This window comes from Oncorhynchus masou, chromosome 5 (genome assembly GCF_036934945.1).
Source record: "Oncorhynchus masou masou isolate Uvic2021 chromosome 5, UVic_Omas_1.1, whole genome shotgun sequence".
Lineage (NCBI taxonomy): Eukaryota > Metazoa > Chordata > Actinopteri > Salmoniformes > Salmonidae > Oncorhynchus > Oncorhynchus masou.
In genome coordinates, this window is record NC_088216.1 from 33,571,700 (window position 1) to 33,715,878 (window position 144,179).

The following is a 144,179-nucleotide window of genomic DNA, read 5'->3' on the forward strand; positions in this document are numbered from 1 at the left end:
TGATTAATTGTGTGTATGTGAATTCTGTGTGATTAGTTAGGTATTTAGTAAATAAAAAATTAAACCCAATTTTGTATTGCTGATTGAAATTGTTAGCCAGGGTTCTTTTTTTAATTTTTAATTTTATTTTACCCCGTTTTCTCCCCAATTTCGTGGTATCCAATTGTTTAGTAGCTACTATCTTGTCTCATCGCTACAACTCCCGTACGGGCTCGGGAGAGACGAAGGTTGAAAGTCATGCGTCCTCCGATACACAACCCAACCAAGCCGCACTGCTTCTTAACACAGTGCGCATCCAACCCGGAAGTCAGCCGCACCAATGTGTCAGAGGAAACACTGCGCACCTGGCAACCTTGGTTAGCGCGCACTGGGCCGGCCCGCCACTGGGGTCGCTGGTGCACGATAAGACAACGATAACCCTACCGGCCAACCCCTCCCTAACCCGGACGACACTAGGCCAATTGTACGTCGCCCCACGGACGTCCCGGTCACGTCCGGTTACGACGGAGCTTGGCCGCGAGTCCAGAGTCTCTGGTGGCACAGCTGACGCTGCAGAACAGCGCCCTTAACCACTGCGCCACCCGGGAGGCCTAGCCAGGGTTCTTGCAGATAACCAAGAATTTACAACTTTCAGATTATGAGACTGAAGTAAAATGAAGATTAATGTTGACTGCTATTGATGTAAAATATTACTAGGTCTTTAACCCGTTACATCTATGGGGGCGCTATTTCATTATTGGATAAAAAAACGTGCCTGTTTTAAGCACAATATTTTGTCACAAAAAGATGCTCGACTATGCATATAATTGACAGCTTTGGAAAGAAAACACTCTGACGTTTCCAAAACTGCAAAGATATTGTCTGTGAGTGCCCCAGAACTGATGCTACAGGCGAAACCAAGATGAAACTTCAAACAGGAAATGAGCAGGATTTTTGAGGCTCTGTTTTTCATTGTCTCCTTATATGGCGGTGAATGCGCAAGGAATGAGCCTGCCCGATCTATCGTTTCCCCAAGGTGTCTGCAGCATTGTGACGTATTTGTAGGCATATCATTGGAAGATTGACCATAAGAGACTACATTTGACAGGTGTCCGCCCGGTGTCCTCCGTCGAAATTGGTGCGTCATCTTCAGCTGCAAGTCTTTTTCCAAGGGATTCAGAGGAGAAAGTAGACATCCACGAACGATATATCAATGAAGAGATATGTGAAAAACACCTTGAGGATTGATTCTAAACAGCATTTGCCGTGTTTCAGTCGATATTATGGAGTTAATTTGGTAAAAAGTTCGCAATTTTGAAGACTGAATTTTTGTGTTTTTTTGGTACCCAAACGTGATGTACAAAACGGAGCGATTTCTCCTACACCAAGAATCTTTCAGGAAAAACTGATCATTTGCTATGTAACTGAGAGTCTCCTCATTGAAAACATCCGAAGTTCTTCAAAGGTAAATGATTTTATTTGAATCCTTTTCTGGGTTTTGTGCAAATGTTGCCCGCTAAATGCTACGCTAAATGCTATGCTAGCTATCAATACTCTTACACAAATGCTTGTTTTGCTATGGTTCAAAAGCATATTTTGAAAATCTGAGATGTCAGTGTTGTTAAGAAAAGGCTAAGCTTGAGAGATAGCATATTTATTTCACTTCATTTGCGATTTTCATAAATAGTTAACGTTACGTTATGCTAATGAGCTTGAGGCTATAACTGGATACAGGTTTTTTCTTACATAGCCAAACGTGAACAAAATGGAAACAAGATATTTTGTCCTTCACAAATAATATTTTTTGAAAAACTGAACATTTGCTATCTAACTGAGAGTCTCCAAGATGACTTGAAAACATCTGAAGTTCTTCAAAGGTAAATGATTTTATTTGAATGGTTTTCTTGTTTTTGACCATGAAAATGTTGCTGGCTGAATTCTAGGCTTATAGCTATGCTTCGAACTATCAATACTCTTACACAAATGCTTGTTTAGCTATGGTTGAAACGTTTGCCATGTTTCAAGCATATTTTGAAAATCTGAGATGACAGTGTTGTTAACAAAAGTCTAAGCTTTTTGTGAAAATGAGCAAATATATTTATTTCATTTCATTTGCATTTTTATGAATAGTTAACGTTGTTGTTATGCTAATGAGCTTGAGGCAAACGCATAAATAGGATTTTCCCGGATCTAATGGCCTGATTAGTCACAATCCCGGATCCGGGATGGGGAGTTAAGAGTTTAAGAGAGGTCTTCCAGAGCATGGAGGCGCTACCAGGAGACAGGCCAGTATATCAGGAGATGTGGAGGAGGCCGTAGGAGGGCAACAACCCAGCAGCAAGATCGCTACCTCCACCTTTGTGCAAGGAGGAGCAGGAGGAGCACTGCCAGAGCCCTGCAAAATGACCTCCAGCAGGCCACAAATGTGCATGTGTCTGCTCAAATGGTCAGAAACAGATTCCATGAGGGTGGTATGAGGGCCCCACGTCCACAGGTGGGGGTTGTGCTTACAGCCCAACACTGTGCAGGACGTTTGGCATTTGCCAGAGAACACCAAGATTGGCAAATTCGCAACTGGCGCCCTGTGCTCTTCACAGATGAAAGCAGGTTCACACTGAGCACATGTGACAGACGTGAGTCTGGAGATGCTGTGGAGAACGTTCTGCTGCCTGCCACTTCCTCCAGCATGACCGGTTTGGCGGTGGTTCAGTCATGGTGTGGGGTGGCATTTCTTTGAGACCCCGCACAGCCCTCCATGTGCTCGCCAGAGGTAGCCTGACTGCCATTAGGTACCGAGATGAGATCCTCAACCCCCTTGTGAGACCATATGCTGGTGCGGTTGCCCCTGGGTTCCTCCTAATGCAAGACAATGCTAGACCTCATGTGGCTGGAGTGTGTCAGCAGTTCCTACAAGAGGAAGGCATTGATGCTATGGACTGGCCTGCCGTTCCCCAGACCTGAATCCAAATGAGCACATCTGGGACATAATGTCTCGCTCCATCCACCAACGCCACGTTGCACCACAGACTGTCCAGGAGTTGGCGGATGCATTAGTCCAGGTCTGGGAGGAGATCCATCAGGAGACCATCCGCCACCTCATCAGGAGCATGCCCAGGCGTTGTAGGGAGGTCATACAGGCACGTGGAGGCCACACACACTACTGAGGATCATTTTGACTTGTTTTAAGGACATTACATCAAAGTTGGATCAGCCTGTAGTGTGGTTTTCCACTTTAATTTTGTGTGACTCCAAATCCAGACGTCCATGGGTTGATAAATTTGATTTCCATTGATAATTTTTGTGTGATTTTGTTGTCAGCACATTCAACTATGTAAAGAAAAAAGTATTTAATAAGAATATTTCATTCATTCAGATCTAGGATGTGTTATTTTAGTCTTCCCTTTATTTTTTTGAGCAGTGTATTATTTTGTGGTTCCCGACTCTCGAGTTAATTACATTGACATGATTAGCTAAATCAGGTGATATTACTTACGGAGAAGGTATTTTATAGAATAGCATGTTTTATCAATGAATCCGGCATAGCCAAAGACACAACATTATTGGAGCCCCCCACGTGGAATCTAAAATAGAATGAGGCTTTCATTTGGATTCAGCCTGTATAAAATTGAAAAACAGATGACATGATATACCAAGTTATTGTACACATTATTGGAGTGGTAGACAAGCATCATTGTGTGTGCTGAAGATTCCCCCGCCTCCGTGTTGTTCGCTGACTTTGCCAATGGGTAACGTAAGCGAATACATTTCTGTAGGAGGGCCGAGAAAGCTACTTAAAAGAAATCTGAGAAATAGAGCGTTTGACCAAACGCAGGGCTATTTCTGCCTGGCACGTTACTGACGCTGGTCGGCCCGGTCATTATTAAGCGAGAGCAAAGGGCCAGCCGATTGAACTTCAGGAGAGAAGCTTGACCAGCGATATCTCTCTCTCTCTCTCACGAGTAGACCAAGGCGCATTTCGTTGTTTGCCGCACATTCCGGTTAAAACATCGTCAAAAAACGCCGAAAAGGGTTTGAAAATAATACGTTATTAGTAAAACCTTTCCCTTGCCAAGGGAATCCTATGTGCTGCATTTTCATGCACAAAGAAGGGTTTAGCTTGCATGCTAAAGCTAACAGGGGAAAACACCCAGTGGGTTCCTTGTGCCACGTTGAAATTGTTCCGCCCCGGGTAGTTCCGTTTGATTTCAGCGTGTGAAATCATTGACCACTGACATGTGCCCAGGATATTCGTTCATGAAGAATTATTCAGGTCACACTCAAGTCATTACTTATGATATCCAGAGGGATATCAATGTCTTATCCAATTGAACTAATACGTGTAAATCTGGCAATTTACATTCTGAAATAGATATTTTAAATAATATCCAAATTGATGAGTTTTCTAAATAAGACATTGTAAACTTTTTCCAAACTAACCTAGTTGAAGCAACTTCTCAGGTTAATTAAAGTTTAATTCCCAAATAGCCTATACAGGTCTGATTTATTCTTAAATTGATAAATCAGTAAAATGTGGTTTTTGCAAAACCATTCAGTAATCCAGTACTGACAGAAGCCCTGCCCCAGCGGGAATCGCATGTGGTTTTGGCCTTAGGGAGAAGTGCCACAGTGTTGAATGTTCCCAACATTTGATCTACTGTTTACACTTATGATATCCAATCAATGGAGATTGCATGGATTATCGTCTCATTCACTTTAATAAATTAAATTGTTGAACATAACTTAATGTTCTTCCAATCAAATGAAACACTTTTAAACTTTTCATATTAAAACCTCTTGAAACTCCTTGAAACTCCCCATCCCGGATCCGGGATCGTGACTAAAGCTTCAGGCTCATTAGCATAACGCAACGTTAACAATTTCTTAAAATCGCAAATAAAATGAAAATAATGCGCCTACTCTCAAGCTTAGCCTTTTCTTAACAACAACAACAAGCATTTCAAAATATGCTTTTGAACCATAGCAATTCACTAATTTGTGTAAGAGTATGCTAAACTAGCTTAGCATTTTGAGTAGCATTTAGCACGCAACATTTTCACAAAAACCAGATAACCAAATAAATAAAATCATTTACCTTTGAAGAGCTTCGCATGTTTTCAATGAGGAGACTCTCAGTTACATAGCAAATGTCCAGTTTTTCCTGAAAGCATCTTTGTGTAGGAGAAATCGCTCCGTTTTGTACATCACATTTGGCTACCGAAACGAACCGAAAATTCAGTCACCTACAACGTCAAACTTTTTCCGAATTAACTCCATAATATCGACCGAAACATGGCAAACGCTGTTTAGAAACAATCCTCAAGGTGTTTTTTCACATATCTCTTCATTGATATGCCGTTCGTGGAAGCCTGCTTTCGTCTCAGAATCCCATGGAAAAATACCAGCAGCTGAAAATTACGCACCAATTTCGACGGAGGACACCGGGCGGACACCTGGCAAATGTAGTCTCTTATGGTCAATCTTCCAATGATATGCCTACAAATACGTCACAATGCTGCAGACACCTTGGGGAAACGATAGATAGGGCAGGCTCATTCCTGTCGCATTCACAGCCATATAAGGAGACAATGGAAAACAGAGCCTCAAAAATCCTGCTCATTTCCTGGTAGCAGTTTCATCTTGGTTTTGCCTGTAGCTTCTGTTCTGGGGCACTCACAGACAATATCTTTGCAGTTCTGGGAACTTCAGAGTGTTTTCTTTCCAAAGCTATCAATTATATGCATAGTCGAGCATCTTTTTGTGACAAAATATCTTGTTTAAAACGGGAACGTTTTTCATCCAAAAATGAAATACTGCCCCCAGAGTTTCAAGAGGTTAAGGTAAATTCATTATAATGGAGTTTTGGTTGGGGGGTTAGAATTATTGTTTGAACCGCAAATGAGAAAGTGGTTCAGGATTCTGTTTTACAACATTAGCTGTGAAGTTTTTGAATGGGCTATTAATGATTTGGTATTGTAACAGAGAAAGTCATATTTATCATTGAGAATAAATAGGGGAAGATAAGATAGATTAAGCCAATAGGGCAGGGAATTACATAGAAAAATAAGTTGCAGTTTTTAGGGGTGATAAATTACTGTACATAAGGTATTCCACACTTTGCAACACATATTAAATTCATGTTATTGTCAGATAGAATACTGAGGGTCCCCGAAGGAGAGGGCTTGTTAGTGTAGGAAGGATTGTGATATGGTTAGCATTTATTAGACTTTGTTTGATTATTATAAGTTTTTAAATAGTATTACATTTAACAGGAATATAGTTTAGGATTATTGTTAGGATTAAGATAGATTGATTAAGGAAATGTAAGGACTTTAGAAATTGCCACCATAGACATGTTTTTCTGAAAATAAAATAAAAAATCCACGAGTTTAATAAAGCCAAACAGTGAGACATTTAGTTAAAATGTGGATACATGAGAAAAGGAGCTACAGACAGATAGGGGACAAGGCAGACAGAAGAGCCCTCCCCCACACAGCTGAGACCTTGAAGGTTGGAGAGCAGAGAGGGGAAGTTTTAGAAGGGCAGCCAGGACAGGCAAACATAACAGAATGTGTAGATAACATTGACATGAATGGGAGAATTAGACATGTGGAAAATTAAAAGGGGCTCCTACATGATGATGTCAGACATTAGGATAATTTACTAATCTTGCCCAAGTCATTGTTTAAGAGTAGGCATGGTTGTTACCTGGGCAGAGCCAGGTAACAAAGGGGGGATGGGTAAATTGTGTTCTAGAATAGGATGTGACCTACGGGATAATTAACTAATAAAAAAAATATTAGCTAACAATCAGAACAAATGATAAACTGTTTGTTAACCAAACCTGTATGTCCAAGATTTTATACACTACAGGTGAATTACAGGTGAAGTCACTCAATCCAGTCCCTGAGGCCTGTTGGGGGGACCATACCAAAGACTCCTGCTGACAGCTAGCTGAAAGAGCTACCCGGATTCATATCGCACTGCGGGAGGGTAAGACACATTCACACTGTCGAACAATAACAGAGTTCGAGAGGAGAACTGGAATTAATAGAATTCTGGGGGCCATCTCTTGAATGAAAAATACCTTACCTGTCCTTTCCTCACTGTTGTTGTTCATAGAAGTGAAGATGTGTCTGGCTCTTGCTAAGTGATATGTTCTCGGAGAGGGTGGGGCTTCACATGGAAGCTGTTCGTCTGAGCTGTCTTATCGTGGGTGACATATTCCTGATACAGCACGTACTACTTGAGTATGCGGAGAGTGGTAATTTGACCCATGGTTTAGACAATGAGGATTTTGTTACAAAATAAGCATAAGAGTTCCCTAGATCTGGGTAGACTGGAAGTTAGAGTAGAGGTTGGGAAGGATCTCTCACTGGAGTTTTATGTAGACCAAAATGGAGTCTCTAACTACATGGCAGTCTAGGACACTAAGCGATTATGGGATATATCGGTGCAGGTTCCCATATTGATTGTGGACACAGGTCATAGCTCATTTGGAGAGAGAGGGCTATATGAATCCACTCACTCAGTGTGGAAGGACAAAGTATACATTGATAACATTGGGGTTCCACGGACGTGGACTGGATTAATTATATTTATTATAATCAACAGCGCTTTAACAATTAAACCAGAGATTCTATTAAATGTTTTGCAGAACAGACTGAAGCATCCAGCCTGGATGGCTTGGCAGAATAGAATTGCATTAGATTTGTTAATGGCTGAAAAGGGAGAAGTATGCGTGATTATCAGGACCATGTTTGTGCTTACATCCCAAATAACACAGCTTGGAGAAGAGGGTATCCTTATAGCATAGGGGATTCCACAAAGGTGGATAGGTTTTCCATGATATGGGGAAAACCTGGGAGCACTGTTGAACTCTGTAAAGGTGATGAAATCCTACTAACCATCAAAACTATTAAGCTCTCTGATGCAGGCATTTACACCCTCGGACTACAAAGGACCGGGACAGACACGATGGGTGTGTTTTCTACCACAAGGGGCTACGGGTTCCCAACTAGGAACCCCTCCCCCCCCTTCAGCCCAAACGGTGGCGCAGGGAAAGCAAAAATATTCTTAAAAATATTTAACCTCCACACATTAACAAGTCCAATAGCTTAAATGAAAGATAAACACCTTGTTCATCTACCCAGCATGTCAGAATTTTAAAATGTTTTACAGCGAAAACATAGCACATATTTATGTTAAACCACCACTAGGGAAACATACAATATGTAGCCACATGGCTATGCAAAATAGCACAATCACAAACGCAGGATTAAAAGAAAAATAATTCACTAACCTTTTGAAAATCTTCATCAGATGACAGTAATAGCACATGTTACACAGTACATTTATGTTTTTTTCAATAATATGCAATTTATATCCATAAATCTCCATTTACATTGAGCCATGTTCAAAAAATGCAGCAGAAATGACCGGAGAAATTATAAATATCTCCAGCAGCTAACGCCAGATAACAGCAATAAACATCATAAACTTTGACTAAATATACATGTTCTACATATATTTAGAAAGATACACTTCTTCTTAATGCAAACGCTGTGTTACATTTATTTTTAACGTTACAGAATTCGTTCACTATTCAATAATCTGAGACGGCGCTCAGCCATTAGCATTATTTCTCTACTATGTTGGATTCGACAAAAATACAATTTTATAACATAAATATTCCCTTACCTTTGATGGTCTTCGACAAGAATGCCGTGGAAGGAGTTATACTTACCTAATATAACGTTTGGTTGCTGTTGGTGTGTCTTAGTATTAGCAAAAGCTAACATCTTCAGGTGAATTACCCCTAAAAGGACTTCTGATCACAAAAATTGCACATCAAAACTTCAAATTTACATATTATATGTCGACTAAACTGGTCAAACTAAGTGCAGAATCAAGCTTTAGGATGTTTTTAACGTACAAAACAATTGGCGATTAAATCAAACGTAACGAACTCTCTCCAACCTCTCTTCAAACAAAGTCCGTTTTCACAGAGCGCGCTCCTGAAAACTCGTGACACCTCAGTATTTTGCCCACCAAGCAGTCAAAGCTCGTGCTATTTTCTCCGTTGCACGTCTCATTGAAAGACGGGAGCGCGCTGAAGAAATAGAAACTGTTCCCAGATCCGTAGCTGGTTGGGAAGGGTGGGGGCGATGACGTCAAAGTTGGAGCAACTTTCTTACGAGAGAGAGAGAGTTTGGGAGAATGGCTGCCCTGTGAGTTCTGCTTTACATACAGACATAATTCGAACGGTTTTAGAAGCTTTAGAGTGTTTTCTATTCAATAATAATTATTATATGCATATATTAGCAATTTTGACAGTTTTTTTTTAGTTTACTTTGGGCACACAATTCATCCAAAGGGGGCAGTATTTCCCATAGCCCCATCAATTAAGGTGCTGCCAAAAACCAGAGGTCCCAGACGAACCAGGGCCAGACACACTCCTCTACCACCCCTGGACCGAACCTATCACCACTGTGTTAAAAAATCCCATTCAGGTAATTAATGTTAGACTATTCAGCTATTGATCAATTAGGCACTGAGACTGGTGTTGATGGTAGGGACAATTTGTGGCTGTCTTATATGAGGTGTACAGCTAAGACCCTGAAAAGAAAGGACTGCATGAGTTACATGAAGAATTGGTCATGCTAGACCTGTTCTGGCTATGCACCCATTTGCTATAGGAGAAGGAGAGGGGTGGTTGTGTATTCTGAGAGGTTTTTACCAGGTTCAGCCCAATTCAACTCTCTGTTCCTCTTTGAGCCTTGTGTTTCCTACAGTACCTCCTCATCGGGCCCCTTGGGGTGTTGAGGCATATGGGGGCAATTACAGTTGCATCATGGGTACAGGTAATGGCATTGATTATGGGAGATTGTCTGAAGCTGATTGCAGTAGTAACATAGCCATTAATTCCACTTGGCCAGTTACAGGCCTAAACCAAACTAGTGGTCTGGCTGATGTGTGGTGGATCTGTAGACCCAAAAGAGTGCTGAGACCCATTCTTAGAGGAGACTGGCAAGGTACGTGTGCTCTGACCAGTTTGATAATTCCACTGACCATTGTTGATGTTACCGCTGAGCAGCTGTTGGGTTCTGTATCCATGGGACCTGAAAACATTCCATCCCTTGGGAGACATAGACGTAGTGCTCCATGGACAGAGGATGTAGTTGGCATACACACTAACCTGTTGGGAGTGCTAGTGGGGGTTCCTCGTGAGTTTCAGGCCCTGGGTAGGAATGATGGTCTCTTACTACCTATTATAGGTCCAGCCATAGTGGATGCAAGACAGACTGCAAGGATTAATTATATCTACTATAATCAACAGCGTTTTGTGAATTACTCCCGTAATGTACTCACTGGTCTGTCTGAACAGCTTGAGGCCACATCTAGGGTTGCCAGACAGAATAGACTTGTTTTGGATATGCTTCTTGCCAGTCAGGGGGGTGTCTGCAAGATGTTCGGTGAACAATGTTGCACGTATATTCCTAATAACACCAGTCCAGATGGTAGTATATCTAAGGCCCTTAGTGGGCTTGATGCACTATCTGCTGAGATGAGGACCATGGCGGGGGTGGAGGAGTCTGGACTATTCTCTTGGTTGGGAGCCTGGTTTGGTAAGTACACTAGTATTGTGGTTACTGGATTTCTGACCCTAATTCTTGTATTTTTGTTATTGATGTGTTGTGCTGCTTGCATCATACCATATTTTAAGAAGTCTGTTACAGATGTGGTGAAGGCTTCAGGCATGATGCCTTTGCTTGATGCTCCAGCTGGAGATGCTGATACTGAAGCATGCTTTCAGGGGAGGATGAGACTGACTGAGGATGACCCATGGTATGCTGTGGGCGAACCAAGTAGCTGCACGTTTTGAATCCTCAATCTGCTGGTGGTGCACAGTTAACAAAAATATTGACAGGATAAACTACATTCATTTTAATGTCCAGAAACTAGGCAACTGGACTCAACAAGCCAATTGGCTGCCACATCCCTCATGGCTTTCCAAAATGAGTAGCATCCCCTCCCGCCATTATACTCTGTATGTCAGTAACTGCAGGCACGTTTTTGTATGTTACTACAGGGGGTGGGAATATTCATATATTGCCATTATTGGAACTATTATACTATTTTTCATCTATAGTGTTCACGTCTTAAAAGACGTGAAGAGGGGGACTCAAAAAATTTGTTGACACCAAATTGTTTGTTACTTCTCTTTTCTTTCTATTATTCACGTCTAGTAGACGTGAAGAGGGGGATTTGTTATATAAATATAATAATCATGTAACCAAGCATTACTAGTTAGTCAATACTCTGGTTGAACCAGTTGTCCTCAGACAACTCTTGACCAGGTGTCTTCAGCCAAGTTTAGAGCCTTCATGCAAGGACACATGGCTGCCATCACTCAAAATATACTCCCCTGCAAACTACAAAGAACATCCTACAACACTAACGAGCTTATAGTGCCAAACTATTTCACTGACATTGAACCCTGCATGCACTCCTACATAAACAGGAAACACCTTAGCATAACGCTGATACTGCCAGCTCCCCTTATCGCTTAACTGCAGGACAAGATATCTCTGACTTTAAATAAAGTCCCTTTTTGATACACCTGATTCCACTCTGTCCAGCGTCGTTGTTTTGCACTCCCTCTCCAGTATCAAAACACTAACACAAGCACAGCTTTTGAGGCATCAAAAGCTTGCAACGCTAAGAGCCCTGACCACTCGGTTTTGAAGTTGGACCAGGAGCACTCACTCCAGTTAGAGGGTGCATTATCAGGTATTGGAGCGTTAAGAGATGACGCACAAATTTGGTTTCTACCACGAAACCATGATTCCAATAACCTCCACGGTCTAAATAACATTAAGGATGTCGCCATCAAAACGACTACCGCTACGATCGACCTGTTCACTACGTTCCTGCACCCAACCCACACAAAGTGTCAGAGCACAAGGGTACCAAAGGGTTGAAGGATGATCAAAATGTAGACCAATGTTCTTCAGAAGTTCCACTACATGAACTAAAGCGAGAAACATTTGAGAAAAGGGTCAAAGATAAGTCACAAGGACTAGACAGGGAATTACCGGACACCAGGTCCGCAGGAAGTAACACCCATAGCAAGGACGTTAAAATTCAAATCTCTCCCGCTCTCACTCGAGACCCTACCCAGGGCCCGCTTGATCAAGAAACAAGCCCACAGGCTTTGTCTATAGACTCTGATAAAAAGGTCAAACACTTCGTTAAAGCCAAGCCCACTCAAAATCTGAAAAGTCGATCTGCTTCCACCTTGAACAGAATTGACACATCACGTCGTTGCGAATGAGCACTCCACTTTGCTGGGAATATGTCCACTAAACACAAATCGAAACGCCCATACCTGGAAACAGTCCTGGAGGACCACTTAACTTGTCATGCGCTAATTGATTCGGGTGCGACAATATCACTCATCTCTCAAACATTGTTTGATGATCTAAAAATGGCTTTGAAGCCAAGCAGACTTGATGGATCGGTTACTGATTTTGCATAGCCACATCGTTTCAACAGAAATACTCATCATAAATGGAGATGACAATACAAGTTATACACATGTAATTATAGATACACCTCTCCTTAATGCAACCGCTGTGTCAGATTTAAAAAAAAGTTTATTGCAACCCATGCAATAATCTTAGACGGCGCTCAGAACAGTAGCCAAATTAGCCTCCATGTTGGAGTCAACAGAAACCAGAAAATACATGGTAAATGTTTCCTTACCTTTGATGAACTTCATCAGAATGCAGTCCTAGAAATCCCAGGTCCACAATAAATGCTTGATTTGTTCGAAAATGTCTGTTATTTATGTCCAATTAGCTACGTTGGTTAGCGCCTTTGGTAAACAATTCCAAAGTCACAAAGCGCGTCCACTATAACGTGACGAAATGTCCAAAAGTTCTGTAACAGTCAGTAGAAACATGTCAAACGATGTACTGAATCAATCTTTCGAATCTGGTTTACATATATCTTGAATAACGTTCCAAACAGAGAATTAGAATTACTTCAGATGAGCGGTGGATTGCAAGTCCTTCCCCTGTGAACGCACCTGGTGAAAGCATGGTCCACTCATGGCTGTGGTGACTATTTCCTGTGTCAACCGACCCCCTTCACATTAGATTCATCAGACAAAGTTCTATTGACTGCTGACATCTAGTGGAAGGCGTAGGAAGTGAAAACTCATCCATATCTCGCTGTAATTTCAATGAGACCGTGGTTGAAAATCTGCAACCTCCAGAAAAAAAACAGGAAGTGGAATTTCTCAGGTTTTTGCCTGCAATATGAGTTCTGTTATATTCACAGACATAATTCAAGCAGTTTTGGAAACTTCAAAGTGCTTTCTATCCAATACTAATAATAATATGCAAATATTAGCAACTATGACTGAGGAGCAGGCTGTTTGATATGGGCACCTTTCATCCAAGCTACTCAATACTGCCCCTGCAGCCATAAGAAGTTAAATTGCTATTGATAATAGAAACATAGGAGTCACTCAGAGTGCAACACAGGGAAGGGAATCTCCATTGCACTCTTCCAATGGAGTTGTTGAGTTAGCAACCGCAGCTGCAAACGCAGCTGCAAGCTGCAAACACAGGTTAGGAAGGAAAAGACAGAGTATCCCGTCTATCACACAACAACGTTACCAGAACTTATCCAAGTGACCACCAGAGACATTCTTCAAAGGACAGAGGACTCGGTTTGGCAACACGGTCTTCCATCTACCACCAACCTACTGAAGTGTAGCTCAGAGTAAATACACTGCTCAAAAAAATTAAGGGAACACTAAAATAACACATCCTAGATCTGAATGAATGAAATATTCTTATTAAATACTGTTTTCTTTACATAGTTGAATGTGCTGACAACAAAATCACACGAAAAATATCAATGGAAATCAAATTTATCAACCCATGGAGGTCTGGATTGTATTTACTCTGAGCTACGCTTCAGTAGGTTGGTGGTAGATGGAAGACCGTGTTGCCAAACCGAGGCGTCTGTCATTTGAAGAATGTCTCTGGTGGTCACTTGGATAAGTTGTAATAACGTTGTTGTGTGATAGACTGGATACTCTGTCTGTACCTTCCTAACCTGCATTTGCAGCTGCGGTCGCTAAATCAACAGCTAGGAGGTATCACTTCTGTAGTGAATAAGAGTTCAAAAGTTCATACCATTTGCAACCAAAGCTCATGCTGATGTTGGCTTCGTTCCGTTTTTATTATCTGATGAGGTGGCGGATGGTCTCCTGAGAGATCTCCTCCCAGACCTGGACTAAAGCATCCGCCAACTCCTGGACAGTCTGTGGTGCAACGTGGCGTTGGTGGATGGAGCGAGACATGATGTCCCAGATGTGCTCAATTGGATTCAGGTCTGGGGAACGGGCGGGCCAGTCCATAGCATCAATGCCTTCCTCTTGTAGGAACTGCTGACACACTCCAGCCACATGAGGTCTAGCATTGTCTTGCATTAGGAGGAACCCAGGGCCAACCGCAACAGCATATGGTCTCACAAGGGGTCTGAGGATCTCATCTCGGTACCTAATAGCAGTCAGGCTACCTCTGGCGAGCACATAGATGGCTGTGCGGGGTCCCAAAGAAATACCACCCCACACCATGACTGACCCACCGCCAAACCGGTCATGCTGGAGGATGTTGCAGGCAGCAGAACGTTCTCCACAGCATCTCCAGACTCACGTCTGTCACATGTGCTCAGTGTGAACCTGCTTTCATCTGTGAAGAGCACAGGGAGCCCATTGCGAATTTGCCAATCTTGGTGTTCTCTGGCAAATGTCAAACGTCCTGCATGGTGTTGGGCTGTAAGCACAACCCCAACCTGTGGACGTGGGGCCCTCATACCACCCCCATGGAGTCTGTTTCTGACCGTTTGAGCAGACACATGCACATTTGTGGCTTGCTGGAGGTCATTTTGCAGGGCTCTGGCAGTGCTCCTCCTGCTCCTCCTTGCACAAAGGCGGAGGTAGCGGTCCTGCTGCTGGGTTGTTGCCCTCCTACGGCCTCCTCCAAGTCTCCTGATGTACTGGCCTGTCTCCTGGTAGCGCCTCCATGCTCTGGACACTACGCGGACAGACACAGCAAACCTTCTTGCCACAGCTCGCAATGATGTGCCATCCTGGATGAGCTGCACTACCTGAGCCACTTGTGTGGGTTGAAGACTCCATCTCATGCAACCACTAGAGTGAAAGCACCGCCAGCATTCAAAAGTGACCAAAATATCAGCCAGGAAGCATATGAACTGAGAAGTGGTCTGTGGTCACCACCTGCAGCACCACTCCTTTATTGGGGGTGTCTTGCTAATTGCCTATAATTTCCACCTGTTGTCTATTCCATTTGCACAACGGCATGTGAAATTTATTGTCAATCAGTGTTGCTTCCTAAATGTACAGTTTGATTTCACAGAAGTGTGATTGACTTGGAGTTACATTGTGTTGTTTAAGTGTTCCCTTTATTTGTTTGAGCAGTGTATTTATTGCATTTTCCTTTTCCAAATGGCCGGTAATTTAGAATGCATAAGATACTGTATTAAAATAGCACAGCTTTTTCTCTTGGTTCCTCAGTGTCCCGCTCTTTCACTCAACCCAACCCCTTTTCCTTTGTGGAACAAGCTGTCATATCTGTTCCGCCCGCTAAGGACGTTTTCCTTTATGACATCATTTGTAATCAAGTTATGATTAATTGTTTGTATGTGAATTCAGTGTGATTAGTTAGGTATTTAGTAAATGAATAATTAAACCCAATTTTGTATTGATGATTCAAATTGTTAGCCAGGGTTCTTGCAGATTACCAATAATTTAAAACTTTCAGATCATGAGACTGAAGTAAAATGAAGATGAATGTTGACTGCTATTGATGTAAAATATTACTAGGTCTTTAAGAGTTTATTCGGAAGGTAACAGATCTATAAATGTTATTTTGTGGTGCCCGACTCTCTAGTTATTTACATGTACATGATTAGCTCAATCAGGTGATATTAATTACGGAGTATTTTATAGAATAGCATGTTTTATCAATTAATCCGGCATAGCCAAAGACACAACAACTAAATGTTTGTTTATTCCATGTTTAACTCTGTTGTTGTTTGGGTCGCACTGCTTTGCTTTATCTTGGCGACGTCGCAGTTGTAAATGAGAACTGGATCTCAACTAGCCTACCTGGTTAAATAAAGGTGAAATAACATTTTAAAAATACATTAGTCAGCCAATGAGAGCGCCTGGGGAATTGGAGTGGTGCTGGTGGCTGCAGGGCCTGGGTTAACATCTACATCAACAGAGGAACAGAGAAGGAGTAGAATAAGGGTACGGCTAAAGGCTATAAGAACTGGTCGTCTAGTGCGTTTGGAACAGAGAGTAAAAGGAGCAGATTTCTGGGCGCGGAAGAATAGGTTCAGGGCATAATGTACAGACAAGGGTATTGGTAGGATGTGAGTACATTGGAGGTAAACCTAGGCATTGAGTGATGATGAGAGAGGTTTTGTCTCTAGAGGCACCAGTTAAGCCAGGTGAGGTCACTGCATGTGTGAGGGTGGAACAAAAGGGCTATCTAAGGCATATTTGGCAGGGTTGGGGGCTCTACAGTGAAATATGACAATCACTAACCAAAACAGCAATAAACAAGGCATAATGACATTCGGGAGAGGCATGTGTAGCCAAGTGATCATAGGGTCCAATGTGTAGCACTAGATTAGTCAGGGACCAATTCAGTAGTCGCTGCTATGCTAGGGCAGCTGGAGACACGGCGATTCAGACTAGCCTGGAGGCTAGCTCCAGGCTAACTCGTGCTTGCTTGGGAACAGAGACATTAGCTAAGACTAGCCACTCTGATTGCAGCTAGTTAGCTGCAATGATCCAGTGTAAAGGTTCAGAGCTTGCGGTAGGAATCCGGTGATATGGTAGAGAAAAAGCAGTCAGATATGCTCTGGGTTGATATCGCGCTGTGCAGACTGGCAGGAATTGACTGGGTTGAGGCTGGCTGATGTCTGAGTTAACGGTGAGGACCGCTAGCAGTAGCTAACTGACTACTAGCTAGTAGCTAGTTAGCTGGCTAGCTTCTGAAAGGGGTTCTGGTTCTAAAGGATAAAAATAGCAGATCCGTAAAACATTGGGTGAGGCGGGTTGCAGGAGAGAATATTCAGTCCGTAGATGGAAAGTGAGATTAAAATATATGTTGATGGAATTTATAGCTTTAAAGGAATGATTAGAATACTCCACTCAGAAATCATATAATTGTAGAAATTGACTAGAATCATAAAGTTCTAATTAATGATGTGTGTTGTTTTAGTCAGTCAAACAATATTTCTATTATAGTGTCTTGAGCACAGACTGTCTGAGTAAGATTCGGAGCCAACCTTGTCTAGGGGCCACTGAGAGATTGGGGAGAGGAAAGGGAGTGATTCTCACGGTGTTTTCACGGTCCCCTAATCTTTGTCGGCTGGGTAGCAGGACTTGTGTGAATGTGTGTGCGTATGTTTGTGTGAATGTGTGTGTGCATGTTTGTGTGAGAAGCCAGTATAAAATGAATGGTTTTGTACAACAGGCTAGCGCGCTCTCGTAAATACATTTTCTGACTATCGTAGCTGGGCCTCCATCTGATTCATTTCAACAAGTTTCCTACAAATTCTAGATTTCAGGCTGAGTAGTTAATTGAATTGGGTTTATGAACATTGAGAACACAATTCACGTGACAAATATATACAAAATATATACGAAGAAACGATATATACATGAGACAGAACGGGACAAGACAAAAACACACGTCTGACTGCTATGCCATCTTGGACTGCCCTAAATGAATTGTTTAACATCAAATAAGCCTTATATATATTACTTGTCTCACCGGGTTGCACCTTGGGAAGTTGCAGCTCCACATTCTTTGACAAAGTCTTTAAAAAGCGCTATAGAAATGTAGCCTGCTGGTAATTGCATTAATCATTTGGTCATGATTAATGACCATCCGATAGAAAGGGGTGCAACTCTGAAGCGTGTTGGGGAATAATCAGAATTAGTTGGTAACATAGGTAAGTTACTTCTCATTAGAATGTTATTTTTGTATAATACTGTGGCGGGGTTGCAGCATCTGTTCTATGTCAAGGCTGCTTGGGCCGGAGAGAGGGGAGAGGTCAAGCGTGTATCTCTTGGCTCCACAATGTCTGTGTGCCAGTCAGTGTGTCTCTGTGATCTTGTCAAGATAGGAGGGATTTGATATATGCCTGTTGATATGGAGGATTTATTTATGGTTCTGAGTTTGAGAAAGGAGACAAAGCTGAACAATGAATTATGCCGATGCTGTCTTATCCTGTCTGTGTCTTTGCTATATAGGATCTCAGTTGAAATGTGGAAGGGACTCTCAGAGAATTCATTGATAGACACTGAATTGATCTGAGAGTCACAGGGTTGTGATAGAGCTCATATAATTAAAGATGGACTTTAATAACTAACTCTGACTTGTGTGTGGTTTGCTCTCATGATTTGTTAAATAGAGGAAATTTCCACGACAAGCGTTACAGAATGTGCGATCGAAATTTACAGGTAAATTCAGATTGAGCCAACATATGCAGCGTTTATCGTGAATCCAGTCTCCGCTAACATGGGAACATTGCCTTTATATCACACAATTTAATCGAGCCCTGAATTTAATAGAATTATATGTACTTTATTGTGCAACTAATTTAAAGCTAGACATATGACTGGATTCACGTGTCTCCAGCGATCGTAAGATAAAATCGATCTAAAACAATTGTCATTTATATTTACAATCCCCTTATGCAAACTACTTACTCATTTACCTAGCTCTCGTCAATAGCTCTTATCAATTTGTAAATTATAGTTAATGGAGAATGGTGTTATTTCTATTGGGAAAAAATAGAATGCTTGTTTTTCTACTTAACCGACAGGTATTCATCGATTCCTCGTGCATAAAGGTGGTGGAATAATGACGGAATTAGGTCAAGGTCAGAATATGGCGTATCTGTAGACACACCTCTGCCACACCTCCATTTGCTGGTACTTGCTTTTTCCACAAGTGTAAGTTCAAGTTCAGAATACACATAGAGAGAAAAGTGCATACACAGGGAATAAAGTTCAATTTACGTGCGAGTAACTCAGATCTGAATTCCCCCCTTGGAGCAGAACACCATACATTAACTCATCAGCGACCTTCTCTTATAGACATTTGGTTTTGTTTTCAAATCACTTTTGTTGACAATTTTAGAACAAGTAAAACGAAAAACAAGTGAATAGAGAGTTATTTGATTGCCCACTCAAAGTGGGGAAACTTTAGCCTGGTTGCAGTCTCTGTTCAGCTATTCCATTCTATTCCTTGCCACTCCTGTCTTTGGCAAAATGATAGGATTGGCAAGGAGTGGAATGTTAGCTAAAAAGACTGGTACCCAGACTAGGGAAACTTATTTTCACAGTGAGTTTGTCATACTTTTCTTTCTTTCATAATCTAGCTCTAATCAATTGATACTGTCGTGGAAATTTCCTCTATTTACCAAATCATGAGAGCAAACCACACACACAAGTCAGAGTTAGTTATCAAAGTCCTTTAATTATATGAGCTCTATCACAACCCTGTGACTCTCAGATCAATCCAGTGTCTATCAATGAATTATCTGAGAGTCCCTTCTACATTGAAACTGAGATCCTTTAATAGCAAAAATCCCCCCCCCCCTAGACGACATGACAAACCACAGGTCTTAGGAACTTACACAAAGAAAGACTTTACTTCAGAGAGGAGTATCCCCTAGCCAGACAGAGTTGGCTATAAATTATCGTTCAGTTTGGTCTCCTAAACAAAGCTCTTATTTCGTCCTTGGTACAAAATGGTACCAAGACATTACCCCCACCCTATGATATATAACAAATTGTCATTTAGATACAACCAATTCTAAATACAACCAATCCTGGACAAGCTCACGGAGAGGAGAGTGAGGCTATAGGTTAAGATAGAGGCAACAGAGAGGGAGCATAGAATGATTCCAGACACTGCCATCCTCCTCTCCCCAATGGGAAAAGTAGGGAGTGACTGGCACACAGACACAGTGGAGCAAAAGATATGTTTACACATGATGACACCTTGACCTCTCCCCTCTCTGCAACCCAAGCAACTTAGTCCTGACAGAGAACAGATAACTGCCAATGGCCACCACTATAGTACAACAAAATACATTCTTATGAGAAATAACTCATAAGCATATCATGAAAATAAAACATCCTATCTATGTTACCCAACTAATTCTGATTATTCCCCAACAATACATTTTGATGAGTATTTATCTTAAGTAAACCAATTTACTGACAAATTAGATGCAAATAGGGAATTGCCATTCCCGTTATCATTTTAAGATATCACCAGTCCCTTCATTAAAAGACAACTGAGATTCAGATATTTTCCCTCAGACCAGGCAATTTATTTGTGTTGTACCTCCATTCTATGAATTATACTGTATGTCTATGTAACACTGGGAAACGCACAGAATTCTTAAGAGGCACGTTAGAACTCGCTTTTTTAGTGGTCTGCTCATGCAACAATGGAAATCAACATGGCAAATAAGCATTTTTTGATGCTAGTGCGTTCTTTTTTAAGCCTACATTTCCAAATGTTATTGTAAAGATGATGCTCTGTCCACTCACCCAGGAAACAAAGTACTTTGGGCCATCAATTGTGTGTTTGTACATGTGTCGATGACAGAATGCCGTGGTTAGTGGTACCAGGAGCTCACCGGCCAAACTGATGGAGGAGACAGCTGTCCCACATAGGCAGCTCACACCACCCAACAACCAAAGATGAGCAGAATGGCCAGTGATGGAAAATAGAGATGGAGAGAGAAATGGAGAGGGTCAACCCAAGCGTACCTGCGTTCCTGCAGAGATTAATAATAAGATCGTTAAGACCTAGAGGATGGAGAAAGATGAGCTAGAACAGAAGCGAAATCATTTGGAAATGAGAAAGAACAGGAAGGAGATGAAGAGAGCGAAAAAGGACGGATGACGTAAAGAAGAAAGAAAAGGAGATGGTGGTGGAGGAAGAGAGACAGAGGTTGTGGAAAAAGGATAACGACTTGAAGATAGAGTAAGTGGAGAATAAATACTTCAGCCTTGAGAAGGATAAAAAGAGGGAAAAGCTGGAAATGAAGGAAAAGCTTCTGGAAAAAAGAGAGAGGTTGGAAAGAAAGGCGAAGTGGAGGAGGAGACAGAGCGACAGATAAATGAAATGGAGGGAGAACAGAACAAGGAGCTGAATGGACTGTGTTCTGCCATCATCTCTTTCAAAGCCTACCCGACAGCTAAAATTAAGGCAAAAGTAAAGTTTATTGGTGCATAGTCAACTGGCAGATATTTACTAAAACAGAAATAAAGGTTGTATCATCAAATGTTGTTTGATCATTTCAATTTATATAACTAGCGGCACCCTGCCCTTGTGAGTGGTAAAATCATTGCACAATGTATAATTTTATTAAATGTAACTCCCCCCTCCTGCAAATCAAAAATGGTTTATCTGTTTAGTTTCTAGTCTCTGGATATATGCTCTCAACTCCTAAACATAAAAAAATCTCCCATAGGTCTATTTCCCATGGGATCATGTATTCTCTATAAAATGCAATGTTGAACCCTTGTTATCCATATACAGTGGGTATCATACATATTTACCTCATCCCATTGGAGTTTTCCACATTTTGTTGCATGACCTTTGGGATTTTAATTTAATTGGGATGTTTTTGTCATTGATCAACACAAAATACTCCATAATGTCAAAGTGAAAGAAAATTCTACAAATGTTAACAAATTAATAAAATGTTGAGGCAAGTACATCAGTACAGGAGTAAAATTTGGATTAACAAATCACATAAGTGACAAGGACTCATTTTTTTATGATCACCCCTTCCTCTGTCCCCCACACATACAACATCTGTAAGCTCCCTCGGTCAAGTATTACATTTCAAGCACATATTCAACTACAAAGACCATATTTTCTAAACATGGTCAAGTTCACAATTATGCTCTGGATGATGTATTAAACCACCCAGACACCAGAAAGATTCAGTTGTCCTACTGAACTGAGATGCAGGTCAGGAAGGAAACTGCTCAGGGATGCCACAGTGAGGCCATTGGTGATTTTAAAACAGCTACAGAGAAAACTGAGGATGGATCAACAACATTGAAGTTACTCCACAATCATGACCCAAAATAACATTGAAAAGAAAAATACAAATATAGAGAATAAATATTCAAGGCACTAAAGTAATAATGCAAAAAACACTACAAAGGAATACACATTTTTTGTCTAATTGCAAAGCCTTATGTTTGGGGGAAACTGAGTAACTGCCTAATTTTCAAGCATGTTGGTGGCTGCATCATGGTATGGGTATGCTATCAACAAAGACTGTTTTTTTCCAGCATAGAAAGAAACGGGATGGAGCTAAGCACAGGCAAAATCCTACAGGAAACCCTGCTTCAGTCCGGTTTACACCAGACACTGTGAGAGGAATTCACCTTTCAGCAGAACAATAACCTATAACAAGGCCAAGTCTACAGTTGCTTTCAAAGAAGACCATGAATGTTCCTGAGTGGCCAAGTTACAGTTTTTACTTAAATCTGCTTGAAAATACATGGCAAGACATGAAAATTACTGTCTAGCCATGATCCATAATATCTTGACCGAGCTTGAAGAATTTTGAAATGAATAATGAGCAAATATTGCACAATCCAGGTGTGCAAAGCTCTTATAGACTTATCCAAGAAGACACAGCTGTAATCAATGCCAAATGTGTTTCTAACATGTATTGCCTCAGGGAGCTGAATAATTATATATTATAATTATGAATAATTATATATATTTAGTTATAATTTAACTATATTTTACTTATTGTTAGAATTTTTCTTCCACTTTGATGTTACAGAATATTTTATTTTACTTGAGTAGATGCTGAGAAAAAAAGCAGAGAAAAAATGCAATCTTTGAAAATGCAATTATTCTGTTATATCTAGTAACATATGGAGTTGTTTTAATATGGTCATATCAAGGATCATTTAGCTATTTGATTTGGAATTTTAGGACCCCTTTAGGTATAAAACTAAAATACAAATATTTAATGAAACATATCTGAGAGATATAAGAAAGATCAGGATTTAAAGATGTTTTACCCATATTTAACCAATTGTAGTGTATTTACTTTCATTAATCTGAAGACTGTTATTTATCTAATCATCCTGTCACGTCTAATCAAGGTGGGTGGAATCAGGCGCAGAGAGCAGAAAGCAGATAGCGATATGAAAGTTTTATTCTCCGGTGAACAAATAAACACGGTCAACCCAAAATACACACAGGGTGAAATAATCCAACACAGGATAAAAGACGAACCGGAGAATAAGAACACAAGAACACCGACAGACATAGATGACAAATAAACAATCCCCCACAAAACAAGGGCGGGACAACCTACATTATATACAGACACTAATTAACTAAACAACACACAGGTGAAACCAATCAGACAAAACCAACAGATACACGAAAAGGGATCGGTAGTGGCTAGTAGGACGGTGACGACGACCGCCGAGCACCGCCTGAACGGGCAGGAGAGCCAACCTCGGCGGAACCGAAATATGTTTAATTGTTACCCGACTAAATTAATCATGTAACAATTAACTCATTAGGGTCTGGGGCACCACGAGAGTGGTTATTTAAAGAGTTACCATCCCCTGAATTAAACTCTAAAGGTCTTACTTATTACATCCATAAACAGTCAACTCATTAATCATAACCTTGTATCATATCATTATTCTGAACAGTCGTAACCTCCTTGCATCTGCAAAAACCCAAGCCTTACTTATAATTCAGTACTACACAAATTGGTTTAATTATTTATTTACTAGCTAACTAAATGGTAACACAGGATAAACAAAATAAATTGTTTCAATTATCAGAAATATCCATGTTGAAGTTGGAAGTTTACATACACTTAGGTTGGAGTCATTAAAACTCATTTTTCAATGACTCCACAAATTTCTTGTTAACAAACTATAATTTTGGCATGTCGGTGAGTACATATACTTTGTGCATGACACAAGTAATTCTTCCAATTTTTCTAAATTTTAAAGACAGATTATTTAACTCATAATTCACTGTATCACAATTCCGGTGGGTCAGATGTTTACATACACTAAGTGCCTTTAAACAGCTTTGAAAATTCCAGATAATGATGTCATGGCTTTAGTGATAGGCTAATTGACATAATTTGAGTCAATTGGAGGTGTACCTGTGGATGAATTTAAAGGCCTACCTTCAAATTCAGTGCCTCTTTGCTTGAGATTATGGGAACATTTAAAATATTCAGCCAAGACCTCATAAAAACAAATTGTAGACCTCCATAAGTCTGGTTCATCCTTGGGAGCAATTTCCAAATGCCTGAATGCACCACGTTCATCTGTACAAACAATAGTATGCAATTATAAACAACATGGGACCACGCAGCTGTCATACCGCTCAGGAAGGAGATGTGTTCTGTCTCCTAGAGATTAATGTACTTTGGTGGGAAAAGTGCAAATCAATCACAGAACAACAGCAAAGGACCTTGTGAAGATGGAGGAAACGTATACAAAAGTATTTATATCCACAGTAAAACAAGTCCTATATCGACTTAACCTGAAAGGCCGCTCAGCAAGGAAGAAGCAACTGCTCCAAAACTGCCATAAAAAAGCCAGACTACAGTTTGCAACTGCACATGGAGACAAAGATCATACTTTTCTGAGAAATGTCCTCTGGTCTGATGAAACAAAAATAGAATTGTTTGGCCATAATGACCATTATTATGTTTGGAGGAAAAAGGGGGAGGCTTGCAAGCCGAGGAACACCATCCCAAATGTGAAGCAAGTGGGTGGCAGCATCATGTTGTGGGGGTGCTTTGCTGCAGGAGGGACTGGTGCACTTCACAAAATAGATGGCATCATGAGGGGAGGAATATTATGTGGATATATTGAAGCAACATCTCAAGACATCAGTCAGGAAGTTAAAGCTTTGTCACAAATGGGTCTTCCAAATGGACAATGACCCCAAGTATACTTCCAAAGTTGTGGCAAAATGGCTTAAGGACAACATTGTCAAGGTATTGGAGTGGCCATCACAAAATCTGACCTCAATCCTGTAGAACATTTGTGGACATAAATGAAAAAGCGTGTGCGAGCAAGTAGGCCTACAAACCTGACTCAGTTACACCAGCTGTGTCAGGAGGAATGTGCCAAAATTCCCCCAACTTATTGTGGGAAGGTTGTGGAAGGCTACCCAAAAGGTTTGACCCAAGTATACAATTTAAAGGCAATACTACCAAATACTAATTAAGTGTATGTAATCTTCTTACCCACTGGGAATGTGATGAAAGAAATTAAAGCTGAAATAAATCATTCTCTATGCTATTATTCTGACATTTCACATTCTTAAAATAAAGTGGTGATCCTAACTGACCTAAGACAGGGCATTTTTTAGTAGGATTAAATGTCAGGAATTGTGAAAATGAGTTTAAATGTATTTGGCTAAGGTGTATGTTAACATCCAACTTCAACTGTACTTGGCTGACCTTCTAAATGAAAACTTAAAAAGAAAGACCATGAGAGAATGCCATCTACCAATCATCCTACAAATCATGATAGCCCTGAGATTCCTAGCATCGAGATCCTTTCAAGCCTTGCTTGCATGGACAGTGGGAGTTAGTCAGTCCTCTGTGAATCTGGTGGTTAGTGCAGTGTGTGATGCACTGTGTCCTCATGATTATTCAAGTTCAACTGCAGCTGAACAAATAAGCACCAAACAAAAGTTTTCTGAGGTGGCTGACTGGTTATCTTCCTCAATGTCCTTGGTGCTGTGGGTGACGATGACTAGCTTGTCAAAACATGTCTTCATAAGTAGAGTTTGCACCCCACCAAAATACACTGCTCAAAAAAATAAAGGGAACACTAAAATAACACATCCTACATCTGAATGAAATATTCTTATTAAATACTTTTTTTCTTTACATAGTTGAATGTGCTGACAACAAAACCACACAAAAATGAACAATGGAAATCAAATTTATCAACCCATGGAGGTCTGGATTTGGAATTACACTACGGGCTGATCCAACTTTGATGTAATGTCCTTAAAACAAGTCAAAATGAGGCTCAGTAGTGTGTGTGGCCTCCACGTGCATGTATGACCTCCCTACAACGCCTGGGCATGCTCCTGGTGAGGTGGCGGATGGTCTCCAGAGGGATCTCCTCCCAGACCTGGACTAAGCATCCGTCAACTCCTGGACAGTCTGTGGTGCAACGTGGCATTGGTGGATGAAGCGAGACATGATGTCCCAGATGTGCTCAATTGGATTCAGATCTGGGGAACGGGTAGGCCAGTCCATAGCATCAATGCGTTCCTCTTGCAGGAACTGCTGACACACTCTAGCCACATGAGGTCTAGCATTGTCTTGCATTAGGAGGAACCCAGGGACAACCGCACCAGCATATGGTCTCATAAGGGGTCTGAGGATCTCATCTCGGTACCTAATGGCAGTCAGGCTACCTCTGGCGAGCACATGGAAGGCTGTGCGGCCCCCCCCCCCCCAAAAGAAATGCCACCCCACACCATGACTGACCCACCGCCAAACCGGTCATGCTGGAGGATGTTGCAGGCAGCAGAACGTTCTCCACGGGGTCTCCAGACTCTGTCACGTCTGTCACATGTGCTCAGTGTGAACCTGCTTTCATCTGTGAAGAGCACAGGGTGCCAGTGGCGAATATGCCAATCTTGGAGTTCTCTGACAAATGCCAAACGTCCTGCACGGTGTTGGGCTGTAAGCACAACCCCCACCTGTGGACGTGGGGCCCTCATACTACCCTCATGGAGTCTGCTTCTGACCGTTTGAGCAGACACATGCACATTTGTGGCCTGCTGGAGGTCATTTTGCAGGGCTCTGGCAGTGCTCATCCTGCTCCTGCTCCTGCACTACGCTGACAGACACAGCAAACCTTCGTGCCACAGCTCGCATTGATGTACCATCCTGGATGAGCTGCACTACCTGAGCCACTTGTGTAGGTTGTAGACTCCGTCTCATGCTACCACTAGAGTGAAAGCACCAGCATTCAAAAGTGACCAAAACATCAGCCAGGAAGCATAGGAACTGAGAAGTGGTCTGTGGTCACCACCTACAGAACCACTCCTTTATTGGGGGTATCTTGCTAATTGCCTATAATTTCCACCTGTTGTCTATTCCATTTGCACAACAGCATGTGAAATTTATTGTCAATCAGTGTTGCTTCCTAAGTCGACAGTTTGATTTCACAGAAGTGTGATTGACTTGGAGTTACATTGTGTTGTTTAAGTGTTCCCTTTATTTTTTTGAGCAGTGTATATTATTTCAGTAGGCCTTATAAGTTTTTGATGTAGTCATATCATTTCTCCTGATAGGGTCCACGTGATGAAGAGGATATTTATGTTAATCAAAATAACTTCCTCTCTAACAATGTACAAGTAGTCTGAAATGCCACACGAGCCTTTACAAATTGTTGCCAAATGGCCCTGGAGCACACATGATTCCTTCATTGTATCAAATTCAACCCTGGGAATCAAGTTTGAGTTAGGTCACATTCCTGATGGATGGCTATTAGGTAAAGAAATCAGAAATCACTAACCCTTTCTTTTCTTTACATGGTACCTGTGTAATTGTTTTGTGGTCCACAGCACACTTAAAATAGTGTTGCTTCTTATGATATCAATTAATTACTTTGTATGTTTTGGATTTTAGGTGATAGTGGCTATGCACAAAACAAGATGGCTCATGATACCAATCCTACACACTAACAATGATGCAGAAGATAACTACAACCATGCTCAGGTGAAAACGAGGAGTTTAGTAGAGAGATCTATCCAGATTCAGATGCATTGACTGCTATTGGGGGAGTTATTTTATACAGCCCAGAAAAAAAACATGCAAGATCATAACCTCAGCATGTATCTTGCACAACATTTGCATACAAAACAAGATGCCACATCCCAATATACCTGACATTCTTCCAGCTGCCACTGACCACAATGCCGCTGGTTGATGCAATGCTGGCCTACAAGCAAGACATTACCTCATTTGGAGTAGACAAAAAAGGTTTGTATGATATAGAAACATTTATTTCAGAATATTCCTTTTCAATTCTTCTTCGCTTCTCTGTTGGCAAACTTCTCCTTCTCCATGGCAAACTTCTCCTTCTCCAGGGCTAGCTTCTCCTTCTCCAGGGCTAATCTCTCCCACCTTCAGCACCTTCTCCTGCTCCCTGCACACGGCCGTGACCTCCCCATATGACCATGATGATCCATGGCTCCCACATCCGGGCAGAGGGGCATATGGATGAGGTCCAGTGTTATTTCCGGAAGGTCAAACACATCGTGCCAGCATGACAACAATGTTTCAAGAGCTGTAGGCTCGATATGATGAGAGAAGTAAACAAGTGCAACGTTAGCTGCACAACTGGATACTTTTGTAACCATTAATGTTTTCTTGGACCACTGCCACAGACGGCTAGTGGACATTTAAATACATCAAGAAAACAAATGAAATGTGCATTATCTAGCTAGCTAGTAATTAACAATATATTACAATATTCTAGGAGTGTTATATTGCTAGAGGTAGCTTACACGTTAGCAAGCTAGCTAACTTACCGGTCACACGGTCAGAGTCGATGCCCGACCGCAGTCTTCTTCAGCTCCCTTCTTCTTAGCAGCCAAATTGATGTCGGACAAATTATTTTTTACGGGGTCCTGTCCCTTGCCACACCCCTGACGGCAGAGACAGACTCGGCCACTCTCGCCCATTCTCACTTTTTGGTCTCTGCAGTGACCCCACAGTTGCTGAGTTTCCCCAACAGCAACCTGGTTGTTATTTCCTCCACCATCACTTCAAGCTCTTGTTTACTGAAGTTATTATTGTGCTTTCCTTGGTTATCCATTTTTGGTTTTGATGTACAGTTAGTCTGATGGCTATAATGTGTGAAAAATTGTGTTGTTGTGGGTGTGTGTGTAAAGGGTTTGCAAGCCAACTAAAACATTTTTATTCTCGAGACATTAAGCAAAATAATAAATGTAATAAAATTTAAATATCAACACTTTATTATAGTGGGCCAAATCCTATCATCCCTGTCTTATAGGCTTATTTATTGGTTTCAAGCACGTCACTAGTGTCAATGCCACATAAGAAGATATTTACGAAGTTCTCAAGAAAACTATGAATTCCTAAGAACATTTTGAGGAATTGCATCTACGGTGTCACACCCTGACCATAGTTTGCTTTGTATGTTTCTATGTTTTGTTTGGTCAGGGTGTGATATGAGTGGGCATTCTATGTTGTGTGTCTAGTTTGTCTGTTTCTGTGTTTGGCCTGATATGGTTCTCAATCAGAGGCAGGTGTTAGTCATTGTCTCTGATTGGGAACCATATTTAGGTAGCCTGTTTGGTGTCGGGTTTTGTGGGTGATTGTTTCTTGTTCCGGTCTCTGCGTTAGCTTGCACCAGTATAGGCTGTTTAGGTTTTCGTGTTACGTTTATTGTTTTTGTACTGTTCGTGTTCTTTTTTCATTAAACATGAATCTAAATAGCCACGCTGCATTTTGGTCCGCCTCTCCTTCACCACAAGAAAACCGTGACAGAATCACCCACCACAACATGACCAAGCGGCGTGGTGACAGGCAGCGGCAGCAGGAGCAGTGCGAGGAGTACTGGACATGGGAGGATGAGTTGGACGGAAAAGGACCCTGGGTACAGCCTGGAGAATAACGCCGCCCCAAAGAAGAGCTGGAGGCGGAGAGGCGCTGGTATGAGGCAGCACGGCGGCGTGGATGGAAGCCCGAGAGTCAGCCCCAAAAATGTATTGGGGGTGGGGGGCTCACAGGAAGTATGGCGAAGCCAGGTCGGAGACCTGCGTCAACTTCCTGTGGTTACCGGGGGGCTAGAGAGACCGGGCAGGCACCGTGTTATGCTGTGAAGCGCATGGTGTCCCCAGTGCGGGTGCATAGCCTGGTGCGATACATTCCAGCTCCGTGTATCAGCCGGGCTAGAGTGGGCATCGAGCCAAGTGCCATGAAGCCGGCTCTATGCATCTGGTCTCCAGTGCGTCTCCTTGGGCCGGCTTACATGGCACCAGCCTTGCGCATGGTGTCCCCGGTTCGCCTGCATAGCCCAGTGCGGGCTATTCCACCTCGCCGCACTGGCAGGGCGACCGGGAGCATGCAACCAGGTAGGGTTGGGCAGGCTCGGTGCTCAAGAGCTCCAGTGCGCCTGCACGGTCCGGTCTATCAGTCACCACCTCCACGCACCAGCCCTCCGGTGGCAGCCCCCCGCACCAGGCTGTCTCTCCGGCTCATCCTTACAGGTGCTCCCGCCTGTCCAGCGCTGCCGGAGCCTTCCTCCTCTCCAGCGCTGCCGGAGTCTCCCGCCTGTTCAGCGCTGCCGGAGCCTTCCTCTTCTACAGCGCTGCTGGAGTCTCCCGCCTGTTTGGCGCTGTCAGAGCTCCTGCCCCTCAGTCCAGAGGCGCCAGAGCCCCTCAGCCCAGAGCTTCTGCCCCTCAGCCCAGAGCTTCTGCCCCTCAGCCCAGAGCTTCTGCCCCTCAGTCCAGAGGCGCCCCAGCCCCTCTGCCCAGCGCTTCCGCCCCTCTGCCCAGCGCTCCGCCCTCTGCCCAGCGCTCTGCCGCCCCGCCCCTCTGCCCAGCGCTTCCGCCCCTCTGCCCAGCGCTTCCGCCCCTCCCAGCGCTTCCGCCCCTCTGCCTAGCGCTTCCGCCCCTCTGCCCAGCGCTTCCGCCCCTCTGCCCAGCGCTTCCGCCCCTCTGCCCAGCGCTTCCGCCCCTCTGCCCAGCGCTTCCGCCCCTCTGCCCAGCGCTTCCGCCCCTCTGCCCAGCGCTTCCGCCCCTCTGCCCAGCGCTTCCGCCCCTCTGCCCAGAGCTTCCGCCCCTCTGCCCAGAGCTTCCGCCCCTCTGCCCAGAGCTTCCGCCCCTCTGCCCAGAGCTTCCGCCCCTCTGCCCAGAGCTTCCGCCCCTCTGCCCAGAGCTTCCGCCCCTCTGCCCAGAGCGCCCCTCTGCCCAGAGCGCCCCTCTGCCCAGAGCTTCCGCCCCTCTGCCCAGAGCTTCCGCCCCTCTGCCCAGAGCTTCCGCCCCTCTGCCCAGAGCTTCCGCCCCTCTGACCAGAGCTTCCGCCCCTCAGTACAGTGGGGTCATTTAGTAGGGTCGCCGTGGTTCGGAGGCCACGGAAGCGGACAAGGTGGTCGGACTAAGACTATGGTGAAGTGGAGGCCACGTCCAGCACCAGAGCCGCCACCGCGGATAAATGCCCACCCAGACCCTTCCCAATAGGTTCAGGTTTTGCGGCCGAAGTCCGCACCTGGGGTGGGGGGTGGTACTGTCACAACCTGACCATAGTTTGCTTTGTATGTTTCTATGTTTTGTTTGGTCAGGGTGTGATATGAGTGGGGATTCTATGTTGTGTGTCTAGTTTGTCTGTTTCTGTGTTTGGCCTGGTATGGTTCTCAATCAGAGGCAGGTGTTAGTCATTGTCTCTGATTGGGAACCATATTTAGGTAGCCTGTTTGGTGTCGGGTTTTGTGGGTGATTGTTCCTTGTTCCTGTCTCTGTGTTAGTTTGCACCAGTATAGACTGTTTAGGTTTTCTCGTAACATTTATTGTTTTTGTACTGTTCGTTTTTCATTAAACATGAATCTAAATAGCCACGCTGCATTTTGGTCTGCCTCTCCTTCACCACAAGAATACTGTGATGTACGGAGTATCTTATGAACTTCATATTTTTTTTCTTATGCAGCTTAAGTTTTTTTGGAAGTAATGTTTTGTGAATTCTGCGCCAGGGCCTGTATTCACAAAGCATTGTACAGTGGGATTGCTGCTCTAGGATCAGTTTAGCCTTTAGGTCATAATTAATACAATTATTTGGAATGGACAGGTGGGGACACGATCCTTGATCAACACTCCTACTCAGAGACACTTTGTTAATATGGGTACATGACCTGAAACACCCAATTGTGTAGGGTTAGGGAAATTTGAAAATTGGGATACAATATGTTACAAACTAAATATGTAATGGGTCTGCATATCGCATAAAGCTTACGTACATGTTTTTCTTATTTTCACTGCATCAGGGATAGCGTACACCTGAACATGTATCCAGAAATGATGTTTGCCCATGTAGTGATAACAACAGTTGAGGGGTGATGGTCACAGCAAGTATAATCAATTAAAAAGCGTTATATTATGAGATCATCTATTCAAAAATCTTTGTGTGTTCTCAAGTCACATTCATGCCACTAGTTTGCAGCGGTGTTAGGGGAGAACCGGGAAGAATTCTCTTCACAAACAAAACTCTTCATGCTTATCACATTTCATGGCCAGACATAAAGTTTTTGTCAGATCACCAGAATAATAGATATATATTTTTAACCACTAACCTTTCAGAAAAAGCTTATGTGAGAAGCTGATCCAGCAAGTCAATGGAATAAGGCATAATGCTATAGCCCGTGAATCTGCACGGACCCGGGTCCCACTAATGAATTCGTACCACACCATTCTTAAATGAATATTTATTTACTAAAAAGTTAAAATGATGATAAAAGATACACATAGACAAAACACATTATAGGCTATTGATTAGAACTTAGTATAACGGGTCAACACACTATGGGGTGTTACCCACAAAAGAGAGGGAAAAATCCTTACACTGAAATATACATTTGGGGGAATTTGTCAGCTATGCTATTCTAACCCTAGCCTTGCCTCAAACTGCCGCTCTTATGGGTCAGAATACAATGATGTAATTACGTGGTGATAATCTCTGGGGATTCTCTGCGTAGGCCTTCAGCTGTTCGATGATGCACTACTCCGGCGCACCTCTCTGACCGTCTTCCAGGTGTCAGTGTCCTTTTTGGCTTAGGAGTCTGTTCCCTCACCCCTTTCTCTGGAAGGTGTCTTCTGAGGCCAGACAGCTCTGTAGCTCTGAGCTCACAGCATAGGAGGTTAGATGGTTCGACTTGAATACACCCGCTTAGACACAGCTACTCATCCGTAGATTGGGTAGAAAAGGATTTCTTTGTCCTCAAACTTGCGTTGCGTTCTGGGTTTGTTGACTTTTTAAGACCCTGCTGCAGCTGGGGTCACGTAATCCTGTTGTAAATTCTATACTCACAGGTTTTATACCCTTGGGTCAGAAGTGGGCGTAGCCGTCTTTAGGGCAATTCTCTGGGTGTACCAAGTTTAATGAGGCAAGGCATAGGTTTTTCTCAAATCCAATTTTAGACAACTTAACATTTCATCTTCCCCAAAACATTCTCTTTGATTTGGATATTTTCCATACAATGTACAATGTATAAACATCAAACATACACTAGGAAAACCCTTCACATTACACTGTTTTCGTAATAACGTCATCTATTAATCTTTAATAAACAGAACACAAATTACATACATTTTCATAGTCCATCTATCATCATAACCACCACATTGTGGCTGATGGAACCCATTGTTCCAAAGTCCCTTTTTTTCATGTTTAATGTTCTGAGGCTGGTTCTCCATAGTAACAGGACAAAGGAATTTGTCTGTGGCCTGAGATTTATCAGGGGTGTGGGGGCCATAAACCCTCCCACGTCTTCAGACCCCTAGATCTCTCCTCCTCTGTTGGGGTTGAGAGATAATCTGTAGGGTTGTGGTCTCCTGTAACCTGACCTGATCAAGACAGTCATGACAGTGTCTTGGTTAATGTAACATCTCTTCAGATTTCATAACTCCCTTTTACCAAGGAATCATGATGTCTTCTCATCCCTAAAATACACCGTGAGATGTTATCGATAGCAATATAGCGATGTGCAATGTAGATGTTATCTTCTACCGAGATTGCAAAACAATTAGTATGTTGATGTAGTGCCCACTGTTTAGTAATATTTCAACCTTAAGTCGTGTTTTTACTGTCAGTTGCTGGTTTCAAAAAGCACCATAAAACAACCTTTATTTATTCATCTTAAAAAATAAAATATAGGAATAACAGTAGAGATAGATAGCAATAAAAACTACAACATAGAGTCACAGAATAAGTTACGAGGAAAAACAAAAAGAAATGGAGGAACTTATCCTTTTCTAATCCAAGATGGCGTAGCAGTCGGACGTGTGTTTTGTCTTGTCCCGTCTTGTCCATGTAAATAGTAATTTTCCTTGTAAAAGCCTTTCATGCATGTTAACATCAGAAGCTTCCTCCTAAATTTGTTTTATTCACTGCTTTAGCACACTCCACCAATCCAGATGTCCTAGCCGTGTCTGAATCCTGGCTTAGGAAGGCCACAAAAAAATCTGAAATTTCCACCCCCAACTGCATTTTCTGACAAGATAGACCTGCCAAAGGGGTGGAGTTGCGATCTACTGCGAGATAGTCTGCAGAGTTCTGTCATACTATCCAGGTCTGTGCCCAAACAATTTGAGCTTCTACTTTTAAATATCCACCTTTCCAAAAACAAGTCTCTCACCGTTGCCACTTGTTATAGACCCCCCTCAGCCCCCAGCTGTGCTATGGACACCATATGTGAATTAATTATCCCCCATCTATCTTCAGAGTTCCTACTGTTAGGTCATCTAAACTGGAATATGATTAACACCCCGGCCGACCTACAATCTAAGCTAGATGCCCTCAATCTAACACAAATTATCAAGGAACCAACCATGTACACCCCTAAATCCATAACCAGGGGCGCACTCTTAGATATCATCCTGACCAACTTGCCCTCTAAATACACCTCTGCTGTCTTCAACCAGGATCTTAGCGATCACTGCCTCATTCCCTGCATGCGTAATGGGTCCACGGTCAAACGTCCACTCCTCATCACTGTCAAACACTCCCTAAAACACTTCAGCGAGCAGGCCTTTCTAATCGACCTGGCCCGGGTATCCTGGAAGGATATTGACCTCATCCCATCAGTAGAGGATGCCTGGTTGCTTTTAAAAGGGTTTTCCTAGCCATCTTAAATAAGCATGCCATATTCAAAAAAATTTAAATCTAAGAACAGATATAGCCCTTGGTTCACCCCAGATTTGACTGCCCTTGACCAGCACAAAAACATTCTGTGGCATCCTGCATTAGCATCGAATAAACCCCGCGATATGCAACTTTTCAGGGAAGTCAGGAACCAATATACACAGTCAGTTAGGAATGCTAAACAGAAATGTGCATGCTGTAGCACTAATTCCAAAACGTTTTGGGACACTGTAAAGTCCATGGAGAATAAGAGCACCTCCTCCCAGCTGCCCACTGCACTGAGGCTAGGAAACACTGTCACCACTGATAAATCTATGATAATCGATCATTTCAATAAGCATTTTTCTACGGCTGGCCATGCTTTCCACCTGACTACCCCTACCCCAGCCAACATTTCATCACCCCCTGCAGCAATTTGCCCAAGCCCAACTGCTTCTCCTTCACCCAAATCCAGACAGCTGATATTCTGAAAGAGCTGCAAAATCTGTATCCCTACAAATCAGCTGGGCTAGACAATCTGGACCCTCTCTTTCTAAAATTACCAGCCAAAATTGTTGCAACCCCTATTAGTAGCCTGTTCAACCTCTCGTTCGTATCGTCTGAGATCCCCAAAGGTTGGAAAGCTGCCGTGGTCATCCCCCTCTTCAAATGGGGAGACTCTCTAGACCCAAATTGTTATAGACCTATATCCATCCTGCCCTACCTTTCTAAAGTGATGCAATTTTAATGTTGTTTATGTGGCTTTGTGTATCACCAAATTTGCTTGAGATTATTTTACTGCAACACTGCTCAGAATGACTGTTCAGGATTATTAGAATATTTTGAAGATAAATACATAACGCAGAGGACGAGAGGTCAATACAGTACTAGACGATGAGAGAGTACTAACGATCAATAGGGAATTATCAATGAAAATAGTTGATTTTCAGTTCAACATCTGTTTAGAATCTGTGAATGTCAGTCATCGGTCTGTACATTGAGTCTGGAGCAGGATACTTGTTACTTGGCCATTGGCGCAGTTGTACTGCAAGGACTTCTGATTGGTCAACCACAGGCTAGAGTGGGGGGTTATAAATGACATCCTGTTGCTTTGTTCTGTGGAGAAAAACTGAGGACAGGAAAGACTGAACGTCTACTTCTCAGCATAACATCTATGATTTGTCCTTCTCAAATAAATATATGTTTCTCTCCCTGATTTGCTTTAGGATCTGTGTTATTAAGAATAACATCAACTGCTAACAGGACCTTTAAGCAGTCTCACAAAGAATGGCATAGGACTGTTGTTATAACACTAAACAGCGATTGTGTTTTAACTTTTTGTCATTCACCCTAAAAAGGTGAAGTCTTACAAAAGTGTTTCTATGTAGCTATCGGAAAAATAATATGGGTAGACAATTACAATAATTGGAAGACAAAGACGAATAGAAAGACAAAGATAATCACTCAGTACCTCATTTAATTCACTTTTGAAACCATTGGTTATTTTTTTTACATACATTGACATAATCAACCATGGCTTTGTTGAATACTTGATTCTGATCAGTCAACTGGGAGTGGATGTGTTTTGGATAACAGATTGTTAGACTCAGAGGCGTCATGCCCTCAGATTGAAAAATATATATATAAATAATACAATTTAAAAAAAAAAAATTGTTGCTGTTGTTTCTCTGTAATACTACCAGCCACCTAGCAATTTTATAAAGTTGGCTTTAGCTAGCCCAGATAGTTATGAGATTGGGAACCTAACCATTTCGGGCTATCAATCAAGATAGAATAGCTAGCTTGTCTTACTATCTTAGCTGGCATGCCTCCTGGCAAGGTTGGCAGACATTAGAAAAGCAAGCAGCAGGGTAGCCTAGTGGTTAGTGCGTTGGACTAGTAACCGAAAGGTTGCAAGTTCAAATCACCGAGCTGACAAGATACAAATCTGTCGTTCTCCCCCTGAACAAGGCAGTTAACCTGCTGTTCCTAGGCTGTCATTGAAAATAAGAATTTGTTCTTAACTGACTTCCCTAGTTAAATAAAGGAAAAATAAAATAAATGAGACTCACATTCCTTTCAATCTTTTATGCAGAAGTATATTTAGTTTCTTTAAAAAAATAACCACCAGTCAGGTGGATACTCAAGAGGTATGCATAGATATGCAATTAATAATTAAGCATAATGGTTATGGCTTTGGTTTGCAGGAAAAAGCTGTTTCAGGTGTTTGAAAATACAACATTTTTCAACTTCTCAAATTCTCCACCCCCACAGCCATCCTCACGTACTTTGTGCCCTTCAGATTTTTGGGGTGCCTGCATGACGCCTCTAGTTACAGTGATGGAATGACAAGTGGCAACACCTGTCAAACACTCCCCCATGTTTGTTTGACCTTGTTTCCAAAACAAAGTTAGGGCTAGATTCAATCCGTATCGCAGAAGATCTAGATTCAATTCATGTTATAGCTTGATTGAAATTTAAAGGCAATGTCGCCGTGTACGTGGAGGCTGCATTCACGGTAAGCGCTGCATATGTCGGCTCAATCAGAAATGACCTTTACATTTTAACGCAGATCTTCTGTGATATATCCACAACATGGATTGAATCCAGCCCTTAGACAAAACTGGATGAATTATTGTTAATCAGTTGGCAAGTAAAGCTACCTGCCAGGCAAAAATGTCTGTTCAACATGCACTTTTGGAACAAGATAAATGTGTGTTTCAATGAGACAAAAATTAATGAACAAATTAAAAAATGTAACCAACTAGACATGTTGATGTATGTTGAGTAATGAAGAAACTATGTTGACTCAATCAAATTCTGCCTGGAGGGTAGCAACTTCAGATGATGGCAAGTATCCATGGCCAGTAGACATTGTACAGGTATGAACAGAACAGACTATTTGGTTGCGCAGTTCTATGAAAATAAACCACTTTGGGAGGACTTCTTGGCGCACTACACCCCCCATCACTTACTTGTTCTATTTCATTTTGAAAACATACTTTTGTCATAAATATATTACCGGTCACCACATAGATTTGGAATGTCTGAATAAATTCATGCTTTTTACATTACGATATAAATATTGAATAACCTGGACATATTACAAAAACTACAATGTAGACAACTGTACCAAAGTTAATCTAAAACACACACACGCACAACAATATCACATTGATAGCCAAATCATTTTCTAATCAATTCTACTGCCAAAAGAACATCAGGGTTGTGTTCATTCAGCACCAAACTGAAGAAAGCAGACTGAAACTTGAAGGGACTACCTGCACTGGTCCAATAAAAAACAATTATTTGTTTTCTGTTGCATAGCGGTGTTTCCTCATGTACACGACCCAGCTCAAAGTTGTGTCAGGCCAATGTGTATGTCAGCAAGAATGGCATGGACATAAAAATGAAGGTAGACAGAAAAGCAGAAAAAGACATTTCCACCAAGTGGGTCTCATTTATCAAAAACAAATTTGTGTTTAGGCTAATAATGTATATTGTTTCACGAACATTTCAGTTTGCAGATTTTTTTAACGCTCAGTTAGTTTTTTGGTGCACACAAATACCCCCCTTACAGAAAAAACATGATTTCACATGTAGATAGATATGTGACATTTCTCAAGTGAAAATGTGTGTTTTTGGAACACGTCACATGATCACATTTTCACATGTGATCACATGAAAACGTGTTTTTAGAACACTTCAGGTGATCCACATGTGGTTTTTCCGCAATGGCCTTTTCAGAGAACTAGAACTCGTTAATAAATGACAACACTTAAGTTCCTAACTACTGACATGTATGCATCATGTATGCATTTGGACAGTAACAATTCAAATATGTATTTCATAAAAAAACTTGTCATCTCATAATCAACTAATTATTCACTTTCTGTTTTTCAATGATTCTTGTCCTTGACTCACATTCTCCCTTAAAATAGATTAAGATATTTATGCATGTTTGATAAGCATGGGTTTTACAAATGAGTTTTTCTAAACAATAAATACACAACATTTCTGTCCATGTGAAGGTTGAGGCCCACTGACAGCTTTTCTGATTGGCATGTTGCATACTAAACATATTCTTAGGAAATAAAAGATGGCATTCAATCCAATGTGCATTATAGAGCAGTGCAGCTGACAATGCACCGTTTAAAGGCAACGTTCCAGTCATTTGCGGAGAGCACATTCATGGTAAACGCTGCCGATGTCGACTAAAGAGTGTGTTGCTCTATAACACACCTTATATTGAATCCCGGCCAAAGTCGATACAATAACAAAAACAAAGTGCACATTGAAAATTGTACAATAAACTTTATCACAGTACTAAAAATGGTATTTCAACTAAAAATGATAGTTGGATTAAATGCTTTTTATTTTATTTGTTTAAACGGTATGGTTATTTTGGACAATTCACCATGGATATAGAAACATGTTGATTGGCAGGAATGGCCACTTAATGGTATCTTTAGGGGGCACAATGTCAAGTCATGACTTTTTAGTTATAGTTCCCCTTTAATGCCTTGTATGGCTCCTGAGTTCCATGCGTTTGGATATATTTTAAGAGGAAAAGCTGCAAGTAAGAGTATAATATGTTTTGGTCAATGTACAAGAATAATAAGAAAAAAACATACATAACATATCAGTACGACTAACTTTATAAAAGCCCTATGACTACATGTTCTATAGCACCAGAATGGTATAAAAAATGTCAAGTGATCATTTGAGAATAATTTCTTAAAGGCACTTAAACATCATGCATTAATGGCTGAAGAACGTGTTTGTATAACAAATTGACTTGACCATGGTTCTTGCCATTTCACGTGTTAAGCATGGGGAAAAAAAGTTGAACAAAAGATTTGGGTGGTACAACACCATTTGACCCTTTGAAATATGTCCTCTTGAATGTTGTGCCTTACATTACTCTCAGTGAATGCGCCTAATATGTTTTACAGTATACTTGTAACCTATATTTTTCACTTCCAAAATATCACACTGTCGATGAAACAGATTCTCATCGCATTTCTGAAACTTGCTCTATATCACTGAGATTTGTCTCTGCAATAAAAAGTGTTTACACTCATTATTATCAATACCGTGTACTTATTTGCGCAAATAAATCAATTTTCACAATCACAATTCATTATTCCTATAACTTCAAGTGTAATATGGGAATTAACAAACGGGATTATATTCATAACATATTAAGTACTGTGTCCCCTGAGACATTGCCATGTACCACCAGATGACAATCAATCAGTCAACGTTTAGAGAACTGTATGTTCTATCACAATAGCAATGTTGTTTCCTTGATTCCAGTTTAGAGCTAATTTGCATTGGTCAAGGTCATTATTAGTTCACAAATGTGTAAATGCAGCATTTCAGGCATGCAGCAGCTCAGATTGAGGCATCCGGATCCTTTCTTTGCATCTGAAGAGATCCAGTGAGAATTGGTGACACTTAATTACAGGCATTTCCATACAAACAAACTGTGTGCGAGAAACAAAAGTAATATTAGTAATCGTTATTTTTGAATCTCATAATTTTATATTACATTCCTTTTATTCGGTTCAATCGGCATAACAGAGTAAATAGTTAAGCCATCCATTTTAGTGTGTGATATTGGTTCCCTGAAGGAGGGGAATGGAACCTAACACCAGGGTCGAGTTTGTTAGGGAAGTTTTGCAACAGAAAATTGGTACCTATTGAACACTACCCAGATAGTTCTACTAGTATTTCCCTGTCCTCATTGCTCTTTATGGAGTCTAAACTTATTGTCACACATCTTTATATCTCTTGGGAAACTTTTTGTTACATCTGACATCTGTGGGACATCTCATACTTAAAGTTGTCTCATTCCCCTCCCTCAGGGAACCATGGTTACATACATATAATTAGTTGTCTTTTACTTACCTGCAGTCATTGCCGCCTGCACTGATCACATATTTGTCATCGTAGGAGAAACGAATATTTGTCACATGAGCCGAGTGGCCGAAGTAGCGCTTGTGTTTGGCCTATGAAAAGATAGATGCTTAAATAGTTAAATTATTATAAGTAGAATAATTTGTATTTCAACTGAAGAAAATATACATATTCACATTCTCAAGTCTAAGAATATGGGGTTCATTTTATAATATCAATAAAATGGGTGTACATTCGTAGTCACGAGGAAAATGCTCACAAATTTTTCTATGCATGGAAAGTCAAATAGCTTGACGAGGCCAAAGTCATCCCCGGTGACTACATTGAGGCCGGCATGAGAGACGCAAGCACAATTGACGTCAGCCTTTTCAGCATTTCGCGGCCACACCCCCAGCACCTCATCTCCTAGTACACTGTGAAAGCAAGCAGAAAGAATGGTTGTTTACTTTAAAAACGTAACGTTAATTGAAAAAAAATATATGAATACTGACATTATATATTTATTATAATGATTATAATGATCGAAGTTGAGTCATCAAATGGAATCATGTGTATTATCAGTGTACTTAACTGATAATGACTTTGGGCACAAATCAATATAATACATATCAGAGCCAGAACCAAAACTCATGTGCGCTGGTCAGCTAAATGTTAACGGTCCGTCATGACAAACTAATAAAATACAGCAGTAGAACATTTTCAATTTTAGAGTGTCAAGCTGCTAGCAAGACACCCGTACCCGGCTCCACGAGGGGGCAAAAGAGGGCTTAGCCCCCTCAGTTGAAATTTGTGCCCCATCAGTTTAAGTTTGATGTCCCTATATAAAAATAGCAAAACAGTTCAAATGATTGATTGAGAGGTTGCCGCAAAATCTGTATCTCCACTGCGCTGTGTCAGCACAATGAACAGAGTACGCTGCAGTGTGTGTAGGCGGGCTTTCGGGAGCCACTGGGGAACAGGGTTTCCGTTAGCTGGTAAATGCTGTCTTTTTGGCCGACAAAATAAATGAAAAGCCGATAAATACAATTGTAGCCAGCCAAGTTGGCCGGGGATGCCCTGCTGCTGAGGAGAGAGAGAAAGGAGACCTTTTTTCATTGAAATGAATTAAACAACATTTAGAGAGTATGCCTATAGTGAAAAGCCTACAAAAGCAAGACTCCAGACTGCGGCCATAGGTCTCATTGGACAGTAGGCGACAACTGCAAAGTTTTGGGACATTAAATGTACTGTTAGATTAATAGATGGCTACTATGAGTGGTATTATCTTTAGAGTTTATCTAACTCATGTGTTTTGAGTTTACATACTCAGGTGGTGAATTGGCCCCAAATAAATTAGGCTATGATATTGGAGTACATAAAGATGCATGCAAATTCATTTTTACTGAACCTCCAAAAAATGTGAAAATTCAGAAACAATAGCATAATTGTCTACCCAAAATGCATGACAATTACTGGATTAGGTTGCACATTAAAATGTTTTGAATCAAAACATCACAAAATTATGAAATAACATATTAATTCAATACCATCTCAGTAGTCTATTACATTATTTTTTGTAAATCACTGAGTATTACTTTATAAGATGATAGGCGTACTAATGCGTTTTGCCTGAAAATAAATTGGTGCAACCAAATCATGGGCTGGTGCCACCAACTGAAAAACTTAGTGGCACTAGTGCCACCTGGGGAAATTGTTAGTCTGGAGCCCTGCTACAAGTGTTTTAATATGTAATTTTGGAACATTCATTTAGAAATGTTTTCATATTTAATTATTTATAAACATTTTATCATTATTGTATATCATTGTTATTATTGTAGGCCTATCTATTAATCCAAACCAGTTGTTTTTTATAATTCAAAATGTGTTTTGTTTTAATTTTGTTAACATAAGTTTGATTTGTCTTTTTAATTGTGTGCTCTGTATTTAGTTGAAGATTATAAGTAGGCCTGTCATAAAATAAATATCATTAGCCTATTTCTGTCATTTGTTGGGTACATTAGACACTAGCCTTCCTTGGTAACTGCTGCAATATAGCCTGTTCAAAATTTTGTGGTTTAAATCAGTTCACAAGTGTTGTTTTTTTCATTCTGTTAAGCCCTATTCTTTGGCCAAATTAAGTTCCATCTGTAATGTTGGGTTTGCCGCAATATAATATCCTGCTCGTTTTTCCCTAGAAACAATGGCTTGAATTACTTTTGATATTACTCTTATAAAGTTTAGAAACTTTTGCAAAGGTTTGGTGTGGCTATTAGCCTAATATACTGCAGGCATATGGTATGAAGGCAGTGCACACAGGCTCTTTAAATGACCGACAGCTGAACTGGGGTGTGGATTCATGTTTTTGGCCTACCTGAGTTTCTGCCATAATCAAACAATATAATGCTTATCCTCATAAACAATATTCAAATTAGAAAATGTACGAATTAGCCTCCTTCTGTAAGCTTATATCTGTATAGCAGACAAGAATAAGAAATTAATGTCGGTGTCGTAGCATGCCGCCTCCCCCACTCCCTCTGATTCGCTTTGTGTAATTTTTACCCCCTTTTTTTTCTCCCCAATTTCGTGATATCCAATTATGATCTTGTCTCTTCAATGCAACTCCTCAACAGGCTTGGGAGAGGCGAAGGTCTAGTCATGCATCTTCTGAAACATGACCGCCCCCCAAGCCGTGCTTCTTAACACACTCTCCCTTAACCCGGAAGCCAGCTACACCCATGTATTGGAGGAAATACCGTTCAGCTGACGACCGAGGTCAGCCTGCAGGCACCCGGCCCGCCACAAGGAGTCGCTAGAGCGCGATGAGCCAAGTAAAGCCCCCACGGCCAAACCCTACCCTAACACGGACAACGCTGGGCCAATTGTGCAACGCCCTAAGGGACTCCCGGTCACGGCCGGTTGTGACCTAGCCTGGGATCGAACCCCTTAGACCGCTGTGCCACTGGAGAGGCCATTCTCTTTTTTAATACTTACGCCAATAGGCCGATGCATGCAATGCCCTGATGTATTTAGTGCTCAAATCTCTGACAGCTGAACCATGAGGTGGACAATTTTTGTTTTAGGAAAGTAAAAAACAATCAAACAAAAGGCTATAACAATAGGCTCTATTTTTCGAAACACAATGAAGTGTTTTTGTAATTAGTTATAGGCTGTTTTTAAGGACACTGTGGCTCTTCAGAAAAGGTAAGAAAACAATGTTGCTGGTTGTTTTTTTAATCAAATCTTGCTTTAGTTTGTAGGGCGCTATACATGGTGCTGATAGAGCGCAGCAGAGATTTTCACACCAACCTGTCACTTCTTAGTCAAAAGCATTTGAACTTAATTTTATTGTTGTATAGCGTGATATAAGCAGAATTCAATATAATTTCAATGCAAGAACCTAAATAAATGGTGCCCCATCGCTGATTTCAACTACCCCCGTAGTAATTTTATCCTGAAGCCGGTCTGAAGAACACATTTTAAGTTCCCTGAACATTGTGGAAAATATTATTTTTCAAATCACCAAATGAGAACCTTTAGGGAATGTTATGGGAACGTTCTGTGCAAGCTGTTTGAGAACATAAATATGAACATATTACAACTGTAATTTACCTGTTTTAGATCTTGAAGCATCTTACCTTGTCCAGGTGGCCCAGGTGATCCTTTCAATAACAGATTGCTCAGCTACCATCTTTCCTGATGGAACCTCATGGACCTGCCGACTGTACGTACCTGTGGATACCTGTAATGACATCCCACGCAATTCAGCTACTGCGAGGTGAAGAGGGGTTGTAACAATGGATAACGTATTAACACAGGTTAATGTAATAACTTTCAGTAATATAACTTTTTCATTAATAATAGAATTAAACCAGTTAAAAGGGGCAATCTGGGATTGACACATCCATTTTTAGACTTTAAAAATGAATGACGTCCAGCCATTGATTCTTGAAGAATATAAATGGCTCATGAGCTTAGTTCAGCAGTCTTAGTCCAACACAACCCAAAATATCAACTTGTTTCACTCCACTGTTGGTAAATAATGTCATTGTAATGAAACACAGTAAAGGCTTTAGCTATCGTTTTAATCTCGATCAACGAACGCAGTCCAGCACGACCGTACCTGACTGATGGATGGGGCGCATGTCCAAACCCTGTAGATGGGTGCCGAGCGGGGCCAAGAACGGGCTAAATGGCCCATCCTTGCATCCATAGCTCCGTCTATGAATTTGAGAGTGGTTACATTTCTCATTTCCCATCCTTCCTCTGTTTACTTAGAAAGTGGCGGGTTACTGCTTTATTGTTGTTTGAAACGCAGATTGCCTCTTTAATAATAACTTGCCAGATAACATAATAAAGCTGTTGAACAGATAACGTAATAACTTTTCAGGTGAGTAAAACATTTATTACCACATAATTCAATTAACTCCATGTTAGGTACAGTGCATTCTGAAAATATTCAGACCCATTGACTTTTTCCACATTTTGTTATGTTACAGCCTTATTCTAAAATAGATTAACTCGTTTTTCTCTTCCAATCTACACACAATACCCCATAAATGACAAAGCAAAAACAGGTTTGCTAATTTAAATTTGCTAATTTATATAAAAATATATAAAATTGAGACCCTTTACTCAGTAATTTTGAGAGTACTTTGTTGAAGCACCTTTGGCAGCGATTACAGCCTCGGATCTTCTTGGGTATTTTGCTGCAAGCTTGGCACACCTGTATTTGGAGAGATTCTCCGATTCCTCTCTGAAGATCCTCTCAAGCTCTGTCAGGTTGGATAGGGAGCGTCACTGCACAACTATTTTCAGGTCTCTCCAGAGATGTTTAATTGGGTTGAAGTCCGGGCTTTGACTGGGCCACTCAAGGACATTCAGAGACTTGTTCTGAAGCCACTGCTGCGTTGTCTTGGCTGTGTGCTTAGGGTCGTTGTCCTGTTGGATTGTGAACCTTAGCCCCAGTCTGAGGTCCTGATCACTCTGGCAGGTTTTCATCAAAGATCTCTCTGTACTTTGCTCCGTTCATCTTTGTCTCGATCCTGACTAGTCTCCCCGTCCCTGCAGCTGATGCTGCCACCCCCATGTTTCACCGTAGGGATGGTGCCAGGGCTCCTCCAGATGTGACGCTTGGCATTCAGGCCAAAAAGTTCAATCTTGGTTTCATCAGACCAGAGAATCTTGTTTCACAGAGTCTGAGAGTCCTTTAGGTGACTTTTGGCAAACTCCAAGTGAGCTGTCATGTGCGTTTTACTGAGAATTGACTTGCATCTGGCCACTCTACCATAAAGGCCTGATTGGTGGAGTGCTGCAGAGATGGTTGTCCTTCTGGAAGGTTGTCACATCTCCACAGAGGAACTCTGGAGCTCTGTCAGATTGACCATTGGGTTCTTGGTCACCTCTCTGACCAAGGCTCTTCTCCTGATTGCTCAGTTTGGCTGGGCAGCCAGCTCTTGGAAGGACCTGGGGCCTTTCGAGTGGCGCAGCGGCCATGACAGGGAGACCCACGAGGCACCGCACAATTGGCCCAGCATCTTCCGGGTTAGGGGAGGGTTTGACCGGCTGGGATTTCCTTGTCCTATCGCACTCTAGCGACTCCTTGTGGCAGGCCGGACGCCCGCAATCGGACTTCGGTTTCCAGTTGGACGGTGTTTCCTCCGACACATTGGTGCGGCTGGCTTCCAGGTTAAGCGAGCAGTGTGTCAAGAAGCAGTGCGGCTTGACAGGGTAGTGTTTCGGAGGACGCATGGCTCTCGACCTTCGACTCTCTCTCTCGAGTCCATAGGGGAGTTGCTGCGATGGAACAAGAATGTAACTACCAATTGGTAAAAAAAGAAATATCCTATTGCCCCAGCGCAATGGTTGGGGCATTGCCCTGTGTAGGGTGCTGTCTTTCGGATGGGACGTTAAACTGGTGTCCGTAAGAGTATGGGCGTTAACCCCGGTATCCTGGATAAATTCCCAATCTGGCCTTCATACCATCATGGCCAACTAATCATCCCCAGTTTACAGTTGGCTCATTCATCCCCCCTCATCTCCCTGTAACTATTCCCCGGGTCGTTGCTGTAAAATGAGAATCAACTTACCTGGTAAAAATAAGGGTAAAATAAAAAATGTGGTACCATTCCCCCGACCTGCCCCTCGACACAATACTCGGAGCTCTATGGACAATTCCTTCAACCTCATGGCTTGGTTTTCGCTCTGACATGCACTGTCAACTGTGGGACATTATATAGACAGGGGTGTGCCTTTCAAAATCATGTCAAATCAATTGAATTTACCACAGGTGGACTCCAGTTAAGTTGTAGAAACATCTCAAGGATGATCAATGGAAACAGGATGCAACCAAGCTCAATTTTGAGTCTCATAGCAAAGGGCCTGAATACTTCTGTAAATAAGGCATTGTTTTTTTATTTGCAAATAGATTTGCATAATTTCTAAACCTGTTTTCGCTTTGTCATTATGAGGTATTGGGTGTAGATGGCTGAGGATTAAAAAAAAACATTTTTAGAATAAGGCTGTAACGTAACAAAATGTGGGAAAAGTCAAGGGTTCTGAATACTTTCCAAAGGCAATGTACATTTTTTTCCACCTTTATTTAACCAGGTAGACCAGTTGAGAACAAGTTCTCATTTACAACTGCGACCTGGCCATGATAAAGCAAAGCAGTGCGACAAAAACAACAACACAGAGTTACACATGGGATAAACAAACGTACAGTCAATAACACAATAGAAAATCTGTATTCAGTGTGTGCAAATGTAGCAAGGAGGTAAGGCAATAAATAGGCCATAGTGGCGAAGGAATTACAATTTAGCAATTAACACTGGAGTGATAGATGTGCAGATGAGGATGTGCAAGTAGAAATACTGGTGTGCAAAAGAGCAGAAAAAACAATGATGGGGATGAGGTAGGTAGTAGGTTGCATGGGCTATTTACAGATGGGCTGTGTACAGCTGCAGAGATCGGTAAGCTGCTCTGACAGCTGATGCTTGAAGTTAGTGACGGGAGATAAAAGTCACCAACTTCAGTGTTTTTTGAAATTCGTTCCAGTCATTTGCAGCATAGAAATGCAAGGAAAGGGGACCAAAGAAGATGTTGGCTATGGGGATGACCAGTGAAATATACCTGCTGTACCGCGTGCTACGGGTGGGTGTTGCTATGATGACCAGTGTGCTGAGATAAGGCGGAACTTTACCTAGCAAAGACTTATAGATGACCTGGAGCCAGTGGGTTTGGCAGCGGATATGTAGCGAGAACCAGCCAACGAGAGCATACAGGTCGCAGTGGTGGGTAATATATGGGGCTTTGGTGACGAAACAGATGGCACTGTGATAGACTGCATCCAATTTGCTGAGTAGAGTGTTGGAGGCTATTTTGTAAATGGCATTGCCGAAGTCATGGATAGGCAGGATAGTCAGTTTTACGAGGGAATGAATGAAGGAGGCTTTGTTGCGAAATAGGAAGCCGATTCTAGATGCACTTTTGGATTGGAGATGCTTAATACAAGTCTGGAAGGAGAGTTTACAGTCTAGCCAGACTCCTAGCTATTTAGAGTTGTCCACATATTCTAAGTCAGAACCGTCCAGAGTAGTGATGCTAGGCAGGCGGGTGGGTGCCGGCAGCGATCGTTTGAAGAGTATGCATTTTGTTGTACTAGCGTTTAAGAGCAGTTGGAGGCCACAGAAGGAGTGTTGTATGGCATCAAAGCTCGTTTCGAGGTTAACACTGTCCGAAGAAGGGCCAGATGTATACAGTATGGTGTTGGTGTTGTCTGTGTAGAGGTGGATCAGAGAATCACCCGCAGCAAGAGCGACATCATTGATATATACAGAGAAAAGTGTTGGCCCGAGAATTGAACCCTGTGGCACCCCCATAAAGACTGCCAGAGGTCCGGACAACAGCCCCTCCAATTTGACACACTGAACTCTATCTGAGAGGTAGTTTGTGAAACCGGCGAGACAGTCATTTGAGAAACCAAGGCTGTTGAGTCTGCCGATAAGAATGGGGTGATTGACTGAGTCTAAAGCCTTGGCCAGGTCGATGAAGACGGCTGCACCAGTACTGTTTTTTATCGATGGTGGTTATGATATCATTTAGGACCTTGAGCGTGGCTGAGGTACACCCCGTGACCAGCTCGGGAACCAGATTGCATAGCGGAGAAGGTACGATGGAATTCGAAATGGTTGTTAACTTGGCTTTCGAGGACCTTGGAAAGGCAGGGTAGGGTAGATATAGGTCTGTAGCAGTTTGTGTCTAGAGTGTCTCCCCCTTTGAAGAGGGGGATGGCCGTGGTAGCTTTCCAATCTTTAGGAATCTCAGACGATACAAAACAAAGGTTGAACAGACTAGTAATAGTAATTTGCCAAGATCCACCTCTCAGTTTACAACAACTAATGTGAGGGGTCCCAGTGCACAGAAACATAGATTGAGGAGTGCTCTTTCCATTTGATCAACTATGTCTCTATTTTTCTCTGCAAATATTTAAGCATGAAAATATTATCCCGTCTTACCTCGATGTACTTGCTGTCAGCCGAAAAGTCCATCTGGATGACAAATCCAGCAATGTCCTTGCAGTAGCCAATACGGTTGAGTGAAGGACCCAGAGTAAGGTCGTAGAAGTCCACCGCGTTGTCCACAGAGCCCACCGCTAGCAGACGGTTGTCCGGGCTGAATCTTTATAACAAAGAATGACCTGATTAATCCCATACTGTATGGGCCAGTTTCCCGGACATAGATTAAGCCTCGTCCTGGACAAAAAAGCAAGCTCAATGGAAAAAAAACAACAAATGTGCAGAAAGAGTGGGACTCCAAATAAAAAGGCAAACAATGGAGCAAATGCATCCATTGACATTTGCAATAAGTACTTGTGTTCTATGATACAGTGCCTTCAGAAAGTATTCACACCCTTTGACTTTTTCCACATTTTGTTATTACATCCCAAATTTAAAGTTCATTCAATTTAGATTTTTTTGTCACTGATCTACACACGAAACCCCATAATGTCAAAGTGGAATTATATTTTTTAGAAATTTGTACAAATTAATAGAAAACTAAAAGCTGAAATGTCTTCAGTCACTAAGTATTCAAACCCTTTGTTGTGGCAAAGCCTAAATAACTTCAGGAGTAAAAATGTTCTGAACAAGTCAGACAATAAGTTGCATGGACTCACTCTGTGTTCAATAATGGTGTTTAATATGATTTTTTTATGACTACCCCATCTCTGTACCCCACACATAAAATGATTTGTAAGGTTAGGCATTGAATTTCATGCACAGAATCAAAAACATTTTCCATTGCCGTATGAAGAAGGGCATGTATTGGTAGACGGGCAAAAAAAAGCAGACATTGAATGTACCTTTGCATGGTGAAGTTATTAATTACACTTTAGATGGTGAAGTTATTAATTACACTTTGCATGGTGAAGTTATTAATTACACTTTGCATGGCGAAGTTATTAATTACACTTTGCATGGCGAAGTTATTAATTACACTTTGCATGGCGAAGTTATTAATTACTGTCAGGATTTGGCCAGGGTTGTTCCGGGTTTTGGTCAGTAGATGTCCCCATTGTGCTTTTTGTCCCTATGTTTTTCCCTTGATCCCCATTATTATTTGCACCTGTGTCTCGTTTCCCCTGATTGTATTTAAACCCTTTGTTTCCCTCAGTTCTGTGCTCTGTGTTTGTATGTTAGCACCCTGCCCTAGTGTTCTGTGTGCTCTTGTCGATTCCGGGTGACGTTCTTGTGGTATTCTGTTTTTTGTTTTTGTTTAGTTTTGGTGAGTTTCTTTTGAGTTCTTTTTGTGTTTTACCTACCACCTTTTGGATTTGCCATTTTTGTATTTTAGGATTTTTTCTTTATTAAATACACCGTCTTAAGTACTGCTGTGTCTGCCTCATCTTCTGGGTTCTGCTGTCTATTCGTGGCTCAGTTGGTTAAGTGACTGTTTCTCACTCCGGAGACCCAGGTTCGAAACCGGGTCCTGACAGAAACACAGAGCCAAAAATGAACCCAGAGGCAGCCAGTTCCCAGGACCTTTTGCCACGCTGTCCCACCACCAGGAGACTGTCCAACGCCACGAAGCCGCCCTGGTTCAGCAAGAGGCCTTAATGGCTAGACATTCTCATCTTCTGTCGGAGATGCTGACTTCCATTAAGCAAATATCTGATCGACTTACCCCGGCAACAGTTCCCGTCCCAGTACCTCAAGTTCACGTACCCATGGCAGTTAACCCCCTGGCTGAACCTCGTCTTCCACCTCCCCAACGGTTCTCAGGTGATCCAAGTGCTTGTAAAGGGTTTCTCACTCAATGTTCTCTCTCCTTTGAGCTGCAACCCTCGTCGTTTCCCACCGACCGGTCTAAGATCGCATATATCATCACCCTGCTGTCGGAAAAAGCCCTGGCCTGGGCTACTGCTGTGTGGGATGCCCATAGTTCCTGCTGTGCCAGCTACTCTGCCTTTGCTGAGGAATTCAAACGAGTGTTTCAAGGCCCAAGCAGTGGTTCTGACTCAGCCAAACAGCTCCTGACTCTCCATCAAGGTTGGCGCAGCGTGACGGACTATGCCATCCAGTTCCGCACGGTGGCAGCAGCGAGTGGCTGGAACAACGAGGCGCTCACGGTGTGCTTTCTGAAAGGCCTTTCCGACACTATCCAAGATGAACTGGCCACTCGGGAACCACCGGACAATCTCGAGTCCCTGATCAAGTTGGCCTCACGCATTGACCAGCGTCTGAGAGAGAGAGAACTCAACCGTAGACCTCTAGCTCCTCTCAGTCCCAGCTCCGAGTCCTCACCTTTATCATCACTGGCTCCACCGGAACCCATGCAGATTGGACGCATCTCCCAGGCTGAGAGAGACCGCCGGATGAGGGAGCGACGCTGTCTATATTGCGGCAAACCGGGCCATTTCCGTTCCACGTGTCCCGGGCTCCAGGGAAACGCTCTGTCCCGTACAGACCGGGGGAACTGTAACGGGAAACATAACCTCCTCCCATCCGTCCAACTCCCGTCTGCTCATTCCAGTCACCCTCTCCTGGGACAACCACAAGCTTCACCTTCAAGCCTTGGTAGACTCTGGAGCCGCAGGTAACTTCATGGATGGTGTCTGGGCGAAGGAGAATGGCGTTCCCTCTGAACTTCTAAGTGACCCCATGAGGGTTACTACATTGGATGGAAGCCCTTTGGGATCTGGACTTGTCACTCATGTCACTACCTCCTTGAGACTTTCAGTTTCACAACACCAGGAATTGATGAACTTTCATTTGATCTCCTGTTCCGAGTTCCCTCTCGTCCTTGGATACCCCTGGCTTCACAGCCATAACCCTCACATCGACTGGTCTGTGGGCACTATCAAGCAGTGGGGTCCTACGTGCCAAGCTACTTGTATTTTCCAGAATTCCCCGAGTTCTACTCCCGAGTCTTTAGAATCCATCGACCTGACCCGAGTTCCCGAGTGTTACCATGACCTCAAACTGGTGTTTAGCAAACAGAGGGCCACCATGCTACCACCCCATAGATCTTACGATTGCCCCATCGACCTGTTTCCGGGCACTTGCCCCCCCAGGGGTCGGATCTTTTCCCTATCTTCACCCGAACGAGCTGCTATGGATACCTACATCAAGGACGCTCTGGAAGCAGGCCTCATGCGTCCATCTACCTCCCCGGCGGGAGCAGGGTTTTTCTTTGTGGCCAAGAAAGATGGTGGATTACGTCCTTGCATCGACTACCGGGGACTCAATGACATAACCGTCCGTAACCGTTACCCGCTACCCCTTATGGCCACAGCCTTCGAGCTGCTCCAGGAAGCAGTTGTTTTCACTAAGCTTGACCTGCGGAACGCATACCATCTTGTGCGGATCAGACCTGGTGACGAGTGGAAGACCGCTTTCAACATGCCTACTGGTCACTATGAATACTTGGTGATGCCCTTCGGCCTGACCAACGCCCCAGCGGTGTTCCAAGCGCTCATAAACGATGTGCTTAGGGATATGCTTAACATATTTGTGTTCGTTTACTTGGATGACATCCTCATCTTTTCGAGCTCCCTTCAAGAACATACTAAGCATGTCAGACAAGTACTCAAACGCCTCCTGGACAGCCATCTGTACGTTAAGCCGGAAAAATGTGAATTCCATTCATCCCGAGTACAATTCCTGGGATTTGTAGTGGAACCCGGTCGAATCCAAATGGACCCTAGGAAGGTAGGGGCGGTAGCGGATTGGCCCACCCCCAAATCCGTTAAGGATGTTCAGCGTTTCCTGGGCTTCACAAACTTTTACCGCAAGTTCATCAAGAACTTCAGTTTGGTGGCAGCTCCTCTCTCAGCTTTAACCAAAGGTGGCAATGCAAGGTTTTTTTGGGGAAGAGAAGCTGAGACGGCCTTCCAAGGACTCAAGCAGCGCATCCTCTCTGCTCCCATCCTGATACTACCGACTACGGATGAACCATTTGTGGTGGAGGTAGACGCATCAGAGGTTGGTGTTGGAGCTGTCCTGTCTCAGAGGGGTGAAGACAAGAAGCTTCATCCGTGCACTTTCTTCTCACACCGGCTTACCCCGACTGAGAGGAACTACGATGTGGGGGATCGTGAACTCCTAGCGGTTAAGATGGCATTGAAGGAATGGAGACACTGGCTCGAGGGGCTTCTCACCCGTTTCAAGTGCTTACGGACCACAAGAATCTGGAGTATATCCAGCAGGCGAAGCGATTGAACTCTAGACAAGCTAGATGGTCTCTTTTCTTCAATCGATTCCAGTTTATCCTCACCTATCGGCCCGGGTCGAAGAATCTCAAACCGGATGCCCTGTCCCGAGTCTACGCTCCTGCCATTCGAGATGACACGGACATGCCTGTCCTTCCTGCTGCTAAGATTGTGGCTCCGATCTCGTGGCAAGTTGAGGATACCGTGAGACGTGCTCAAGCTAGCGAACCGGACCCTAAAGGAGGTCCTGCCAATCGGTTGTTTGTCCCCAAGGCAGTGAGGACTCAGGTCCTTCTGTGGGGGCACTCCTCTCGCCTCACCTGTCATCCGGGCGTAGGTCGCACCTTGGAGTTCATCCAGCGTAAGTTCTGGTGGCCTACCATAAGAGAAGACGTTGCCACTTTCGTCAATGCCTGCCCCGTGTGCTGCCAGGGCAAATCTTCTCACCTCCGCCCTCAAGGACTCCTTCACCCTTTACCTGTTCCCCACAGACCCTGGTCCCATATATCATTGGACTTTATTACTGGACTTCCTCCATCCCATGGCAATACTACTATCCTAGTCATAATCGACAGGTTTTCAAAGGCGGCCAGGTTCGTCCCTCTGACTAAGTTACCTTCTGCCAAGGAAACGGCTGAGTTGGTAATTAATCATGTGTTCCGAGTCTTCGGCATTCCTCAAGATGTGGTTTCTGACAGAGGTCCCCAGTTCGCCTCAAGGTTTTGGAAGGCCTTCTGCCAACTCATGGGGGCTTCTGCCAGTCTATCTTCAGGGTACCATCCGGAGTCCAACGGCCAAACAGAGAGGATGAATCAAGAGCTGGAAACCACCCTCCGATGTATGACTCGTGACAACCCGTCCACATGGGCATCCTTTATTGTTTGGGCCGAATACGCGCACAACACCTTGCGGTCCTCCTCCACTGGTATGTCCCCGCACGAGTGTCAGTTTGGCTATGCTCCGCCATTGTTCCCGGACCAGGAGGCAGAAGTCAGAGTGCCTTCAGCCTTGAGATTCGTCAGACGCTGTCGGCTTATGTGGAGGAAGACCCGTCTTAATCTGATGCGTTCCTCACAGAGGTATCAACAACAAGCCAACAGACGTCGCCGTCCCGGGCCTACCCTGCGCCCCGGCCAGAGAGTCTGGCTCTCCACAAGAGACTTACCTCTACGGGTGGAGTCTCGCAAGCTGTCCCAAAAATACATCGGTCCCTTCAAGGTTGCCAGGAGAGTTAACCCAGTTTCTTATCGCCTACACTTACCCAGATCCCTTAAGATTAATCCCACATTTCATGTGTCTTTGTTAAAACCTGTTGTTTTTCTCCCCTTGTCCCGGCAGACAGACCTCCCCTCCGCCTCGTGTCATTGGAGGCCAGCCGGCTTATACCGTCCACCGGATACTGGATTCCCGCCGGGTGCAGCGGTCCTGGCAGTATCTGGTGGACTGGGAAGGCTACGGTCCTGAGGAGCGCTCCTGGGTTCCTGCCAAAGACATCCTGGACCCTGACCTCATTCGTCAGTTCAGGGTCCTCCACCCTGAGAGAGCTGGTAGGAACGTCAGGAGCCGTTCCTAGGGGGGATTCTGTCAGGATTTGGCCAGGGTTGTTCCGGGTTTTGGTCAGTAGATGTCCCCATTGTGCTTTTTGTCCCTATGTTTTTCCCTTGATCCCCATTATTATTTGCACCTGTGTCTCGTTTCCCCTGATTGTATTTAAACCCTTTGTTTCCCTCAGTTCTGTGCTCTGTGTTTGTATGTTAGCACCCTGCCCTAGTGTTCTGTGTGCTCTTGTCGATTCCGGGTGACGTTCTTGTGGTATTCTGTTTTTTGTTTTTGTTTAGTTTTGGTGAGTTTCTTTTGAGTTCTTTTTGTGTTTTACCTACCACCTTTTGGATTTGCCATTTTTGTATTTTAGGATTTTTTTCTTTATTAAATACACCGTCTTAAGTACTGCTGTGTCTGCCTCATCTTCTGGGTTCTGCTGTCTATTCGTGGCTCAGTTGGTTAAGTGACTGTTTCTCACTCCGGAGACCCAGGTTCGAAACCGGGTCCTGACAATTACACTTTGATGGTGAAGTTATTCATTACACTTTGCATGGTGAAGGTATTAATTACACTTTGCATGGCGAAGTTATTAATTACACTTTGCAAACAACTAGTCAGGGGGCTCTAGAGGGTGATGACGTGACAGGTGGCAGCATGGTAGGCACACTTTGTCCTATGAATTAATAACAAAAATGGAGGATTAGCTGAAAGCAAAGCATTCTGGATAATATAGGGAATCTGGAACTATTTATTGATCAGTATTCTGATATGCTTGAAAAAGGAACAGATACATCGAAAAGAAAAAGGGAAGACCTTCCCTCGAGTCCTGCTGGCGAAACAGGAGGAAAGCTGTCATCTAATTTCAAACTTAACATTGGAGGGGGGCGTGTTTATAACTATGTCTCCATAAGATACAGCATTGCCTACAAGCATGAGAGAGCAGTTTTAAAAAACTGGATCTATTTCCTGGGCTCTTGGGTGAGGTTGAGGCCTTAAAAAGAGGAATGGATTAAGTAATAAAATGATGGAAGAAATAAGATATTGAAAACTACCGTGCACTACGGTATGATAATAAATCTATTAAAGCGAATTACTTGATCTAAAGTGCTGAAGTATGAGAAATAATGTTGTTATAATGGGAATAAAGGAGGATGAAAACGAAAACTATCAGTCAACGATGGAAAGAGTCAAGGTGTTCATGAAACGTAATATCAAGATGACGGACGAACAGGTGGAAACAATTGATTTTCGAAGACCTCACGGTTTTGGTAGCAGAGGAGAGGGAAGGCCCCGTCCGATCGTAGCTATGCTAACCCACTACAAAATGAAAATGTCCTTGTTACAAAAGGGTAGGGAATTAAAGAACACCCCATTCTTTAATGAACAATTTCCTCATGAAATAGTGAAGAGACAATGTGCCCTGTACCCCAATTTCAAAAGGCCCCGAGCAGAGAAGCAGAATGTTCGTCCAGTGGTCGATCAATTATATGTAAATAATCAAATGTTCAAGGACTCGAAGATTACAACGTGGCTGTGAGTGTAGCTACCTCCTGTTGAAGTAGTCCCCGATACATATTTGCACCACATTACACAATACAAATATGGATTCATTGTTTTTTTTACAAAAACATTTATTTTGTATGAACAACTTTTTTGTTTTTATTCATGCATTATGGAACCGTGGACTATGTCGACTTAAAATAAGGTTGGATTTATGGTAATGCAGAAAGGGTATGATGAACTTATCCTGTTTCTATAATAGGCTATATGGAACCTTGGACTATATGGACGTAATATCGGGTTTTGATTTCGAGGAAGGTGAGGATGGGTAAGGCTGACCTTTTTTTTCTTTATGATTTTATATGTATTTAATTTGAAGATTGTACATTAGAAATACCAAGGTTGTTCTTGCTGTTGTTTAATATGATATGTCCTAATTGTAGAGGTTGGGTATATTATGACTTAAAAGCTGTTATGGCCCTTGATTGCCGATGTGAATCGGAATGATTTGCTTTTGGCTTTTAGCCAAAATTCTTGCTTGTTTGTAGGTGACCAAATACTTATTTTCCACCATAATTTGCTAATAATTTCATTAAAAATCCTACAATGTGATTTTCCGGATTTTTTTTCTCATTTTGTCTGTCATATTTGAAGTGTACCTATGATGAAAATTACAGGCCTCTCTCATCTTTTTAAGTGGGAGAACTTGCACAATTGGTGGCTGACTAAATACCTTTTTGCCCCACTGTATATGGCAAGACTTGAAAATGGCTGTCTAGTATCAATAACCAATATTACACAATCTAGGTTTACAAAGCTCATAGAGACTTACCCAGAAAGACTCACGGCTGTAATCACTGCCAAAAGTGATTCTAACATGTATTGACTTGAGGGGGTTGAATACTTATCTAATCAAAATATACACTGCTCAAAAAAATAAAGGGAACACTTAAACAACACAATGTAACTCCAAGTCAATCACACTTCTGTGAAATCAAACTGTCCACTTAGGAAGCAACACTGATTAACAATAAATTTCACATGCTGTTGTGCAAATGGAATAGACAACAGGTGGAAATTATAGGCAATTAGCAAGACACCCCCAATAAAGGAGTGGTTCTGCAGGTGGTGACCACAGACCACTTCTCAGTTCCTATGCTTCCTGGCTGATGTTTTGGTCACTTTTGAATGCTGGCGGTGCTTTCACTCTAGTGGTAGCATGATACGGAGTCTACAACCCACACAAGTGGCACAGGTAGTGCAGCTCATCCAGGATGACACATCAATGCGAGCTCTGGCAAGAAGGTTTGCTGTGTCTGTCAGCGTAGTGTCCAGAGCATGGAGGCGCTACCAGGAGACATGCCAGTACATCAGGAGATGTGGAGGAGGCCGTAGGAGGGTAACAACCCAGCTGCAGGACCCCTACCTCCGCCTTTGTGCAAGGAGGAGCAGGAGGAGCACTGCCAGAGCCCTGCAAAATGACCTCCAGCAGGCCACAAATGTGCATGCGTCTGCTCAAACGGTCAGAAACAGACTCCATGAGGGTAGTATGAGGGCCCGACGTCCACAGGTGGGGGTTGTGCTTACAGCCCAACACAGTGCAGGACGTTTGGCATTTGCCAGAGAACACCAAGATTGGTAAATTTGCCACTGGCGCCCTGTGCTCTTCACAGATGAAAGCAGGTTCACACTGAGCACATGTGACAGACGTGACAGAGTATGGAGATGCCGTGGAGAACGTTCTGCTGCCTGAAACATCCTCCAGCATGACCGGTTTGGTGGTGGGTCAGTCATGGTGTGGGGTGGCATTTCTTTGGGGGACATCAAAGTTGGATCAGCCTGTAGTGTGGTTTTCAACTTTAATTTTGAGTGTGACTCCAAATCCAGACCTCCATGGGTTGATAAATTTGATTTCCGTTGATAATTTTTGTGTGATTTTGTTGTCAGCATATTCAACTATGTAAAGAAAAAAGTATTTAATAAGAATATTTCATTCATTCAGATCTGGGATGTGTTATTTTAGTGTTCCCTTTATTTTTTTGAGCAGTGCATTAGTGTTTTATTTTCCATACATTTTTCTTCCACTGACTCTAGAGTATTTTGTGTAGATCGTTGATCAAAAAATTATAATGAAATCCATTTTAATCCCACTTTGTAAGAAAATGTGGAAAAAGTCAAGGGGTGTGAATACTTTCTGAAGGCACTGTATTCATTAGGTTGCACCTCAGTCACGTCATGCCATTGTTATGAACATTCTCAAGCCGCCCCTCTACCGGTGGCGCCATAGGGGTGCCCTATAGTGGTGAAAACCCAGTCATTCTGGAGGGAGGCTAACTACTGTTGTCTAAATTACATTATGGTGCCTGGAAATACAATGACATTGCTAAAGAAGTCAAATATTTAGTAGGAAACAACTATGCCAGCGTCATCATGTAGTCAAATTTACTTTAGACAGTTGTCAATGTTGTCATTAGCTTGCAAGGTTTGTCAAAAATAACTAGCAATGCTAATGTTAGCTAGCTAAAATCCAGTGGCCTCCCATCAATTTTAGCTAGCTAGCTAACATTATACTCCATCTAAAGTCAATCTGGCGACATCAAAATGATGACAAACGTTTTTCCTACTAATTATTTGCTTCCTGTTGAATTTAGTTGTATTTCCAGGCCACTGTAATGCACTTTTGATGAAATCTTCATCTGTGCTCATTGATGATACATTGAGTAGAATGCTCAGTCGGGCATCAGTACAAAACGAATGTTCAAAACAATATTGTGACGAAACATGCAACCCGTGAAAATCTGTAGTATTCAAGGTTTGACATTTTTAAGCGAAACATATGTTTTCATAATACAATTTGCCTCATATAAATCGAACTAAACTGGTGACCAGACAATTACCATCAACAGAGTGACTAGAGAACCAAACTATGGCTTCAGCACAACCTTAACCTGCAACTTTCCAAACTCCATCCCCACAATATTTCGACAAATTGATCAATACTATCATGGTTCAATTTTATTTAAATACAATGAGTGTACAAAACTCTGCTCTTTCCACGATCAGGTGAATCCAGGTGAAAGCTATGATCCCTTACTGATGAAAGCCACTTCAAATCACTGTTGATGAAGGGGAGGAGACAGGTCAAAGTCAGATTTTTAAGCCTTGAGATAATTGAGACATGGATTGTGTATGTGTGAGATTCAGAGGGTGAATGGGAAAGAAAGAAGAAATATTTAAGTGCCTTTGAAAGGGGGATGGTAGTTGCCAGGCACCCTGGTTTGAATGTGTCAAGAACTGCAATGCTGCTGGGTTTTTTCATGCTCAACATTTCAAATCAAATTTTAAAATATTGTCACATGCACTGAATACAAGTGTAGGTAGACCTTACCGTGAAATACTTACTTACAGGCCCTTAAACAACAATGCAGTTCAAGTACTACAGTTAAGGAAATATTGACTAAATAAACTAAAGTAAAAAATGACTTTGCATAGATAATAAACAGCAAGTATCAGCAGTGTAAAATCAAAAGGGGGGTGTCAATGTAAATAGTCCGGGTGGCCATTTGATTAATTGTTCAGCAGTTTTATGGCTTGGAGATAGACCTAGACTTTTGGACCTAGACTTGGCGCTCCAGTATCGCTTGCCGTGCGGTAGCAGAGAGAACAGTCTATGACTTGGGGGACTGGAGTCTTTGACAAGTTTCTCATGTGTATCAAGAATGGTCCACCACCCAAAGGACATCCAGCCAACTTGACAACTGTGGTAAGCATTAGACTCAACATGGGCCAGCATCCCTGTGGAACGCTTTTGAAAACTTGTAGAGTCCATGCCCCAACATTTGAGGCTGTTCTAAGGGCAAAATGGAGCAACTCAATATCAGGAAGCCGTTCCTGATGTTTTGTACACTCAGTGTACATTTCCGGTCTTGTCATAGTTTATTTTTGTTTCGATCCAGATTTTTTTTTAAAGAATAAAATTACTCAAATACAACCCATCTCCTCAACCACCTTGAAATATAAGGGTCCTAAGTTGGGCTCACCGAATGTCTTGGATGGCCACACTCCGATCTCTCTTCTTGCCCCACACTGTTAAGGAGTTGACCAGGAGGATGATAAACTCTCCGTTCTCCATGCCTATGGACACCATCTCTCCATTGGGGCTGTAGGCTGTGCATTTGGCTGGGTGGCCTAAGCTGACTTTGTTTAGAAGTTTCTAGGAGTGAAAGAACAAAAAGACAGTAACAGTACCAAGGAGCAGGACCATGCATAGTCTTTTCTGCTCAAAATGAAAAAAATCAGAACATACTAACATAACATATTTCTGTTGCGATTAATATTTTGATTTTTGTGTTTGTACATGCATACTCACTCATCACAAATTGTAAGCAAACTAGTTACAGTGCCTCTTAAAGACACGATTGTCATAATTGATTATGATTTATCTTCAATGCTCTCAAATAATACCCTTATAATATAGCCTAATATTAATAATGTTCTTACTCATGATGTATGGCAGGCTGGCTAGTGGCTTGTGTGGTTATTTTAGCATATGGTGGTTACAGTAGCTAGAGTCTAGACTATCTGTGTTCAATGCTTTATTTGTAAATCGGGAGGTGGGAGACCTGGGGAGCTCTGTGGTACCAGATAATCTTTTAAATAATAAAGCATTGCATGTGTATCTTCATATTTGCGGGGTGGCATAGAGTAATGTAGAGGCGCTTAAATAAGTTGCAAAAATGGGGACCATTATTTGTAGCCTAAGATCTGGAAAAATGTTTCCCTTTTCTAAATGCATTTCATGCAATTCTACGTCATTTTGGAAAAATATTTTCTAATACCGCACAAATGATCTAAATGACAGCCTTTGACAGTGACAAACTGAGAATCTGAGATCAATAAAAATCCATCAATAGCCTACAGTGCAGGACAGACAAACATACGGGGGTAGGGGTGTGGGGGTGGCGAACTTGACAAGGGGCGGTGGATTCAGAACAACAATGGCAAACACAGGGTTAACATTACTCCCCACACCAACACACCGCTGCATCAAACATGCATTTCAGGCCTAAAAGGCAAAAACTGTTCTCCATCCGTCTCACTCACCTTATCTGCCAGGTCCCATATGCGGATGGTGCCGTCATCGCTGGCAGAAATGAACATGTCTTTTGAGGGGTGAGTAGCTAGTCCCCAGATTCGCCCCTGTGTGTGTCCGTTGATCATGGTGTTGGAGGCGGCATTCTTTTCGCCCACCTCAATGATCTCACCATCTTTAGTTCCCACAAGGATTTTACCCTGGATGAAAAAGGTGAAATAAAAAAAGAAACGTGGGGTTATTCCTTGAATGAACGGGGTATTATAGTATTTCTCAATTTACAGTACAATCAATCATGATAATACCTACAGATACTCAGTATAAACTATATTAAAGAGAATAGTAATGTTAGAGTGCATATAATAAATGTATGCTAGCATGTTCCAGTGTACATATTTTTCTGTGCACAATATTTTTGTAAAAAGCCTTCCCAAAGCACATTAGGGAAACAAAAGCAACTCTTCTTCAGAATTGGTCATTGATCCCTAGCCCCTACTTCATTGCTACATTTCCACCCAGCCAATTAGAAGTCAAGATTAAGCTATTACCATCTAATATCTATCCAATTCTCTACGGGACAAATCCTAATGAAATCGAATTTTCAATTAGTCTCCCGTTGACATTGCATTACAAAGTGAAAATTAGACAAGTGGAAGTTAGGATTCACCCCTATATGAGTGTCTATAGTCATAGTCAGATTATAGGGGTCCAGTTCAGCAATCAAGTATCACAAAGCAGACATTGATAGTTCGTATAAGTGGGAAGAACACAGGACCCTACCTTCCCCCGGCACACGGACCGAACATTCTCCACTGTCTGCCCAGTCTCCAGCTGGAACGCCCTACAGCGCTTCATCTCCTGGTCCCACAACTTAACTGCTCCACCCTCCTTAGTCCTGTTAAGAACACAGACAAATCAAATCAAATTTACTGTGTGTGAGTTTATGTCATGTACTGTATGCTATATGTTGTGTTATGTTCTTCCTGTTGTCATGTTGTTGTTCAGTTGTCACTCGGGGATTAATACAATTGATAATTGCCCCTTTGGGTGGAGTAAAGTATGTTGAATTGAATTAATTTGAATGGAAGAATCAAATGTTTCGTCATTTAAATATTGAAAAAAATCTAGCTACAGACTGAAGCCATATGGGCCAGAGTCTTGGAAACAAACGGTGTCTGAAACCAATGGCTGTTGGTTGTATGAATAGATAAGAAACAATATCAGAAATAAATGAAACATTGAACAAAAATGGATAAGTTCTGATATGGTGGCGACGTGTGTCTGAGCAAGTGTGATGTCGTTAATGTTTGTCGAGTTTTATGTACGCTTTTTCTTTAGTCGTCTTTTGCTGTTTTGACTGTTGTGCAATAAGTCCTTCCCGAGTCATGTCGAGTCTGGTGGATCTATGCATGTCTAAATGTTTCAATCTTTTAAAAAAAGGAATTCATTTGAATAGAACGACCACACGCACACACAGCTTTAAAAAAAACAACATATGTTACTGTTTTCCTTTTACATTGCATCACACTTCATGATCACACTACTTCTTGCTTTATGCATGGTTTTAGATCATGTTTTTAGATGAGTGAAGAAAAGCAAATTAACCTGATCTCCTTTATTTGTGTATGCATCATCAATCGCTGCACTGCACTTTTTTAACAATCAATTTAACTTTAAACAATACAGTGTAAAAAATCAAATGTTTTATTTTATATCCTGTATCAGGTAACCCATGTCTCGCTCACATGTTATGTAAACTGTGAGCAACCATCAGGAAAGTTAAAAGTCAGAGTACTCACGGCCTCTCCTTCCCTCCAGTCACGATGAGGCCATCCCTAAGTGTGGTGTACATGGTGAAAACAGGCCCCGTATGTGCTTTGGCCACCACCCGTACCAGAAAGTGCTCTCGCCACACATACACATCACCATTTATGGCACCGGTAAAGGTGAGGTTATTCTGTCAGAACAATGACAAAACTCTGATTAAAAGGTACCGTCTTTGAGCAGAAACAAACATCACTTATTTTGGTATACAGCTGAGGGGCGGGGCTAAGGATATGTAACTCCTCTCAAATACAAAGACAGCGCTTTTGAAGCAAAGACCTATAGTCCATGACATCCACAAGACAAAGCAGACCTTCAATAATATTCATGGGTTGCACCTCCGTCACTCTGTCGCGTCATGCCATTATTATGACCGTTCTAAAGAGACACCCGCTATAGTGGTGCCCAAAAGTGGACTGATGCCCAGTCATTCTGAATGGGGACTAATGACGCTTCATCTAAATTACACAATAGTGGCCTGGAAATATGATGACGTTGCTAAAGTAGGCAAAAATTTTGTAGGAAACAACTTTGCCGTAATTATGATGTCATCAAATCTACTTTAGCACAAACCTGTTTTTACGATTTCTGGTATATCAAAGTCAATCAAACCCAGCAAGTTTTTGGACCCGTTAAGTAGTTTTTACCTGAATTGGAATACTATTGGAAATGAATGTGGAATCTGGGAGTAATATGTCCAGTGCATTCGGAAAGTATTCAGACCCCTTGACTTTTAACACATTTTGTGGAGAATGTGCAAAGCTGTCATCAAGGTAAAGGGTGGCTACTTTGAATAATCTCAAATATAAAATATATTTTGATTTGTTTAACAATTTTTTGGTTACTGCATGATTTCATATGTGTTATTTCATAGTTTTGATGTCTTCACTATTATTCTACAATGTAGAAAATAGTAAAAATAAAGAAAACCCTGGACTTTTGACTGGTAATGTACATGTTTGTGAGAGATTTTGATGGGTTTTTAAGCAATTGATCTGCTGACTATAAACATTTATACAAACTTCACCAATCTGAGGTAAAAAGGATGTGTAATTCCCACCAATTCGATGTGGTCAAAAAGTGAGCTTGTGTAATGTAGTAACACATACTATCCACATCAAGGAAAGGAAAGTAGCATCATATAAATTAATATTATCATCATCATATATTAATATAGCAAAATAATTACATATTTTAATTTAGGATGATAGTATATGAAGCAAAATATATATATTTTTTTACAATAAACACATTTCACTGGTTTAACCATTTAGAGTAAAAAAAATGCTATTGTGCACAATTGAACCAAGCACTCTAGAAAGACATCCCATAGTGACTGTGCAGCAGCCGTTCATTCGCCGTCCCTGTATTTAGAGAGATGACAATGCCATTAGCTAGCAAAGTTAGCCAAAAATAGCTAGGAATGCTAACGTTACCTAACAAAAATCCGGTGCTCTTCCCTCAATGTTAGCTAGATAGCTGAAGTTATACTGAATCTGGCGACATCACAATGATGACAAAAGGATTTTCCTACTAATTATTTGCCTCTTTTTGAAATGTCATCGTGTTTCCAAGCCACTATAATGCACTTTAGACTAAATATTCATCATTGAGAATGCATTGAACCTTCAGTCAGGCAACAGTCCTCAAGAGAACGTTCAAAACTATAATTGTGACGAAACGTGCAACCCAGCATGAATTGTTCATATTCTTCACCATAATTTGATAATCAATATATTAGCCATGTACAAATAGAAAGGTGGTACTCACAGCACCGAAAGCCACAGACAACATGGTCTGCATCCTGCCGTCTTCCACTGCACCAATCACTCCTTTCTTGTACATGAGGGAACCTCCCACTAGGGTCCAGAACTTGATATGCTTGATTCCCACCGACACAAACTGGGTGTCCGAGTCAGGCCTGAACTCCACCACAAAGATCCTGTCAGCATGGCGGCCCTTACTGGTCACTTTGGTGCCTATGGAATAGAAAAACATGGATTAAAGTTGTTAGACCCAATAGAGTTTAATTCGTCCCATCCATCCATCTATTCATCTTCTTTAAAAATCAAATAGAGTTGCCTTGTTACCTTCCTGCCAGCGCCAGACGGTGATGGTGTGCTCAGGCTCCACCCCTACCGACAGCAGCAGCTTGCCCGTGGCACTGAAGTTGACGTAGCCCACCCCCTTTGCGTGCGAACACCGTAATACAGACAGCGTCTGTTTGCTCATTGCGTCCCACACGTGGATGGAGGGGGCGAGGCCTGCAGGCAAAAAGCAGTCCCGCAGCTTTACAATGACCTTGAGTACTCAAAGCACCACGCCTCAAGAGGTCACATCTCAGTCACAACACAGGGTTTGAGGGTCAAGGAGGAGGATGGGAAGGGTGGACATGTTGAGGACAATCCAGTCGTACAAGGTTACTTTATAACGGGTCACGTCTAATTCACTAAGGGTCGGTCCCGGTCTGGCATCTACATGCATAAACTGGTACTAGTACAAGGGGCAATATTGGTAAGTGACTTACCATATACAGTACAGTACAAGAACCATTAGTGGTTTGCTTAACTACTTTGGCATGCTCACAAGAAGGGCTAAGCAAGGATTCATTCATAGTAAGACTTCATTCATCAATTAATAATCACTGACACTGGCAGGTTGACAAGCTACAATACAGTACTCAAGTCAATACTCACCACCAATTTCCAAATCTACACAAAAAGCAGTAAATTATACCACAGAGTTTTGAAAAAAAGATTAGAATTTTTCTTCTGCAAGTCAAAAACATCAACTATAAATAAAACATTTTGGGATGGGTTATGCTTTCAATGGACATGCCAGATTTGTGTTAGTTACACTTAAATAAACAGGATGATGTTCATTAGAGCAAGCAAAAGAAAGTGCTTTAAAACATTTGGAAATTAGGGTTTCTTACTGGAAAATTTCAGACCCTCCCTGTTTCAGTGCGTTTTCTTCCATTTGGTGCTTAATGAACATGACCCGGAATTGAAATCAAAGTAAATAAGACATGAAGAATAAATGCCACCATCTTACCTGGCAGGTCGGTGACATCACCTGTTATGGAGTGGACAATGGTGAAATGAGGAAGCGTCAAAAGTAACAAGAGCAATGGGTAAGGATGACATTTGGCATGAAAGTGACCACTTCAAATGCTCTGCGTGGCACAGATGTAAAAAAATAAATATGTGACAGCATTATTGTGCATCAAGAATCGCCCTGAAACACACATTCAATCCTGGGCTCTCAAGGACACACAGCTAAAGGTTTTGAACTTATTGTAAACTGAGAAGTATTGAAAACTGCTTGACATTAGTGCCCCTTATTTGCATATCAATATATACAGTTGAAGTCTGAAGTTTACATACACTTAGGTTGGAGTCATTAAAACTCGTTTTTCAACCACTCCACAGATTTCTTGTTAACAAACTATAGTTTTGACAAGTCGATTAGGACATCTACTTTGTGCATGACAAGTCATTTTTCCAACAATTGTTTACAGACAGATTATTGAATTTATAATTCACTGTATCACAATTCCAGTTTACATACACTAAGTTGACGGTGCCTTTAAACAGCTTGAAAAATTCCAGAAAATTATGTCATGGCTTTAGAAGCTTCTGATAGGCTAATTTCCAAAATTTTAGTCAATTGGAGTTGTACCTGTGGATGCATTTCAAGCCCTACCTTCAAACTTAGTGCCTCTTTGCTTGCATTATGGGAAAATCAAAAGAAATTAGACAAAATAATTGTAGACCTCCACAAGTCTGGTTTATCCTTGGGAGCAATTTCCAAATGCCTGAAGGTAGCACGTTCATCTGTACAAACAATAATATGCAAGTATATACATCATGGGACCACGCAGCCATCATACCACTCAGGAGGGAGACGCGTTCTGTCTCCTAGAGATTAATGTACTTTGGTGCGAAAAGTGATAATCAATCCCAGAACAACAGCAAAGGACCTTGTGAAGATGCTGGAGGAAACAGGTACAAAACTATCTATATCCACAGTAAAACGAGTCCTATAACGACATAACCTGAAAGACCGTTCAGCAAGGAAGAAGCAACTGCTCTGAAACCACCATAAAAAAGCCAGACTACGGTTTGCAACTGCACATGGGGACAAAGATCGTACTTTTCTGAGAAATGTCCTCTGGTCTGATGAAACAAAAATAGAACTGTTTGGCCATACTGACCATTGTTATTCTTGGAGGAAAAATGGGGAAGCTTGCAAGCCGAAGAACACCATCCCAACCGTGAAGCACGGGGGTGACAGCATCCTGTTGTGGGGGTGCTTTGCTGCAGGAGGGACTGGTGCACTTCACAAAATAGATGGCATCATGAGGGGAGGAAAATTATGTAGATATATTGAAGCAACATCTCAAGACATCAGTCAGGAATTTAAAGCTTGGTCGCAAATGGGTCTTCCAAATGGACAATGACCCCAAGCATACTTCCAAAGTTGTGGTAAAATGGCTTAAGGACACCATAGTCAAGGTATTGGAGTGGCCATCACAAAGCCCTGACCTCAATCCCATAGAAAACTTGTGGACAGAACTGAAAAAGTGTGTGCAAGCAAGGAGTCCTACAAACCTGACTCAGTTACACCAGCTCTGTCAGGATGAATGAGACAAAATTCATCCAACTTACTGTGGGAAGTTTGATGAAGGCTCCCCAAAATGTTTGAACAAGGTTAAACAATTTAAAGGCAATGCTACCAAATACTAATTAAGTGTATGTAAACTTCTGACCCACTGGGAATGTGATGAAAGAAATAAAAGCTGAAATAAATAATTTATCTCTACTATTATTCTGACATTTTACATTCTTAAAATAAAGTGGTGATCCTAACTGACCTAAGACAGGGAATTTTTACTAGAATTAAATGTCAGGAAAAGTGAAAAACTGAGTTTAAATGTAGTTGGCTAAGGTGTATGGAAACTTCTGACTTCAACTGGATATATATTTTAATGTTTTATTTCATCTTTACTTAACTCGGCAAGTCAGTTAAGAACAAATTCTTATTTACAATGATTGCCTACTCCAGCCAAACCCTAACCCGGACGACGTTGGGCCAATTGTCCGTCGCCGTTTGGGACTCACAATCACGGCCGGTTGTGATACAGCCTGGAATTGAACCAGGGTCTGTAGTAACACACTAGCACTGAGATGCAGTGCCTTAGACCGCTGCACCACTCAGGAGCCCAAAAGAGGGTGCTTAGTATGTCCTCTGAAGAGCAAGAGTAAAAACACAATTGAAGACACACACTAATGCCAATTAAAAGCCCTTTGAGCAAAATTTGCATTCACTCTTTGACCCAAAGTATCTTCCACATAAGTCTGATACAATGTAGCAAAAAAAGAAAGAACTGTGCTCACAAAACAACACCAGTGGCGATAAAACAAAGCCAAACCGTATGTGGATGGTTTCAGTGAAAGTCATGAGAATAGAGTGGGTTCCCACTTACCAATCTGTCCTGTGGCAATGATGTTTAGATACTTTGGGTGTTGATTGACAGTGAGACACAGAATGTCATCTGTGTGCTCGAGGTAAAAGCTCTGAGTCCCTGTGAGGAGAGATACAGTATGGAACTTTAATATCAGTCCCAGCACATTTCAGGAGTTTTTCTATACTTTTAAATTACTAAATTTCCCCCCAACTTATATACAGTTATGTGCAGAAAGAAAGGTTGTCATAAAATAAAATATGTACATACCGCCTTACAGGTTGTGACAATTTTCACTAGAATAGTCAATAGTTCAGCAAACAGTTAGTTGTGTCCACATTCTGAATATGAGTGTTATACCTTTTCGTTTTTAGAGGGTCCTGGGTTTGTATAGCCCATGACTTATTTATATATAAATATATATTAAGTGTTCACATTTGTGTTATAGCATAGCACAATAGCATTAAGAAATACAGTGCCTTGCGAAAGTATTCGGCCCCCTTGAACTTTGCGACCTTTTGAGACATTTCAGGCTTCAAACATAAAGATATAAAACTGTATTTTTTTGTGAAGAATCAACAACAAGTGGGACACAATCATGAAGTGGAACGACATTTATTGGATATTTTAAACTTTTTTAACAAATCAAAAACTGAAAAATTGGGCGTGCAAAATTATTCAGCCCCTTAAGTTAATACTTTGTAGTGCCACCTTTTGCTGCGATTACAGCTGTAAGTCGTTTGGGGTATGTCTCTATCAGTTTTACACATCGAGAGATTGAAATTTTTCCCATTCCTCCTTGCAAAACAGCTCGAGCTCAGTGAGGTTGGATGGAGAGCATTTGTGAACAGCAGTTTTCAGTTCTTTCCACAGATTCTCGATTGGATTCAGGTCTGGACTTTGACTTGGCCTTTCTAACACCTGGATATGTTTATTTTTGAACCATTCCACTGTAGATTTTGCTTTATGTTTTGGATCATTGTCTTGTTGGAAGACAAATCTCCGTCCCAGTCTCAGGTCTTTTGCAGACTCCATCAGGTTTTCTTCCAGAATGGTCCTGTATTTGGCTCCATCCATCTTCCCATCAATTTTAACCATCTTCCCTGTCCCTGCTGAAGAAAATCAGGCCCAAACCATGATGCTGCCACCACCATGTTTGACAGTGGGTACGGTGTGTTCAGGGTGATGAGCTGTGTTGCTTTTACGCCAAACATAACGTTTTACATTGTTGCCAAAAAGTTCAATTTGTTTCATCTGACCAGAGCACCTTCTTCCACATGTTTGGTGTGTCTCCCAGGTGGCTTGTGGCAAACTTTAAACAACACTTTTTATGGATATCTTTAAGAAATTGCTTTCTTCTTGCCACTCTTCCATAAAGGCCAGATTTGTGCAATACACGACTGATTGTTGTCCTATGGAAAGAGTCTCCCACCTCAGCTTTAGATATCTGCAGTTCATCCAGAGTGATCATGGGCCTCTTGGCTGCATCTCTGATCAGTCTTTTCCTTGTATGAGCTGAAAGTTTAGAGGGACGGCCAGGTCTTGGTAGATTTGCAGTGGTCTGATACTCCTTCCATTTCAATATTATCGCTTGCACAGTGCTCCTTGGGATGTTTAAAGCTTGGGAAATCATTTTGTATCCAAATCCAGCTTTAAACTTCTTCACAACAGTATCTCGGACCTGCCTGGTGTGTTCCTTGTTCTTCATGATGCTCTCTGCGCTTTTAACGGACCTCTGAGACTATCACAGTGCAGGTGCATTTATACAGAGACTTGATTACACACAGGTGGATTATATTTATCATCATTAGTCATTTAGGTCAACATTGGATCATTCGCAAGGCACTGTATAGTCATAACGAATGCAGGCGTCCTGTTAGGATGCCTATAAGAAGCACCAGACCCCAATACCCTTTTCACACTATCATGCCAACATGAACCAAAGTGTGCTGCACATTTTCCTTTCCAGATCAGTTTCAGGAGCACTGACTCTGGATAAGAGCATCTGCTAAATGACCAAAATGTAAACTATGGTGAAGGTGTAACCAGGCCAGCACAGTATAGCTTGGGTTGGCTCAGGTCAGTAGTGTGTTCAGTGTTCCTGTGCTCAAACACGCAGGGACGGACTGGGACCAGAAATCTGCCATGGCATTTCTAACAGGCCGGCCCCCATACCAACCCATTTTTTGCCTTGAGGCCCCCATTATTAGCCAGATACTGATAAGTCTGTGTGAAACCCCCAATAAGACAGGCCAAACTGGGCTAAAGATGGACCAGCCCATCTGGCATTTGCCATAACTGCCCTATGGCCAGTCCATCTCTTCATACACACCAGCAGAGAGGTTCTGGATGACCACTGCTGCGGCAGTGTGGAAGATGATGTCGGCGCCATCGTTGAGGTAATGCAGGTTGTTTCGACAATCAAAACCCCGATATCCAAACACATGTTCCAAGGCCAGCTCCTGAAAAGCACACCCAAATGAGAAAAAGCAACAGGAACTTGTTTTTTCCCCCGAACATAAATATTTAAAATGCTAAATACTGGACAAGCTGATGTTTCCCATCAAATGTTTTGTATGAACATTATAGACCTGAACAGCCATTCCTTTGGCAACATCTCTCGGCCCACCAGACCCTGCCTGGCTATTTAACTATGCAACCTCCCCTTTTAAAAATGGATCCATCTCACGAACCTCAACAAGTTTTTTCTTCTTGGCTAAGTTGTTCTTCAGCAGTTTCTCTGGTAAGGGGGCAGCTCTACTGACAGGAGGCCTGCACAGAAGAAATGATATCATGGCGAATTGACATGATTGATATGAACCATTCGAGAAGCTTTTATAGTGCCTAATTGCACAGTACTTTGCTTGTACGTGTCTTACCTGACTTCACTCTCGCCATTATAGACCTACTGTGTCTTTATGATGTGCTGTTTGTTTCTTTGTTTTTACTGATTTGAAGTTTGTTTGTGTTTGTAGCACTTTGTGTTTTTGAAAAGTGTTACAAATAAAATGTATTGTGATTATTTTTATTATTATTATTATTATTAGAGCAGAGCAGTATGGAAGGTCCAAAAACAACTAGCCACAGGATGTAGATCTGAAAGGATTTTCAGAGGCATAGGTAACTTGAATGGTAGTAGCTCTGCCTTGCCTCCCGATAGGTGGAATTACGACGAATGTTCTCCTAATATTACGGGGCGACCTAACTTTTCTGCGCACATAATGATAACCAGATTACAATAAACCATCTTGTCTGCGTTATTTTTCATGACAAGAACATTACTTCATGGGACAGATGTCATATTTTGGTTATCTGGTCAGATAATCTGATTATTTTCTGGCTGCTTCAAACACGTTATCAAAACCTTCTTACAATAGCAGTATACAAACTGACCATGCCATTCTAAAATACATCATTCATTTTTGTTGGCCAGACGGTACCTTTCCTCCACGAGCACTTCTTTCTCTCGCTGGTGAGGCTTTGTGCCAACCATGGCCCGGATGCTGACAGCATAGATCTTGGTGATGTAATCGGTACCCTTCTCTCGTGCAACATCACTGTCATACCCTACAGAGAGAAACAATAATGTAAATTCCTTGTGCCTGAACAATACAACCATGTATAAACACATACATACAATCATAAACCAGAGACAACCACAACCAAACTGAATTTAGCCAGCTACATTCCAAGCATACCATGTGAGCGCAAGACCAAGTGAGCGCAAGACGTGTGATTGCAAGACATGCAAGCACAAGACCAAGCCAAACTACAGTGATTAAGCAAGACAGCGGGAAGGATCATTGGTATAGACCAATAATCATCTAACAGCTTGTACACAAAGCTCATCCTTCAAAAACTGGACAATATCTTACAGAACAGTACATATCCCTTTCACCCAAAATGCTGTCATAGCAGCCTCAGCCTGACTAGGGGAAGGAGACTTCTTCAAAAGAGGCTCAGGATGAACCGATACAGGGACTCTTCCATTCCAACCGTCATTAGGCTATGCAATGGGTAATCTAATTGAACTCTTGACTAGTTGATAGAAGTGTACAGTAAATATGTGTTGCACTTTCATATGCATTTTATAGTGTTTATTCTGTGTTTTTATGTATATGTCTTTTTAAGCACATGACCAAATGAATTCTCCCTTGGTGGGATAATAAAGTTGATCGAATCCATCTGTTATAATATCCACCCGGCACAGCCAGAAGAGGATTGGCCACCCACATTTACATTTACATTTAAGTCATTTGGCAGACGCTCTTATCCAGAGCGACTTACAAATTGGTGAGTTCACCTTATGACATCCAGTGGAACAGCCACTTTACAATAGTGCATCTAAATCATTTAAGGGGGGGGTGAGAAGGATTACTTTATCCTATCCTAGGTATTCCTTAAAGAGGTGGGGTTTCAGGTGTCTCCGGAAGGTGGTGATTGACTCCGCTGTCCTGGCGTCATGAGGGAGTTTGTTCCACCATTGGGGGCCAGAGCAGTGAACAGTTTTGACTGGGCTGAGCGGGAACTGTACTTCCTCAGTGGTAGGGAGGCGAGCAGGCCAGAGGTGGATGAACGCAGTGCCCTTGTTTGGGTGTAGGGCCTGATCAGAGCCTGGAGGTACTGCGGTGCCGTTCCCCTCACAGCTCCGTAGGCAAGCACCATGGTCTTGTAGCGGATGCGAGCTTCAACTGGAAGCCAGTGGAGAGAGCGGAGGAGCGGGGTGACGTGAGAGAACTTGGGAAGGTTGAACACCAGACGGGCTGCGGCGTTCTGGATGAGTTGTAGGGGTTTAATGGCACAGGCAGGGAGCCCAGCCAACAGCGAGTTGCAGTAATCCAGACGGGAGATGACAAGTGCCTGGATTAGGACCTGCGCCGCTTCCTGTGTGAGGCAGGGTCGTACTCTGCGGATGTTGTAGAGCATAAACCTACAGGAACGGGCCACCGCCTTGATGTTAGTTGAGAACAACAGGGTGTTGTCCAGGATCACGCCAAGGTTCTTAGCGCTCTGGGAGGAGGACACAATGGAGTTGTCAACCGTGATGGCGAGATCATGGAACGGGCAGTCCTTCCCCGGGAGGAGCCTGGTTCCTTTTTATGTTTCATCCTAGGTTCCTGCCTTTCTAGGGAGTTTTTCCTAGCCACCGTGCGTCTACACCTGCATTGCTTGCTGTTTGGGGTTTTAGGCTGGGTTTCTGTACAGCACTTTGAGATATCAGCTGATGTAAGAAGGGCTTTATAAATGAATTTGACTTGAATCCAGGGGTCTCCAACAGGTCGATCGCAAGCTACCAATTGGATATCACAAAATTGGGGAGAAAAAGGGGGTAAAAAAATAAATAAATCAAAGAAAAAAAGAATATGTAGAATCACAGGAAATTTCCTTTAAAACTGCAACCTTTTCTCTCAGCTACGTGGCAAAATGTGTAGAATAGCAGAAAATTAGCAATAAAATGCATTTCTTTTTTACCTCAGCTCCATGGAGACATTTGTATAATTGCAGGAAATTGGCTTAACATTTTTTTATGTTTCTCTACACCACCAAGATGGGGGCCTCTAAATATATTCCAAAAAATTAATCTGCGCCGACTGCGCCCCCTGCTATACCCCTTGCCACACCCCCTGCCACACCCACTACCTAAGACCCCTTTTAATCCAGAAAAAAAACGATACCTCCATCCTCCTCCGCATCGTCGTCAGACTCCTCGCTATCCACCGCCTTGCTCTCCTTATGTCCCGACAACTCGCGGGCCCAAATCATGAGCGCAGAGTCAGCGCCCCCCACCGACAGCAGCATGGTGTCATCATTGGACCATCGGACATTGGTCACATTGGCACTGTGCCCCACATACTTCTTAAACTTGGCAAACTGGCCCTGAAACAAAAGAGTGGTTCGTTTCAGTGCAGTCAACACCTGGGCCGTGTTCATTCGGCACGAAAGTGAAGAAAAATTCTCAACAGAATGAAACTGGGAGGTACTACGTTGAATTTTGTCCCATAGCAAACGCTTGTTTTTGTTCTCCGTTTCAAAACATTTGCTACAGTGTGCTCTAATGAACAGAACCCTGCTAATGTAATGGCATTGAGATTGTTGAGAATGTGTGCAATAAAATGGAGCATTGTATTTCTACGTCAGACTTGTATTCACTCACCTTGGAAGGATAACCAAACAGCTTTAGGAAGCCAAAGTCATCCCCAGTGGCCAGCAATTTCCGGTCTTTGGTGAGAGAGGCAGCATTTACAAAACTGAGTGTGGGCCAGACCCCCTCGCAGGTGGGTCCCAACACTGAGGTCCAGGTGGCCCATTCCACCTTTTCAAACTAGAAACATGCAACACAGACAGACAGACAGACACAAACAGGCATGCACGCACGATGCTTCTGAAAAAGGGTTTTACATGTACATATAATCTTTCACCTCTGACACATCTGTGCGAAAGACGCTATATAATTTTGATGCGTGATTTCATCAATAGGAGCCCATGACAAAATCAAGGAACATATAATGTGTTTTAACCTCCGCAATATTGATAGTTTGTTTCCTTCCTCTTGGGGCTTCGAAGAATAGTTGTTCTTTGGTACCAGTGTTGACTTGAAGCAATTTCCCTGTATTCAGGATTAAAAACAATAATAGCTCTTGAAAAAAGTATAAATATGACTCTTAGGGCTGAATCATAAGATAAATGTGCATGTAAGGGAAGAAGGGTGGACAGCAACTAGAATCATCAATGACTAAATTATTAATTTGTCTGAATTTGCTGCCATAAACTATACAAGAACATATACAACAGTGTGCGCAGTGGGTATTTATTGATACGACCTTCAAAGCCAAGTGTATAGGCATTTTTTTTCCTTTCAATTACCACGGGTATCCCAGTCAATGTGGGTGATGTAGCTGGAAGCTCCTTTACAGATGCCCACTCTCTTGCTGGTCAGCACATTGTAAATGTCCACAAAAGTGTCATGAGAAGCCACCGCAAGGTATTTTCCAGCATCTGGAGGGGGATATGGCAGAGTGAAAACTGTAGTGTTAACCGACCTTGGTCACATACAACTTTGTTTGCAAAAACAACAGGCTCAAATATATTTTGTCAATAAATGACCACATCCTGGAATTACCTTGGCAGAACCTGATATCCGAGATGATCTCTTTGCGGTGATGGAAGGTCACCATGTCCTCCAAGGTGTCGGCATTCACCACCAGGAAACTGCCATCGTTCAGACCCACGGCTAAGGCTTTCCCATCAGGAGAAAAGGCACAGCATCTACCACCTCAAATAAAATAAAAACATAGCTATGATCCTGGTTTCAGCCACAGAAACCGATTTGAAACATGCATGGAGGTAGAAAGAAAGATTGCAGATACTCTCATAATGCTGTATTCTGGGAGGATTATTTTGAGGATACTTGCTTTTATATTTCATTTCGGGGGACAGTGGTTGTCTTTTTAAATGCTGCATTTTGAGTACATTGAAATGTATCATTGTAAAGCCCTATTATTTTAAATGTCATGCATTGCAGATCTTTTGACCTAACGAAGATCCTTGTGGATTGAAATGTTTTCAATAGAGATGGTAATTGGGAGGATATTCAGTGTGTGGGCCTTTATGTTCTTTTCAAGTATTCTTCATGAGCCCAGCACCTAAGTTTTTAAAATATTTTATAAAGGTTTCATTGAAAAACAATTACTGGTACATCTGTAATACATATATACAGTAGAAACGTTTGTGGTCATACGCACATTATGACCACAGACGTTTCTATATATGTATTACAGATGTACCAGTAATTGTTTTTCAATGAAACCTTTATAAAATATTTAACAAGACAAAATTATAGCAGGTACCTTTTTTAAGTTTGCGGACAGCTACCATGCGATGGTTGGAGGAGAGTTCCCAGATTCGGAGCGTTTTGTCATCACTTACAGTGGCACATATGGGAAGCAGAGGGTGAGCAGCCAAACCCCACACCTCACCCTCCATGTGACCCTAAACGCACCCACACGTAATAGTCAAACCATTTGTTAGGATTTTTAAGACAGTGAAAATCTGCGTAAATTCTGATCTTATGTCTAGCTGTTACATCCACCCCCTCTGCGCACCTGAACCAACAAGGTCATTGGCCCGCTCTTGTCAATTTCCAAAATCTCTCCATTTTTGGTCCCCACAAGGATGTGTCCATGTCCAAGGGTGATGGCACGGATAGATGGGTTGTCCTCCAGCAGCAATCCTAAGAAAAGAAGCAGGAGGCGAAGCCAAAGAGCAAACATAAATTCCAAAATAGCAGCAAGCAAATGGCAACAATTATCATTATTTGTACTGATGGAAGTTGTTGCTGCCTATGGCATTCATTCGTTCATTCATGTTTTGAATACATTTATAATTTATTCATTCACTCACAATCATAGTATTTCTCAATATTGGTACATTACTGCTTGAATTTAGTTTACCTGGGGAATAGTTTTTGTGTTGAGATATTGTACATGACTTACATTTTAAAATATAATAGTCTATAATAGCCTGCTTTTGGATGTGGAGCGAACAAAGCGAAGAAGAAGACAGCATACCTTTAGATGAAGCAGACAGCGAAGACCTTTTGATGGCGTAGGTCTTCAGGCACCTCTCAAACATGTCATCCCATAGCTCCACCACTCCATCCTTGCCCCCAGTCACAAAGCCCTGCGAGAGAATGAGGGAATAATCGCCCACAAGCCCAATTCCTTTTTCTCTCATTTCGTTCAATCACCTCCTTCACTAATTTAGATCCCAGTTGTGTTCTGCTTCAGTTTCCAAGGTAACCATTAAGGAACATGTATTCTATATTCTACCTGGCTATACAGGTAAACGACAGGTCAAGATCATGCATAGATGAGTAAAGAAGCGTAGGCATGTGGAATGCTGATGGAGGACTGAGCTGCCAAGTAAAGATATCCTGTTAATTAATCCTGAAAATTATAGTATTGGGTCTGGTTTCCTAGATACTGATTAAGCCTAGTTCTGGACAAAAAATATGAATTCTTTTTCGTCCAGGATTAGGCTTAATCTGTGCCCGGGAAACCGGCCCATAAAGTGAGGCAATTCGTACTAGTCAAAAGTGATTACTGCTACGTTGGGGACAGCGGGTACCTTGTCAAGAGAGCACATGGAGAACACTGGACCGTCGTGGGCCTTGATGGTCTTCATGAGGGTGGTCTCTCTCCAGATGTATACGTCCCCAGTGGTGGAACCTGAGAAAACCAGGTCCTCTGAGCGCCCGTAGCAGACGGACATCATGGTCTCCAGCTTCCCGAGGTTTCCAAAGATACCCCTTTTGAATGTGAGGCCTCCACCTTGGGTCCAACACATGCAGTCTTTCATACAAAGCTATTTCTTCAAGCGTTCAGAGTTGAAGGTTGATTTTGTGTCTTTTTTTTTAGACAATGGAACAACAACAAAAACAGTACTGTTGCCACACTTCTAATAGTTTGTGTGGTGTTCATTTAGATAATATGTTAGAGGGCAACAAAGCAATTCATGGTTGAATTGCTTCACTGAACAGTTGCATTGTCAAACCAATATTAACTATCACAGTTCTCACATGGACGTTGCAGAATAATGACCATTTATCATGGAATTTCGTAAATACATTTCTGTTGTGTACAATAAAGTGCCTAAAAAACATGAGCTGGCGCACACCCAGAAAATAGTTAGTGTGGGGGTGCTGACTAACGACGTTTCGGCATCACTGTGCCTTCCTCCTGATGAAGTGATGCCGAAACATTGGTAAATACCCATTAAATTGCTGGGAGATTATACATGGAGTGTGCCACTTTCTTTATTTTGATAGTTTGTCGTAAAATAAAGTGCCGCCAGGTTTTCTGTGAACCCCAGGAAAAACAACTGTTGCTAAATTAAACGATATTGGGAATGAAAATAATCATGGGGAATACCTGTGTGTTGCCAGAATTTTATATGCTTAATTCCCACGGTGACAAGCTTGTCCATACGGAAGGGGTTGCATTTCACCACAAAAAGCTTATCTTTGTGGCCCCTAGGGAATGAAAAGCAGAACCCACAACACATCAGTCTGTTTTCTTCTCCATCAATGTTTGCATTTTGCTCATGTTTCATTGAATATCTACACCGTTTTTCAATCAAACATCCTTTTTAGTCATATTCGTTACATCTTGATTTATGTGTTTACTCCATAGGGATACTTGAACATTAAGTTGTGGATGGAGGTAAACAACCTTGAATGGGAATGTCCTGGTTTACTGAATGCATACTGTACCTTGCTTTTGCCAGTTTCTCGCCTTTCTTCCAGTCCCACAACACGATGGAATGACCTTCGTCAATGCCCACAGAAACAAGGCTCTTCCCATCCACTGCGGGCCAAAGGGAAGAGAGCCATTTTGTTATGCCCTCTTTGTTATCCCATCCAGTCATGCGTGCATACAGCCACATTCAGTAAAGGTCAGCAGCTTTCAGATATCCAGAAACATGGACATCGTTTAATTTGTGTCGTCAGCTATTGGAGCAATCAAGAAATCCGGTATGCCCTTGTTCCACGTCGTCTTAATCACAGTCGTGTTGCACAGCTTATCAGATCTCGCAATGCCTGTAGAAGTGTTTAACCCTTTACACCTGTGGGAATTGTCCTATATGGGTAGGGTTATATTTGAAATGTTCCTTACAGAAGAAATATGAAAAGCATATGCATAATGGGAAAATTATTAGACCAAAAGGTGAGTACACAAGTTCACCTGACACTAGCCTGAATCCAAACTATTTATTTTAATGTCGTATAGAGCTGGTTTTCTTTACTAAACAATCTTTATTAAGAGCTGTCATTTTATTGAGAGGAGCTGCAGTTTGATTATAATTTTTCTTTTGTTCCCCGTTATGTGAGTGATCCTGTACTGAATTTGGTTGATCGGAAATTGAGACTTCAGCTGTTTTGAATTCAAGATCACTCACATAAGAGGATAAAACAGAAAAAAATTCTGATAAAACTGCAGTTCCTCACAATATAATGACAGCTCTTAATAAAGATTGTTTAAAAAAGACCAGCTCTATATGTCATTGAAACAAATAGTGGAGCTTTGCCAGCCAAGCCACAACATGCATATACAATGTTGATTTGTATATGCATTTTACATGTACTACACTATTCGCAGCATTTATTGATTAAGAAATCTGAAAATACTCTGGATACATTCAGTAACATTTACTGCAAACTATCACGGATTACAAAGGGAAACCCAGCCACAAGCTGCCCAGAGACACGAGCCTACCAGACGAGCTAATTGTCTTCTATGCTCGCTTCAAGGCAAGCAACACTGAACCGTGCATGAAACCACCAGCTGTTAAGGATGACTGAGTGATCACGCTCTTCATAGCACATGTGAGTAAGTCCTTTAAACAGGTCAACATTCACAAGGCTGCAGGGCCTTACGGATTATCAGGACGCGTACTCAGAGCATATGCTGACCAACTGTCAAGTGTCTGCACTGACATTTTCAAGCTCTCCCTGACTGAGTCTGTAACGCATACATGTTTCAAGCAGTCTCTGTGCCCAAGAACACCAAGGCAACCCGTCTAAATGACTACCGCCCTGTAGCACTGTAGTCATGAAGTGCTTTCAAAGGCTGGTCATGGCTCACATCAACACTGTCATCCCAGAAACCCTAGACCCACTACAACTCGCATACCGCTCCAACAGATCCACAAATAATGCAATCTCTATTGCACTCCACACTGCCCTTTCCCACCTGGACAAAAGGAACACCTATGTGAGAATTCTGTTCGTCGACTAGAGTGCAGCATTCAACACCATAGTGCACTCATAGCTCATCACTAAGCTAAGGACCCTAGGACTAAACACCTCCCTCTGCAACTGGATCTTGGACTTCCTGACGGGCCGCCTGCCATGCTGATCCCCAACATGGGGGCCCCTCAGGGGTGCCCCTCAGTAAGCATTTCACGGCAAGAGCTACACCTGTTTTATTCGGCATGTGACAAATACTGTACAATTTGATTCCAGGAAAATGTGGGGTTGGTGCAACATAAGACATAAAAAATACTAGGGTGAGTGAGAGGACTAAGTGGTGTCTCCAAGTGACCACACACCTCCAAAGTGTTCACAATTCCTAAGCAATTTCAATGCACTATTATGACTCAAATAAGAATCTTCAACTATAAGGTACTTTTTTTTAGCTCTCCTAGCTGTGCCGTTGAGGTAAAAGAGCAAACACACTTGTAGCGGTTTCGTTCGGAACACAACCCTGCATCCCAGCCATCACAAAATGACTGCTGTTTACACAATTGAAGAAACGGTCCATTATAAATCGTAATCTGGGTCAGGCGGGCATGATTTGAAAGCTTGTTCTATTGTCAACATGACAAGCTAAGTTAGAAAATACGATCTCAAAGTGTTAGGGTTTCACAAGGCAATTCAGCGAAGCAGATCATCATTTTGGTGCACATAGAAAGGAGTCATGATTGCATTCAGGTGTGTGTGCCACGGCGAATTCTCTTCACAAGAAACAAACAGGCTCATTCTGTTCAGAACAACCCAGCATATAACAACATGACATCTTGTAACTGTACATTAAACATAGTGATCATAAACGTTGACACTGTGTGCAAAAGTTGCCCAATTATCAGGAGGGATGGGGGGCAACTCCTTGTCGCGTACGGTGCTCAAGTCAGAACAGCTGTCAGTCAAACCCCATACAGCGCTGTGAAGTGCAGAGCCAGAGCTCTGATGTCATGTATAGCATGTTACTGTACAGCCCTTTACGTTCCAATTTAGGTTCCATTTTCAACCTGTATATGGGTACAAGTGTAAAGGGCTATATAAAGCTATATAAAGAGGACCTGTCATATTGCTGTCTACCTTTAAGTTTACCAAAGATAGAGCAGACAAGTGTGCATTTAGATTCTTGGTTAACAATAAGCTGTTAACCAAAGCCATTATCACTCAAGTGATTAGCCAATGTTGCATTACTTACTGCGTCGTGCCTTGCGCCTTGCCTACCTGTGAACTCCAGTGCACACACCCCTCTTTGGTGATGGCCCTTCAGCAAGGACAAGCACTTCAGTGTCTGGATGTCCCACACATGGATAGCTGGGTCCCTGCCAACCTGAGCATGGGGACAAATTCAACTTTCATATGCAAAATGCATAGTGGTGCTAAATATAGCACATAGCTAAGTTGCTAAAATAGTAGAGTTGGTATGGAGCTTCCAATTTAACTACAGTACCAGTCAAACGTTTGGACCTACTCATTCAAGGGTTTTTCTTCATTTGGACTATTTTCTACATTGTAGAATAATACTGAGGACATCAACACTATGGAATAACACATATGGAATCATGTCGTGACCAAAAAGTGGTAAACAAATCAAAATACAATTTACATTTGAGATTCTTGATGACAACTTTGCACACTCTTGGTATTGAGTAGGTGTGTCCAAACCTTTGACTGGAACTGTAAATACTCACTCTTAAATATGCCAATTTAAGAAGACAGGGTAAATAAAAAATGGTTACACTAACTTCTGTTGCCCCGATAAGTGTAACAGTTACACAGGAACTCCTATGTAGCTACGACTAGGTTACCTTGGGGTGGCAGGTAGCCTAGTGGTTAGAGCGTTGGGCCAGTAACCGAAAGGTTACCACAAATCCCTGAGCTGATAAGGTAAAAAATCTGTCATTCTACCCCTGAACAAGCAGGCAGGCAGGCAGTTAACCCACTGTTCCCTGGTAGGCTGTCATTGTAAATAATAATTTGTTCTTAACTGTCTTGCCTAGTTACATATGCAATTACATGGTGATGGATTGCAGCAGTATATTCTATTACTCAAGCGTGAGAGAGACAGGAAAAAGTAGAGTAAATAAACAGAAATGAATATATGGTTGTGGATCGACCTGTCCGGTGGCAACGAAGTCCTTCAGCGGATGGACGGTGAGGCTGAGGATGTCGTCGTCATGACCCAGGTAGAAACGCTGTGCGTGCTGCTGACGGTTATAGACCACAGCCACGGCTGCTACGTGATACACCACCTCTCCTGCCTGGGTGTAGAATAGGTTGTTTCTGCAGTCACAACCTCTGTACCTGTGCAATGAGGAATTGACAGGAAAAATCTAGAGTTACATAATTTTATACACTTTGGTGATTGCTGGTAAATTAAAAGTAGCGTGGCCTCGACCTGTCCTGATAGTCAAAACAAGGCTATTGGATACTTTATGGTACTTCGAAGCACAACATACTCTGGCGGAAATACTTTAGGCACGTGTAGAATTTAATAAATACCTGCCGCTTGGCAAAATCACTTTTGGAATAAACACTGCAAGTATATGAAGTGGCCTGACAGTACATACATTTACAGTCACCCTTGAGGTGCCTTACCCGTGAACAAACTGCAAACGCAGCCCCTCGTCTGGTGCTTTCTGTCGTTTCAGTGAGCCCACTAGCTTCTTCCTCAGCTGTGGGAGGTCTTCTTTGTAAACCTAGGAGACAGTTTAAGATAAGATCATATGTTATCATGTTACCCCTTCAAATTAATGGATTTGGCTATTTCTACACACTTGTTGCTTACAGGTGTATGAAATCGAGCACACGTCAACGCAATCTCCATAGACAAACATTGGCAGTAAAATGGCCTTACAGAAGAGCTCAGTAACTTTCACCGTGACACTGTCATAGGATGCGGCCTTTCCAACAGGTCAGTTTGTCAAATTTCTGCCCTGCTAGTATTGTTATTGTGAAGTGAAAAGATCTATGAGCAACAACAACTCAGCCACAAAGTGGTAGGCCACACAAGCTTACAAAACAGGACCGCCGAGTGTGTAGCACGAAAAATCGTTTGTTTGCAACACTTACTACCGAGTTCCAACCTGCTTCTGAAAGCAACGTTACCACAATAATTGTCTGTTGGGAACTCATGAAATGGGTTTCTGTGGCCAAGCGTCTGCTAGGGTGGTATAAAGCTCACCGCCATTGGACTCTGGAGCAGTAGAAACGTGTTCGCTGCAGTGATTAATCTCATTTCACCATCTGGCAGTCCGACAGACTAATCTGGGTTTGGCGGATGCCAGAAGAACACTACCTGCCTGAATGTATAGTGCCAACTGTAAAGTTTGGTGGAGGGCGAATAATGGTCTGGGGCCTTTTTTCATGGTTTGGGCTATGCCCCTTAGTTCCAATTAAGGAAAATCTTAACGCTACAGCATACAATGATATTCTAGACGATTCTGTGCTTCCAACTTAGCAACCGTTTGGGGAAGGCCCTTTCCTGTTTAAGAAGGACAATGCCCCCGTGCACAATGTGAGATGTCCATACAGAAATGGTTAATTGAGATCAGTGTGGAAGAACTTGACTGGCCTGCATAGAGCCCTGACCTCAACCCCATTTAACACTTTTGGAATGAATTGAAATGCCGATTGCGAGCCACGCTTAATCGTCCAACATCAGTGCCAGATCTCACTAATGCTCTTGTGGCTGAATGGAAGCAAGTCCTCACAGCAATGTCCCAACATCTATTGGAAAACCTTCCCAGAAGAGTGGAGGCTGTTATAGCAACAAAGGGGGACCAACTCCATATTAATGCTAATGAGTTTGGAATGAGATGTTCGACGAGCAGGTGTCCACATACTTTTGTACTGTATAATTCTTTGCAAGACAGTGAGCAATCCCAGTAGCAATTGTGCATTGGCTTATTCCACAAAATATTTTACTCCACCTGTCGTTCATAGCTGATCTGGGCCTCCAGTTCAATGTCTGAGTCAAGCTCCGGAACGTCAGACACGTCCGAGTCGGATTCTCCACTGTTTGAATCAGCGTATCCCTCTGGAGATGCAAACACAAACAGAGGATAGATGACCTCTGACCTTTATGGAGACCATTCAATAGATATAGATAAATAAATAGATAGATCAAACCAACAAGTCATCACCCAGACTTGACATTTACACTTACATTCGTTCATACCATTCACACAGAAGATAAACAGACAGAAGACTATGACAGCACATTAACCAGGTGACCAGGTGATAAATGAATGACTCAAATGTAAATGTAGGGTTAAGGTCTTGGGGTTCATTTGTAATCCAGCAATTGTCACCTTGAAGGAGGGGTTCCAGAACACCATTCATCACCCCCTCTGGAAGAAACTTCCACTGGAACAAGGCGTGGTCCGCCCCTCCAGTGCTCAACACCCACTGGAGATCATGGGACCAGCGCACGTTTGTCACATGGGCAGAATGGCCGATGTACTTCTTGAATTTAGCCGCTGTTGCACAAAGACCACAAAATAATGCATTTAAGGAAACCAAGTGGGAGATAACATACAGTATATTAGAAGCTGAGCTGGGACATTTTCTTATATGATGGCCATAACATTGCCTGGTAATGGTATGGCTATCAATAAAGTATATTTTTTCTGATGACTGAATTCCATCATTGTAGATTATCATGGTGACCTATGTAGGGGGAAAAACTGTAACACTTTATTATCTATAGTCCATCTGTAGATTCTCGACAGACTACCTACAGACTAGCAGTAACATTTCAACTATCTACTAACCCAACCCTTATCCTAACCCTAAACTTAACCCTCACCCTTATTCTAAACCTAACCCTAACCTTAGCAAGCAGTTGCTTATCAACAGATAGTTTGTTGAAAGATGCTCTACAGATGTTGATACTATCACCAAACAAAGTGTGACCAAAGAAACAAAGAATATCTATCTACTGTATATTTGCTACAGGCACTGAATCCATGAGAGAAAGGCTTGTAAGAAAACACATATAGCCAGACCTTTCTTAAGACACGGGAACCTGAAAAGCTTGACGAGGCCAAAGTCATCCCCAGTCACCAGCACGGCACTGCTGTAGTTGGCGTCCACGGAATTTATGTCTGTGACGTTGGCATACTTGGGCCAAATCCCATTGACCTCGGGCCCGATGATGCCTGTCCAGGTCATCCAATGGATTCCCTTGGTCTCCTCTTTGCTAAGGAGCTTCCCCGCTATGGAGATGAGGGAGAAGAGCATAGAGACATGTCACTGTCAACCATAAGTCAACTGGTTACATTTCTCTAATCCCGTCCATCAACTGTTTAACAAAACTGTAGCGGGGTGCTCTCTTTGTGGTTGATTGAACTGAAGATTGCACCTTTAAGGGGAAGTGTTACTGTACCCCATTATTATATTCATGTATTTTTTATATATATTTAAGGATAGTGAGAGGTTATGTCAAAGAGCAGTAGGCCAGAATCAAGCCTATGTCAATGTAACAGTATGATTTTAAACCGTCCCCTCGCCCATACCCGGGCACGAACCAGGGACCTTCTGCACACATCAACAACAGTCACCCTCGAAGCATCGTTACCCATCGCTCCACAATAGCCGCGGCCCTTGCAGAGCAAGGGGAACTACTACTTCAAGGTCTCAGAGCAAGTGACGTCACCGATTGAAACGCTATTTAGCGCACATCGCTAACTAAGCTAGCCGTTTCACATCCGTTACATCAACACGGTAGACGTTAGACCAGTCAGGCCATCCAATTATAGGATTTAAGTGTGTTTTTTACCTGGCATTCTGTAGAAGAGCCTCTCCCCTGCCCCGTCATTGGTCTGCAGGTAGCGGCTGTCCACCGACCAGTCCAGGTGGGTGATGAAAGAGGTGGATCGGTTGCACTCACCCACCTTCTTGTAGCGCTGCGCAACAGCATAGATGTCTACCAGGCTGTCGTTGGAGCCAACCGCCAGGTAAGAGCCGTCCGGCGAGAACTTCAGCTCGTGGATGACCTCCTTCCTGTCTTTGATGTGAACCACCTCCGTCATGTCCCTGGGGACACAGAGGAGAGAAAAGACAAGACATGATTTTACAGTCCTGTTTATTTTACAGCTCATGTTTGTCTGGTGTTAATTGAGAAATTATGTGGGTGACCAGGGGTACTTACTTTTTTTTTCTACATTACAAATTCAAAACATTTCAAAGTAGGTACCAAAATGGTTTATCATTGTTACAATACATCCCACAAAAAAAATATATATTATTCTATTGTTACATAGTTGTTGTGTAATTACAGTTTTATCGTTCTTAAAACAAATTAGATAAATAGCAGACTGTAAAATACAGCATAGTAAAAAAAAGTCAAATACAGAATAACAGAAATAAATGTTTTATTGTGTTTGAAAACGTAAGACTGTTCTGGTAACTAACCTGACGCGGAGCACAGTGAAGGAGCCGTCCTTCATGCCCAGGGCAAGCTGAGAGCCGTCATTGATGAAGGAAACGCTGCGCACGGCTTCCTCCATGTTACAGCGGGCAATAAGAGTGTGGTCGGGTAAACTCCAGAGCCTTCAACAGAGACACAGAGCGACAAGGTGAAGGGTCAAACAGGGAAAGTAGTGGAATAAGGGGACAGCAGTGAAAAATTATCCAGCAGTGGAATGAGAGGAAGGGACAACAGTAGAATTAGTAAAGTATAAAAGGTGACAACAGTGGAATTAACAGACAACAGTGGAAAAGTAAGAGACAAAAGTTGAATAAACCAGACAACAGTGGAATAACCTGGACAACAGTGGAATAAGTGAGATGGCCCTCTGTAGAAGAGAACGAGTTCATTTTGACAAGATTTAAGAGGCAAGGAAAAGATTATGGGTAACGCATTGCTTACTGTTATGATATGGGAGGGTAACCGGTCAAGCTTCAGCCTAGTTTTAACTGTCAAGACACATTAATGTGTCTGCCACCTGCACATCCCTAAAATACATTTCAAAATCTATACAGACATCCAAATACCCCTGCTTTTCTTTTTCTAGGATAGACCGCTCATGCCGTGTCCTGGGATGATATGTTTTTTTTGGGGGGGACAGATTAAAGGTGTTTTGGAATACCACTTACCTTACTGATCGGTCGTCACTGCCGGTTACGGCCACCGGCTGCTTGGGGTGAGGGTCGAGGGCCCAGAGTTCGCCCTCACTGTGACCCTGCATGAGGAGCAGCGGCTTGTCCCGGTCTCGCACCATCACCTCGAAGATTTCACTGTCCTGGGTGCCCATCAGGACTCGGTCGGCCTTCCAGCACACGCTACGGATAGACAAGCCTAGGAAAATAGGAATGGAAGAGACAGGAAAAAATACACTCAGTTCTCCCCTATAAAAGGAGGCCTTCTGACCTTAGTGGTAATTCCTGGATAAAATAAAGGTTAAATAAAAAATAAATACTATTTTTGCAGCTCACAACTATTGCAGTGGAAATTAGGAATAACCTATGCCAATTAGGGATACAGGGATAATTAAGTGGCCATGATGGAATGAGGCCATCTTGAGCATTTAGCCAGGACACCAGGTCAATCGTGATTTATCTAAATGAACAGTGATGAACAATCTCTGCACTGAACAAAGTTCCTTGTGATTTTTCACATCCCAGTCTGTTAACAGATGCTACGATACCAGTTGGTACGTGCGTCTGTCCACATGAGATTACTGACCCACCAACACCATGTCCAGCAGCATCCAGGGACCTGCTTAGCTTCTAAGGCAAGTCAGCAGTGGGTTACAGGATAGCAATGCTGACTAGATAGGAACTCTACCCTACCCTTTGCCTTAGATAAAGCTAAGACCCTAATCCTTCCCTTAATCCAAACCAATTGGCTACACCTCCCATGTGTTACCCCTTTAGTTCCAACTAACCAGTTATGGCTGGTGTTACTTTTATTTGAAGATGGGCCAGAACAGAATAAATGGAATGACATCAAAAACATGGAATTAGAAATGTTTGATACCTTTCAATTCATTCCATTCCAGCCATTACTATGAGCTGTCCTCCCTTCACCAGCCACAAGTGCAACTCACCATAACCCATAATAAATCCCTATCCTTCTCAACTTTGTAACTGTTGTCCGCATTTCACTGCACAGTAATGTGTTACAGCCTGAATTTAAAATGGATTAAAATTTAGATTTGTTTTGTCACTGGTTTACACACAATACCCCATATCGTCAAAGTGGAATTATGTTTTCCTAATTTTTAGGAATATATATATTTTTTTAATCAAAGCTGAAATATCTTGAGTCAATAAGTATTCAACCCCTTTGTTATGGCAAGCCTAAATAAGTTCAGGAGTAAAAATGTGTTTAACAAGTCACATAATAATTTGCATGGACTCCTCCTCTCCATACCCCACACCGAGATAATTGTAAGGTTCCTCAGTCGAACAGTGAATTTCAAACACAGATTCAAGCACAAAGACCAGGGAGGTTTTCTGACGCCTCTCAAAGAAGAGCACCTATTGGTAGATGGGTAAAAATACAATAGATAGAACATCCTTTCTAAATCAGTAACCAGAGCAGAAGGAAACCGCTCAGGGATTTCACCATGAGGCCAATGGTGACTTTAAAACAGAGTTTAATGGCTGTGATAGGAGAAAACTGAGGATGGATCAACAACACTGTAGTTACTCCACAATACTAACGTAATTGACAGAGTGAAAAGAACAAACATATATCCTATTTGCAACAAGGCACTAAAGTAATACTGCAAAAAAGGTGGCAAAGCAATGAACTTTTTGTCCTGAATACAAAGTGTTATGTTTGGGGCAAATCCCATACAAAATATTACTGAGTGCCACACTCTCCATATTTTCAACCATAGTGGTAGCTGCATCATGTCATGGGTATGCTTGTAATCGTTAAGGAGAGATGTTTTCAGGATAAAAAAAACTAACGGAAAAGAGCTAAGCACAGGCAATATCCTAGAGGAAAACTGGGTTGCTGCTTTCCACCAGACACTGGGAGATGCACCTTTCAGCAGGACAATAACCTAAAACACAAGGCCAAATCTACATGGGGTGGCAGGGTAGCCTAGTGGTTAGAGCGTTGGACTAGTAACCAAAAGGTTTCAAGTTCGAATCCCAGAGCTGACAAGGTACAAATCGGTCGTTCTGCCCCTGAACAGGCAGTTGACCCACTATTCCTAGGCTGTCATTGAAAATAAGGATATTTTCTTAACTGACTTGCCTAGTAAAATAAAGGTTAAAAAAACACTGGAGTTGCTTACCAAGAAGACAATGAATGTTCCAGAGTGGGCAAGTTACAGTTTTGACTTAAATCTGCTTTAAAATCTATGGAAAGACCTGAAAATGGTCTTTGTGTTTAGTTAGTCTGCCAGATCAGAGGCAGTCGAGATGACAAGGCGTTATATTGATAGGTGCGTGAACTGGACCATAATTCTGTCCTGCCTGAACATGTAACGAGTACCCTTTTGGTGTCCGAGAAAATGTATGGGAGTAAAAAGTACATATTTTCTTCAGAAAGACAAGTACTTTACATTTAGGTGTGCCATATCAGGGTGATTACTTATGCAGTCCAGACATGTTTGTTTTTGTATCTTGAATTTATTATACACACTCGTTTACTTTGAAAATGTGGGGTAGGTTGTGTATGTTAAGGGGGAGGCTCTTGGGCCCGACAACCTACTTTTGTATCCTTGCTCAGTCTCTCGGAGGTCGATCTTAGTGATGGGTTTGAAGTCCACGTCCCACAGTCTCACGCAGCCGTCCCTCCCGCCTGTAGCGAACCCTTCCTCACAGGCGTGCATGCTGAAAATCCCTGCCTGTGGAGAAGTTACAGGAAAAACAAGATCTAAAATGTCACCAAGTCAGAAATCTAACAAAGTGCAAATGAAATCGACTGATGGGCAAAGATACATCAAAATGTATCTTGTTACAATATACACTGAACAAAAATATAAACGTGACATGCAGCAATTTCAAAGACTTTACTGAGTTGCAATTCATATAGGGAAATCAGTCAATTGAAATTAAATTCATTATGCCCTCTGTGTGCATTGGAATTTCCATCAATATAATGCAATTGTGTTCGTTGTACGTAGCTTATGCCTGTCCATACCATAACCCCACCATGGGGCACTGTTCACAACGTTGACATCAGCAAACGGCAAATTCTCTAACATGAGGTTGGAAGCGGCTTATGGTAGAGAAATTAGCATTCAATTCTCTGGCAAAAGCTCTGGTGGACATTCCTGCAGTCAGCATGCCAATTGTGGCATTGTGTTGTGTGACAACACTGCACATTTTAGAGTGGCCTTTTACTGTCACCAGCACAAGGTGCACCTGGGTAATGATCATGCTGTTTAATCAGCTTATTAATATGCCACACCTGTCAAGTGGATGGATTATTTTGGTAAAGGCGCACTGCTCACTAACAGGGATGTAATCAAATTTGTGCACAACATTTTTGATAAATAAGCTTTTTGTGCATATGAAACATTTCTGGGATCTTTTATTTCAGCTCATGAAACATGGGACCAACACTTCACTTGTTGCATTTATATGCCATAAAGACTCATGTATAAAATACTAGTGTCAAAACATTTATTTCATTCAAATTCATATAATTTGTATTTTAAAATACAGAAAATACATTTGCAAGTAGCCTCCTTAAATTAGTTATGAAACAACCTGGTTAACAAGCAATGTTCACAACTTGGTTAACACACTATCTTTGTGCCCCGCTATTACTCCAAATTTGTGTAATGATATTGTGGCAATAACATAGTGTTTACTTTGAAAGTCGGGTTCACTTCCCCCTTTTGGACCAAATTCACTGCATTATCCTCATGCTGGAAGTGCATCCTTGTGATTAAACTTGCTTTCAAGATACTCACCAACCAACACCTCTCACATGATGGTTCCATAAGAGCCTCGGATACCAATCGAGAACATTTGGGGTGATATGGGGCCACAAAATTATAGAAAAAAAATATTTTGAGTATGTTGAAAATACAAAATCATTCTCTGACTGATTTTGTTAAACATTACATAGTGCTTTCTTTCAGGCCTTTCAAAAACAAAATATTTACAGTACCAGTCAAAGGTTTGGACACAGCAACTCATTCAAGGGTTTTCTTTATTTTTACTATTTTCTGAAACACACATATGGAATAATGTAGTAACTAAGAAAGTGTTAAACAAATCAGAATATATTCTATATTTGAGATTCTTCAGAGTAGCCACCCTTTGCCTTGATGACAGCTTTGCACACTCTTGGTATTCTCCAGGTTCCACCTGGAGAATGGAACCTGGAGGTTGTCACCAGGAATGCATTTCAACTAACAGGTGTGCCTTGTTAAAAGTTAATTTGTGGAATTTCTTTCCTTCTTAATGTATTTGAGCCAATCAGTTGTGTTGTGACAAGGTAGGGTTGGTATACAGAAAATAGCCCTATTTGGTAAAAGACCAAGTCCATATTATGACAAGAACAACTCAAATAAGCAAAGAGAAATGACAGTCCATCATTACTTTGAGACATGAATTTCAGTCAATATGGAAAATGTGCATTCGCCAAAATCATCAAGCACTATGATGAAACTGGCTCTCATGAGGACTGTCACAGGAAAGGAAGACCCAGAGTTACCTTTGCTGCAGAGAATAAGTTCATTAGTTACCAACCTCAGAAATTGCAGCCCAAATAAATGCTTCACAGAGCTCAAGTAACAGACACATCTCAACACCAACTGTTCAGAGGAGACTGTGTGAATCAGGCCTTCATGGTCAATTTGCTGCAAAGAAACCACCACTAAAGGATACCAATAATAATGAGAGACTTGCTTGGGCCAAGAAACAGGAGCAATGGACATTAGACCAGTGGAAATCTGTTCTATACAAATTTGAGATTTTTGGTTCCAACCGCCATGTCCTTGTGAGACGCAGAGTAGGTGAACGGATGATCTCCGCATGTGTGATTCCCACCGTGAAGCATGGAGGAGGAAGTGTTATCATGTGATGGTGCTTATATTGGGACTATCATTTGTTTTTCAACAGGACCTCCAGGCTGTGTAAGGGCTATCTTACCAAGAAGGAGAGTGATGGAGTGCTGCATCAGATGACCTGCCTCCACAATCACCCGACCTCAACCCAATTGAGATGGTTTGGGATGACTTGGACCGCAGAGTGAAGGAAAAGCAGCCAACAAGTGCTCAGCAAGTGGGAACTCCTTCAATATTGTTGGAAACGCATTCCAGATGAAGCTAGTTGAGAGAATGCCAAGAGTGTGCAAAGATGTCATCAAGGAAAATGGTGGGTACTTTGAAGAATATTTTTGATTTGTTGAACACTTTTTTGGTTACTACATGATTCCATATGTGTTATTTAATAGTTTTGAGTCACCCTCCTCCAAGCAGTCAGAATTATCTCTTCAAGCTAAATGCTCCTACAGTAAAAATCTTAATAGCAGAGCAATGTTTTTGAAACAGCTGAAATGTACTAACATATTTTAGTATGTGAATACTCTGTGCATAGTTGTGTGGAACCCATGGAATTGTGGCTCTTCTACCAAAACAACCCGTATGTTTTCAAATAGAGCCCATCTGCTCAATTTTGGCAGAAGGAGGTGTTTTAGAAACCTTAGAATCTGCTCTTTCAGAATCAAAACGTCTGACCTGCATCTGTCGGATAATTCGAAAAAGTTGCTTTTTGGTAAGCTCCGTTCCCTTATTTATTAATTACACATGCTGCACTGCTCATCAGTCTCTTCAGTCACAAGACAATTGATAATATTGTCACCCATCAGACTATTGCCAATTTAATCTTGCCTTTAGGCTACATCTATTAGATGTGTGAAATGAGTTTCAATATAGTTCAGGTGTAGTTTGGATGGGCCATTCTCAGATAGGCAGCTAACTGTTGGGTGAAGGTAGGGCAGGGGGGAAGAAATGACGTGTTCTCCTAAAACTGCTTATAACAAAAACTTGTGATGTTGAAATTCTAGCAACATCAGTTTGTTAAATAGACATATATAGCAAAAGCTAAGGACGGAGGGTTTCAATTTTAAATTCACATGCTCAATGGCAAGTGGCTACTGGAATATTTACAGTGAATTTGAGCTGCAATACCTCTGCTTCAACTCCTTTCTGTCTGAATAGGCCCCTAGTCACAGCACCAATGTGACCAACTGGATGACTACTATGGGTTGTCTGTGCACCTCACAAATGTATATGCATTTGCATTAAAGCTAAACAAAATATAATTTGCTTGAGTTTTTTGGTCGCAAGGCATGTGCATGTGGATGGAAAAACAATACTATACAGTGTGATAATTCACTTGACCATAAATCCTCATTTTGTTAGTGAGGCTGCATTCCACTCACTCCATGGGCTGCTTGGACTGTGCGAGCCAGGTTCAGCCCCTTCCAGACATAGATGTCCCCATTCAGTGCTCCAGAGTATGTCACTTCTTCCTTTGCCGTGGCCAGGCACAGAATGGTCTGCAGGTCCCCGGTCTTCCCAAAGATCCCCCGCTTGGGTGTCAAGGCATTCCCACACAAGGTCCAGAACTGAGCAAAGATAAAGCTCACATTTTAGATGGCTCTGACAATCATTTTTATGTTAAACATCAGCACTGGTAATGCTTTATTTTACCCAGTATTTTAGCCTGCTGTTAACCAGGTAGTTTATTATTAGGTAATTACTTCATTGCATTGGAATTACACTTGACACAAACTTCACCATCTTCCATTTGGTACCAGATAGTTATCAATTGTGTTGAATTCTTTGAGGTATGTACCAGAAAGTATCTATTGTTACCCCATAGTTTCATAGTTAAAATCTTGTAAACACCAGGTAAGTATAAACTTCAAATGGGCTGTTAAATGAAGCATTACCATAGTTACACTGATTATGTGGCTAGGCTCGGGCCTCACCTTTATATGCTTCACCCCACAGCTTACTAGCCTGTGAAGTTGGAACGGATCCCAGGCAATATCAAAGATCTGAAACAGCAGCAAACGCGGTTATTATGACCTGTGACATTAAGGAACACACCAGTGACACGGCAGAGCTACATTTTCTGTCTGCTTCATAGCACTGACATACATTAAAGTGACATTAACTCCTTAGTATCGACAGTGTAGATAATTGAAATAAAAATATATACCATACCCTGTCTGAGTGTCCAGTTGCTGTAGCCAGGACTCTGCCTTTTCTCCAGTCCCAGACACACACAGTGTTTTTGGCATCCAGCCCAACAGAGGCTAATCGCTACACAAGGGGACAATAGAAAACCAATTAGCGGCAAATCAAACCTGCTTAAGTTGATCCACTTTCTATGTTTAGGGTCACACCCATTCTGAAAAATGGCGGTCCTAAGGATGCATTTTATACAGCACTGTAAAACCATTATGCAACATTCTTCAAACATTTGCACAAGCTACTTTGCCATCTTACAGTGTCATTATAGTTCCTGCACCCATGAGTGCGTAGACAAGTCTTATTACATAGTTACATATAGGTATAGGGATTACACATGTTATTACAGGTGTACTACAGCTGTGACAAATAGGTATAATGTTTTACTGATCAGCAGTTACTGTGTAATGCTAAGTAATCCCATTTTGGTTATAAAGTAACTACTGTACATGGCATTAATAAAAACGTAATGTTGTCAAAACCCTTGAATTTCCCCCTAGGTGCAGATCTAGGATCAGCTTCCCCTTCCCAAATCCTAAACTCATTAGTGAGGAAAATTATAAACTGACCCAAGATCAGCGTCGATAGGAAACTTCACCCTACACTAAGAAGCACAACTCCAAGTACTCAATCTAAGCTAAAAATCCAAGGAGACCAGCTCAAAGGTGTTCCTCACCTGTCCGTCTATATCAAACGCCAGACACGCCACCCCATGTGTGTGCACGTCTCGCAGGATGGACACAGTCTGCAAAGCGTATGTGTCCCAAACACAGATGTAAGGATCCTTCCCAACTTGTCCTGTCGCCACTTGAACTTTGTCAGGATGCATAGCAAGACTGTGTGGGTTGACCGGAGACAAATAACCATTATGAGCAGTAACTTACTAAAAAAATCGGAACAAATCAGATGTTAATTGTCACATGCGCTGAATACAACCTTACCGTGAAATGCTTACTTACAAGCCCTTAACCAACAATGCAGTTTAAGAAATAGTTAAGAAAATATTTCCTAAATAAACTAAAGTAAAAACTATAAAATAAAAAGAAACACAATAAAATAACAATAACAAGGCTATATACTGAATCAATGTGCGAGGGTTCAAGTTAGTCAAGGTCATTTGTACATTTAGGTAAGGGTAAAGTGACTATGCATAGATAATAAACAGCGAGTAGCAGCGGGGAGGGGGGTTCGGGGGTGTCTATGTAAATAGTCCAGGTGGGGGTAGAAGCTGTTAATTAAGGAACCTTTTGGTCCTAGACTTTGTGCTCCGGTACACATTATATAAAACATACTGATATTCATAAACATTGGTCAACATGTATTTTCTATGCCTTTAAAGATGGAATCTGCAGTAAGGAAAACAGCACTGCTCTCCGCCCCCACTGCCGTTGTTCTAGTTTTTATTGTGTTGACGAAGCGGTGGTGTGAAGTGTTCTATCACGTGTGCAATGGCGTCCGAGGGGGAAAAAAACTGGGTTTGTGGTTTTCAGTAACTTCTTTGTTGTTGTAATATTGCTAATGGACGTGGCGGTTTCACCATTAAGGATTCCAGTTTTAATTTCCAAGTCAACATCACATAAAATGTATTCACCATTTTATTTCCAATTGTAATCCAGATAATATCCATGTAATACCTTGACAATATGATTATTGGCTCATTCTGTGTGAAAATGTAAAAACAATGACCATGATGTTTTGAATTTAATCCATAGAAAGGTCCTTTGGGGAAGGATATTATTTATATTTGCCATTGTGTACAAAAGGGTCACTGAGATCTAATTTTAAAAGTTGAGGTATTTGTACAATGTTGGACTTGAAGGCCTCATTTATTCAGTATTACTTTTAGTTTCCAGCAAGTTTTGGTGTCATTTGAAGCTTTACCGTGCTTTGACATAAGTAGTGTTCAAATTTGGATAAAAATACATGTTCAGCTTAGGATAAGACATTTGCATCTAAATCTGCACAGGTGTTGTTGCATTTACTTATTTTTGGCAGTTGTGCAAAGTTTTTGGCCCTTCTAACTCCTTTTAACCACAGGCCGGTGTCCAGCTGTAGAATAGGGAGAGGGTGGGTTGATCCCAGAGGCAATCGATGAGTCACATAAAGTCAAGCATTGTGCCCACGAGCACGAGTAAACTGGCCATGTGGAGGCTGACACACGCACGTAATCCTCAAACCATTGGTTAGGATTTACTCCGGCATAATTGGAAATGCAGAAGATGTTGTAAGTGACTACAAAGCAAAAGGAAAATCAGTGCTTTAATTCTCAATGTTGACATCATCAGCAATCTCCACATCCCCAGTGTCAGCAGTTTTTTTCTCCTCTGTCTGCTTGCATCAGGCATTGTCACGCAATAGATAGAGCTGAACTAGCGGATTGCAGTGACTCTCATCGGCCCTTGTGCGGACTGGCACATGCTCCCTCCAATTATTCTCCTCAAAGCAAGCCCCAAGGTTGCATGTCATCCTCACGGTGTCACACCCTGACCATAGTTTGCTTTGTATGTTTCTATGTTTTGTTTGGTCAGGGTGTGATCTGAGTGGGCATTCTATGTTGTGTGTCTAGTTTGTCTGTTTCTGTGTTTGGCCTGATATGGTTTTTGTATCGATCTTGTTTACATATTCATTAAAGATGTATCTAAATCACCACGCCGCATTTTGGTCCGACTCTCCTTCACACCAAGAAAACCGTGACACACGGACAGTGAGTGACTGTGTTCCCTGTAAAGGGCAACACATGAAGATAAACGCGATTTTCAATGATTTTGCCCATCATCTCGTGAATTTCCCATGAATCCTTAATCCCTAGATGCTGTCCCAGTCAAAACATGCATTGTACTTCTTTAACATGTCAAGTGGTCAAGTCAACCATACTTCAGTATTGTTCCATGCCTACTACTGGTTTCCCAGTTTAGATGGTCTTTACAATGCTCCTTATGAAAGTCCATCTAACAGCAGACTGGTGGCGTTTTGCTGATGGGAAAAAATCCCCGAATGTAGCTTGAACTCCACAAGCCAATAGAACTCACCTCTGAGGGAAAAATGAATATAGTATGTTTGCCTAATTTCAATATTTTCAAGGAAACCTATCCTGCACTACGGTGACGATACACTGAACTCAGAACCCAGGCTTTTAAAAATATATATATAATTGGTTTGCAGATCATCACATAAGATCACAGAAAATCCTGCAGCCCTTCCTGCTCATGGTTGGTGATTCCCCCTCCGGTGATTCCCTCCCTTCATTAGCATATAGTCCATTGGTATGGGGAAATTCTGCTAATTCTGGTGCATATTTCAAGGCATATGCTTATCCGTTTCTTATCCACGTCAATTGAAATGCTTATCAATTTTCATGTAGGCTACATGTAACATAATTTGAGGCAGCTGTCCAAAGTTTACAAGCATATAAGGCTACCTCTTATATGACATGCAACCATTCAACAGCTATGAATTAAAGAAGCGAAAACAGGCAATCCTCAGGACAAGTTGTTTTCTGATTGGATGACTAATACCTCACTGGCCCAATCATGAGGCTCAATTTCCCTCACATGGTGATGTCAATTGATTAACTCGAAAAGACAATTTTCTATTTCAGCATTCCCAGACACCAATGCTAGCAAGTAGCAAGAATAAACACTAACATAATGGGTAAGGCGCACAAACTAGCATAGGAAGTTCAATGGCAATGGTCTTGAGTCTGCTGTGTCAACTATGTAGGCTGGGAGAATCCCCTCTCCTTGCCTCCGTCTCAAAACTCATTGGACAAAAAGGTCTGAGGCGAGGGACCTCTGGCTTTCTCATCCAATGAGTTTTGAGAAGGAGAGGAGGAGAGATGAGTGAGGATGCGAGGAGTATTCAATTGAGATCTTCCCATAAACCGTTAAAGTAATGTCCCTCTGAAGTCAGTGGAGAAATTGGTGCATGTACCGTCTTTACAATGAGTGAGGAACCACTGGTTTATGGACATACTTTTAAGTTCTAAGAGTCTGTTAATAAACTCCTCTGTTCAAAAGTAATCTTAACACACATCTATGCAAGTGCAAATCCAGAGGTTCAAATGTTGCCTTTCAGTAGTCTAAAGGTCTGTGGATTAGGGCCTTACATGTTTGATGAAGAGGCTGATGAAGAGGTCACTAGGCATTTGCAGACACTTTGCTTGGTTTTGGGGTGCTTGGCACTTTCTCATTCAAATGAAATGATAACTAACATCTGGTTTGTATTCATTAGGCACCAAACAGCAGAAAACAAATTGAAACAAGGAAGGTCTACATGAATAAGAAATGCTTGTTTTATTTTATTTTTCAATGATTCATACTAAAACAAACAGCAATCAACTGCAACTTTGTTGATACACAACAGCTTGCTGGGGTTACAGTTAGTGCTAGACGGGTAAGGTTTATGGTTAGGGCTAGATCTGATGATATGGTCTGTCGGGCATTATAACGTACAGTAATTGAATGAGAGCTAACATGATTGTGAGGCTACTGTAGCAGAGGTGATTTGTAATTCTGTTTTTTGATGAGGTAGGCCTACAGCCCTGCCCACGAGCAGATGGGAATTTCCTGTTGGTCTAATGGTTAAGACGCTGATTTCTTGAGTGAGATGGCCTCAGAATGAATCCGACCAGCTACATATGTGCCTAACTTGGGACGGTCAAAGGGGAGTAAATATAGTAGAGGTTATTTGGAATCTCCCTCTCACGATAAGGTAGCTCTGTCTGCAAATTAAAACCAGTGTTACCCTTGGTCCAAGTGGGAATTTCCTGTTTTCCTAAAGACATTGGTTTACCGAGTGAGACAATTTTTATTTATTTATTTAACTAGGCAAGTCAGTTAAGAACAAATTCTTATTTTCAATGACGGCCTAAGATCAGTTGGTTAACGGCCTGTTCAGGGGCAGAACGACAGATATGTACCTGGTCAGCTCAGGGATTTTAACTTGCAACCTTTCGGTTACTAGTCCAATGCTCTAACCACTAGGCTACCCTGCCACCCCACAACAGTGGTACATTCGTATATTCATATGCTCAACCAAATACACGACTAGTGCTGTTGTTAAAATGACACAAAGTAGCTTCAAAATGAACAACTGGAGGGTCAATGGATGACAAACACAATGCAGAAGGTAAAAGAATCAAACGCTTGTGATGTAGCATGGAGAACGCAATGCAAAGTTACTTGCCGGATGCCGTTTGTAACGCCTGGACTTCTTGTGGAACGCAAACCGCAGTCAGTGTGACCCTATCATGACCCTGGCGTAACTTGACCGAGAAGTAATATTCCCTGTGAGTGGTTCAGTAATAGCATGGTTTCCAAACCCTCTCCTTGGGCACTGGACTATGAGATGTTTAACATATTTATTGTAGCCCTGAACTGGCACATCTGATTAAATTCGTCAACTAATCATCTAATCAAGGCCTTGAAAAATTTAACCAGGTGTGCCAGTTTAGGGCGACAACAAATACCAATATGCGAAACGTCTGGTGGTCCCAGAGGAGAGTGTTGGGAAGTACTGCTGTATAGGGAGAGTAACTTTGAGGTAACTTACCTGATAATGTCATCATTGTGTCCCAAAAAGAACTTCTGAGTGTGTTCTCTGGTGTTGTAAACCACGCCAACCCCAGCAACAAAATATACAATCTCCTTCCCGGCAGTGTAATACAAATTGTTGCGACACTGATGCCCCCTGTATCCATGAATCCATTCCAACCTCAGTTGGCAACGTGGAGCAGTCTTGTCTGCCATGCTTTGTCAGACTATTAGACAATTGTATTTGGCTCAACTGCAATTCAACCTCAATCTCAGATTAACTCTATTCCAAAAATGCAGCAACATGAACACAGAGTAAAATCCTAGAGGCTGGTCAAGAGTGTATGGCCACTAGTGTGTCACACTAATGAGATATCCCTTCTCCCTTGCCTGTTCCCAATCCCCCTTTCTCTACATTCCAGTATCATGGATTATACTTGTTACATTCAGATGGCCTCATGAATCAACACGACCAATGACATTATGCTGCCTCTTCCAATTGCCTTCTATTTAGCATTTTATATTCTACATAAAACCGTGGTGAAATCGGCGAACTATATGACATACATTGATATGAAAGAGCCATTATACTGTATAGCTTTTTAGCAATTCAAGGCATAAAATATAACCCCGACTAACCCCGACTACTCTAATCCTATGTCATCTCATTCAGCTATTACAGCTCAATAGTCCTCAATTTTGGCACCAAAACGCAAGAGTGGAAATGCATGTCAAAGTGCTATACTGTCCTAAACGGTTGGGTGCGATATCACGCGAAAATATACATATCTGACAGAACGATATTTCGTTCTGGTTTCAATCATAAAGCCGTGGCAAACCTCTTGACGATTTCGATTGACATCGACCGTGAAGTATTTGCCTTGTAGTTATTCCAGTTGAAATCAACGGATTACAACGCCGATATACACACCGTCGATTCCCATGCAAAGCAGAATAATTGTATCAGCTCCAATACGCTCGGCGAGTTTGCGTCATTTATTCGCATCCCAAATGATGTTCAACACTAGGTGAGCTGGAATTGATGGGAATTAGAAACCGGTCCATATAGAAAGAACGCACAAATGGAGATGAGGAAGGGTACAACACAGGGAATCGTTTTTTTCGGAGGATGATATCCTTGAACGAAACGACTCTGACGTATGCAAGATCCTCTTCACGAGCGTTCCCGACGCAATTTTTTTTGAGAATAGGGGCTCTCGTTGTCTTTACGCCTGCGGTGGTGCTTGGTTACCACGACGCTTCGTAGGCAATCTCCCATTTTAGCAATGGATTTTGGAGCTTGAAGTTCTCTAGTGTCGTCAAAACCATTACTATTATGGAACTGGCCTCTCCAAACAACGACTACGACCAGCCACCAACAAAGCTCGAGCTCTGTCCTTGGTACCTGATAGATAGAGTAATGTTTCGGGTGTGCTCGAGCGCTGTCCTTGGTAGATGATAGGGTCATAGAGTTTCTAAACACAGAGGCGCAACATTGCAATACTTCCGGGAGAGCTTGCCAAACAGACCAAATAGACCAGAGCGCGGTTTGGGCTTTGAGAAGTCAATGATTAGTTGTTCATTTTCTTGAAATCTAAAGGCTCAACCTAGATTCGAGACAATATTTTAAGTACTTGAACATGTTATTACTCCAACCTTGTGAATCCAGGCGGTATCACATCCAGCCGTGATTGGGAGTCCTATAGGGCGGCGCACAAATGGCACAGCGTCACCCGGGTTTGGCCGGGGTAGGCCGTCATTGTAAATAACAATTTGTTCTTAACTGACTTGCCTAGTTAAATAAAGGTTAAATAAATAAAATATAATAAAAAGTGACAAATTGACACGTTTTAATTTTCATCAAAAACAACTTTATATTGAAGGAGTGCCTTTGGTTTGACGGCCTGCACAAGCCCAGTTAGGCATGAAGTGTTTCTACGCATGAGTTTAGCTAGCCAACGTCACCATGACATCACAGATAGAACAATGGGTTAGTTAAAAAAAATATTTGATGACATCGCCTACGAGTGTGTTTGGAGATTTCAATTGGAGAACCAGTTTTAGCCTACAATGTACTGTCTTGATAGGGTGATCGGTCAGATGTAGGCTGCTAGGCTACACCAGTCACTAGTTACCACAGCCACAAAGTCGTAAACCCCACCTATTCCTACCATTTCTCTTCTTAAAAAATATTTGAAGATGGTCATACCATGGATCATTTAGCTATTTGATTTTAAATTTTAGATATAAAAATATATATATACTTGATAAAATATTGAATTTGGCCTTTACTACTATAGCCCATAGTAAGCATTGAATAACACATTCATAAATGGCAAGACAAAATCATAAAGAATAAGGTTTTGAAGTGTCTTATATCTAGGAGACAATTTATATATATTTTTTTGGTACAAAACTGCCTCCATAATTTTTTTAACCGATACCGGTAACCATCAGAAAAGTCCCGTGACACCTGTGAGGTTGTATAGGAAACTGATAACAGCATCATGTTCTTGAGAACATCTCATCTTTCCATAGAGTAGAAGGCCTAGTCACATTAGTTGGTAGGCCAAACTGTTCAGACGTTACAGACGTTGTTGTGAGAAAATCCATTTTTGGGATGTCTCATGGTCTGACAAACACCGCTCGGCCACTAGCTCGGCCACCTTCAACCTCAGATGTTGAAGGTGGATGTAGTGGTTTGAGAGAAAAAATATACACTATACAGTGCATTCGGAAAGTATTCAGACCCTTTTTTGACCTTTTCCACATTTTGTTACATTACAGACTTATTTTAAAATGGATTAAATACAGTTTTCCCTCGTCAATCTACACACAATCACCCAAATGACAAAGTCAAAACAGGTTTTTAGGCATTTTAGAAAAAACTGAAATTCCTTGTTTACATAAGTGCAGTCGTGGCCAAAAGTTTGGAGAAGCCTTCTTCACAACAATTGAACCGCTCTCCTTGAATTTCTTGATCATACGACAAATGGTTGATTTAGGTGCAATCTTACTGTCAGCAATATCCTTGTCTGATGATGCCCTTTTTGTGCAAAGCAATGATGACGGCACGTGTTTTCTTGCAGGTAACCATGATTGACAGAGGAAGAACAATGATTCCATGTACCACCCTCCTTTTGAAGCTTCCAGTCTGTTATTCAAACTCAATCAGCATGACAGAGTGATCTCCAGCTTTGTCCTCGTCAACACTCACATCTGTGTTAACGAGAGAATCACTGACATGATGTCAGCTGGTCCTTTTGTGGCAGGACTGAAATGCAATGGAAATGTTTTGGGGGGATTCAGTTCATTTGCATGGCAAAGAGGGACTTTCCAATTAATTGCAATTCATCTTATCACTCTTCATAACATTCTGGAGTATATGCAAATTGCCATCACACAAACTGAGATATCAGACTTTGTGAAAATTAATATTCGTGTCATTCTCAAAACTTTTGTCCACGACTGTATTCAGAAACTTTGCTATGAGACACGAAATTGAGCTCAGGTGCATTCTGTTTCAATTGATCATGCTTGTGGTGTTTCCACATCTTGGAGTTCACCTGTGGTAAATTCAATTGATTGGACATCATTTGGAAAGGCACACACCTGTCTATATAAGGTCCCACAGTTGACCGTGCATGTCAGGGCAAAACCCAAGCCATGAGGTTGAAGGAATTGTCTGTAGAGCTCCGAGACAGGATTGTTTTCGAGGCACAGATCTGGGGAAGAGTACCAAAACATTTATGCAGCATTGAAGGTCCCCAAGAACACATTGGCCTCCATCATTCTTAAATGGAAGAAGTTTGGAACCACCAAGAATTTCCCTAGAACTGGCCACCAGGCCAAACTGAGCAATCGGTGTCAGAATGGTCTTGGTCAGGGAGGTGACCAAGAACCCGATGGTCACTCAGACAGAGCTCCAGAGTTCCTCTGTTGAGATGGGAGAACCTTCCAGAAGGACAACCATCTCTGCAGTACTCCACCAATCAAGCCTTTATGGTAGACAGGAGTAAAGATGAACTGAGCCAAGTACAGAAAGATCATTGATGAAAACCTACTCCAGAGCTCTCAGGACCTCAGATTGGGGGCAAAGGTTCACCTTCCAACCAGACGACTCTAAGCGCACAGCCAAGACACAGGAGAGGCTTCGGGACAAGTCTCTGAATGTCCTTGAGTGGCCCAGCCAGAGCCTGGACATGGACCTGATCGAATATCTCTGGAGAGACCTGAAAATAGCTGTGCACCGAACGTTCCCCATGAAACCTGAAGAGCGTAAGGGGATCTGCAGAGAAGAATGGGAGAAATTCCTGAAATACAGGTGTGCCAAGCTTGTAGCGTCATACCAAGGAAGTCTCAAGGCTGTAATCACTGCCAAAGGTGCTTCAACAAAGTACTGAGTAAAGGGTCTGAGTACTTAAATGTGATATTTCCGTTTTTCTAAATTTGTTAAAACCGGTTTTTCAATTGTTATTATGGGGTATTGTGTGTAGATTGATGAATATTTATTTTTATTTGATCCATTTTAGAATAAGGCCGTAACGTAACAAATTTGGAAAAAGTCAAGAGGTCTGAATACTTTCCGAATGCACTGCATATACAAAAGTATGTGGATAACCCGTCATGCAATCTCCATTGACAAACATTGTCAGTAGAATGGCCCTGAAGAACTCAGTGACTTTCAAGGTGGCGTCGTCATAGGATGCCACCTTTCCAACAAGTTAGTTATGTAAAATTTCTACCCTGCTAGAGTGCTGTTATTGTGAAGTGGAAACGTCTAGGAGCAACAATAACGGGACCGCCGAGTGCTGAAGTGCGTAGCCCGTGAAACAACCACACTCACTGCCGAGTTCCAAACTGCCTCTGGAAACAACATCAGCAAAATAACTGTTTGTCGGGAGCCTCATTAAATGGGTTTCCATGGTCGAGCAGCTGCACACAAGCCTAAGGTCACCATGCGCAAGGCCAAGCGTCAGCTGGAGTGGAGTAAAGCTTGCCTCCATTGGACTCTGGAGCAGTGGAAATGCGTTCTCTAGAGCGATGAATCACACTTCACCATCTGGCAGTCCGACAGACGTATCTGGGTTTAGCGGATGCCAGGAGAACGCTACCTGCCCAAATGCATAGTGCCAACTGTTAAGTTTGGTGGAGGAGAAATATTGGTCTGGGGCTGTTTTCATGGTTTGGGCTAGGCCCCTTAGTTTCAGTGAAGGGAAATCTTAACACTAAAGCATACAATGACATCCAACTTTGTGGCAACAATTTGGGGAAGGCCCTTTCCTGTTTCAGCATGACAATGCCCCCGTGCACAAAGTGAGGTCCATATAGAGGCAATCACCATTGTTACGATATATGTTTTATCGTTTTTCATACATCTAGCTAGCCTAGTAGACATGATTTCCACTAGATAGCACAGACACAAAGACAAAATTGGCTATGCTATCGTAGAAATTTATGAACAACTTAAGTAAAGTATAGATTCCCCAAAAAACTACTCAACTATTTATATTTTTGACAACTTTTACTTCACTACATTCCTATAGAAAATAATGTACTTTTTACTCATAATGTACTTGTTGCATTTTGAATGCTTAGCAGGACAGGAAAATGGTTCAATTCACACACTTAAAATGAAGCTTCACCCATTTTGAACGTTATATTGTTTTTGTGCATCTCTGAGTGATGTTCTATCGACTCACTGGGTCATTTCATGTTTTCATTTGTAGCTGAGTTATTGGAGTTCAAGCAGGCAGAAATCTGTCCGGTATGACAGAGCACTGTGATAAAGTTGCTCTCACTACACTGGAAAACGAGTTTTAGATCGCGAAAACGTCTATTTTACATGTCAGATTTCAATACTGACCCATGTCATAACTCAGGAGGATGTCTTCTCTTGCGATATTCCTACCTCAATAAATCAGTCATTTAAAAATTTTCCGATTTGCCTGGCTCTTCAGTCCAGGGTGCATTGCATGGTGCCGTTGCCAGAGATATTAGAAAAAGGAGATAAAACACCACTCGTCATATTTTCAAACATGGTGGTGGCTGCATCATGTTATGGGTATGCTAGTTATTGGAAAGGACTATGGAATTTCTGTAGGATACAAATAAACGTAATAGAACTAAGCACAGGCAAGTTGCTTACTAGTTGTCTAGTTACAGTTTAGACTTAAATCGGCTTGAAAATATATGGCAAGACTTGAAAATGACTGTCTAGTATTGATCAACAACCAACTTGATGGAGCTTGACAATTTTTTAAAGAATAATTGGCAAATATTGTACAATCCCGGTGTGCAAAGTTCTTAGAGACTTACCCAGAAAGACTCACAGCTGTAACCACTGCCAAAGGTGATTCTAACATGTTTTGAATCAGAGAGCTGAATACTTATGCAACAACTATATTTTAGTTATTTAATTTGTATTAATCTTTAAAAAAAGGTTTTATTTTCCATAACAATAAAAAAGAAATGTTAGAATTTTTCTTCCACTTTGATATTACAGTATTTTGTGTAGACGTTGACAAAAAATGACAATTTTTTTAATCCCACTTTGTAACACAACAAACTGTGGAAAAGTCAAAGGGTGCGAATACTTTCTGAAGGCACTGTATGACAGAAGATAAGCAGCATTTAGCTAATTATAGACAAGTTGACAAACAAATAGCCTATCAAAATGTCAGAGATTATAATAAGAAATATAGGCCTTTGTAAAGTAGGCAGGAAAATAAATATCCTGCACCCCGTCAATAGCGCATTTTCTGTATTTGCAGTTTAGGGTGCAGTGAGGGCCTCAGATTTTCACTTTATCACATATACAGTAGTAAGGCAGTTGCAGATGGGTTATTAGCAATTGCGGGCTGTTAACAAAAATCTTACCGCACATGCAAGTGTATAAGGTGCTCTGTGCTGAAGTTATAGACTAGGGCATTTAAACTTTACAGTTACAAGACAAGGGGCTGCATCGTTTGCACAGAGCAGACAGAGTAGACTTAAAGTACTCATTAGATTACAGCAAGGTTCAACATTTTCAAGCAGGCAAGCTCCACTTTTCCAAAACCATAGATAACACACAGACCCATAATGTTTAATAGCATTTTAATGACATCGCACATATTTGAGAGAGAAAGAGAAAAAAAAGACTACAGGTACAGTTTCATACATCAGAAAGCCAGGTCAATGTTCTATATATGCCCAAAGACCCAGGCATTGCAAAGAATTTCATTCCTATTACATAATTTCTGATTGTGCAGTAAGATTTTTTTTTCTCAATACAATAGATACAGTGACAAAGAAATGCACGCTATGTATCAATTAGCAGGATAACGTAGCAAAATTATAATGTGCAGTGCTAGAGCAACAAGCAAGCAACCTTTTTTTGCAGTAAATGCTGAATTTCCACATTTCCATTTAACATCAATGCTTAAAGTGTTTATTATACATACTGATTTTATAATCTGTAGCCAACTATAACTATTTGGAAACATATATTATGATGCAACTCAAGAGGGACAAAAGTAAACAAAGGAAAAACATGTAAAAAGAATTACTGGTCCATCATATATATAAAACATTATTCCATGAGGAAATAATTTCAATTACAGGTGTATTATTAGGCTTTTCTTGACCTAAAAAGGCATGCGCTTACTGATAATACTGGCTAACTATGCCCTTTTGGAGCCTGATATTTTCTCGAGGTTGTTTGTTTTCAATTTAAACTCAAGTAGGAATCATAGTAAATTATGTTGAAAAGTTGCATTACATTTTTTATTCAATATGTGTATGTGCAGTCACAAAACTGAATTATTTTGAAGCAATGTTGTCTCCCTTTCCAACAGCAAAAAGAGAATGTAGGCCTGCCTCTTGTAGACACCCTCACAAAATTGAGGAAACGTTTAAATACTCAGACCCATTTTAACAAAACACAATGACAAGGAAAAAGCACAAAAACACACAAAACACATTTTTACAAGTAAAGAATTAACTTTAAAAAAAATGGTCCTCATGATATTACCAAATAAATTTCATGATAAAACCTGCCCCATACACCTTGACACTCTAACAAAGTACAAATGTTTCTTTTACTTGTATTTGTATTTCAAGTCTCATCAATCGTTTTACCCAAATCAAGGATCATTAGGCACAGCATGTTGTGTAGTTGAGCTGGAGTATCATTGTGGCTTGGCAGACAACAAAGAAATTGAAAGTAAAGAAAAAAAATACTGCACTAATAAAAAACTGAAAGTCTTCATTGCTGAGAAACTTTATAGTTTTTTCTTGCCGAACAGGCTGAATCGCTTCTCCTTGTCCTTCTCCTTGTCTTTCTCCCGCTTGCCCGGGCTGGATTCGCTGGTGAGGGTGACGGTGGCGGGCAGGGTCTGGGCTCGGCTTGACGCCGGAGTGCTCTGGTTGCTGGGCGTAATCGATACCTTGTCAGGTGTCCCCGCATTCAGAATGGCCTGGATCCATGTGCTCATCTCCTCCTGTAAGGGGTCATTGAAAGGTCAGTTTCCTAAACACTTTTTAGCTAAATCTCTGTCTCAAAAAGAGAATGGCAATTGTAATGATCTATGTTTATCAGTGAATGAAATTTGCCAAATGAGTACTTTTTTTTTCTACAAGTGGACAGAGTCTGGGTCGTCATGAGATAAAAAGTTCCACATTAGCTTGAGAATTTTTGGGAAACTCACCCTAGAAGAACAAGTACATGCAAGGTTGTGGAGGTCAGTTTAACAACTAGCTCAGGAATTAGGTTTTGTAGTCAAAACCAGGGCCTTTACAGTATACCCACTGTTTTGACTGATGACACAAAATGTTAAACAAAGGACACAGACTTACTTCTTCTTTGGCTTGGAAGAGATACTCATTTCCATCCGTAACTCTGAAATAAAAAAAAATAAAAAATGTTGGTAACTTTCTAAACATTTATATTTGAGATTCAAAAGAGATTCGGATAGCAACATTTGCAAAAATATATATATTTCTGAAATGGCAGTCAACAAAATTAACTAGAACATTAAGAAATCAGATTTAGACTGCAGATAGCGTAATGAAGTGCAACTAAGAGAATCCACTTCTGGGGTGATTCCGTTAGAAGGAACTTGAACACAACTCTCATTTTTATCATGTTTAACCTGAGTTTGAAGACATGTTTCTTTTTTTTGTAATCCATGGCCACATCACACACAGCCCCCATTAGACTGATTGGAATTGCATTGTGGTAGGGGATGCCTTGACCAGCAGCCTTGTTGTCTTTGTAGAAGCCCATTTCCTGATTGTTGATAACGCAGTACACGTTATGCCAGGATCTGAAAAAGAGAGCCCAATGAGTCATTGTAAGCCAGGGATGCACTGTATAACAAGTGAACTCCCTTAAAATAATATATTTTATGTCAAAAATAAACCTTATTAAATTACTTCTCCCAAACAATGTTATTTGTATTTTCTCTTGATCCAGTTCACCATACCTGCTTGAGGCCTTCTTGTTGTGACCCTCCCACTCATGCTTGCGATGCAGGAAGCCCTCCAGCTGAGCTGCAGGCAAATCCTGGTTCTGGGTCGGCAATGTGGAGGACAGGCTGCCCTTGCCCCGCCGGCTGGCTGTGGGTGAGGGAATGGGGCTTGGGTCCTTTGAGTTCTGCTCCGCCACTCCATTCATGATCTCAACTCTGTCCACACCATTCTGAGAGAGAGAGAGAAAGAGAGACCCCAATTATGCCTGAAAACTAGAGTATGCAACGCTAATAGCTAATTTTGGTCTCTGAATTGTATTTGGACAAAGAATCTTGACTGAGTAGGCCTTTTGTTGCCTCGGGCTGTGATTGAGCCCAAGACATGTTGGAGTGTTGGAACAAGCTGAGCCAGGCGCTTATGTCTACACCAAACGAGCCTGTGCGCATGGACTACTCGTCGGCTGTGAACGGAGAAATCTAATAATCCATGAAAGTCATTAGAGCAGCCTCGAATGATACTGACATCTTAACTATAATTTCCCCCTCCAGAAATGAGCCCAATATAACATATTGGTCCATATTATCAGGCAGGTGTGCTATTTAGCAATAGGCATTATCAACTGATGTAGCCCACCTGATGCAACATAGTGGCTGTAAATACAGTAAATAAGCTGAAATGTTGCACGTTTCCAATTACCCCACTGGGCTAATCATTAGCTCGGTCATAAAATATAAAGTCAAAACATTCGGCTATCTTGCTGCTAGTTACAGCAGAATATTGATGACTTGAATGTCCCAAAAAATGTTCCGCTAGCACTCCAAGGCTCATGTAGCCTACTGTGAATATAATGAATATAATGTTTGCCTACCAGTTACACCTGACCTGACCTTTGCATTCAAGTCAATTGCCGCCTTTGACAAATTTCTTGGATGTGAGAAATAAGTCTAGCCTAGTAACACTAGAAAGCACAGCGATCCTCCTCTTTAAACGGGTGGCAGAGCATTGGACTAGTAACTGGAAGGTTGCTAGTTCAAACCCCGAGCTGACAAGGTACAAATCTGTCGTTCTGCCCCGGAACAGGCAGTTAACCCACTGTTCCTAGGCTGTCATTGTAAATAAGAATTTGTTCTTAACTGACTTGTCTGGTTAAATAAAAAAATATTTTAAAAAACAGGGGCCATCAAAACTGATTTTAAAGGTGTGTTTTCCCGCGACAGCATTTAGAATGTTGTAGGCTAAAACGACAGGGCATGCATATTTCTCTCCCTGTGTTGCACTCACAATTTTTATTTATTTATTTATTCACCTTTATTTAACCAGGTAGGCAAGTTGAGAACAAGTTCTCATTTACAATTGCGACCTGGCCAGGATAAAGCAAAGCAGTTCGACACATACAACGACACAGAGTTACACATGGAGTAAAACAAACATACAGTCAATAATACAGTATAAACAAGTCTATATACAATGTGAGCAAATGAGGTGAGATAAGGGAGATAAAGGCAAAAAAAGGCCATGGTGGCAAAGTAAAACACGGGAATGGTAGATTTGCAATGGAAGAATGTGCAAAGTAGAAATAGAAATAAAAATAATGGGGTGCAAAGGAGCACAATAAATAAATAAATTAAATACAGTAGGGAAAGAGGTAGTTGTTTGGGTTAAATTATAGGTGGGCTATGTACAGGTGCAGTAATCTGTGAGCTGCTCTGACAGTTGGTGCTTAAAGCTAGTGAGGGAGATAAGTGTTTCCAATTTCAGAGATTTTTGTAGTTCGTTCCAGTCATTGGCAGCAGAGAACTGGAAGGAGAGGCGGCCGAAGAAAGAATTGGTTTTGGGGGTGACTAGAGAGATATACCTGCTGGAGCGTGTGCTACAGGTGGGAGATGCTATGATGACCAGCGAGCTAAGATAAGGCGGGGACTTTACCTAGCAGGGTCTTGTAGATGACATGGAGCCAGTGGGTTTGGCGATGAGTATGAAGTGAGGGCCAGCCAATGAGAGCGTACAGGTCGCAATGGTGGGTAGTATATGGTGCTTTGGTGACAAAACGGATTGCACTGTGATAGACTGCATCCAATTTGTTGAGTAGGGTATTGGAGGCTATTTTGTAAATGACATCGCCAAAGTCGAGGATTGGTAGGATGGTCAGTTTTACAAGGGTATGTTTGGCAGCATGAGTGAAGGATGCTTTGTTGCGAAATAGGAAGCCAATTCTAGATTTAACTTTGGATTGGAGATGTTTGATATGGGTCTGGAAGGAGAGTTTACAGTCTAACCAGACACCTAAGTATTTGTAGTTGTCCACGTATTCAGAGTCAGAGCCGTCCAGAGTAGTGATGTTGGACAGGCGGGTTTTTTGAATGCGCCTCGAGAGGAATATTAATTTCTTACATAAAATGCGACCAACAGGCTGAACAATTGGTGTTGTCTGATTTTCCTGTTGCTTACTCGTGTTGTTGGCTGTGGAAAATTAAATGTGGATAACACATTTTTCAATACATAATTCAAATAGCAAAAGGTACCGTGTCTCAGCTCCGCCTGGCTCTCATTTGTATCATAGGTGCCGGGTCTCAGACCTGGCAGGACCCGGCTCAATTTAATCCCTATAACATTACAGGCAACCACGAAATGAGCTAAAGGCTAGAGCTGCCGCTTTCATGGAGCTGGACTCTAACCCGGAAGCTTATAAGAAATCCCGCATTGCCCTCCAACGAACCATCAAACAGGCAAAGCATCAACGCAGGACTAAGATCGAATCGTATTACACCGGCTCCGACGCTCGTCGGATGTGACAGGGCTTGCAAACTATTACAGACTACAAAGGGAAGCACAGCCGAGAGTTGCCCAGTGACACGAGCCTACCAGACGAGCTAAATAACTTCCATGCATGTAACACTTCGAGGGAAGTAACATTGAAAATGGCATGAGAGCATCAGCTTTTCTGGACGACTGTGTGATCACGCCAGACGGATTACCAGGACGTGTACTGTGAGCATGCGCTGACAAACTGGCAAGTGTCTTCACTGACATTTTCAACCTCTCCCTGTCCGAGTCTGTAATACCAACCTGTTTTAAGCAGACCACCATAGTGCCTGTGCCATGAACACTAAGGTAACCTGCCTAAATGACTACCAACCCGTAGTACTCACGTCTGTATCCATGAAGTGCTTTGAAAGGCTGGTCATAGCTCACATCAACAGCATTATCCCAGAAACCCTAGACCCACACTAATTTGCATACCGCCCCAGCCCTTTCCCACCTGGACAAAATGAGAATGTCTTCTCAGTCGACTTACCTGGTAATATAAGGGTTAAATAAAAATAAAACAATTCATTTTAAGGGGCATGGATGGGCCTTCACACCAAATTAATTACATGTATATTTTACATAGAAAATATTTAAATATATTCATATTTCATTCTTCAGCTTTAATGCAATTATGTTTTCTGGGAAACGCCTCAGATGCAAACAATGCACCTTAGGTGAGATTGAACAATGTAAAGCTCTGAGAAGTTAGGCCCTAGTCAGTCTTTTGACCCTAAAAGCTGGCATATTTTTGGTGGTAAACTTTGGAGCAGTAACTTACCTGTGGGGAATCCTGGTCTGAGGGCAGTCCATTCTGTAGTCCATTCTCTACTCCACTGTGGAGAATATACAGTAGAAAGGGATAATCAGGGAGCGAGTCAGTGAAGGTGAGTAGGTGTGCATGAGTTAACTAACAACAACCTGTGGTGATTTTCATAGCTAACTTGATGTACTTGAAAGAGTCACAATTGTTTGCTGGGTTAATATGTTGGTTCTTCGCCCTAGCACTACACAGCTGAATCAAATAATCTAAGCTTAATGATGAGTTGATTATTTCAAAATCAACTGTGTAGCGCTAGGGAACAAAACAAAACGTGCACCCCTTGGGTTCCCCAGGACAGCGTTTGGGAAACACTGAAATATGTAAAAGGAAGCACTTTGATAATTCTACAATTGGAATGAGTCTGCGTCTTTGAGATAAGTAACATACTACATTAGCTACGATGGCTTTTGGGAAACACACCCTTGTCTGTTTCTTTACCAACACCACTGTGGCGGTCGGAACATTTTGTCAGCCGGTGATAGTCAAGCAAATAACTGCCGGTCTCACGGTAATTTACCGTTAATTAACATAAACACATTTAGCATCTCCTGGCTTTCACACATAGCCTACAAGCCACTGATGCAAGCCACTGATGACCTTTGGAACATCTTCATTTGAAAAAGTATAATAAATCCATGTAATATAGCGTACACCTTCACGATAAATCCATTATTTATTTTGGACAGAAGCATGATATGAAGCATGATATGAAGAAACATTAGTCTATTTCAGAAGAACAGAATAGCATACACTGATATGTCCTTATGTTAGGTCCTGATCTGGCAATACCAAATGGCTGTGGGCTACACTTGTCTCCATCCCCCTCCTGGTGTCATCCAACTTCTTCCTTATCCCCTGTGTATTTATACCTGTGTTCTCTGTTTGTCTTTTGCCAGTTCGCTTTGTCCATGGGACCTACCAGCATTTTGTTTCCCTGCTCATGCCTGTTCCTTGCGCCTGTTTTCTAGTTTCCCGGTTCTGAACATTCTGCTTGCCCTGACTCTGAGCCTGCCTGTCATCCTGTACCTTTGCCCAACTACTCTGGTTTACCGACCTCTGCCTGACCTGACCCTGAGCCCGCCTGCTGTTCCGGTGCCTTACACCCTCTCTGGATTATTGACCCCTGCCTGCCTTGATCTGTCATTCGCCTGCCCCTGTTTAAAGTTTTGTTTCTTCAACACTGTCTCCACCTGAGTCATACCTTAAAAGTGATAACACTAGTTCATTTAGCAGACAAGATTTTCTTAGAATTTGGTGACATTATTTTATAGTATGAAGAATACAATAGAACAAAGCTGAATAAATTATAAATATTTTCTCCAAACGATTTGAGGGAGTGCACACGAGGCTATTCTGTGATAAGAGGTTAACAAACAAATATCTACTCCTATATGCTTAATTTAGAGTTATTAATGTAACTTTAGTTGTTCTACAAACGTTGGGCTATATGTTTAGATTTCCCCCCCCCCGCAATTTGGCTGACGCAACAGATCAGAACATTTAGCTTAAAATGTTGATAAACTATTAGGCTATTTCTTCACATTATGAGCTCAGAAATGTGCACATGGCAGTAGGCTATAAGCACGATTGTTCCATTAGCGGAAAACACCATGATTAAAAAAATGCAAATTATTAAATGTGCATTTTTATGGTGAAATTATCTTTCCCAAACTTGCAACTCATGCGCTGTTAATGTATGCCAGTTAGGCTCAAAACCCCTTTTAAAGCGGATTAATGTAATTAATTTTAAGAAGTTATTTGGCCACTTTAATTGTGATACAAACCTTATCAAAAACATATAGGCCTATGTGCTAGGCTACATGAGGTGTGTTACTATGATTAGAAAGGAAAGGCAGTGTCTTATGCTGGGCATCATTCACAAGTGATAGGCTAATATTGTCATCCATCAGACTATTCTTGATTAAATCTTGTCTTTACATATACTAAATAATATATGTGTGAAATGTGTTTTTATTTAGAATTGACCATTATCATGCACCGGTCTCGAAACAGGGGCAGTGGGAAAAAATACATGTAATCTATGCACTTAAATAGAGAATGGAGGATGCGTATCCCGTGGTTCATTTTCATGCCAGTCAGGTATACTACACTCCTGTTGTAAAGATAAACAATGTGCTTAATATTAGACTGTTGAGAATTAAATATAGTAGGACTAGCCTTTACAAAGCTGATGGGATCCTGCTCTTTTTAGTAGAGGCCATCACTCTGTTTTCTCACGCAACTGCATAGCCTATAGAAATGTTGCTCAACATGAGCTCATGAGGTCTCATGGAGTGTTTGATTAGATTTTCGAAGACATTTGCATTAATGTCAGAGTGCTTATATGGACAATAGAGTGATAAGTAACGGCCAGTTAGCAAGTAGGCTACTAATGACCATAAGCTACGTCAGAGCTTGGAGAAGCCTAATTACCGTGACTAAACATTCACGTGGAATTTGCCAGTGTGGCGGGAATATGGTCACCGCAACAGCCCTAACTGCTACACTTACCTCTGCAGTGGTGATTCTTCCACCGGTAAAGGCTCTGGTGAAGGGGGTTTTCGCATTCTTTCTTCTTCCTCTTGCTGTCTTCTCACTTCCAATAACTCCAACTGGAAGAACAAGACACAACGGAACCCCAGTCACATTTTACCACCTTAATCTGAGTAAATTAATCTGGCAATGCCACCTTCAAAGAGTAATGGGTCACACTTCAATTCTAACGTTTGCTATTTACCTGGGACTTAAAGACGTGAAAAATGGCAGCTAATTTAATTAACTAATGATTACATTGTAGTTTCTTGTGGATTCATGGGAACATGCAAAACTTTGTAACAATTATTACCAATTATGTTGTATTCTTTGAACGCACCAGATTATTACTCCATCATTTTTCATTAAATGCTGGGTAAATACTGTACTGACATGCAGTTAACATGCAGTTAGCACTAGGTGTCAATGTTAGTACGTGAACTTAAATAATTGACGAGCACAAGATAACATTGTTTAGTGAACAGATTTCTTATTGAAACCTTATGAACATTACAAATACTCACTGGAATAGGACTGAAAATGTAACTGTCTATGAGTAAGACTAATGTCTCTCAGTAAGAACCGTTTAACCTAAAGATTTGTGACACATGTGACAGGAACATTGCAACCCGCCAAAACACTCACCGTAGTCAACCTCTCCAGTGCTGAGAAGCGCTCCTCCCAAGTGGCGGCCGACTTCTCGAATGCCTCGTGCCTCTTGATCAGTTTCTCCACCTCGTCCACGCTCTGCCCTAACTCCCGGCCGAATAGGTATGGTTCCTGTCCCAGCAGCCACGCCTCTGCCACCCCTGCATCCCTCCCAAACTGGTGAACTTCCAAAACTAGACCATGCAGAACAAAGAGAAGAAAGTCAGCAGGGAAAACTGGAAGAGAGAAGGACCAACTGCAATTGTTTCATTCCAATATTGTAGCTAACTTATGCCACTGGCATGTGGGAACGGGTAACCTGAGCATTCATGACTAATATCCCCCCTCCCCAAACAGAAACACTCACTGTCCACTTTAGCCCACATGCATTAGTTATCAGCAGAGCGAATGTGGTCTCAGACAATTTCATATTATTCTGTATGTAAATCCGAGACCCTCCATTTAGTATGATATGGTATACATTAATATGTCCATATCCATCATCCATTTCGTAAACAAATTACTATTTTGTATGATATGTTCCGAATTGAAATTCATACAATATATTCCGAATTAGGAAAACACACAATATGTTATGAATTGCAATTGTTACAGTACGTTACAATTTTGCAAAACGTACAATATGTTACGAATTTGCTAAACATATACAGTACATTCGGAAAGTATTCAGACCACATGACTTTTTCCACATTTTGTTACGTTACAGCCTTATTCTAAAATGTATAAAATAACTTTTTTCCCTCCTCAATCTTCACACAATACCCCATAATGACAAAGCGAAAACAGGTTTTTTACATTTTTTGCAAATGTATTAAAAATAAAAAACAGAAATACCTTATTTACATAATTATTCAGACCATTTGCTATGAGACTTGAAATTGAGCTCAGGTGCATTATGTTTCCATAGATCACACTTGAAATGTTTCTACAACTTGATTGAAGTCCACCTGTGATAAATTAAGTTGATTGGACATGATTTGAAAAGACACACACCTCTCTATATATCGTCCCTCAGTTGACAGTTCATGACAGATTAAAAACCAAGCTATGAAGTTGAAAGAATTGTCTTTAGACCTCTGAGAAAGGATTCTGTTGAGGCACAGATCTGGGGAAGGGTGCCAAATACATTGTGCAGCACTGAAGGTCCCCAAGAACACAGTGGCCTCCATCATTCTTAAATGGAAGAAATTTGGAACCACCAAGACTCTTCCTAGAACTGGCTGCCTGGCCAAACTGAGCAATCGGGAGAGAAGGGCCTTGGTCAGGGAGGTGACCCGAACCCAAGCTCTAGAGTTCCTCTGTTGAGATAGGAGTACCTTACTGAAGGACAACCATCTCTGCAGCACTCCACCAATCGAGGCCTTTATGGTAGAGTGGCCAGATGGAAGCCACCCCTCAGTAAAAGGCACATGACAGCCTGCTTTGAGTTTGCCAAAACGTACCTAAAGGATTATCAGACCATGAGAAACAAGATTCTCTTGTCTGATGAAACCAAGATTGAACTTTTTGGCCTGAATGCCAAGCATCACGTCTGGAGGTAACCTGGCACCATCCCTACAGTGAAGCATGGTGGTGGCAGGATCAAGATGTGGGGATGTTTTTCAGCAGCAGGGAGGGAGATTAGTCAGGGTTGAGGGAAAGATCCTTGATGAAAACCTGCTCCAGAGAGATCAGACTGGGGCGCAGGTTCACCTTCCAACAGGACAACGACCCTAAGCACACAGCCAAGACAATGCAGGAGTGGTTTTGGGACAAATCTCTGAATGTCCTCGAGTGTCCCAGCCAAAGCCCGGACTTGAACCCGTTCAAACATCTCTGGAGAGACCTGAAAATAGCTGTGCAGCGTCGCTCCCCATCCAACCTGACAGAGCTTGAGAGGATCTGGAGAGAAGAACTCCCCAAATACAGCTGTGCCAAGCTTGCAGCGTCATACCCAAGAAGACCCGAGGCTGTAATTGCTGCCAAAGGTGCTTTAACAAAGTACTTAGTAAAGGGTCTGACTACTTATGGAAATGTGATTTTTCCTTTTTTATTAATTCAAATTTAAAAAAAAATGTTTTTGCTTTGTCATTATGGGGTACTGTTTGTAGATTGATGTGGGGGGGGGAACAATTCAATTTTAGAATAAGGCTGTAAAGTAACAAAATGTGGAAAAAGTCACTGGGTCGGAATACTTTCCGAATGCACTGTATATGTTAAGAATTCTAATTTGTTGTGGCTAATATTAGGTAGGTGGCAAACAATAACGTTAGCTAGCACTACGGGTTAGGGTTAGGGGATAAGTTAGGAATAAGGTTAAGATTTAAAGGGTTAAGGTTAGGGTTATCTAAAAGGGTTAAGATTAGGGAAAGGGTTAGCTAAAAATTTGTAAGAAGTTGCAAAGTTGCTAATTGGCTCAAACGCTAAAGTTGTTTGTGATGAAATTCGAACACAAAACCGTTGCTAGACATTCGCGTTATATGCCTACACATCCACCTTGACCAACCACACTCCTTTCATTTTTGTCTTACGTAACCTTATATCGTATGTAACCATACCAAGCGTACCATATCATACTAATTTGAGTGTCACGGATTTACGTTTACTATGTTATGTCTAGTCTATGAGACCAGTCTGGCAGAGGACATGGGGCAAATAGAGGGAGGCCAGATTGATCAAAGTACACATAAGCACACCAAGGATGTCTTTATTAGGGCACGTAAAGGTAAAAACCTGTAAAAGAAATGTTCAACTTAAAATTCAATTGAGCTTTTCTGATTGGTCCAGGTCTTTTCTCTTCTGTTTGATGCCTAATGAACACAACCCAGCTCTACGCATGGCCAACACTTCAGGGACAGTTTCTCATCATCACATTCCAAGGTATGCATAGTAACATAATGAAACAGTCATCCAGAGGGACAACAAAGGATTTTTCATGACGTTAGTGCAATGGATCTGGCTAAAAATCATATTCCGGCGCCGACAGAGATGGCCGCCTCGCTTCGCGTTCCTAGGAAACTATGCAGTTTTTTGTTTTTTTACGTGTTATTTCTTACATTAGTACCCCAGGTCATCTTAGGTTTCATTACATACAGTCGAGAAGAACTACTGAATATAAGATCAGCGTCAACTCACCATCAGTACGACCAAGAATATGACTTTCGCGAAGCGATCCTGTGTTCTGCATTTCAACCAGGACAACGGAATGGATCCCAGCCGGCGACCCAAAAAAAAAACTTCGTAAAAGAGGAAACGAGGCGGTCTTCTGGTCAGACTACGGAGACGGGCACATCGTGCCCCACTTCCTAGCATTCTTCTCGCCAATGTTCAGTCTCTTGACAACAAGGTTGATGAAATCCGAGCAAGGGTAGCATTCCAGAGGGACATCAGAGACTGTAACGTTCTTTGATTCACGGAAACATGGCTCACTGGAGAGACGCTCTCGGATGCGGTGCAGCCAGCAGGTTTCTCCACACATCGCGCCGACAGAAACAAACACCTTTCTGGTAAGAAGAGGGGTGGGGGCGTATGCCTTATGGCTAACGAGACGTGGTGTGATCACAGAAACATACAGGAACTCAAATCCTTCTGTTCACCTGTTTAGAATTCCTCACAATCAAATGTAGACCGCATTATCTACCAAGAGAATTCTCTTCGATTATAATCACAGCCGTATATATTCCCCCCCAGGCAGACACATCGATGGCTCTGAACGAACTTTATTTGACTCTTTGCAAACTGGAATCCATACATCCTGAGGCTGCATTCATTGTTGCTGGGGATTTTAACAAGGCTAATCTGAAAACAAGACTCCCTAAAATGTATCAGCATATCGATTGCGCCACCAGGGCTGGCAAAACCTTGGGTCACTGTTATTCTAACTTCCGCGACGCATATAAGGCCCTGCCCCGCCCCCCTTTCGGAAAAGCTGACCACGACTCCATTTTGCTGATCCCTGCCTACAGACAGAAACTAAAACAAGAAGCTCCCACGCTGAGGTCTGTCCAACGCTGGTCCGACCAAGCTGATTCCACACTCCAAGACTGCTTCCATCACGTGGACTGGGACATTTTTCGTATTGCGTCAGGCAACAACATTGACGAATACGCTGATTCGGTGTGCGAGTTCATTAGAACGTGCGTTGAAGATGTCGTTCCCATAGCAACGATTAAAACATTCCCTAACCAGAAACCTTGGATTGATGGCAGCATTCGTGTGAAACTGAAAGCTCGAACCACTGCTTTTAATCAGAGCAAGGTGACTGGTAACATGACCGAATACAAACAGTGCAGCTATTCCCTCCGTAAGGCTATCAAACAAGCTAAGCGTCAGTATAGAGACAAAGTAGAATCTCAATTCAACGGCTCAGACACAAGAGGTATGTGGCAGGGTCTACAGTCAATCACGGACTACAAGATGAAATCCAGCTCAGTCACGGACCAGGATGTCTTGCTCCCAGGCAGACTAAATAACTTTTTTGCCCAATTTGTGGACAATACAGTGCCACTGACACGGCCTGCAATGGAAACATGCGGTCTCTCCTTCACTGCAGCCGAGGTGAGTAAAACATTTAAACGTGTTAACCCTCACAAGGCTGCAGGCCCAGACGGCATCCCCAGCCGCGCCCTCAGAGCATGCGCAGACCAGCTGGCTGGTGTGTTAACGGACATATTCAATCAATCCCTATACCAGTCTGCTGTTCCCACATGCTTGAAGAGGGCCACCATCGTTCCTGTTCCCAAGTAAGCTAAGGTAACTGAGCTAAACGACTACCGCCCCGTAGCACTCACTCACTTCCGTCATCATGAAGTGCTTTGAGAGACTAGTCAAGGACCATATCACCTCCACCCTACCTGACACCCTAGACACACTCCAATTTGCTTACCGCCCAAATAGGTCCACAGACGACGCAATCTCAACCACACTGCACACTGCCCTAACCCATCTGGACAAGAGGAATACCTATGTGAGAATGCTGTTCATCGACTACAGCTCGGCATTTAAAACCATAGTACCCTCCAAGCTCGTCATCAAGCTCGAGACCCTGGGTCTCGAACCGCCCTGTGCAACTGGGTACTGGACTTCCTGACGGGCCGCCCCAGGTGGTGAGTGTAGGCAACAACATCTCCACTCCGCTGATCCTCAACACTGGGGCCCCTCAAGGGTGCGTTCTGAGCCCTCTCCTGTACTCCCTGTTCACCCACGACTGCGCGGCAACGCACGCCTCCAACTCAATCATCAAGTTTGCGAACGACACAACAGTGGTAGGCTTGATTACCAACAACGACAGGGAGACGGCCTACAGGGAGGAGGTGAGGGCCCTCGGAGTGTGGACAGTGGAGGGTAGTAAGTTTTAAGTTCCTCGGCATACATCACAGACAAACTAAATTGGTCCACTCACACAGGTGTCAGGATGTTACTGGAAGGCCATAAAGATCATCAAGGACAACACCCACCCGAGCCACTGCCTGTTCACCCCGCTATCATCAGAAGGCGAGGTCACAATAACTAAATTGGTCCACTCACACAGACAGCATCGTGAAGAATTGTTAGTTAGATTACGCAGCAGCGCCTCTTCATCTGCCTCAAATAAAGGGATTTTGATTTACCGGGGGTACCGGTACCAAACTGCAGTTGAGATTGCATTAAAAGTACACGGTGCAAGTGATCAATGTGGTTGCAGATTCTGCATAGATTATTATAGCAATAGAGAAGGCCTCCACAGACCTGCAACCTTTGCATGCTAATTTTGAACAGGCACACTTTCTATGATTAGGGGCTCCCGAGTGGTGCATCGGTCTAAGGCACTTCATCTCAGCGCTAGAGGCATCACTACAGACATCCTGTTTCGAATCCATGCTGTATCACAATCAGCCCGTGATTGGGAGTCCCCATAGGGTGGCGCACAATTGGCCCAGCGTCGTCTGGATTTGGCCGGTATAGGCCCTCACTGTAAATAAGAATTTGTTCTTAACTGGTTTGCCTAGTTAAATAAAAATAAAAAACATAAGAAAACGTTTATAGTTACAGTAACCCCAAAACGTAGCCATGGATGTTTTACTCATTAAGGTTGAATGAATAAATTAGTTTGTAAGATATCCTTCACTTTAGGGTAATTACTGTATTACAAAAATGTATGTTGAATTGTGTTTGGTTGTCAATGTAATAAAATGCACTGTATCAACATTTGAAGATCTACTTGGTTAGTATCTACAGATTGGATAGTTCCATATTTATATTATTATTTATTTGACTTTTTTTTACCTGGTTAAAAATTAATTTTCAAGAGAGGCCTGGCCAAAATACCAGCACATACAATTTCATAGAGACACATTGACGTTAGATTTCCCCCTCAAAACAACAGTTTACGTTAAAGACTTTTTGCAAATCTAATGTATTTTACACATAGATTTCATGCAATGATGTGTATAAACCCTAGCATGGTGATTCTATGTAAAAGGCCAATGTGAGACTTTGAAGCCGTCGGCCTCCATAGGAATGAATGTAAGTCTACATTATTTCAATAAAATGGACAAATTTACATGTATTTAAGTATGACTTTGTTGTGGCGACAGTACCATTAGTCCTCTCCCACAAAAATGTTAAGGAATATGTTTATGTATTTTTTATATAAATATATATTTATCGTGTTCAGTTCACAAAATACTTTTTTAAAGTAAGCATTAAAGGTGTCTGTATTATAATATACTTGTCAAAAATGAATGTAGAAAATAGATTTATATAGCTTCCAAAAAAAGGAAGAGTACCAAGATGGCTGCTCGGGGGCTTCAAAACAGTGCCCTGTCAGTCATCTAGGGTTAATACATATAATGAATTGCGTGTCACAATACATTGACAAATTACGTTGAAACAACGTTGATTGAACCAGTTTGTGCCGAGTGGGACTGGATATGCCCAACTGGTGACAAGATTCCATCCAATAGCATGTGTGAAAGTATGAACAAAAACCCTTACTCAGTCTTAACCACTCCCGTCGGTCCTCCCACTTGTCAATCATGTCTTTCCTCTTGTCCATCAGCTGTAGTAACTTATCTTTGATCTAAACAAAGGACATAGAAGTGAATACTTATATTTTAGCATGGGGTATCAACACATACAAACAATGCAATACACTAAAACCTGAAGAGGCTACAATGCAGTATGGTCATTCCACAAAATTAGTGCCTTTAATATTTTAAGTAGAAATGATGCACCAATATTGAATTATAAAAGCCTGAAGTGCCCTTTAATAAATAAGATTTTTATGTGAATAAAGAAGATTCAGAATTTTTACATCCATCTGTGCACCCTCTGTGACTTTTAGGAAGAGGTTAACCCACTTCACCCCAACATTTCTCCAGGTGAAATCAAAAGATTATTTTCACATCTCAAAAGGCACCAAATTAGTGGAATGACCCAGTAACATAGGGCTGTCAAAATAATTTACCTAAATGGACCATAAAAGTGCTGGCAAAAAAAATGGTGAAAGCTCATCATTAAGGTGGCTTTCACCTGGTCAGGTCATTCAGACCAGTGCAAAGAAAGAAAGGAGACGAGGACATATTTCAATTGAGAAAGAGCAGTGGTCCGCAAATGGCTCATCGGCTGACCTGCAGTAGCATAGCATTGGTTTGGCTATGGAACTTACCTCCTCTGATGCATAGTGCTTTCTGGCTAGCAGAGACTTGCCCAACTCAATGCAGGCGGTGAAGCTGTCATTGCGGGCGTCGATCTCAGCCTTGATACCCTGATGGTTGTTCATCAACAACTCCACCGAGGACACGTCCCTGTGCAGAGAAAGGAAAACATGCACGCACGCAGGCACACACACACACACCAGGATATTAGTATACGAACCTAAGATTGGAATAGGAATTTCAGTTTACTGAATTGAAATGGAACTGACCCCAACCTAACTAAGTACAAGAGTAATTTACCTTGGATTCTCCTGGGCTTCGATGAGACGGATGACGTCCTCCATCCACAGCATGAGGTCGCGCACCATGCTGAAGAAGCGGAATTTGTCGCCCGTGTCCAGGAGGTGGACCCTGCGGCCATCGCAGGCCTCCAGCAGGGTATTCCAGGCCTCCAGCACCTCGCTCTCCCTCCGCTGGATGTCGTCTGCCTTGTCGCCGGCATAGGCCGACTGGAGGCGGACGGCATCCTCCTGCAGCTGCCTCACCTAATGTCCGAGCACAAGTCCCTTTAATGCATTTTATTCTATAATTACACTACCTTCCAGTGCCTGGTATCTACATGAAATTACAGGCTATGTGTAATTAACAGGTTAATAATTACTAGCAATGTGAACCGATATGGAAAATCTATATTTATAGTGGTAAAAAATTCAGAGACAGGATTCTGAATAACATTGCAACTGTGTGATTGTTTCATATTCTGTTCATTTCCATTGCTTTGTGAAGCTCAGACAACTGCTTGCTGATTGCCTATTGGGCTTGCCATCTGGGGGCCAGTTTGAATACAATGGGAAGCCAGTTGGTGACCCATCAGCAGGCAGTTAATTACAGCTCATTCGGAAAGTATTCAGACCCCTTGACTTTTTCCACATTTCGTTATGTTACAGGCTTATTCTAACATTTATTCAATAAAACATTTTCCTCATCAGTTGACACACAATACCCCATAAGGACGAAGAAAAAACATTTTTTTAAACATTTTTGCAAACTTATTAAAAACAAAACACTTAAATACTTTATCTACATAAATATTCAGACACTTTGCTATGAGACTCAAAATTTAGCTCAGGTGCACCCTGTTTCCATTGATCAACTTGATTGGAGTACACCTGTGGTAAATTCAATTGATTGAACATGATTTGGAAAGGCACACAACTGTCTATATAAGGTTCCACAGTTGACAGTGCATGTCAGAGCAACAACCAAGCCATGAGATTTGTCCGTAAAATAATTGTGTGTAGAGCTCTGAGACAGGATTGTGTCGAGGCACAGATCTGGGGAAGGGTACCAAAAAATGTGTGTAGCATTGAAGGTCTCCAAGAACACAGTGGCCTCCATCATTCTTAAATGGAAGATGTTTAGAACCACCAAGACTCATCCTAGAGCTGGCCGCCCGGCCAAACTGAGCAATAAGACGGAGAAAAGACTTGGTCAGGGAGGTGACCAAGAACCCGTTTGTCACTCTGACAGAGCTCCAGAGTTCCTCTGTGCAGATGGGAGAACCTTCCAGAAGGACAACCATCTCTGCAGCACTCCACCAATCAAACCTTTATGGTAGAGTGGCCAGACGGAAGCCACTCCACAGTAAAAGGCACATGACAGCCCACTTGGAGTTTTCCAAAAGGCACCTAAAGACTCTGATGAAACCAAGATTGAACTCTTTGCCCTGACTGCCAAGCATCACATCTGGAGGAAACCTGGCACCATCCATACAGTGAAGCATCATGCTGTGGGGATGTTTTTCAGTGGCAGGGACTGGGAGACCATTCAGGATCAAGGGAACGATGAACAGAGCAAAGTACAGAAATCCTTGATGAAAACCTGCTCCAGAGCACTCAGGACCACAGACTGGGGCGCAGGTTCACCTTCCAACAGGACAACGAGCCTAAGCACACAGCCAAGACAATGCAGGAGTGACTTCGGGACAAGTCTCTGAATATCCTTGAGTGGCCCAGCCAGAGCCCGGACTTATCTAAACATCTCTGGAGAGACCTGAAAATAGCTGTGCAGCGATGCTCCCCATGCAACCTGACAGAGCTTGAGAGGATCTGCAGAGAAGAATGGGAGAAACTCCCCAAATACAGGTGTGCCAAGCTTGTAGCGTCATACCCAAGAAGACTCGAGGCTGTAATCGCTGCCAAAGGTGCTTCAACAAAGTACTGAGTAGAGGGTCATATTTTCATTTTCTAAAAACCTGTTTTTAGATTGATGAGGCAAAAAAACAAACAATTGAATCCATTTTAGAATAAGGCTGTAACGTAGCAAAACGTGGAAAAAGTCTGAATAATTATCAAAAGCACTGTATGCTAAGTTGAGAGCCTGTGAGAGTGTTTTGTGTCTGCAAGAACAGTCATGTGTCCTCTTTTACGTAATAGTGTAAGTTATCAATATCATATTGCATTATCGATATTGGTGCCCACCATGAATAATAACATGAGATTTCAGTGCAGTGATCTACAGAGAGATATTAGCTATGTATCGACCTGTGTTCCCAGGGCCTGGATGTCATGCTCGAAGGTGGTGTGCATCCTCTGCAGTGTCTCCACTGTGTTCTGGTCACGCCCCACCTCCTCTGGAAGTTTCTTGTGTTTGTCCAGGATGCGGCTCAGGATCTCCTTGGCGTCATGGTAGAACTTGTGCAGCTCGTAGGAGGCGGCCAGGATCTGCGTGCGCGTGTCGATAAGTTCCAGCAGGTCAGCCCAGGCCTCGTTGAGTCCATCCTTCCACTCGGCCACCGTGGCGGCATCTGCGTGGCCCGCATTTATCAGCTCATCGGCCAGGCGGTTGACGGCATCCACACGCTCCTGGCCGATATTGCCTGTGTCGCGCGCAAACTCCCGGAAGCGCTCCTGGAGCATCTGTGGATGGATAGATGGATGAAGAGGGGGAGAATGAGGACCTTTAACACAAATATATATTGTACTGCCCTGTCTTACCTACTAAAAGGTAAAGGTGGTATCAAATGGGCAGTACTGAAATCAGTCTATGGCCACGTTACAGTCTATGGCCCCATTATTTTTATTTCTACTTTGCACATTCTTCCATTGCAAATCTACCATTCCAGTGTTTTACTTGCTATATTGTATTTACTTTGCCACCCTGGCCTTTTTTTGCCTTTACCTCCCTTATCTCACCTCATTTGCTCACATCGTATATAGACTTGTTTATACTGTATTATTGACTGTATGATTGTTTTACTCCATGTGTAACTCTGTGTCGTTGTATGTCGAACTGCTTTGCTTTATCTTGGCCAGGTCAACTATATCAATATGATATATTTAGATATGATGCCCAACTACAATTTAGATGATGTGTCATTCAGTTATTGGTACGTTTTTGGAATGTGGTTCCTTTGCAGATGGTCTGGAATGCGGACTATGTTTTTCCTCCCTGACAGCACCAGGAGAGAGAGAGTAGGGTTTGAAGTCAGGTGCCATTGCTTACGGTGACATGCTCGTAGTCCTGTCCCAGCTCATGAGATCCGGCCACCACCTCCCGCTCGGCAATCCACTGCTCCAAGTCGTCAACCTCACGGTTGAGCTGGAACAGGCGGAACCGCTCATCCAGTTTGCCCCGCCTCTCCTCAGACAGGTCTTTCATGCCGGCATAGAGCTTGTCCACCTGAGACTGACGCATGCCTATCCTCTCACTGCCCACACAAACAGAAATTAAGAGTTCAATGATCAGTGGATGGGGTTAACAAGAGTAATCTTTTTTATTTTTTTTTGCAAAAAAAACAACATTCTTGTTCCAACACTAAACACCCAAACTAATACACTAGTCATGGTCTGAAATCAAGGCTTTCGTTAGTGAAATCAGGTCTGTTAGGGTTAAGCTGAAACAACAAAAATGTATTCACACCACACTCTGGTCTACTGAATGCTCCACTCATGCAAAATATATTTTTTCTAGATTGGACATTCATATTCAGGCCAACGTTCCTTGACGGGCGGCAATATTAAGTGACGTTCTATTTCAATGGCTTCACTCTAGGCTCTCACTGACCTCTCTGGATGTCCTGCAGCTGTCAGGCCTCTGCTGGTCTTGGAGAGCTGATGGACTGTCTCAGCGTAGTCCTCCACCGACTGCTCCACAATCTGGTGCTTCTTCAGCATGGCTACAGAGCTCTGCTCATCCTAAGAGGGAAATACACTTGTTTTTAGAACTTTTGTGAATTCTATGTTAGAATATATATCAGTACAGGGCACGCGCACACGCACACACACACACACACACACACACAGTCAATAACACACTAGTACCTTGGCCTTCTCCTCAGACATCATGTACAACTCCTGCTCGCTCATCCAGGCCTCAGCCTCAGCGGCATCAAAGTAGTACTTCTGTGCATTGTGGGCCTCCTCCAGTCGGACGTGACGCTTCTCCGTCTCCTCAATCATCAGGCCCCACAGCTGTTGCAAGTCGGCCAGGCGCTGGCGGATGGCCTCCACGGCAAGGCTGTCCTCCATCAGCAAGCTCTCGCTCCGTTCGAAAATGTCATCGAAGCGGGGCTGGTGTCCCTGGATCTCCTTCTGCAAGGTCTTAGAAGGGGACACAGTACAAAATTAATTTCCATGGAAATGTGCAATAAAAGTAACGTCAGCAATACATTAAAATACTAGATACACAAAGCCAAGAGTACAATACTTTAGATACACTTCATTAAGTAAGTAGTAAGTAAGTAAGCCTTGCCTAAACGGCCAGGAGCCCTATTTCTGTAGTGTACACCCCTTGGAGAGGACACCCATCTGTCGTAGTCTATATCTCAATTAACACTCAATAAGAGAGTGATACTCTTTGCTATGTATGATACCATTCAATACATTTGTTTAAATGACTTGGTAGGAATAGGATAACAGATTTATACAGGCACTAACTTATCACCTAAACGATCAGCCTCATTGCTTTTAAAAGTTTTGTTGATGCGAGTGGTTGTATTAGCTTGGGATCTATCGCATCGCACAAATGTCCCAGAGTATGTTTGGAACATTTATTTATTGCACAGCAGGACAACTTGACCAATAGAATAGGTTAACCTTTGTACTGTGGGGGATAGTAGATTGACATAGGCTAGTGCTTTTGTTGTTGGTTAGGTCTACTCATCTTGTTGGCTGACGAAAAGTACGCTAAATGTGGACATTTTCAATATGCGCCTCGAAATTTGATAAGAGGGAAGTCCGCAGTTGTGTCCCCGATGTGTCCATGTTCATTCACTTGTAGCCTACTTCTTGGCTGAAATGCCTGTGACGTGACGGCATTGGCTACATCTAAGACAGCCATGTGAGTGAGAGGTGCTTCGGAGCACAGCAGCCGGGAGAAGGGAATTATAATTAGTCTATTTTATTCAGCCCAAGGGCACAACTGCCACTTTGGCCGCAAACGGCATAGATATTTTAGGGGGCATTATGGCCACACAAGGGGGATGCCGCCAGGAAATTTGAGGCCTGGTGAGAATATTATCAAGCGCTTGCCAAATTATGAATGAGAGACTGATGATGTGTGTGCAGCTTGCAACTTTTTTCCAATTATCATTAGAGTCCAATCATGCAGCCTTAGAATGCATTAAACATCAACACATATAGCCCAAAGTTTATAACACAACTAAAGTTGCATATAAAACTCTAAATGAAGCATATAGGACGAGCGGTTTCTCACTGACCTCTCAATTAATGTTGCATAAATAACTCTAAATGAAGCATATAGGACGAGCGGTTTCTCACTGACCTCTCAACTAAAGTTGCATAAATAACTCTAAATGAAACATATAGGATGAGCGGTTTCTTTGTTAACCGCTCAGCACAGAATATCTGCATGTGCTCACTTCCTTTGAAATAGTTTGTAGAAAATATCCTTCTATTATAAAATAATAAAAAATAATGCCAGGGAGTCTTAAGCAAATCTTGTCTGCTAAATTAACAAGTGTAGCCCACAGCCATTTGGCATTGCCATATCAGGGCCTAACATAAGGACAACTGAGAGAGCATATTATTCTGTTCTTCTGAAATAGACTACATTTTCTTTATATCATGTTTCTTTAGACCTGTCTAAAATAAATAATGGATTTATTGTAATGCTGTAGGCTATATTAAATGGATTTATTAGACTTTTTAAAATGTATATGTTCCAAAGGTCTGCATCAGTGGCTTGTAGGCTTTGCCAGAAAGCCAGGATATCCTAAACGTGTTTATGCTAACTAACGGTCAATTACCAGTAAGCCCGGCAGTTATTTGCTTGACAATCACTGGCTGACAAAATTTCATGAACGCCACAGACCTAAACACTGACACTAACAATACTAATTTGGCTTATAAATAGGCGCATAAATGTACTCACAAAACTAGAAGGGTGCTAAATTTGCACCTAAGTGTGACTTCCTTGTAAAGTGACAGTAGTACATGAGGAAAAACCCACATACCTGATTTTTCTTGATAAGCAGTTGAACGGTCTGCAGGTTGTGACCATGATCCGTGGAGGTTGCAATTGGCATCCTCTCTTCGACCCAAAGCTAAAATGGACAAGTCAAATAGATTATATTAAGTGCATTGAATGAAAATACCAGAACAAATAAAGCCTCAATAGAACATGGACATGCATGTGCACACACAAAACACACATTTGTTTTACGATTCTTGTGGGGACCAAACAATTGATTCCTATTCAAAATCCTATCTTCCCGAACCCCTAACCTAACCCTAACCTAACGTAGCAGGCGTAAAATAAATGCCTGAAACTAGATCCCCAACATACTGGTCTTGAAGAGAATAAAGAAACTGTCAGGGGAGGTTCCCTTCTGTACTGTTCAACCAATCCAGTAAATGTGGCAGAGGAGTTAAGATGGAGTGTCGCCTTGTTAACGTTGCAAAGTCGCATCACATGTTCTCTTTCCATTTCCCGTGAAAACTGAAATGTCCCCACATATCCGAATTTTCCTTGTTTCGGAAAACCAAACACACACACACACAGTACGCTCCCAATCAACTATCAACTAACTCACAATCTCGTCCTCCACATCGCGGTTGAACTGGTGGATCTCGCGGGAGGCCACCAGGAAGTTCTTTCTCTTCCTCAGCGGGTCCAGCAGCTCTTTGAACTTGTGCTCCACCATTTGTCTCTGGCCATCCACCTCCCCCGTGTCCTTCCCTTCCTGGCTGAGGACCAGCGCCTGGCTCTGCAGCTCCACCACCTCCCTCTGACGGACCTCCACTTGGTTTTCCAATATCTATGGGCCACCAGGGAGAGGGAGGAGAACATTTTGAACACAGCGTTGACCCTAGATGATGTTCCGGGCGGGGCCCAGGCCACTAAGTCCACATCCATGGTTTCTTATCCAAAATTTTCAGATAAGAACAATTGATGCCATACTTATTTTATTGCATAAAACCAATTGAAGCCAATTTATTTAAATTATTCTTAGTATTATTATTTTCATTAATGAAATGATAATGCCAACATTATTTATCAATTTGGTTACAATGACGCATGCTCCACCATGTACAGTACCTGCTGCTTCTTGAGCAGGATGTTGACGCTGGTCAGATCTTTGCCATAGTCGTCCGATTGAATCTGGCCCTCCAGGCCACCCAGCCACTTGTCCAGGTCGGCACAGCTCTGTGTAAACAGCTCGGCCTTGTTGGCGTCAAACAGGCACTGGGCCTTGGTCTGGGTGGTGGACTCCAACTCTTCCCACATCTTCTGGAGGGCTGAGAGCTTCTCCTTGACCACCAACTCTGTCTCAGGCTTCTCCAACACCAGCTGCATTCCATCCTGGAGTGGAAAGAATTAGAATCAGAATCACCTTTATTCGCAAAGTACATTTACATGTACCAGGAATTTGAGCTGGTGAAATGGTGCTGCTGTGCCTTACAATAACAAAATATACAGAGAGAAAATGTATGCATAAAATACATACAGTATAAAATCAGGTAGAAAGTAGAAAAGGACAAGTTTCTGGATAAACTTAGTCTTGCTGAGGTTGTTGAAACACATTTTATGGTAGTGAAATACATTTAGTGGGGTGGGCAGGTTCAATCGGTTAGTTATGGTGGGTAACCCCATGAGTTTTGGAGTGGGTATAATAGGGCAGTTAGTGAGTATAAGTTAGTCATAAGCAGTTGGGGAGTTATAGTGGGTACATACACTAAATAGATAGTTTATTAGGTACACCCATCTAGTACCGGGTCGGACCCCATTTGCCTCCAGAACAGCCTGAATCCTTCAGGGCATTTTATAAGGTGTCGGAAATGTTCCACAGGGATGTTGGTCAACGTTGACATCACACAGTTGCTGCAGAATGGACGGTGGTACAAAAGATGCTCTATTGGGTTGAGGTATGGGATCTGCGCATGTTCCAACCAATGTTTTTCCACTCCTCAATTTTCCAGTGTAGGTCATCGCATACCCATTGGAGCCACTTCTTGTTTTTAGCTGATAGGAGTGGAACCCGGTGTGGTCATCAGCTGCAATAGCCCATCCGTGACAAGGATCGACGAGTTCTGCGTTCTGAGATGCCATTCTGCCCACCATTGTTGTACTGCGCCATATTTTGTCTGTTTGTGCCCCACCTGTTAGCTTGCACGCTTCTTGCCGTTCTCCTTTGACCAATTTCAATAACAAGCAGACTTGATGTTTTTTTGTTTGTCGCACCATTCTCTGCAAACCCTAGACACTGTCGTGCGTGAAAAGTGCAGGAGGGTGCCCGTTTCTGAGATACTGGATTTGGTGCGCCTGGCACCGACGATCATATCACACTCAAAGTCGCTAAGGTCACAAATGTTTCCCAGTCTAACATTCAATCGGACAGTAAGTGAATGCCTTGATGCCTGTCTGCCTGCTTTATATAGCAATCCACGGCCACGTGACAGTGGGAGCGATCCATTTTCGTGAACGGGGCGGTGTATTGATTATAAGAAGTAGAGTATTTTTCATAAAGTAACGCTAAAGGAAATTGAGACAGTTTACTGTCTCATGTGCTTTGCCTGCACTGAAAAAAATAAAGGTTCTTAAAATGGTTCTTCCTCAGCTCTTAAGGTCCCTTGGAGAATTCTTGCCCTTTAAAAAACCTTAAGTGTGGGGTTCTTGATGTGGCATCTACGGTTCTTCAGAATTCTAAAAGGTTCTTGAAATGTAGATGCCTGCAGATGCATATTGTCCAGTGTTACTAGTGTTGATTTTTTAGTGTACCATTTTTTTGTGCTGACACTGTAAAGAGTTAAATTAACACTCAGTGGTGTAAAATAACCCCACTGTTGGTGTTAATAACCAGAGTTGAAAAAAACATGCTTATCATTATCATATTTCCCAGCATGCTCTATTGCAGGTTGATAGTTTGTTTCAATATAAATGTTTCTGCATGTACATTGATTGATTAATTAATCATATGCTATTCAAATATAAATAACATACATTTTTCTAAACTATTCAAATCTGTTAATTGGACTTCTTGTACCCATTACTGAAATTCTTGTTTCAGTCTAGCTGTTTAAGCTGGTCTCTTACCTCAATCTTCCCAACCCTGGAAGTCATTCTGAACGCAGGTTGCGAGTGAATAAACATTTTAAATGTTGGATATCCCCACTCTGTCTGGATTTCAATAGCAATTACACATCACTTTCCAAGCCAGTATAATGTGGCTTGTAGGCCTGATGTGGCCTTTAAATGATGAGCTTCAGGCCCCTTGATAATAGTAAAACTAGGCCCTCAAAAGAAAGCCATTTGAAATATGTATTTAATTGTCTTAAAATAATGTAATTTTTAATAACAACATTCACTTAAGAATACGTAAGAGTCTAGATAACTGATCATGTTAATTTCAATTAATCGAAAGTGCTTATTAACTTGTGTTCATTCTAGAGGTCGACCGATTAATCGGAATTAATTAGGGCCGATTTCAAGTTTTCATAACAATCGGAAATCGGTATTTTTGGGTGCCGATTTGCAGATCTTTTTTTTTTTTTACACCTTTATTTAACTTGGCAAGTCAGTTAAGAACACATTCTTATTTTCAATGATGGCCTAGGAACGGTGAGTTAACAGCCTCGTTCAGGGGCAGAAAGACAGATTTTCACCTTGTCAGCTCGGGGGATCCAATCTTGCAACCTTACAGTTAACTAGTCCAACGCAATAACGACCTGCCTCTCTCTCGTTGCACTCCACAAGGAGACTGCCTGTTACGCAAATGCAGTAAGCCAAGGTAAGTTGCTAGCTAGCATTAAACTTATCTTATAAAAAAACAATCAATCATAATCACTAGTTAACTACACATGGTTGATGATATTACTAGATATTATCTAGCGTGTCCTGCGTTGCATATAATCTGACTGAGCATACAAGCATACAAGTATCTAAGTATCTGACTGAGAGGTGGTAGGCAGAAACAGGCACGTAAACATTCATTCAAACAGCACTCTCGTGCGTTTTGCCAGCATCTCTTCTGTGTGCGTCAAGCATTGCGCTGTTTATGACTTCAAGCCTATCAACTCCCGAGATGAGGCTGGTGTAACCGAAGTGAAATGGCTGGCTAGTTAGAGCACGCTACTCGCTCTGAGCCTTGGGGTGGTTGTTTCCCTTGCTCTGCATGGGTAACGCTGCTTCGATGTGGTGGCTGTTGTGTTGCTGGTTCGAGCACAGGGAGGAGTGAGGAGAGGGACGGAAGCTATACTGTTACACTGGCAATACTAAAGTGACTATAAGAACATCCAATTGTCAACGGTTAATTAAATACAAATGGTATAGAGGGAAATAGTCCTAGAATTCCTATAATAACTACAACCTAAAACTTCTTAACTGGGAATATTGAAGACTCATGTTAAAAGGAACCACCAGCTTTCATATGTTCTCATGTTCTGAGCAAGGAACGTTAACGTTAGCTTTCTTACATAACACATATTGCACTTTTACTTTCTTCTCCAACACTTTGTTTTTGCTGTATTATATTAAGTTAAAATAAGTGTTCATTCAGTATTGTTGTAATTGTCAATATTACAACAACAGCAAAAAAATAACAAACAACAAAAATAAATCGGCCGATTAATCGGTATCGGCTTTTTTGGTCCTCCAATAATCGGTATCGGTATCGGCGTTGAGAAATCATAATCGGTCGACCTTTAGTTCATTCATCTAATACCAATTACAAAATCATCAAGACAGAGTGAATCTTATTTTGGTTTGCTAACCTTCTCAATCTTGTCCAGCCACTCCTTGTTTGACTGCAACTCGGCCATGAATGCCTGATGCTTGAGCCATTTGCTGTGGAGGTTCCTGGCTTCGTCGTACGACATGTCCTGGGCCGTGAGCATCTTCTCATTGATCCACAGAGACAGCTGCATACAAAGACACACACACACACACACAAACACACACACACACACACACACACACACACACACACACACACACACACACACACACACACACACACACACAGGTAGGTAGGTCATTGTATTTGACTGCCTTAGACTGTGAAAGCAGTCTGTCACTATGCATACATTGCCACACCATGTATTACATTTAAATCAGTACATGTACGTATTCCTATTTCCATAGTATCGGGACTGATACCAATATTAGACACTAAGGGAAGAATTCCCACATCCAAGCATATTCCTGGACTAAAAAGCACTTTCGATGGAGAATCTCTAATGAAAGTGCTTTTTAGTCCAGGAGTAGGCTTGATCTGGGTCCGGGAAAGACATGTTGGGCAGCTGACCTCCTGGCAATCCTGTAGGAACTTCTGAAGGTCCCGGTTATCCTTCAGCCTCATTAGTAGCTCCACAGCAGCCTCGCGGTTCTTCTTATGCCTGTGCAAACGTTGGGTAAACAGAATTGATCATGGATAATAGATCCCATGTTAATTGTGAGTACCACAAACAAGTTGACAGTTGTGTGTACCAGATTTTTACACAGATTTTTTTACATCACAATACGCATTACCAAGTAAAAGCAAAGATACATATCAAGTGTTGTACTGGCATTTGTGGTAGTTGTAAACCTAATAAGTGGGTGGTACACATCTAACCATTGGTGGTATTCTGGGTAGTCTTTTTCACAGTCAAGCTGTGCAGGTAGCCTAGCAGTTAAGGGTGTTGGGCCAGTAACTGAAAAGTTGCTGGCTCTAATCCCCAAGGTGGAAAAGTCTGCTGCTCTGCCCTTGAGCAAGACAGTTAAAACGGGCGCTGATGACGTCGATCAAGGCAGCCCCCTGCACCTCTCCGATTCAGAATGGTTGGGTTAAATGCGGAAAAAACATTTTGGTTGAATGCATTCAGTTTTGCAACTAAGTAGTTATGCCATTTCCAGGAGATTGCTTTATCATATTAATGTTGTTCCTGTGGCATTAAATACTCCAACAGGTGTTGTGAGATCTAATCTGCGCAGGAGAGTAACTGTAAAGATGACGACCTGTCCAGCAATGTCATGTGTTACTATATAGTAGAAGAGGCTTCTAACCTGTCGTCAATAGACGTCGCTCTCTCCTGGATGCGGTCGGCGTTGATGTTGCCGTCGCTCGCCAGCCGCCTGCCAGCCTCCACCACGCCGTTTATCTTCTCTTCGTTGGCGTCCATGGTGGTCATGAAGTCCTCCTGCTTCTTGATGGCTCCTTCGGCCCCCTCAAGCGTAGTGGGCATCTCTGTATGGGCCAGCATGTACTCCTAAGAGTAGGGTTATAAAAAAAGAGAGTCAGTGGGATTATTAGAAAATCCTGTGACTGAGACTAGATATCCAGGTTGGGGTCAATTCCATTTCAAATCAGTCAGGGAGTAAACTGAAATTCGTGAATTGACTGAATTGAAACAGAATATAGAACCCAACCCTGTTGGAATTCAATCTAAATCACATTGGACACAGACTATTTGCATTGCCCCCCTCTTTTACAATGCTGCTACTCTCTGTTGTTATCATCTATGCAAAGTCACTTTAATAACTCTACCGGTGCCCCAGCACAATCGACTCTGTACCGGTATCCCCCTGTACATAGTCTTGCTATTTTTATTTTACTGCTACTCTTTAATTACTGGTTACTTTTAGTTCTTATTCTTATCCATGTTTTTTTTAACTGCGTTGTTGGTTAGGGGCTCGTAAGTAAGCATTTCACTGTAACGTTGTATTCGGCGCATGTGACTAATAAAATTTGATTTGGTATGACACTTTTTGAAATGTGCTTTAATATGTGCATTTGATTTGCAAAGCAGCATGCCCACGGTAGGTGGAGTGGATTCTAGGTGGGCACGGACAATTACACATTGTTACCACATCCCTGCCTAGTAAAATTCGGTAATAGCAGCAACAACGAGCATTTTAAAATAAACTGTTGCCGAAAATCCATTTTTTTATGAGACAGAATCAGTGTAATTAAATAATAGTGAAACGGAACCATTCACTTTGGATTCCTAGGCTAAGATTTTCCACTCTTGGAATAGAATTTCAACTCACTTCCTGGATGGACCAATTCGAAATTGAACCGACCAAACAAGTACCCTGGTTTAAGGGGTATCGACCAATCGCCGTACCTGGTTGTTGAGGAAGACCTCGGCCTGCTTGGTGTCCCTGAGAAACAGCTGGTAGGCGTGGGACTGTGACAGCAGGTTCTGCCGGTTCTCCCACATCTTGTGCAGCTCGTTCCAGCCTGTGTCCAGTGCCTGTAGCCGCTGCCTCAGGAACATGTACTGGGCATCGGTCTGACCCTGGGTCACCATCTCGCCCATGTCGCGCATCTTCTGGTAGTCCTCCTCGTAGTTGCAGATCTCGTTTTTGATGCCGTCGTGCTGTGCTAGCAGCTTCTCTGCCTCAGCCAGCGTGTTGGGAGTCTCCTCCGAGGCGATGGCTGTCTGTGTGCGGGACAGCCACGACTGGAAGTCATCCAGTTCGCGCAGGAACTGCTGCAGCTTGCTGGCCTCGCCAAGGGACTCTTCGCGGTTACGCAGTGTGGCCTTCATCTCCTCCCACACGGCGGTGATCTCGGCCAGGCGGCCCGTGATGGCCTTGGCCTGGTCTGGGTGCTCGCCGGCCAGTCGCTCGGCCTCGCCGCGCAGGTCGCCCAGCTTGTCCTCGATGGCAGCCAGGTCACGCTCCATGCCAGTGAGTTTGCGCTGCAGCGCCATGACACCCGTCAGGTCGTTGCCCAGCTCCTGGGTGGACTCGATGACCTTGGTCTTCTCGCGGATCCATGACTTGGTTTCGTTGCAGTCCAGGTGGTAGTTCTGCACACCCAGAGCGGAGATTAGAGACTCCTTCTTCTGGTCCGCCAGATCCCGGAACTGGCTCCATCTGGTGAACAAATTAATAAATAAAAATATGGTCATTTAGCAGACAGTTTTACCCAGTTGACAGACAGTGATACATATTTCAATACATGTGACCCATGCGGGAATCAATCCCACCATTACCCTGTTGTTGCCAGACCAAGGCTCAAATTTACTGAACCATTGGCCAATTAATTTGATGATAACCAACAATAAATATCCAGCTCATTTTTCAATTCAAAGGATACAGTGATATCCAACACAGAATAACACAATTTTAAGTCAATAGGTATTTGAAACACACCATGAGCCAAGTAAAAGGTCAGACATATTTAAACTACATTAACTGCATTATAATAACCTAATCTTCTTTTGGTTTCTTCATTTGGCATCAGGTAGTTGCCAATCATATGGTAAGGCATTAAATCAGAACCTGAAAGTGTTATCTTCCACCGTAAATGTTGTGAATACCAGGGACATTAGTGATGCACAGCTTGACTCATAACCCGCAGTCCCCAATGTTATATCCACAGGGCGGGCAGATTTAGGGTCATGAAAGGGTCAATGTGTGGATGAAGGGCAGATGGGTGGGGAATAAAGAGTATAATGAATGTATAATTCTTGTGCAATTTATCTATAGGCTATATTGAGGTGTTTCTTTCATTATTTTAGGCTATCTGGCATTAGCGAGTAAGCCTAAGCTTAGGGTCTAACTGTACGCACGCCAATCGCCAAATGCTTTTGGGAACGGGTAGTAAAAAGTTCATGTCGATCCATGGAGGCAAAAAGGCCAATGTCAGAGTTTAATTCAATAAGAGAAAAGCCACTTCACAATCATCACACATAACACTGCAATCATCCTCTTTCACCACCCCACCAAATCTTTCCAAACATACATTTTCTGGCAAAAGAGGATGATAGCAGTGTTATGTGTGATGATTGTGAGGCGTTATAGAAATTTGACAGACACAAGATGGAGACCTCAATCAAACAGGCTAAATGTTTACTTGAGAACGAAAGTGGAAGAATATTGTTTTAGCATCTTGAGAGAATGTGAATGCGCAGTTAAATACCATCTGTAGTGGTCCTATCTTTATCAGCATCATAAAAGCTGATATTATTTCAACCACCTAAAATATGCATCCAAGCCAAATTGAAATGTTATCAGAAAGATGTTGGGTTGTTTTCACAGATTTCTATTTCCTTTACAACCGGTCAAAATTATGTCATTTGAACATTTAGCACAGAAAATCTTTTCAATTTTCTTAATAGTAATTGTATTTTCTCCCCAGGCCCTAAATGTCTTTGCGCTACGAAAGAAGCAGAGATCACTCAGAAAGCTTCACTGATGTCAAATACATTGAAGCATTCATTCTATTGATTTATGACATTATTCTGCTGAGCAAGGGTTTATTTAGTCTTCTAGGGAAGCAAATAATGACAGAAGAGAAGCTGCATGTATCTATTTATAGACAAGTTGACAAACAAATAGCCTACCAAAATGTTGGAAATGAAAAGTAGAAACACATCAGGTGTGAGATTCAGATTTTCACTTTATCACATATAGTCGGGCGGTTGCGGATGGGTTGTCAGCAATTGCGGCCGGGTGAGGGTGAACAAACAGCTGATCCGCGCACCACTGAGGGACATATCAGCCTCAGATATAGGATCTTAATTTGAGCCAGTTTGCTACAGTAGAAAAATAATCCTACAGCAACAGGAAACATTTTTAATTTATACATTTTTAATTAGGGTAAATCAAGTATGAATATTTTAAGTGGGAGTTAAACTTTAGAAGCCTAGTTTTTTAAATTATTATAATAAAAATTGACCCCGTTTGTTGTGATATCCAATTGGTAGTTACGAGTTTGCCTCATCACTGCAACTCCCTAACAGACTCGGGAGAGGTGACGGTCGAGAGCCATGCATCCTCCGAAACACGACCTGCCAAGCCGCACTGCTTCTTGACACACTGCTCGCTTAACCCGGAAGCCAGCCGCCAATGTGTCAGAGGAAACACTGTCCAACTGACGACCGAAGTCAGCTTGCAGTCACCCGACCAGCCAAAAGGAGTTGCTAGATGAGCCAAGTAAATCCCCTGACCAAACCCTCCCCTAACCCGGACGAAGCTGGGCCAATTGTGAGCCGCCCCACTGGGCTCCCATTCACGTCCGGCTGTGATACCGCCTGAGACCAAACCTAAGGCTGTAGTGGCACCTCAGCACTGGGATGCAGTGTCCTAGACCGCTGCGCCACTCGGGAGGCCCCCTTGAAGCCTTGTTAAACCTCTTATACACTATAAGTTTGTATTTCCTGCAACAACAGGATGAGCAAATTAAGCTAAGGCATCTGTATGATAGGAGATAGTGTGACGTCTGACTGTGAATGGCTCAACTTGCCTGTTATTGAGCTTATCTTGCTGGGCTTTTATGTCCTTCTCACTGGGGTGTCCGTTGTGCATCAGCTGCCTGGCGATCTGGTTCACGACAGCGACGCGTGACGCCTGGTTATTCATCTCAGGCTCCAGGCTCTCGAACCTGGGAAAGAGAGAGCATGCCATGTCATGACCAATCAAGTTCACCTCCAAAACAAACCATTTTCCCTTGCGCACATTGATGTTTGGGCCACGTTCAGGCAAACGTTGTGGAACATTTCAGCTGACACGATTTCTTATACTACATGTCAGGGTCATGTTTGTTCTTCAAACCACATTTTTATCTGAATGTTCCACAATGTTGTACCCTGATGAATGTACCTCAGACATATTCCCATGTTTGGTGTTTAACCTCCTAAGTACTTCCTGCGCTTTTCTCCTTGTACCTCTGTACTCTTTTTATTATCTGTCTTGTTCTGTCTGTTTAAAATACCTATTTTGTTAATTTTCTGTGTAAGGTGAACATCAGTTTCGAGAAAGGCAACTAAAAAATAGGGCACCTAACGCACTGTGGGAGGAGCTGTTGCATTGTAACTAGTTTATCATTTGTATATTTACAGTTTCTCAATCGGGTAAAATAGTTTTTTGGAACTGTAGTCAAATGTACCTTTAGCAGAACACCAGTGAACAAATGTTCAAATACATTTGCAGAACTTCTGATCATTTTATTTTCTTTCTACTTGGATTGCATATCTTAGACCCCGTTTTGCTAAACCTGAAATACAATTGCCATCAATGAATACCAAATTCACAGTGTTTTGTTCACATATGTTACGTCCGTCGTTAGAAGGAGACCAAGGCGCAGCATGGTAGGCGTACATCGTATCTTTATTGATGACACCAAACCAAATAATAAATTCAAAAAACGAAAGCGCACAGTTATGTCAGGCTACAGAAGCTAAACAGAAAACAAGATCCCACAACCTAATGGTGGGAAAAAGGGCTGCCGAAGTATGATCCCCAATCAGAGACAACGATAGACAGCTGCTTCTGAGTGGGAACCACACGCGGCCAAAAACAAAGAAACAGAAGACATAGAATTTCCCACCCGAGTCACACCCTGACCTAACCAAACATAGAGAATAATAAGGATCTCCAAGGTCAGGGTGTCACGCCCTGGTCTAAGTATTTTGTGTTTTTCTTCATGTATTGGGTCAGGCCAGGGTGTGGTATGGAGTTTTTGTATTGTGGTGTGTTTTGTCTTGGGGTTTTGGTGTGTATGTATTTGGGATTGTAGCTAGTGGGGTTATCTAGCAAAGTCTATGGCTGTCTGGAGTGGTTCTCAATCAGAGGCAGGTGCTTATCGTTGTCTCTGATTGGGAACCATATTTAGGCAGCCATATTCTTTGAGTTTGTCATGGGTGATTGTCCTTAGTGTCTTGATGTCCTTGTGCTGTGTTAGTTGACACCAGTTTAGGCTGTTTCAGTTTTCGTTTATTTTGTTTTGTAGTGTTTTGTATTGATTCGTGTTACGTTTGTTTTATTAAACATGGATCACAATAGACACGCTGCAGTTTGATCCGACTCTCCTTCACCATATGAAAACCGTGACAACATAAGAGAAAATTGTGAAAATGTGTTCACTGTTTCCAGCAATCAGGAAATACTAGTGCACAAAATTGTAAATGGCTCTATCAGTGTAAATTTGCGTAAAATATAGCAGAGGTCGGCGGCCCCAGGGCATGTGCACTGTATGCCCATTCAGTAATCCGGCCCTAATTGTAATCTTCCATTACAGAGTGAATTTTGGTGTAAATTGATGCCTATCCATTCATATCAGCATATATCCTCCACTATATTCACCTTTCCTTTTTTCGGTTTGGGAATTTTTTTCTGCTTGGTGATGGAAAGTCTACCTGCACACAATGTGAAATTGTTTGGTGAAATATGCATAAGTCGAGTCATTTTCCATCATTTTTAATAGTTTGTATTCCAAGGCATTGAAGTGTATGACATACTGAAACCGGTGTGCCTGTCACCTGCTACCATACCATGTTCAAAGCCACTTAAATCTTTTGTCTTGCCCATTCAACCTCTGAATGGCACACATACTGTACACAATACACGTCTCAATCGTTTCAAGGCTTAAATCCTTCTTTAACCCGTCTCCTCCCCTTCATCTACATTGACTGAAGTGTATTTAACAAGTCACATCAATAAGGGATCAAAGCTTTCACCTGGATTCACCTGGTCAGTCTATGATGTGGAAAACATTTTGTAAATCGCGAGAAAGGGTTCAAAATGAGGGATCAATGAAAGAAAGCCATCTAAATATATGGATATTTGTCAGCACTAATTGGTAGATTTAAAAACTACTCTGATTTTGTAGATTATTTAGGGTTAGGGAAGTGTTTATGAATCATGAAAAACAAGTTTGGAGACACTTTACACAAGAAAGAAAGAAAACGGTGGTTTGATTCATTCCTAAAATTGCCACATTCAGTTCATTAACACATGGTAATGTTGGAAGATTTGTGTACATATAATTATAATAAGGAGAATAGTGTACAATAGTAGGCTATACCCTCGTCTGTTGCCTGCACTAACCGTGGTACTATGTGATGACACAGCCAAGTATCGAGCCATGCGTCAAGTTCAAACAGTTATGGCTTGGTCTGCGTTCCACTCCATAATGACTTAGTTAGCCTACATGTCTATTTTTATATTATCAACTGTTACTAATGATCCTCAGCAACAACCACATGGCCGAATTACCTAAAACAAATGGATTACTCATTAACTTAGCTGTTATTGTCACGCTGGTATAAACGATTCGGGAGAAAGGCGCAGGAATGCGTAATAGTTTTTTTTATTACGCCCAAAATTACAGTGTGCTGTGTAAAGGCACGGGGACGAAGACCAAACATACACTTACACAAAAAACAGGGTTGAAACCCAAACAACAAAAGAGTGAGGAGAACCTCAAATAAATAACCCAAATGCACAATGATTGTCACACGGGACGAGACCAGTAATCAC

The 144,179-nt window shown here is 42.1% G+C and overlaps 2 protein-coding genes across 3 annotated transcripts in view; both read right to left on the reverse strand.

The window, feature by feature from the left end:
- Nucleotides 1-36,490: 36,490 nt before the first annotated feature.
- Nucleotides 36,491-100,830, reverse strand: LOC135539475 (echinoderm microtubule-associated protein-like 6). The gene is made up of 42 exons (XM_064965375.1): nucleotides 100,591-100,830; nucleotides 95,717-95,876; nucleotides 95,014-95,112; nucleotides 94,776-94,844; nucleotides 94,224-94,409; nucleotides 90,534-90,669; nucleotides 87,959-88,160; nucleotides 87,275-87,412; nucleotides 86,640-86,896; nucleotides 85,867-86,076; nucleotides 85,171-85,338; nucleotides 84,790-84,896; nucleotides 83,456-83,556; nucleotides 82,975-83,161; nucleotides 82,082-82,187; nucleotides 79,334-79,427; nucleotides 78,993-79,093; nucleotides 78,190-78,392; nucleotides 77,631-77,742; nucleotides 77,166-77,293; nucleotides 76,911-77,052; nucleotides 76,184-76,336; nucleotides 75,928-76,059; nucleotides 75,582-75,670; nucleotides 75,218-75,385; nucleotides 74,739-74,940; nucleotides 72,504-72,630; nucleotides 71,757-71,835; nucleotides 71,396-71,525; nucleotides 69,085-69,183; nucleotides 66,651-66,671; nucleotides 65,687-65,860; nucleotides 65,367-65,575; nucleotides 63,572-63,729; nucleotides 62,553-62,667; nucleotides 61,784-61,972; nucleotides 60,721-60,893; nucleotides 49,446-49,608; nucleotides 44,568-44,671; nucleotides 41,213-41,366; nucleotides 40,945-41,045; nucleotides 36,491-40,520 (listed from the first exon to the last, which is right to left on the reverse strand). Exons 1-42 carry the CDS (start codon nucleotides 100,785-100,787, stop codon nucleotides 40,496-40,498), a joined length of 5,868 nt encoding a protein of 1,955 aa, XP_064821447.1. The 5' UTR covers nucleotides 100,788-100,830; the 3' UTR covers nucleotides 36,491-40,495.
- A 6,822-nt stretch (nucleotides 100,831-107,652) lies between these two features.
- LOC135539477 (spectrin beta chain, non-erythrocytic 1-like) overlaps nucleotides 107,653-144,179 on the reverse strand; it is a 94,582-nt gene continuing 58,055 nt past the window's right edge. For both annotated transcript variants that reach the window (XM_064965376.1, XM_064965377.1), the window contains 22 exons: nucleotides 141,166-141,303; nucleotides 138,035-138,791; nucleotides 136,974-137,176; nucleotides 136,234-136,324; nucleotides 135,701-135,847; nucleotides 132,030-132,293; nucleotides 131,524-131,748; nucleotides 130,945-131,034; nucleotides 128,792-129,070; nucleotides 128,535-128,665; nucleotides 127,974-128,178; nucleotides 127,013-127,387; nucleotides 124,770-125,014; nucleotides 124,481-124,619; nucleotides 123,808-123,892; nucleotides 116,830-117,026; nucleotides 116,164-116,264; nucleotides 113,611-113,665; nucleotides 110,039-110,253; nucleotides 109,706-109,879; nucleotides 109,410-109,452; nucleotides 107,653-109,054 (listed from right to left, as the gene is read on the reverse strand). In XM_064965376.1, coding sequence (XP_064821448.1) covers nucleotides 108,836-109,054; nucleotides 109,410-109,452; nucleotides 109,706-109,879; nucleotides 110,039-110,253; nucleotides 113,611-113,665; nucleotides 116,164-116,264; nucleotides 116,830-117,026; nucleotides 123,808-123,892; nucleotides 124,481-124,619; nucleotides 124,770-125,014; nucleotides 127,013-127,387; nucleotides 127,974-128,178; nucleotides 128,535-128,665; nucleotides 128,792-129,070; nucleotides 130,945-131,034; nucleotides 131,524-131,748; nucleotides 132,030-132,293; nucleotides 135,701-135,847; nucleotides 136,234-136,324; nucleotides 136,974-137,176; nucleotides 138,035-138,791; nucleotides 141,166-141,303 — 4,378 coding nt within the window. In that variant the 3' untranslated portion in view covers nucleotides 107,653-108,835. The remainder of the gene's footprint in view (nucleotides 109,055-109,409; nucleotides 109,453-109,705; nucleotides 109,880-110,038; nucleotides 110,254-113,610; nucleotides 113,666-116,163; nucleotides 116,265-116,829; nucleotides 117,027-123,807; nucleotides 123,893-124,480; nucleotides 124,620-124,769; nucleotides 125,015-127,012; nucleotides 127,388-127,973; nucleotides 128,179-128,534; nucleotides 128,666-128,791; nucleotides 129,071-130,944; nucleotides 131,035-131,523; nucleotides 131,749-132,029; nucleotides 132,294-135,700; nucleotides 135,848-136,233; nucleotides 136,325-136,973; nucleotides 137,177-138,034; nucleotides 138,792-141,165; nucleotides 141,304-144,179) is intronic.

What these genes read in the sequence shown, in the direction of transcription:
- LOC135539475 (XM_064965375.1), bottom strand. Translation starts at nt 100,787, where the DNA reads ATGGCAGACAAGACTGCTCCACGTTGCCAACTGAGGTTGGAATGGATT. An exon ending in CAACTGGACACTCAGACAGG is followed by an intron (nt 94,845 to 95,013) that starts GTATGGTATATA and finishes CTGCTGTTTCAG; the next exon opens with ATCTTTGATATTGCCTGGGA. An exon ending in GCTGTCTGCTTCATCTAAAG is followed by an intron (nt 77,294 to 77,630) that starts GTATGCTGTCTT and finishes TTCTTTTCTTAG; the next exon opens with GATTGCTGCTGGAGGACAAC.